At 42.5% G+C, this 130,301-nt stretch overlaps 3 long non-coding RNA genes across 3 annotated transcripts; 1 reads left to right on the top strand and 2 right to left on the bottom strand.

Annotated features, from left to right (window-relative positions):
• Positions 1–10,337: 10,337 nt before the first annotated feature.
• On the bottom strand, positions 10,338–32,464 carry LOC123377433. Its single transcript, XR_006582210.1, has 5 exons — positions 32,324–32,464; positions 31,060–31,105; positions 30,250–30,325; positions 29,063–29,203; positions 10,338–10,388 (listed from the first exon to the last, which is right to left on the bottom strand). It is a non-coding gene; the product is annotated as an uncharacterized LOC123377433 (long non-coding RNA).
• On the top strand, positions 18,266–100,496 carry LOC123377431. The gene is made up of 4 exons (XR_006582208.1): positions 18,266–18,380; positions 21,225–21,299; positions 45,091–45,174; positions 100,390–100,496. It is a non-coding gene; the product is annotated as an uncharacterized LOC123377431 (long non-coding RNA).
• LOC123377432 lies at positions 58,332–76,448 on the bottom strand. The gene is made up of 4 exons (XR_006582209.1): positions 76,417–76,448; positions 70,611–70,678; positions 69,341–69,508; positions 58,332–58,439 (listed from the first exon to the last, which is right to left on the bottom strand). It is a non-coding gene; the product is annotated as an uncharacterized LOC123377432 (long non-coding RNA).
• Positions 100,497–130,301: the final 29,805 nt, after the last annotated feature.

Here is a 130,301-nt window from a genome sequence, read left to right as displayed (position 1 = left end):
CGCTGCTGCAAAATAAGGACATTAGGCTTTGCTGGAGTAGAAATGCCAACATGTGTATTTGTTTTTTTTTTTAAATTAAATTTTGTGTGTTTTGCACAATTCTGGGAATTATTCAAACTAAAATTGCAATGTTTAAAAACAAATTGAAAGTCTTTAGGCCTGCACCTCCTTTTTGTTGTACTACATAGTATAAACCAGTGTAATGCAGTGGAGCGTTTGACTGGTTCCTCATCTTAATCTGTACTGAAACATTTATAGAAGCCTGTTTAAAAAAAAATTACTGTTTGATTAAAAGTGGATATTAAAGCATTTTCATAAAATGAAATGTTCTCCATGAAATCTCTGTTTTGCTCTATTAAAAATAGTACTTCTAATTGTGAAAATTAAATAAAGTATTCCGCCCTAAGCCTCCATACATGTACATGTTTAACCATTCACACATAAGTATTTGTAGGAGGAGGGGCTCTATTCTGCAAACAGTTAAAAGAGGATTATTTTAAGTAGTAAAAGCTTGGGCTCCCAGCTCCCATTAAAGTCAAGGAGAGCTTTGCCATTGATTAAAATAGGAACAGGTTCTTTGTGAAGGAAGATCTGAGTTCTATCCCTGCTACTACCCTGAAGTTCCAAATTACTATAATAGAAATGTAGGGGTGAAAGGGATCTTGAGAGATCATCTAGTCCAGTCATGGTGAGGCAGGAGTAATGTAGTCCTGCCTACCACTTTAGTCCAACACAATAATGTGCAGCTCTGCATGATGAGGGTATTTGCCACAGATCTTATGTGTAGGTTTCAGTGTTTAATTAGAGATTTAGGCAGAATACAACTTATTTTGGACATTTAGTGTGGCTGATGGATGGTTTGAGTAGTGAGATCTCTCATCTCCCCTGCAGTTTTAAGTATATGAATTTATAATTAGAAAAATACTTATCCTTATTTTTTATCAGAAGCACCTCAAACTTTGTAAAATTCTATATTGAATGCTAGGTATTATTGAAAAGATTCAAATACAGCAAAGTTGAATTTCAAACAGCATTACAAACTAAATTAATGTTAAATCAATCCACTTCTGCACTACCACAGTGATTTCACAGCTGTGGAACATTGCCCAGATAGCAATCTTATTGCAAAGCTTTTAGCCGAAAGCTTAACTGATCTGATCAGCATTCTTCTGCTGGTGTCTTTCAGATAAGAAGTAAAAACAAGGTCCTGACCACTACTTATTAAAGATCATGGTGTTTTTCTGAAGAATGAGGGCATTAGCTGTATTCTTAGCAAATTCAAGAGTAGCAACATTCTGAAAACCTACATTTCAACATGCAGTTTCAGTTAGATGAAGATATTCTTCACTTCCTATTAGGTTACTCTAGTGGTGCAGTACATCAAAAATAACTTGAAAGCACTTGACAAACTAATTGATTCCAACATCACTTATATATATTGCTTAAAAAAGGAGTAAAAGTTAGTGGAAGAAAGTACATTAGTAGAATAAAGTTATTAATTACCATTACAGGCTCTGAACACTCTACCTTTTACAATATTAGGCAAACACTTGATCCATCATAATAATTCTACACTTGAGAAAAATAAAACTTTGTATTTCTGGAGTGTCTGTTCTGAGTTGTTCAAAAGCAATCTGCAATCTTAATGAATTAAGCTTCACAATACACTTGTGTGGCACACTTTTTACTGAAGAGGAAAACTGAAGCAAAACAAGATCTGGAGCAGAATTTTCAAAAGCGGAGCCTGAGATTTCAGGTCATACGTTTTTGGGGTTCTCAACTTAGACCCTGAAGGCCTGACTTGCAGAAAACAGTGAGTCTTCAGCACTTCTGATAATCAAGCCTCAGGTGTCTGGAGGTGGGCCCCCAAAAACTGAGGCTATGTCTACATAACCGCCGGATCAACGCTCCAGCAATTGATGCACTGAGGGTCGATTTAGTGGGTCTAGGACCCGCCAAATTGACCGCAGATTGCTTTCCAGTCAACCCCGGTACTCCACCCTGAACAAGAAGAATAAGGTAAGTCAAAGGGAGGGTGTCACCCATCGACCCAGTGCGGTGTAGACACCGCAGTAAGTTGACCTAAGCTATGTCGACTCCAGCTCCGTTATTCATGTAGCTGGAGTTGCGTAACTTAGTTCGACTTACCACAGTAGTGTACATATAGCCTGAGACACAAAATCAGAGGCCACTTTTGAACATTTTGATTTGAAGACTTGCTCAACTTTGCACAGTAAATCTGTGTAGGAGCAAGAAATAGAACAAAGGTCCCACCTACCTTGACTTCAATATGAATAACTATCCTGCAGGGATAAGATAAGATAAGGAATAACATCCCAGATACTCTGAACCTCAGTCATATGCTTTAGCCACTTGACTAGGCTTCCCTATGTTTTCAGTTGTTTACTTAGCAACAAAGGACTTCACTGTCCCGATATTAACAAAAATGTATAATGATAAAAGGGCACTTTCAGAAATTAAATATAAAAAGTTAGAGTTCAGATACACAATCCTGCAAACCTTTACGCACATTAGCAGTCCCAGTGAAGTCAATGATACTACTTGTGTATAAAATTAATCAGCCATAAAGACTTGCAGGATCCAGCCCCGAGTGATGCAAGCGCTGGTATCAGGGGGCAGTAAAGATTCCTTAGGAGCCAATGTTTTCCCACTGGAAAATTCTTGTTTTTTTCCATTTTAAAATTAAGTACTTTGTAATTCTTGAAAACCTTAATCTACAAAATTTATATTGGCAACTAAGCTGCCAATTTAAAAAAAAAGAAAAGAAAACCCTATGTACTAAATATGTAGAACACTAGTGATTTCATTTCCAAATCCACAGGTCAAACTGTCTTGAGTGGCTCATGACAATGACTGCCAACCTCAAGGCAAACTCTTAATAAACAGGCCACAAACTCCAAACCGGCTATGTGTTATATATTTAGATTTCACCAATCAAGTATCAAGCGTGAGCTAGTCAAGCATTACAACAGCCTTAACATGGAGTCACAGACAGTCCCCTGGGGTATTCTGGTCCACCACAATAGCTGGCTCCTTATACCAAAAATCACAACAATATTCAGATTACGGCCAGTCCCAAAGGACCAGTTACCCTAGGTCAATTGTACCCTAGATCTCAAACTAAAAATGCTTGTAGCCAATCCTGTAATACTCTGGGGAAAAAAAGAGTGTTATGTACAAGGTTAAAGCAGGTAAACATACATAAATGACTTTACAGTCTTCGGTTCCAAAAAGTGGTAATAGTTGTTATATATGCAAGTTCTCTATGTCCTTCAGGGCTAACCCATTCTAAGCAGCTTGAGGATCCCTTGATTATGTTTAGAAGTATTGCCCTCTCCAAATTCCAAGCAGCAGAGCACTATAGTTCCTTCTTCTCGGGCATTTATATTCGGTTACCCTAGAGTTCAAGCTTATGGGATGAGTTTATGTACATGTCCCTTCTTCATGGGTGTGGGGAAGAGCAATCAACAAAGTCTTTGTCCTTCGATGTTTTGCAATGGCTCGTGATTTCAGTGGGTGTTTTTGTGTGCAGGACCAGCCCTTTACACTAATGTTTCTTTCCTGTTTGGTGAGTTACACAATTACAGAGATTTTCAGTGCAAACACTCAATATAACTTTATACCATGGGCTACAGATATTCTGAGATCAGTATATACACCATCCTGGAATCATTTCATCAAGTCTAAACACAGTCTTATCAACTTAACATCTATTTTAATGCTAACACATAGCAGGAAACCAGTCTGCCCTCACCTATGTATTTGTCAGTGTTCAGTGAGGCCTAGGATCCTTGGAATGAGCTGGCCCCTAGGCTGCCAGTGTCACAGCATAGTCAAAAAGTCTGTGTCAGAGATACAGGGTTACTTTAATGCATCGTTATTCTACAGGCATTCAATTACCTGGCTGGAGCATCAATTTTATAGATAATCAGCGGCTGATTTCCAGTCACAAGGCCCTGAATCTAAATATACATGCAGATTGTTGCCTGGAGCATCAATCTTCAGGAAAAAGTACAAAGAGACTCCTAGAAAATGAATAGAGCTTTTAAAAAAGAAAATATTCTGTCTAGTTTGTTGTTGCTTTTTTGCTGCTTGCAAGAAATAAGATCTGATGAACAAAAGTAATATACATTTTAAATAGTGACATTTACAAGATTATATAAATGCAATAGAGCTCTATCTTTTCATTTCTTTTTGCTATGTCTGCTCTTGTATATTGGAAGCTGGATCCTTTGCTTTACCCCACCCCCTACTACTGCTTTTTAGATTTCAAAATCTGTTTTACAGTGTAAAGGTTCAACTGCTATCCTCACACAATACACACACACACACACACACACACACACACACACTTTTATCTGTCAATATGATTTAAACCAAGGCAAACGGAAGAGATTAATTTATTACTAGCAAACAAATGGAGAGTCACAGATCTTTGACAGTTCAACAAAACTTTATTAAAATTAAAATGCTGTGGGCCTCAGACTGTCAGTGGGGATCACTAAGGCCCTAATCCTGGAAGTTGTTCCCTTCAGGCATGGGTGCAGGAGTTCATCTGTACAGCGCTCATGGCAGAACTGCAGGGCCGCCGGGGGGGGGGGGGGAAGTGGGGCAATTTGCCCCGGGCCCCACAGGAGTCCCCACAAGAGTTTTTCGGGGGCCCTGGAGCGGGGTCCTTTACTCGCTCTGGGGGCCCTGGAAAACTCTCGGGGGGCTTGGGCCCCCGGAGCTTCTTCCGCTCTGGGTCTTCGGCGGCAAGTGCCCCGAAGACCTGCGGTGGAGGGTCCTTCCGCCCCGGGACCTGGCTGCCGCCGAAGTGCCGGGTTTTTGGCGGCAATTCGGCGGCGGGGGGTCCTTCTGCCCTAGGACCTGCTGCCGAAGTGCCATCCCAAAGAAGGTGTGCACTTGAGTGCTGAGCAATCCCTGAGCTGATTCTTCCCACACAGAGCTGATCTCAGTGTCTCTGTGTCCATTTGCAGCTGTGTGTGTCCCTACCAGTGTGTGTGTCCTGGAGAAGGCTTGAGGGCTTGGTCCAGCAGAACAGGGTGAGGGAGCCCAGGCTGGTGGAACGGGCGGGCTCAGTGGGACCCCAGCACATCAGGTGGCACCCTGAAAAGGGGGTACAACCCGTCACAGAAGGATGTTGCAGTAATCTAGATGTGAGTTGATGAGAGCTTGGAGCAGAGTTTTAGCTGTGTGGATGGATAAGAAAGGCTGTATCTTAGACATGTTATGCAGAAAGAATTGGCAAGACTTAGACCTAGCTTGGATGTGAGGACCTAGAAATAGATCCGAGTTCAAAATTTGATGTGCAGGTCATGGCCCTACGTTTCTGGCATGATGGTGGTGTCCACAGCAATCAAGCAAGGAGGTAGCGAGGAGCGGAAGAGTAGGATCTCTGTTCTAGCTATGTTGACTTTGAGCTGTTGACGAGACAGTCACAAGGAGATGTCAGAAAGGCAGGCTGAAAGTTGTTCAGATAGGAGGAGACAGGTCTGTGAGTCATCAGCATAGAGATGGTAATTTAATTTGGTTTGTGGAAGACATTACTCAAAGACAAGGTGTAGATGGAGAACAGGGAAGGACCAAGAACTGAGCCCTGAGCAACCCCACAGAAAGTTGGAGTGTGGACGAGGAGGATCCTCCTAAGGACATGCTAAAAGAGCAATTAGAGAGATAGGAGAAGAACCAGGACACAGAGTCATGGAAATCAAGGGAGGACAAGATTTCAAGAAGAAGAGCATGGTTAACAATGTCAAAGGTAGCTGACAGGTCAAGAAGGATGAGGATGGAGTACTGGTTCTGAGCTTTAGGTAGGAAAAGAGACTTTGGTGAGAGCAGTTTCAGTTGAGTGCAAGAGGCAGAAGCTGGATTGGAGAGGATGATGGATGGAATTGGAGGAGAGGGACTTCAGACAGTGATTGTAATCAATATGCAATGAATTTAGAGATGAAAGGGAGATGGGGCAGTAGTGGGAGAGGCAAGTGAGGTCAAGAGTGGGTGTGATGCTTTCCAGGGGTACCCAAGGTTGTGAGGCACCTTGTTACCATCTGCCCTTAGTGTGAGGAAGCTTTGACTGTGCCTGCCAGAAGTCAGCTCCCCAACTTCAATGACCAAGGGCAACACAAGCACTCTCCTTTAGGCCTCGCAGGTCCCGCTGTCACTCTACAGATTAGCAATAGACACACTCAACCCTTGAGCCATCTGAGCATCTCCCTGGAGCATGCAAGCTCTGGTTCACTGGACACTTGCAGTATTTACTGATCTGCTGTTTCCAAAGCAGTACACCCCAGCTTACCAGTTTTACCTCCAAATCATCACTCTGCTTAATTCACAGCACATACATTTGTTTATAATGAAATCAAGTAGAAGTTTATTTAACAAAGTATAGAGATTCAAGTTGTAGCAAGTGGAAGTATAGGAAACAAATGGTTACATATAAAATAAAAATCACAACACATTCTAGAGTCCAGACTTAATTAACAAGATACTCAAGTCTGAAAGTATTGCTCACCCACAATCCCTGCAGTGCTTTACAGCCAGACAGGCTGTGATCCTTCTTTCTGAGACATACACACCATCAGTTTGCCTCCTTAGCAAAGGATTCAGTCTGTTTCTTTGCACTCTGAGATATACCAGATTGATTTCTTGTCTTTATTCAAAAACATGACACTGCTGTTTGTTTCTTCCTGTAGATTTCCTCACTTGTAGGTTTCACAATCTCTCAATTTCGTGCCTGGCTCAGTATGCAAACAGGCAAACTATGTGAGGTATAAAATACACAAGTGGCCAGACAGGGAGATAAGTGTCAGTTACCTTGGAAATGTGCCTCCTAGGCAGGAGGTATGTCATCTCCTGGTGACCTGCCTTAACTCCAAGACTGTAAAAACATAATTTTTAGTATAGATATATAATTCCTTAAATATTATCTGGAAGTATATTTTGCAAAGATTATGACCAGCAGTGGGCTTCTGGCTCTCTCATATGCCAGCCTTTGATGAACTATTATGCAGATCCCTGTAAAACCCTATGCACCCCCCTATGCCAGTTGGCACCAACGGGTACCTGGGTCACAGTGGGTTTTTTAAGATCAGAAAAACATAAGCGTGCTTGTATTGTGACTGGAAAGAGTCAGAAGAGAATGAGAGGTCAAGGAGAAGAGCAAGGGAGGGGATGAGAGTGGGCACAAGGTAGATCAGGAGATAGGATGGGGTAACTGGGACAATGGACGGGTTAGATGAGAGCAGGCGAAAAATATCTGTGACAGGAGAAAGCGACAAAGAGTCCTGTGGCACCTTATAGACTAACAGAAGTATTGGAGCATAAGCTTTTGTGGGTGAATGCGCACTTCGTCAGATGCATGTGGTGGAAATTTCCAGAGGCAGGTATAAATATGCAGGCAAGAATCAGTTTAGAGATAAGGAGGTTAGTTCAATCAGGGAGGATGAGGCCCTTTTATAGCAGTTGAGGTGTGAACACCAAGGGAGGAGAAACTGGTTTTGTAGTTGGCTAGCCATTCACAGTCTTTGTTTAATCCTGAGCTGATGGTGTCAAATCTGCAAATGAACTGAAGCTCAGCAGTTTCTCTTTGGACGAACACGGCTACCCCTCTGATACTGTGACAGGAGAAAAAAGGCGAGAGTTGTAGAAGAGGAAGGAAGAAAGAAAGGAAGACAAGCCATGGGGAGAGGGAAGCTCATGTCATATTTTGTTCCCTTTTTAGAGGGTGCAAAAGATTTAATTGGTATACAGTGGCTGTTGCCCTGTACCAGCTTCTCAGAATCGGCACACATGATGTGCATATGCACCATGTGCAGCCCAGGAGGAGGCTCCAGAGCATCACGACTTAACCGAATAACTGGCCAGCCAGAGCAGAGCAATGAAGGAAAAGATAAGATAAAAAGCCAAATTTCAGTGCCTCCACTAAAACGGACATAGAGCAGCCACTGTCAAAAGGTCTTTGCCAGAGAGTTTGCTATGAAGACAGGTTTCAGATTAAGCAGTGTGAAAAGATGTAAGAGATCTAGTTTTAATTTGTAAGCAATTTAGCAATGTGTACTCCAGACATTTGCACATGACATTTTTTACCTCCCACTATTAGGTTCAGTTGGAGGTCATAGAAGTCTCCCCCATCAGTACATTTTGTGTCACCATGTTTTCTCAGAGATGCTGTTGCACATGCATACAAAGTCTCTTCTGAAGTTGCCTGTGTATAGACAACTATCAGACATTCTGCACCCTTCCACAGACACCACATGCGACCTTTCTTTATATATAATTATTTTCTGAGCTACTGAAACCTTTTAATAACACCCAGTAAATGGGCTATTTTTCTGGCTCATATTCTTGGTGTCAGCATAATTAGTGTAATTGTGGAGAATGTGATCTTACTGGCCTTTAGCACAGATGACCATAATTAATGGGTGACTTTTAGCTCAAGTGTTTCTGTATATAAAGGGTCAGTTTCCGAGAGAGGCTGTATTATCTAATAAGCAGGGTACTCCTGATCCTATTCCTATTCTTGATTATCCAAGTGGCTTGGAAAAGTCATTAGCCCAGATTTTTTTTAATTGTCTCTAATTTGGGATGCCAAACTTTAGAGCCATAGAAGCTGTTTTTAAGAGATGCTGAACATTAATAGTGTCAAGTGAAGTCAACAGGAATGGCAGGTGCACAGCACCTATTAAAGTCAAACCCTTGGTATCTAAAATTGAATTCCCAAAATTAAAGGCCACTGTTCTGGGCCTTCAGGTATGTGTGCCTTGGTGTACCCATCGATAAACTGAGTTTAATTCTGTATTGCCCATGCAGACATGTAAGGTTTAATTAAACTTTAATGCAGAGTGGGATCTTTACAGGAATGGTGCTGTATGAAAAATTATTATTATTGCCATTGCAGAAATACAAAACAAACATTACTGCTATTATGTAGCTTGTATGCAATGCTTTATATCTTCCAAGTGCAGCACACACATTACCTAATTAAAACATTTTACAATTGCTGCTGAATTAGTTATGCAACTGCATGGCATGATCCTGATGCAGATTAATTTCTTTTGCTGTACATGGCGAATACTGATTTTATTGAGTACTGTAATCAAATTTAGGCCAAACATTATGTAAATACATAAGCAATCCTAATCCTAATCCCTTTTCTGCCGTCTCACTTTCTCCATCTAGTCCTGCTGCAGTACTAAAGCTACAGCTCTCCCATATTTGATTTCCCTGGATATTTTAATTTTCTTATCCTAACTGATCACCTTTGTCTGAAAGCATGAGTGTTCAACTGATACTGGGCTTAATTAAATGAGCGATCCTGTTTTCAATCGGGAGGAGCTTTCTGTCCTGCTTCCCTAGTGTACTGGCAGCTTAAACAGGGCAATGGTATTCTACTGAAGCTATTGCTATATTAGGAACTGATCCAATGAGATGTTAAGCCCCAGCAGCTGAAATGCCCATTGGCAGAAACCCAGAGGTCCTTACACAGTTTTGACTCAGTCAAATTCCAGTTGACTTCAAACTCCCATTGGTATCAACAGGAGTTTGATTAAGTAAGGACCTTAAGATTTGTCCCACTGACACAGTGGGAGTTGATTTTACTGATTTACTGAGCAATGGCCAGGAGGGGCTCAGCACTGTGCAGGATTAGTCACTACATGCTGAATTCCAAATTGACAAGAGACTAGTGAATAACTTTCCAGGTATCACCACTGAGTGTTTTGGAATTTACCTGCTTTGTAGATGTCTCCTATTACTCAAATATATATATAAGAAGTAGTTTTACTTTCTTATAGCAACTTTTCTACGTTTGGATCATATTTGTGTGAGAGAGTCTCTTTTTTAACGATAAAATGAAGTATTTTACGATGACTGATTAGCAAAGGGTTTGAAGAAGCATAAGATAGGAACTAATGAGCAGAGTTGAATAAATGGCTCACACTAAATAATTTATTCAGTTAATTTATCTTCTTTCTGTTTGCAGATTATGCATAAACAGCATATGATTTTTGCATATGGTAGTTATTTGAGCATATTTGCCAAAATACTTGTGAGGTTTGTTCACTTCCCATTGAGGGCAGTGGGATGATTCTTATTAGCCTCAATGGGAGTTGGTGTTGGGCCACTGGTGAATAATTCTTGGGCTGTAAATTTTGGCCAAGCAGTTTACTGCAAGTAATCAGAATATGAGCTGTATTGGTTACTTTAGACACATGGTTCTTCTGTTCCCTAGCTGCATAAACATAACTCCTACAGACAGTTTTCTGCTGTGAATACTCACGTTTACGAATTATCAAACGTATGAGTCCTGTGAATATTCTCCAGCACTTGTTTAAAACTTTGCTGTTTTCTGCCCATCAGTTTGTTTGCTAGAATATGTTGGAAAGGGAACACAAAAGGGACCAAACACAGTCAACACAAATTTATTTTTAAAAAATATTTATGGACTTTTTTTGTGGTATTCACCCATCTCTAGTAGCTATGTCACCTTGCATAAATAGCCCCTTGAAGCATGATATATAGTATTATCTTGTCTTATGCTAATTGAACAAGCAGAGACACAAAATACAGGCTGAGGGATTAAACAGTGACACAATTGCATATATCAAGGGATTATGAAGACATAAGTCAATTAAGCAATTGTATTTAATAATGAAACCTTCTGAATAAATAGTTCTCGAGTATTTTGGTTTTGGATTTTATACTCAGTTTGTAAAACACCTAGCACCCAGTAGAGACAAGGTTCCTGCCACAAAGAACTTAAAAATGAAGGCACCAGTTCAGGAAAACATACCTATTCAAAGGATAGCACTTAAACATATGCTTATGTTCCACTGACTTCAGCAGGACTGCTGTCCTAAAAAAGGGGTAGATGTAAGCATGTGCTTCAGTGCTGACATAAATACAGATATGCAATTGAGGCCTATATTTACAATTTACAGCTGAACGATATTTAAGCCCCTTCATTTTCAGTTTAAAATGATTTTTACTGAAATTTTCCCAGGTTTTACAAAAAGTATTATTCAGTTTTTTCTGATTTTCACCCTACATTTGTATCATTCAACTATATATATAAAAAACTTGTTTTATTAGGAAAATGCAATACATTGCATGAGATATATGTATTATGATCATACATTAGTCTGTGTCTATATGCAAGCTGCCTGTTGAAGGAAGGCTATGTATTAGTCTAGAAGATGTACACAATAAACAAACAGGCACACATATAAGCTCTGAAGTGCATGTGCATCTGAACATACTGATGAATCTCACATCCACCACGGACACATTTCAAGCTGTTAGCAGCAGGGCTGCCCAGAGGATTCAGGCGGCCTGGGGCAAAGCAATTTTGGGGGCCCCTTCCATTAAAAAAAGTTGCAATACTATAGAATACTATATTCTTGTCGGGGTCCCTGCAGGGCCCGGGGCTTGGGGCAAATTGCCCCACTTGCCCCCTCCCTCTGGGCGGCCCTGGTTAGCAGATAACAGTTTAAAGATTTGACACACTAAAATGGGAAGAAAACGAAAATCTGTATCAGAAGAAGTTTCAGAACACAAGGAAGTTTTGGAAAGTTTTAAAAAACAAAAACAGGAGAAAAAGGATGAAGTTGAATGTATGTGCTTCAAATGGTGTGGCCCAATTATTAAATGTAAATATTTATAGGCTAATAGCTCTAAGTCTACAACAGTAAACTGTTTATTCAAATGGAAAGTTTTACGTGGGGATTAGAGATGTATTGTTTTCTTAAACTCAGAGATGGCATTGAGTTTTGAGTTCTGCAGCAAACCACATTGATGAATGTATTTCAAAGCACTAATCTACTGAATGCTTTTCCCCCTAGTCTTTCCGTCCACCAAAACAAACCCCAATATTTACCCAGAAAAATTATGAATACTTTATTGCACTGATTTTCACCAGTTTTTGTTGTTGTGGTAATAAACAATGATAAATTTCCAGGGAAAATTAAATAAAATAAAAACGTAAAATGAAGGCCCTAAAGATATTGAAAGGGGAACAGCAGCTGACAGAAGGAGAGAACAGTGTGATTCATACACCTTGTTAGTTTCTTGGTTTTTAAGGCTTTTCTGTTTTCTTGTACTTTGTTTATGTTCTTAAAAACCACAGAGTTATCAATATACTGGAATAAGTAACCTTCAAAAGTAAGCTCAATGCTTTCTGAGGTACATGGGATTTTAGTTTGGGAAAGGGATGCACCAGTCCCAACGAATAATATGGATGATGCAATTGTTGACGAGCTCTGTTACCCTTTGCTTGGATTTTGGACAGGTGCCATATGAAAAACCTGAAACTGATATAGTCAAAATGCAGTCTCTATCTTGTACATTTTTAATGATGTACTTTCCGCTTCATTTGTGTGGTGCCAGTTGAGTTAGTCTTTTTGAATATTGCCAGAAAGATACCTGGGATGACCTAGTTTGTATATGAGTTTAGATTGAGTCACATACAGTAGCTGAGCTATGAACTAAGGTAATAGTATTTACAATCTTTCCTTCTTTTTCTAACTTTATTTTCTTTATTATTTTTAGCAGAGTTAGTATCAGATTGAGGGCCCTGGAGTTCAGATTCTTCTCTTTCCCAGAACAGAAGCCTAGCACAGAGAATGACAGTGCAGGCTCCCTCATAGGGGCATTTTGGTAGAACACTATTAGATTTTGTAGAGCCTGGAGCTGATGAGAAATTAGTAAATCTTTTCCATGGAAACTTACAGAAGAAACAAAAATTTGGGGTCAGGTTTCAAAAAAATGGCATGGAGATTTTGTTTTTTCTATTGAAACTCCAACAATTTTCAAATAAAACAAAAATTTTCATTAGAAACTCCCCCTCCCCATTTTTTGTCAGAATAAAATGCACTATTTTCAACTTGCTTTATTAGGGACCATCCCTATTGGTGAATAGGTTGTTTAGTGTCTACTCCCATTCAGCTATTAGCTTCTCTGCAGAGACCAATAAAGGTACAAGATATAATTGTGACTATCACTTTTGTGATATAGACACCTATAAATTGGAAACTTTAGCACGTTCACATAACAGCCATTTTATGCCAAAAACTTTTAGACATTACTGGCACGAGCTGGATTATAATAAGTAAACTAGAGGTTGATATCTTGTGTCCTGCTACCTGATTTTTTTTACTATTTGAAATTACAACACAGTTACAATAATACCTACAAACTATGGGTACGGTCCTGAAACCTTTATTCATGTGAATAACTGAGTATTGACTAGTTGTCTGGGACTATTCATGTGAATAAGGGTTGAAGGTTCACGACCATATCACAAAATCCTTATTCAAGCAAAACTGCTGTTTAAGTGAATGGATGGTTTGCCTGAGTAATGAATCCAGGCTTTAATCTGCAGATTAACAAATAGATGTGCTCCTTCTTTTCCTGTTGAAAGTTGTTGGCTGAAAAGCACTATATATGGGGAAAGCATTTATTGTTATTATTATTTCATTTCGTGTGAGGAATGAATTTTTATACTGAGATTAAGATAATAAGAATGCAATTTACACTTTAACTTGGCTATTAGGTTTACCTGCTGTCTCCTGCTGTCAATGTATATTATGTTCCACAGTTCTAGTGTTGACTACCAACCTATTTAAATATTCACCAACAGATTGTCAAGGTAGATTAATTCACAGCATCATGTTCCAGTCGAGATGTCAAATTGTCAGAATTATTTGAATTGCCAGTGGCCTTTAAGGTGATGTCCTACACCTGGGAAACAGTTCTGCTGGTTTCTTCCATCACGGGAATATTCTTGAGTAAACTGTAGGGTAGATGAATGGTGCTGGGTTGGCAGCACTGGGGAGTGAAGCCTTCTATAACCACAAAGCAAGTAAAGCACATTATAGGCAGCGGAAGTTGAGACTTGCTTATACTGTGGCACTATAGGACTAACTCTGAACTGGAAGGACTATACCTCTAGGGCTAAAGAGGGTAGTCCAGCTCTTCATACCCATTCCATTCTTGCTCTTTTTTAGGACGGTGTAGAAAAATATGTCAATCATTGCTAATTGTAGTGATCAAATATGGACACCAGTCCACCGAGGACCACACCAAAATTCATTTCACATACCACAAGCCGCTTGTCTTCAGATAGCAACACTTTTGATTATGAGCTGAGTCCAGATTTGAACAAGTGATCTAGAGATTCTATTACTAGTGGTTAAATAAATGCAGGTATCTCAGTCCAGAACTGTGGACATCCAGATTGTAATTAAAACCTGTTGTTGTAACGTATACAGAACAGTTCCTTGTTCTGGTTTTTAGCCACATGCCAATGTCTTTAAAAAACAGATTTACTTTAACATCTTTACTTTTAGAATACTTTGTTGAGCTACTTAAATCAGAAACAATCAAGATATAATTCTGCAACAGATTAATTAATTTTTCATGATATGGATACAGCTGCATCAGTTGGAATTGATAGCAGAGGTACTTACAGATGCCAAGGGAGTACTAAAGACACAAATTAAATAGAAGTGGTTTGCAATAGTAAGTAAACATGGCTGAAGTCCATAGAGAGAGAAATAGATTATGCATGTTTTATATGATTTTTGATGGACTTTTTAATAAAGTTATTTGGTCCAATTCTTTTCATTCCAATGTAAATCAGGAGTATCTCCATGAACGTCAATGGAGTTCCATAAATGCAAAACTGGCGTAAATGAGATCAGAATCAGGGTCTTTGACTTCCATAACTTATAGTAGGTTTCAGGCATGTATTTTTTATTTACCTAACTGTATTGATTTTATTAGATATAGGCTTGAATCCAGACACCATCTGCTGTTTCAGATGTATCAGGATAAGTTCAGATACAGGTCTAAATTTTGCATCTGGCTCCTATATAAAGGGCCAAATCAAAAAGCATGATTCTGAACACCCACAAACTTTGGGACAGTTTGCAGCCAAACACTATGACATGATACTAAGCTTTAAATCTTATAATAAAAAACACAAACGAAAAAGAAAAGAAGAGCATTCTATACACTTTAAAAGTCCCTAGACTTTCAACAGAACCAAAATCAATCAAAATTAGCAACTAAATTAGAGAAATAAAATAACCACTAACACACATAATTAAAGTTATATCAGCATTAGTCCAACCACAAATAACGTGGGTAGATGTCATATCCCATTTTTCAGACGAAGGTAATTGATTTTAATGTATTCTGCAGTTCCTTATTGCATGTACTGTATTAGTAGATCTATCATTAAATGTCAGGCATGTAATTCTACACTTGAGAAAGCTTCTGCAAGAATACATAGCTTTGGACATGTTACAAATTAGTACACGGATAGACTGTACGTTCTTCTGGCAGGTTAAGAATAACATTACCATATTTAAAAGCCCAACGACAACAAACAGATAACCAGACCTGTGTTACTAGATTAGCTTCTAAAAATTAGAGGGGTAGCTGTGTTAGTCTGTATCCACAAAAACAACAAGGAGTCCGGTGGCACCTTAAAGACTAACAGATTTATTTGGGCATAAGCTTTCATGGGTAAAAAACCCCACTTCTTTAGATGCATGGAGTGAAAATTACAGATTCTGCATGGACTCCTCATGATGATCAAAATGACAGACTGGACTTCTTCATAGAGTGCTTCTGCAGACATGCACAGGCTGAAATTGTGAACAAACAGCATCACATGCCCCATAACCTCAGCCGTACAGAACACAACACAGCCTCAGAAACAACTCTGACATTATAATTAAAGGGGCTGACAAAGGAGGTGCTGTAGTCAGATTATGAACAGGAGGCTGCCGGGTAACTCTCCAACACCGCATTCTACAGGCCACTATCCTCCGATCCCACTGAGGAGTACCAAAAGAAAGTACATCATCTGCTCAAGAAACTCCCTGCTATAGCATGGGAACAAATCTACACAGACACACCCCTAGAGCCCCGACCAGGGATATTCTATCTGCTACCCAAAATTCATAAATCTGGAAATCCTGGATGCCCCATCATCTCAGGCATTGGTACTCTCACAGCAGGATTATCTGGACTCTCTCCTCAGACCCTACACAACCAGCACTCCTAGCTATCTTTGAGATACCACCGACTTCCTGAGGAAACTACAGTGCATTGGTGATCTTCCTGAAAACACCATCCTGGCCACCATGGATGTACAAGCTCTTTATACCAATATTCCATATGAGGATGGACTACAAGCTGTCAGGAACATGACAGCCATGGCACATGGCTCATGACGCCATGGCACATCTGGTGGCTGAGCTTTGTGACTTTGTCCTCACCCACAACTATTTCAGATTTGGGGACAACTTATACCTTTAAGTCAGCGGCACTGCTAGGAGTACCTGCATGGCCCCACAGTATGCCAACATTTTTATGGCTGACTTAGAACCATGCTTCCTCAGCTCTCATCCCCTAGCGCCCCTCCTCTACTTGTGCTACATTGATGACATCTTCATCATATGGACCCATGGAAAGGAGGCCCTTGAAGAATTCCACCTAGAGTTCAACAATTTCCACCCCACCATAAACCTCAGCCTGGACCAGTCCACACAAGAGATCCACTTCCTGGACACTACAGTGCAAATAAGTGATGGTCACATAAACACCACCCTATACTGGAAACCTACTGACTATTATATTTACCTACATGCCTCCAGCTTCCATCCAGGACACATGACACGATCCATTGTTTACAGCCAAGCCTTAAGATACTACTGCATTTGCTCCAATCCCTCAGACAGAGACAAACACCTACAAGATCTTTATCAAGCATTCTTAAAACTACAATACCCACCCAGGGAAGTGAGGAAACAGACTGACAGAGCGAGACAGGTACCCAGAAGTCACTACTACAGGACAGGCCCAACAAGGAACCACTGGCCATCACATACAGCCCCTAGCTAAAACCTCTCTGGCACATCATAAACAATCTACAACCTATCCTGGAAAACAATCTCTCACTCTCACAGACCTTGGGAGGCAGGCCAGTCCTCGCTTACAGACAGCCCCCCAACCTGAAGCAAATACTCACCAGCAACGACACACCACACCACAGAAACACTAACGCATTAACGAATCCCTGTAACAAACCCTGTAGGAGAACACTTCAATCTCCCTGGACATTCAATAACAGATTTAAAAGTAGCCATCCTTCAACAAAAAAACTTCAGAAACAGACTTCAAAGAGAAACTGCAGAGCTACAATTCATTTGCAGACTTAACACCATTAATTTGGACTTGAATAGAGACTCACTACAAAAGCAATTTTCCCTCTCTTGGTATTGACACCTCCTTATCAATTATTGGGAGTAGACCACATCCACCCTGACTGAATTGGCCTGGTCAGCACCGATTCTCCACTTGTTAGGCAACTCCCTTCTCTTCATGTGCCAGTATATTTATGCCTCTATCTGTAATTTTCACTCCATGCATCTGAAGAAGTGGGGTTTTTTTTTTTAACCATGAAAGCTTATGCCCAAATAAATCTGTTAGTCTTTAAGGTGTCACCGAGCTCCTCGTTGTTCTTCTAAAAATTGTTTCAATATTAATGAAGGCCAGATCATACAGAGAGAGGGAGCAACCACCACGTGCTGATGGGGTATGTGGGGGGCTCAGCGTCTGTGACCTCTTTTGCTGGGTCCCATGGAGAGTTCTATGTGGGTTCAGGGAGATGTGGATGGTGAGGAGCTGGGAAAGAGTGTGCAGGCTGAGATCAGGGCCAGTGGGGGATATGCACCTTCAACCTGACATTCAGCACAAATTCCAGCAGAAAGGTAATGCAGGCAGAAGGAACCCCCGTCTGTTCTGGGAAGTCTCCTTAATGAGAGGTTTCCAGTGGGAGATGCCAGCTGGGAAGTTCTTGTCTGCATAGCTCCAGTGAAGCTCCAGTGCCAAGTTGTGGGTACAGAACTGCAGGGGATCAGAGCATATGTGAAGGCTCAGGGTTTCCAGGTGGATGATCCACAAGGTTTGTGAGCAGGCTGGACCATGGGTTTGTTCTATGCAGAAGACAAAATCCCCCTTGGCCCCAGTAGAAGAATTCAAAGGAAACTGTTGGGGAACCTCATGGGGTTTCCTGCCCCTCACATGAGTATTTCTATGAGGGATATGATCTGGCCTCAAGTTATTTTTACCTTATATTGCTGCTTGTTTATGTCTTTGCTTGAATTTTAAATCCGTATTGTGACATCACTGATACCATTAGGCCCACTGGCCAAGCAGTGTCAGAGATGCCATAGAAAGATGGCATGCTTAGGTGTCTCTAACAAGTCAGGAAGTGCCAGAGACTTTCACAGAATGGGGGGTGGAAGATAGTTCTTAATTTATTTTGTGTTGAGCTTCTCAACAGCCTGGTGAGTAAAGAAATTTGGCCCTTATTTCTCATCTTAACTCTACTTTTATTTTAGCTTTGCAGTTCACCTTTTAATATTCTTTTAAAGATGTATTATTGAGTTACTATGTTATTTTTTCAAACAGTTGTTTTAGTAGCTATATATAATATTATGGACTCATAGATTGCAACGTCATGATGATATAGGAGGTCACATTAGATGATATCACATGCCAAAGAATTTTACTCAGTAATACCTATATCAAGCCCATATCCTCTGTTTGAGCTAGAACATATTTAAGAGACACACATTTTGATTTAAAGTCTTCAAGTGATAGAGAATTTACCCCATCCCTTGGTAAGTTGTTCCAATTGCCCTGTTTAAAATGTGCACCTTATCTAACTTCAGCTTCCAGTCATTTGGCCTTATAGTCCCTTGTTTTTTTTAACCTAGAGAGGTCTTCTCCCCATACAGGTACTTAACTATGCCAAGCCTAATTGAATTGTTATTTTATAATTTTGACGGATTAAAAATAAATTTTTAAGCATTTTTTCAATTTTTAATCAACTTAAATTTTCACAGTTTTGAAAAACGATGGGTTTAAGCATTTTTAATTTTTATAAATTTAAATTTTCACAGTTATGGGAAATTATGGGGGGCAGGGCACCAGACAATAGTTAATGACAGTAGAGGCTGAGATTCAAAAAGTTAAAGCTTTATAATCATTAAGACAAACCGTCAACATTCCATGTCAAAATATGCAAAGCAAATATCCTTAAAATCAAAGTTCACAAGCAGCATTTTTCTTACTTTGCCTAAATTTCAGTTATCGATGGAAATTTTTTTCATTGGTTTGTGTGTATATGGTGAAATTGATGTTTACTGATAAAAATCTCACCCTTCTAAGCCTGCTTATAGACCATGATCCAGTCACTTCTTAGCGTTCTCTTTAATCAGCTAAATAGATTGAGCTTTCTAAATCTTTCACGGTAAAGCGGGTTTTCCAGACCTTGGCTTATTCTCACAGCTTTAATTTCCTAATTTGTTGTATTTCTTGAAAAGGAGCCGGTTTAAAGGAAGAGTGTGTGGCAATAAATAAATAAATAGATGATCAAGTCATTGAAAAGTCTGTAAAGGCACCACAATTGTTTTCTGGGTGTAATCACCGATACTTCAGAATGGTAATGTAATATGATAGTTTCCATCAAAGCATAGTTTCATCACATGTCATGACCGGATCACATGATGCATATGTTACAGACTAGATCAGGGATTGGCAACCTTTGGCACGTGGCCCACCAAGGTAAGCACCCAGGCGGGCCGGGCCAGTTTGTTTACCTGCTGCGTCTGCAGGATCGGCCGATCGCGGTTCGCCATTCCAGGCCAATGGGGGCTGCGAGAAGCCGCGGCCAGCACATCCCTCGGCTGGCTCCACTTCCCGCAGCCCCCATTGGCTGGAACAGTGAATCATGGCCAGTGGGAGCTGCGATCGGCCAAACCTGCAGACGCGGCAGGTAAACAACCCGTCCAGGCCTGCCAGGGGCTTTCCTGGTGGGCCGCGTGCTGAAGGTTGCTGATCCCAGGACTAGATTGTGTGATTTTCATACAACCCTAAACAGAGGGTGGTGTACATGTTCACCTCTCCTGACAGTGCACCAGGAGAGACTCTGGCTCCTGAAGTATTCTGTGTCTGGAAGTAGAGAATACTCTACTTTTTAATGAGGATGATGCAGATTGTTCTCTCTAGTGTGCTAGCTCCATTCCATAAACTACTGTGGAAGGAGGCAGGGCCAATGGTTCTGTCTTCTCCTCACTTCTCCCTTTCCCTTCTGGGGCAATGTGTTTGGGAAGTGGAAGGGGAAGAAAGAGGTTTGTGGGGACAACTATTGTGATCTGCACTTGTGAAGGCTATACAAGAGGTGTGGGAAGGCTGCACGTGTGCTCCCTCACCATGCTTATTCAAGGGCCAGTCCAACATGGCTCTGGGTTTTAACACTAGTATAAAGAAACAATGCTGTATTAGAAAAAAAAATAATCAGGTAATTGCAATCATGGTTACTTTCTCAGCTTCCCAATGTTGGCACAACTGAATTATCAACAGGGATGACAGATACCTCGGGCTACGTTTTGAAACACAGATTACTGAATGCTTAACAATGCAACACATGATAAACAAACAATAGCATTTTGCACTTCATTTGTCGTCCTACAAAGTATTTCCACTGATGTATTTATGCTCAGTTTATGCACCCATTTTACACCGTGCTGTCATGCAACTTGCTGTGTGTATTTTGCTTGAGCAGTAATTATAAGTACAAATACACTACTGAGTAAATTATATAGTCACTTGCCATTTCCCCCAAGAATCATGTTACTGCTAATTGTTCAAGTTCTTCTGCAGATTTTGCACCTGCTGTAGGGGTGGTATTAAATCCAGCAAGGATATATAATCAGCAGCAGACTGAATAGTTCAACAAGACTGTGGTTAGTGGTAAAGTGCAAAGACTACAGTACTACAAGTAGAGCTGGTCAGAGTTTTTCAAAATGGGCTTCATTAACATTTAAAAAAATTGAATTTTTTTATTATTAAACTGGTAAACAAACAACAACATTCTTTTAGTTTATGGTTTTTCCCATTTTCATCCTTTATTTCCTTCTTTTCCTTTTGTTAAAGGGTAAAATGGGGGGAGAAGACGGCAAAAGAAAAAGACCCCTTCCCATTTTTTTTTTGAAACTGAAAAACGTTGATAAAAAGTTCACAAATTTTTTTGAATACATGATGATGGTTCTTTTTGAAACCTGTGGCATAAAAATGACTTCAAAATTGTCAAAGTTTTTCAAAGATATTTTCCATTTTTTGACCAGCTCCAACCACAAGTGACAACTGTTTGTCCTGCAGTTTGGCCTGTTTGTCTGTTCCTTCAGAGGGACCTAACCCAGGTAGGTAAATGATCCACACAACAGCAGAGGAAATTTGATTTGCTAAGTGCAAAGTAACACACATTGGAGGGGAACAAAATTAACTACTCAGACAGTTAATTTAGAACAGAGACGATGCGTGGGGGGCATGTAGGGTTATGTGCTCCCCCAGATTTCTGCCTTCCATTTAGCACAGACGTTTTCAAACTTTGGGGTGTGCAGCTTGAAAACTGTTGCCTCTTGCCAGGAGCCGGCGAATCAGAAGCTGGTGGGAGCTGCCCATCCTGCTTGGGCCCCTGGCTGTCTGTGCTGTGGGAGCCAGAAGACCCCATAGTCAAATGGTGAATTTCTGTCCTCAATGTGTCATGAATGGTCCAAAACTGGGGGCATGATCGTTCACATTGCAGTGCCCCAAATATATAACCTGACTTGTTATTTCCAGCCATTATGCTCACAAGAGAATTCTATAATTCTGCCAAGTCATTGTTGCTAGTGTCTGAACACAATTTACCAGTCCCAGTTTTACAGGCTTTTGGGTATATAGTTCCTCAAAAACCTCCACAAAGCAGCTGTACTCTGTACAGCATTTATAATAACGAGGATGGAGCTATTCCAGGAACTGTGCATGGCTCAGAGGCCCAGTGAAGGTGATAAATGAGGGCACTTCTACAGGAGTGAGCTTATAATTATACTAAAACTGTAGCACTGATGACACAAGCGAATGAGGGGATAAGTTCAGTGTAGACCCAGATACAGACTCTCACTAGCGAAAAGCTCACCAGGAAGACAGATTACAGTGGGGGAAAGTGACCATGACCTCTTAGTTTAGCTACAGGCAGCCAGTCGTGTCACCAGAAGTGGGCAGTATAGGCTGGGGAAGGAGTACAAGTTGAACAGCCCGGGAACATGCTAGAGGAGCTCATCTTCAATGCAGCCTCTAGCAACAGGCTCCAGTGGAGATCCTCACAGAACTTAAGACTGTCTTCCCCAGCTTGTTTGCAGTGGTGGTGTAGCCACGGTGGTCCCACGATCTGAGACACACAACATGGGTGAGGCAATATCTTTTACTGGACCAACTTGTGTTGGTGAAAGAGAGAAGTTTTTGAGTCCCAGAGGGCTTGTCTCTTTCACCAACAGAAGTTGGTTCAATAAAAGGTATTGCCTCAGCCATCTGGTTTTTCCCAGCTTATTATTCTGGAGTATTTGGCAACATTCTCTGCTCTCTCCTGGTGGAATCCCTCCCTGCCCCAGAATGCAGTAGCCATGTCTGGCCCAAGGAGGTGCATCTGGATTTCTTTTCACCAGACTAGCTCCGTGTCTGTTTCATGTTTGTACAGTGTCTAGCACATCAGTTCTGCAGTCTCTTAGTGCTACCTCAATACCCATCATAAATGATAATCCCCCAAAGATTTCAGTCATAAATGCACCTAAAGTCACTTTGTTAGGCCAAATATTTGTCTATGTCCAAATACCTACCCTTGCTGTATGGCTCCAAAGTCCAATTACCAGGTCTGTGAAACAGATGAGTGCATGTACCAATACACACTTGCTACTATTTCAAGACAGGGTAGTTTAGTCATATCCCAACCACAGAACTTTACGCGGATTCTTCCTACTTGAGAAACTCTGATCTTGCCACCTTCCTTGTTCTTACACTGCAACCTCACATGCAGCTGTGTTTCACCCCCACACCCAAGTTAGCAGGACAATGATTATTAAGTGCACAGCTGTTTTCCTCCATCTTATATCTTTTTAACCCTTTTGGGCCTACACCTGTGTGAACCCCTGCCAGAACTCAGCCACCTGTGAATAGAGATAATTCTAATGTCAATAATTCTTTCATTTACAAACCAGCACACACATGTAATAATTTAACATCACAGTGTTGAAGGATCACATCCTGTAACAAAAAAGCACAGGGCCTGGTTCTCCTCCCATTCCAGTGTAAATCAGGAGTAATTCCACTGAAGCCCATGGAGTTATACTGGCGTAAAATCTGTGGATGGCAGAGCAGAATCAAGCCCAGAAAGTTACATGGCTCTCTGTTCTGTTACGCTCAGTCTGCTGTGAGGCTGAGAGGAACACTTTCTTACTGCACTGAACTCCATTAAAGTCTCTCTTACATCATTTATTTATATCACTCAAAGCACTTGGCTCATTAGACTGGTATTATAATGGGAGTGGACTGGAGTTTATTTTATTTACTGTTTAATAACTGGCTTAGAAAAAAATGTTCAAGTTTGTCTGAATTTGCATGAATCTGCAGCGTAATTTGAGTGCTGAGAAAAATAAATTGAAGATTTTAAAAGCATTCGTTATTTATGTGAACAACAAGATGACAAATCATTCCGAATAAAAATAAAATCAAAGTGCTCAGACCTCTCTGGGCAAGTGGGCAGCTTTTAAAGTGGCTAATCAGTTAAAATAATGAGTCAATTAAAAGGATACAGAATCAACCATTTTCTTTTAAGAGCACTGATGATGAGAGATATGTCAGAGCACTGAATCAGCAGACACTCAGTGCTTTGGCTACAATTCCTTTTCAGCCAGTGCTCGCCTCCTTTTTCGGCCTGTGCTGGCTTATTGCAGCTCCCAGTGACTGAGGTTTCAGCCACTTCACATCACTGTAGCTTAGTTTTCTAGAACGGGTTCTATCACTAGGATCTAGGGTTGATGTTAACATAAGCATGTGTAGAATCTCAGGCTACTCACCACTCTGCTTCAATTTCCATATCTATAAAATAGGGATATGATATTGACCACCTCTATAAAGCTCTTTGAGATCCACTGATGAAAAGTTTTATATAAGAGGTTGGTCTTAATTATTATTAATTTAGATGGCTAGATAGGGATTCAAGGCCCTGAGTCAGTAAAGAGAATGACTTTCAGCACATGGTTAAATACCACTGACTTTGACTTTAAACACGTGATTAAATGCTTTTCTGAATTGGGACCTGTGTGCTTAATTTTAAAATTTTAGCCTATGTACCTTTGACCCTTATTTTCTTACAATGATCTCCAGATAAAAAAGAGCCCATTTTAAAAGCAAAAGCCATTTATTCTAATCACCAGACCTGTAAACTCAGTGTTCAGACTATATATAGTTTGAGGCAGGCTTCATAAGCACCTATTAGAGACAGAGATGGTAGCTCTATCACTTAAGGTTGCCTGACGCTTCCCATTATAAGACCCTGTTTACAGTTGCTTATAACTGTGCCAGATTTTAACAGTTTGAGATGTGCCAGGTGTCTGCTTCATGCTGAAATTTTTGGAAAATTTCAGCCGAAACAGTTCAGCTGTTTCCAAGAAAAAGCTAAGAAAAATACATTGTTTTTCCTTTGTTAAAAATTTCTGGTGACCTTTTTGTTCCTGTGCACTGAATGAGGCCGGGGTCCTGTGATCATGTACTTACAGATCAAATCATAATCTATATACACAAGGTACCAAATGAAGGTTACACAGGCAACCTGAATTCTGCCATTTCCTAACTTTTGAGGGCTTGACTTCACAAACTTAATAATTTTCTTTTTGTGTTTGTATGTTTAATATAGATAGGAACTCAGCCTGGGGATCTGAAAGTTGAGTGGTGTTCTGTCTTACTAATATTTTTTCACTTTACCACTGACTTCAGCAGATGCAGGATCAAGATCCAGCTGTACAAAAGTATTTAGACACTTAAAGATGCCTAGTTGGGTTTACAGAAGCAACTAAGCAGGTTAGGCACATAACTTCTATTGAAAGTCCTTTGTTGGCAATTCAATGAATGATTCAGAAGGTACAACAGAATCCAGGGTGCTCCAACAGCTGTGTTGGCTCTGCAGCCTGACATTTGCCATCTTACATTTTTCAGGAAAGTAAGAAGATATGGCAGGCAGGGATCAGATCTGTTTGCTGCGGTACTATTTCTGAATATGCACCGTTCTTTCTCGTTCTTCTGCACTTCAAACAACATACACTGAAAGTAGCTAGAAGCAATAAATCTAATAAAGACAAGATGGGTGAAGTAATATCTTTTATTGGACCAACTTCTTTATTCTTTGTTGGTCCAGTAAAAGATATTACTTCACCCACCTGTCTCTCTAGTATCCTTGGACTAACACCGCTATAACAACACTGCATATAACATTAAGATTTATTATCATATTGGGGAGTTTGTTTGTTTGTTTGTTTTTATTCCCAAGTCATGCAACACAATGTAACATTATCCAAAGTTGCATATGGCAAGTTTAGCAACCATGGCTTAAGAAGATGGTTGCTAGCCGGTCAACTATCTGATCGGCGGTGCATGTGTTATTACACACATTACTGCTTTATGGATTATGCTGTGTAATTGCACATTGGATTGAATTACTTTATCAAAGCACTCTAAAGAGAATGACAATGCAGGGTAGATCAGGATTAACTAAAAATAACTCTAGATCAAGTAATTGGAAAGTTAATTAGATTTGGGGCCTAATCATGTATTCCTTGCACACCCAAAAGTCCCACAAAAATAATCAATGAGAGGTTTTGGTGTACAAGGAATGTGGTATCAGGCCCAATTCTAGTCTCAGTTACATCTGTATAAATCCAGTGTAGTTTCACTGTGTAATGAAACTGACATCAGAATCTGGCCCTCTGCATCAGAGTCCCTTTCAAACATCTGTTTATGGGTTATAATTCACAAGCAAAACCAAGTCTATTATTTTATACAAACACCAGAGATCTATACAGTCATACGCAAAAAGAAATAGAGACCTAAGGTTGCTACTGTGTCCTTAGATTATACTGCTGTGTCATGGAGGCATCTTTCCAACTCAGGGGAAGTTAAGGACAATGGAAACTCTGAACTTCCTTGCTTTTGTCAGTTAGGGTCACAACCTTAATGTTATTTAAACTAGACAAAGAAGGTATTAAAATACCTGTTTGAGTAATTCAAGAAGAGTGTGAATTACTCCCTAATCTTAAGGATGTCTTCATCCTTTTATATCCTTCCTGCAATACTCTCCAAGTATACTTGTGCTAAGCAGGCCTTGCAACTATGTGCAACCTCAGAATATTTGATAGCTTTAAAAAAAAAAAAAAAAAAAGAGGAAGAGTGTCACCGCTGACTGTATTCAAGGGCTTGACTCTCCTCTCACAATGGTATTGCACTGGTATAATGCTGTCGGGCCAGACCCTCAGCTATTGTAAACTAGCATACCTCAAACCAAAAGACAAAATAAAACACCAAAAAACAGAGCTCCACTGATTTACACCAGCTGAGGATCTGCTCCGTTGGTTTTGATGGAGCTACTCTGGATTTATACCAGTAGAAATGAGAAGAGAATCAGCTTATAAAGATCAATTACTAATGACATACAAAAAAACTGAATAAAAAAAAGTTTGGGAGCTCGTAAGACAATATTTTTCATAATATGAAGAACCTATACAAATAGTATAGCTGCTTTTTGTGTGACTCACTGGGTCTCTAGTATGGATGCAACAACAACTTCTGAAGCAGATTGTAATAGTCTTTTGAATCAGAAAAGCAGAAGGCAAAGAAATTAGAAATGCTTGACATATTGCAAGTTCATTCTTCATTTCTGTGATCTATTAGTGTGGAGCACAGTCTCATAACAATGAAGGGCTGGAAGACTCGACAGCTCAGAGAACTGGGAACGGGATCCAGACCTTTTCATCTCCAGGTCAAGGGTATGAATCCAGCTGAGGTTGTAGGCCAGTAAGTAGTCCCATTCCGTTCCATGGGAATATTCAGTTGAACAAAGTTTTGCAGCGTCAGATCTAGATTCAGTCCCACGTTCTTGTTACAACTGGCACTCCCATCAAAGAGATACAAGCGCGAATGAAGAGTATCAAGATACCTCATGGCTGGGAGGCTCCACTGCACAGTTGAGGCGCATTGGTTAGGGCAGCATTGAGAAGCTTGCACTGCCACTGCTCCCCATCTGTTTGTTAGAGCCACCTTTTGGCTAATTGTTAGCGTGTAAGATCTTCGGGGCAGGGACTGTATGTTATATATTTGTACACTGCTTAGCACAATTGTCTGGTGTACGTGCTACTGCAATACGAATACATAAAGTTTTCAATGTTACTTAAATGTGTTGAGCACTTAAGGTGGAACCATGTAGCACTTTTTATAAAAGGTATAACCTAGAAGATATATCAGTGGATTTAATCTAATTCTCTGTCCTCTATACAGCTAGTTTTTTGGTACTGGAATGGGTATACGGTGAGACTTGTGACTGATCCCCATGTAATAAAAATGTAATTACTCCAATATTTCAGATCGGAGAATAGCATCCTTTTATTTTTTCCAATATAAACTACTATGTAGTAAAAAGCAACGAGTATCAGCTTTGTATCAACTGAGTTATGGAAAAGATGACCTGCGTCAGTGGTTAATCTTGCTTCTTGATTCGTCTGAGCCCTAAAGCTCCTAAGCTGTATTTTGCACTAAGATAGACGTTTAACAGCAATGATAATTAGCCAGCAGAATGCAGTTTGATGTTGTTGAAATCTACCCAGGGCCATCATAACCAAATGTACAGGTACTATTGTTTTCCTTTATCTGTATGCACATAAGACCTTTAAAACGTGGCTTTTTGTACAAAAATGGGAAGTTTTTAAAATTTATTTTTCTATTATATGCATTTTCTCCAGTTAGATTGTACATTTAGCAATAACCACTATTCTGGTAGAGGGTCCAGATCCTATAAATTAAGGGTTGCCCTCAGGCCAGATTTTGCAAGTAAACCACCATGTTTGGTATGGTCACAAGTCTCAAGGTCACTTTTGTCACCCATAAATAGCACCCCATTGCAACTGCCCATCAAGATGGCGATATCTTGAGATGATGTGACAACGTAAGCATCCGGACCTGCTGATGACCATTGACAACACTCATCTTATATGGCAGATTGATATTTTTCAAACTGTGCCCTTGCACAGAGGGGCTGGGAGAAAGAGGAATCATGTGGCTTTGTTTGTATTTGTCCCTCTTACTATAGTTATGTCCTCTTCACTTGCATGGAATATTCTCTCCTTCCTCAAGTAAGAGACTGTCACAGCCCTTTCCTGGCTGCCCAAGGCAGTAAGGCCCTGCCTTATTCCTCTGATCGGATGTGCTCCTATTGTGACTCTGCGGTGGGGAAAGCAGAGGCTACTTGACTGATACAAGTAAGTGGGAGGGGGGAAGGGAGGAGCCCTGGCTCTGCCCACCTGACTTTCCAGCCACAGTAGCTGGCTGGGTGCACAAGGGGAAGTAGGCGGCTCCATGAAAGAGGGCGAAGTACCGTGGGGCCAGAAATTTAGGTGTCTAAAGATGAAGTTTAGGTACTTTTGAAAATCCCGCTAGGTGCCTCTATCCATCTTTAGGTACCTAAATACCTTTACCAATGCAACCCTTACTTCCTCCAAGATCAAGGTGGGGAGAGCAGGCAGGTAATTGTAACGCAGACTCAGTTAGTGCTCTGATTTGTTCTTGCACCAGTGCAGTCCTGCATCATCCTTCCCTCTGGGCGACAGGCCCTGTTGTCAGTTTGCTTGGGGCTCTTGGAGGAATCTCCATTCCAGAAAAAAAAAAATCTCAAAAAAGGAGAAGGGTTCAGCAGGCCAACCTCAGGGGGATAAAAACAGCTGGTGAAACCTAATCCCACCCCACCAAGCCTATTTCTCATAGCCACTGCAGCTGCCCAGCAGAACACAACAGAATAGCTTGGAAACAGTTACCAGCTATAACCAGCTCCCAAGAATGAATTAGCATGTAAGGTAATTAGCTGTACCACAAAGGCTGTGTTACTCACTCATCCATCCTTAGCGTTTCCTTTGCTCTGCCACCTGGTTATCAAATATCCCTCCTTCCAGGTAGATGACTGGAAGCAATTCTATCCTTTCAAGTCCAGATCTTTGATTTAGATCCCTTCAGTTCTGTTTATTTTCATGGGCTGTTTGCAACAAATTTGACACATCCTAAATGCTTTGAATAATTGCCATGCTGTAATTGACAAAATCTTTTGGGGCATTATCACTGGTTCAGAAAGGCAGGCAACAGATGTAAAATACAATGGTAGCTCTGAGGATATTAGTGATGCTACTGGGAGATAATGGAAGATTTGTTTAAAAGAAAAAATATTTTCTTGTGCGAGGGAGTGATGTGCAAGGATTAGATCAGGGAACTAAGTGAGAACCACTGGGCTCCATTCTCTCTATGCCACTGACTTTGTGTGTGACCATGGGCAAATCATTTGACTTCTGTGCCTCAGTTTCCCCATCAGTAAAATAGATCTCACAATCCCTACCCATCTCATTGTTGGGGCGTGTTAAGGACCAGGCTGTGGGTGGTCTTGCCTAATGCTCAAGATAGGAAGGTGGCCTACTGGTTGGAACAGGGGTGACCAGGCCTACTGGCCCAAACCCAAATTGGGATTGGAGTTACTAAGGGAAAGAGTCAGAGTCCAGAGCTGGAAAGCAGAAGCCACGAGTCTGAAAACAAATACCAAGTCCAGGGAGCAAGCCAGAGCTAAGACTCAAAACCAGAGAATCAGCCAGGGCGGGGGCAGGAGCCGGGAACAAGAACTGGGAGCAAGGAGGAAACAGGAACAGGATCAGAACTATAGCTGGAGGTACAGAATGCTATTGAGTAGCCAGGGACTCAGGCTTGCTGCGGGCCCTTAGGCTGAAGACTCCAGCAGGCACAACCAGGAGGTTAGGTTCATTAGCTGAATCAGCTGGGGGCAATGAACTGTGTCTGGTTTTGGCTGTGGGTCCCTGATAGGAAGGTTGTGAGACTGAGGGCGGGATTTTCAGAAGTGCTTAAGCCCCATTGACTTTTGGGTGTTAGGCACATAACCACTGAAGTGCTTTTGAAAACTCCCACCCTGAATCAATATTGTTAACATATTTTTCCCCTGGGAAATGGGTTCTATAAATGCAAAGTAGCCACTTTAAAGGATGTCCCTGAAACTGTGATATCTGTTTGTTTCTGAATTACCTTGGGGTAACTTTTCTCTCTCCTTTCTGGTGCAGCTTCCAACCCTGCAGGTGCCCTTGACAAACGAGCTATGACACTGTAAGGAAGAGGTCAGTCAGATCATTACATGATTGGCTTCCAATCAACCTTTCCCCCCCTTACAACAATGTTCCATATTAGACAATCACTCCTTTATCAACACTGAATTGTTTTCCTCAAGTGACATCGTTTTCTGTTCCTTCAGTCCAGCTGCAAAGTTATACTTTTCCAGAACAGTTTAGGAGACACTGGAAACTGCCAGTCTATTGGTTATAAATCAGCTGATCAATGAGCAAGTGCTACCATCTTTAACTTTTATGACCAAATAAATGGTTTCAATATAAGACGAGAAAATAAGAGGGGGAAAAAGCCACAGAGGAGAACTTGTTTGACTGAAGATCAGGGCCGAGGCTGGATTTTAAAGGCTCATCCATCAGTTTGGGTAGTTCCCCGAATACATTATTAATCTGTAAATCAGTACATCCAAGAAGCTCAGGTAATGGAAGCCATTTAATTGAGAATGCCCTTCACTGGGAAGAGTTGCACAAAGCAGGCTGATCATTTCTGGCTCAACAAGCACAATTAAGCATTTTGCAAGCCGAGTCTGAAAAATGACACCCAAGTTGAGCTATGCTGGCATACACAGAAGGAGCAAAGGTGAACACCTTACAAAATCTCAGATGCTCTGGTTCTTTCAAGGATGTCAGATATTATTTTGGACGATAGATCTTAGATGCAGTCTTAGGCAGAATATACAACCCTCTCCTACAGCAGAACATTCACTGCATTTACCTGAGGCCTTAACATTTCACCTATTCAGCAGGAAGGCAGGATCTTTCTGTTTAAAACAAACAAAAACAAAACACATCTCATGAAAGTCTGGAATTCAGCCTGAAGGGCAGGTTGAATTTTGGCTGCTGGACTATCTAGTGTCTATAACTTAATTTTAGAACAAAATAGACTGGAAATATTATTTGCCGTCTCAGATTTCCTGAAGAAATATATTTGACCTGTGCACCGTCCAATTATTTTGTTGTTATTTATCATTTGTATTACTGTAATAAAGGTAGGTCAGAGTCCTATTGAACTGGGCACTGGACAGACTCTCTTACAGGTCTTCTGTGACAATCAGTCAAGTACAATTGATTCTGTTGTATATGCTCAACACCCAGTGCTCAATTTGTAATGAAAGAGGTGCCGGGGCTCAAGCAATTTTTTTACTTTCATAACTGGTGCTGCAAGCCCAGGAGTGCCAGGGCTATCAACTGCCAAGCCATGAGGTGCTGGGGCTATAACCTACCAAGCCTTGGCACAAATTAAGCACTGTCAACACCACCACATAATATAATCATCATTTCTCTGAGGTGTTAAAATAAAGGTGCCTTTCCCAAGCTGTTTAGATGTGCTGCGTATGGGGGAAAGAACTTCTTCAGCAGAAGGAAGTTTTAATTGGGTAAACAGGCTCTCAAAAGTCACCCACACCAGACAGCAGCGGTCACATTTCCACCCATGTAAGTTCATTAGGAAATTCTCATCCCCACCCCCACACCTTCCAGTGTGGTACCTGAGGTGTAGATTTGGTAAAATTAGTATATTTTTCCCTCCATCACACTGAAGTCCCTCTGCAGCTGAAGATTTCTCATCTATCATTGATAGAAACACTAACTATATATTCACCCTTCTGCAGTCCCTGTTTCTCTTTCTAGAACACTATGGAATTATGCTCCTGAAAATGCATAGAAACTATTGGGGAAACGTTGGCAGTTTTGACAGCTGGGGAGGGGACAGGAAGGTGTGGACATACATTTTGGTTTTCGGCACTTGAGAAAGGGATACTTTTTCTGTCTCCATTTATGGGCAGTTGTAGGTGTGACTTTAAATATGAGGTAGTAGTTGAATCCCTCATCCCCTCTCCCCCCAGCAGAACGCGACAGTGACCAGTTATCCTGATATGCCTCGCCAAAACATCCAGACTTAATGGGGAAATTTGTTACCCTCATGGGTCTGCTAAAATGATCAGCTTTGAAACTGCTGAGAATGTTAACGTCTGGAGTACCATCATTAGGCCTCAGCATCAACACGCATCAAGATGAATAATAGGAGTTCATATTTCTTTCATCGCTGTTGTTTCAAGCTGTTTGCAGACTCAGTCATCAGTTTATATTCTGTTCACATTTTGAAAGTTCTTGTGATGGGGTTCCCCATCACCTGCTAGAGAAGGGGAAAAAAAACAGTTAGAGACTCCCCAACTGTGCAGTGATTGATGAGCTAGATGATGAGAAACCTGGGCCTTATAAGGAAGGCTAAGATTTTGTCATGGGTATTTTTAGTAAAAGTCACAGACAGGACGCAGGCAACAAACAGTAAATCATGGAAGCCCAAGCCCCGCGGCATGGGGCTGAAGTCACTGAGGACACATAAAATCATGGAATCTGTGACCAACTCGTAACCTTACAAGTAAAGTTGAGGGAAGCCCACTAGTGGGAAAGAGGCCAGAGAAGGTAGAACTCTTCTGTAAGGAGAGAATTACAAGGAGCAAGACAGGCTCTCGGGAGGGAAGGGCTGGGGAAGGACAGAGGAAAGTTGATGACCTTGAGGTAGCCCTGTGGAGGGGCAGAAGGATATTTTTTGTTTATGGTTGATTGGAATGTATTACATTAGACTTTTGATACCACAGAAGGGGATGGGTCTGGAGAAGTGTTCTGCCTGGAGGGCTAGGTCACAGAACACATTCACAAAACGGCAAGCTGATAGGTGCAGAGAAAGCAGGTGTGCCAGAGATGCAGATCAGTGCAGCGCTGTCTCCTGATACATGGAGGTGCTATGCCTGTGAGTAGGAATGTTGACAATTCTCTTCTCAACCATAGGGGCTGGAAGTTATTCTGGAGCACAGATATCCTGCAAACTTAAAAACCAAGGACAGTATATTGCCACAAACTGCTTCATAACACATGCTCTGGCTATACTCCAAGAATAAGTACATGAGTTCAAGAATTCTTTTATGAGTTTTCATTGGCATATATGGGAATTTTCCCTTCCTCCCAGCTAGGGCAACAGTTGTTGCTCTGGGTTGTTGCCATTTTCAGTAAAGCAAAATAATATTATTAACAGAGGCCATGGAGACTTACTGCTGTAGAAGTAGGAGCTGCTCACTTTCTAAGTGTGACTGAATTTCCATCTTAAAAAAAAAATTCCGAAAAGCACTGTCATTCAGTAAAGAGATATTAAAGCACCATCTAGTGAAAAATCAGAGACATATCTTCCAGGCGAAAATCCCCAAAAACATCAAAAACAGGGTTAGAAATTGTAGTAGTAAAGATACTTTCACTGCATTGGAAATGGTATTTAGTGAAGAAGAAAAAATAATAAATCTGAGCTGGATTTATTCACACACAAGGGGAATACTCTGTTCCTTCTGTGAGGAAATCTATACAGGCATTTCTGACAGAACCAAATCTTAACCAAGAAGCAGGACAGTTTCCCTCAGCAGGGAGTGTTTCCTACTGGATCTATTCAACAAGGGATCTATACTCGAATTACCCCCACCCTCCTCATTATGGGTTCTAGAACAATTCCTAAGATCTCAGAGCCTAAAGAGTGAAAATATTTATCAACAGGAGGGGTCCTACAGATAATCCTGTCGGGCTATGTGAAATATTTTAAACAAAATCATTACAATATTTGGGGTGTAGATTGGAGTTGAATTACAGTTTGGTGGAATTGTATGAAAAATTTGGAGTTTTGCAGGTTTTTGCCTGAAAATAAAAGATCATTTTTAATAATAATCTTCCCAATGCACTGCATGCAGATTGGAATTCTAAGTCCAGATTCAACAAATCATTTAATCACATGCTTAAGTCTTGCAGAGGGCCATTTGTGTATATCCTTAAGCGCTTCACTAAACTGGGGCCCATACAAGCACTAGCCAGGCAGATGTGCTCCAGACCTGGCTGATATCAATCATCCGCCAATCCCAAAAGGGTTTGTGGTTTAACAAGTAAAGGGAATGATTGACGCCTAGCCAGCTAGCAGCACATGCTGCTGCTTGTGGCATGCAATAGCCAGGGCTGCATCCTGCTCCTTTGCAAAGGATCAGCAGGGTATGCTGCAGTATTGCTTCCTGCCCAGAGCTATTCTGTTAGGCACCAGCAGGATGGCCCATTTTATCCTGCCCCGCAAAGCAGATCTTCATCCTTGAAATAAATCAAAGAAAATAAATATGGAACCTTACGATTTCATTATATCTTTAGAGGTTGACTTCAGCTACGTTTCATGAAGCATATCAGAGCCAAGGGCTGACCAGCTTCTATGGACTGTCATGGGGTCTTCCAGTTTCTCATGTGTTCTCCTTGCTGCCGCCACTCCCCAAGAGAGCGACAGATACAGGATGCCATGTGGCCATTCAAGCAGTGACAAATGGGTTTAAACAATAAGAAAGCATTAGTTCATTTTGTTTGATGTTCCCATTTCAAAGTTGGGCAGAGAGCCGTCATTTCATTTACAATGAACTCATCCCCCTGGGCCTTGTTTAGCAGTCACATCCATCATATAAAGAGTACAGTGCTCAGCAGTGCAAGGTTATGGTAGGGTGACCAGATGTCCCAATTTTATAAGGACAGTCCTGATTTTTGGGTCTTTTTCTTATATAGGCTCCTATTACCTCCCACCCCCATCCCGATTTTTCACACTTGCTGTCTGGTCACCCTAGGTTAGGATGACTCTAGGAATTCATCCCTTCACAGCCAGACCTTCCACATCAAGCCCAAAATCGTTCTGGAAGTAGTTACCATCCAAGAGCGGCACAGATATTTATGTGAAATGAAGCATGAATCCCAGCGCCCTTCCTAGTAGATAAGTGTCCCTGGACAACCACTACCACAACTAGCACCCTACGTGGTTGTCTCAGCAAAGTGGTCAAGGATGGAAACGGAATTATCCTCCCATCCCCGCCAGTGTTCCCTGCAGATCGGGTTTGTGGCATATGGGTGGGCGAATGCTGGGGAAGTTCTGTGCTGTGTTTGTTGAGAGGATAAATAGAGTTCCGCATTCTGCAGGGCTGTTGACCCAATGACCGTTGTCCCCATTGCTGATCTTCACTTTTTGTCCCCCAGACTTGGTTAAGTTCTGGGTTCTGTGAGTTCACCTTCCTCTGAGGGAGTGAGCCTTTCATTGCTGAGTCCACCCACCATCCCAGCATTTTAAAAAGGTTGCCCTTTTCCTTTTTAAGCCTTACAGCAATAATGCATATATCCTGCTAGTGAGCTCTGAGCAGTTTGTTTCAATACTGTGTCTTGAAACCCTGGGTTCTCACTGAGCGTCTTTCCCCACACTAAGGAACCACTGTGATAGGGAGCCCACCTCGGCAGCTTTTTCGGGGGCGGTTTTGACATCATAGATCTCATGATGTTAGGAATCATTAAAAAGGGGATAGAGAATAAGACTGAGAATATATTATTGCCCTTATATAAATCCATGGTGCGCCCACATCTCGAATACCGTGTACAGATGTGGTCTCCTCACCTCAAAAAAGATATTCTAGCACCAGAAAAGGTTTAGAAAAGGGCAACTAAAATGATTAGGGTTTTGGAGAGGGTCCCATACGAGGAAAGATTAAAGAGGCTAGGACTCTTCAGCTTGGAAAAGAGGAGACTAAGGTGGGATATGATAGAGGTATATAAAATCATGAGTGATGTTGAGAAAGTGGATAAGGAAAAGTTATTTACTTATTCCCATAATACAAGAATTAGGGGTCATCAAATGAAATTAATAGGCAGCAGGTTTAAAATAAATAAAAGGAAGTTCTTCTTCATGCAGCGCACAGTCAACTTGTGGAACTCCTTACCTGAGGAGGTTGTGAAGGCTAGGACTATAACAATGTTTAAAAGGCAACTGGATAAATTCATGGTGGCTAAGTCCATAAATGGCTATTAGCCAGGATGGGTAAGAATGGTGTCCCTAGCCTCTGTTCGTCAGAGGATGGAGACGGATGGCAGGAGAGAGATCACTTGATCATTGCCTGTTAGGTTCACTCCCTCTGGGGCACCTGGCATTGGCCACTGTCGGTAGACAGATACTGGGCTAGATGGACCTTTGGTTTGACCTGGTACGGCCGTTCTTATGTTCTTATGATGTGAAAAGCACGAGTCTTATCTACTTTAGTGCCTATGCCAGTGCTGGCACTGTTGCTGGAACATAACGAACACTTCCTGAAGTACCTGCAGCTCCTCAGGACAGCTACTAAAGAGAGACAACATATACATTACGTGAATTTCACACCTGAGGTAAGTGCTTCTTATTGGTGATTGTTTTTCTGGACCTTCTCCCTGCTGTCCTTTTCAGGGTTTGGCCTCACAGCAACAGATCAATAGTAACTGGCGTCTACCACTTACAAATTCTAAATAAAGATGGGCCCAAGCTGTGACATTCTGGTTCTGGATTCATATGCAGATCCAAACTGCCTCAGAGTTTGATGGTATCAGGAGTCATTGTTCTATTTTGGTGTATAATACACCTAGGCCCAAGCTACTGTCTGGATCCAGATCTGGATTAAGATTTGAATACGAGTTTCCCCCAAATTTAAAAGCATTTGAACTTGGTGTTCTGGTTTTGCCAGTTACAGAGACAGGTCTGAGCCACAAAGTTGGGATCTGGATTTCTTCAGTATTTAGGCAGCTTCTGAGCCAGTGGCAGTTTGTTGATTCCATTAGTGGAAGATATGTGTCCAAATCCCTTCAACTGCTTTATAATTCTCAGTCAAAAGCTTTAGATTTACAGAGACATAAACTGAGTAAGTTCTTTATGCTATTAAAACCCTGGTACATCCTTTATTGCAGCAGCCTTTTTACAAAATCCACTAATCCTCTTCCCCCATAAGACTCTGCATCCTGTTTCATAATATATTTTACTGTTTTCATGCTAATAATCTTCGAACTTGTACATCTTCTTTACTAGACAAACTAACAGATGCACCATAAGAATGTTAAACCCGCTCTCTCCCCCTCGCACACAGATCAATTCATTCTGCAGATTGTAGGACATTCTTTGAACCAATTTCTTAATCTCTGCTTTTCAGGAACTAAAAAGTCAGTTGTTAAAAGGTAAATATGGGTCCATGTTACAAAGTTCAGATACAGATCTGGATTTTTAACACTTTATTTCTAATGCTTTCATGTTTGGGGGTGTTTGGTTCTGTGGTTTTGGTTTAGGTTCAGGCTTCATGATTAATACTAGAGCTGGGTGAAAAAAACAACCCAGGATCTTTCCTATGAAAATTCCAGTTTATCTGCAGGAAGTTTTTGAAACAACAGGTAAATTATTATTTTCCCTACACTTTTCCCAGTTGAAAAACAGTGTGGAAAACCCAAAATGTTTTGTTTCCACATTGCGGGATTATTTTACCGGAAGTGTTTTAAAGTGTTTAAAAGTGTTTTTCGATGGAAAATTGAGGAAATTGTCAAAAATTAACATTTTCCTGTATAAAATGTAGTTTTTAAAGAAACCCTATTTTCCTATGAGAAAACGTTGTCAGAAAAATTTTGACCAGCTCTATCTTAAACAGAAATATGTAATCAATAGATGTACACATCCAATGATGATTTTTAGGGCTAACATTGCTGGAAAGGATTGTATAGAATGGCTACACTAGTCAATATGCAATATGCATTTCTGGGCAGTTAAGAAAAAATCCAGCAGAAGTTAGGCCCTGCCCCTGCCCCATTCTGGAGACACCTGGGGCACAAATGCTGGAGGAGCAGGCAGCCTGTGAGTTCCCCACCTTCCCTGGGGTGGTGGGGCTCAGGCCTCAGCCCTGGGGAGGTGGCAGGCTCTGACCACAGGGCTTCAGGCTTTGCTTTGGGCTCCATCCTTGAGCCCTGACTGTGGGGCTTCGGGATCTGGCCCCATTCCCTGACCGCAGGACCACATCCCCTGGCCACAGGGCTTTGGGCTACGGCCACGGGGTTTCGGGCTACGGCCACGGGGCCCTGTCCCCAGGGCTTCAGGCTCTGGTTCTGGCTGCCCGCTGCCTCTCCCAATCCTCATCGCCCCTGGCCCCTGCTGCCTATCCAGCCACCTCCCCATCCAGGGCTTAATTTGTCCCTGGGCTTTCCAGTAAGTCTGCTGTGAAAAGTGATACTTATGTATGTTTGTTAATATCGCTTTTCACAACAGACCTAGTCGCTAGCTGGGAGGCTGTGAAAAATATTAACATACAAAGAAATATCACTTTTCACAGCAGCAGACTTACTAGCTAGCAATACATAAATTACAATGATTTTGATGTGCATATTTATTTGTTTTTCCTAAAGTTAATTAAGTTTTTTTTAGGAAAAATACTCTGAGGCCACCAAAAAATCAGTCGTGAGAACCCCTGGGTTTGGCACACCAAACCCTCAAATTAGCTATTTTCTTCCTCTCCCCCCCGCCTTGAGTCTGTTGCTGCTCCCACTGAAGTTAATAGTAGACTTGAATCCACTTGGGACAGGAAAAGGCCCTTCATTGTTTCTATCACTGCATCATTTTCTCCTGTTCAAAGAGACTCTTTCCCCTTTGTTTCCCTTCAGCAGTCCTGCCAGAGCTCACCTCCTCCACGAGACTGAATGCTGCCAGAGCTTGTCTTCCATTCAGCCTGCCGCCACTGCTGCATAATCATAAGCATGATAGAGGGCCTTCAGAATGCTTCCCCAGCACTTTTATTTGTTGTACCATAGTGTGGCTGGTACAGGCGCTGAATATGGAGATTTAGAAGTAAGTTTTTCAAGCAGCGCTCAGGAGGTATGCGTGCTAATCCCATTATCTGATAACAGGATTTGTGAGCACACCTCCCACCATCCTGCATTAATAACACACACCTTAGCCTGGCTATGAAATGCAATTTAAATGCCTACGAAAAGTTGATAGAACATATGTTTAAACGGCGGAATTAAACAAAACAAGTTTATCAAAAGTAGTGACATTGCCAAGATTTTATCCTCCCTCATAACCACCCCCAAAATCACCTGCTCAGTCAGACTTCAGCTGCTACTGATTTGCTGCATGTTTGGGCTGGTCTACACTAAGGGGAAAAATCGATATAAGATACGCAACTTCAGCTACGTGAATAACGTAGCTGAAGTCGAAGTATCTTATATCGATAACTTACCCGTCCTCACGGCGCGGGATCGATCTCCGGGGCTCTCCATATCGACGCCGCCACCGCCGTTCGCGGTGGTGGAGTTCCGGAATCGATATAAGCGAGTTCGGGGATCGATATATCGCGTCTAGATGAGACGCGATATATCGATCCCTGAAAAATCGATCGCTACCCGCCGATACGGCGGGTAGTGTAGACGTAGCCTTTGTCAAAAGACGCTTTTACCATGCAAATGGCCTTTCTAGAGATGGGCTGGAAGGGCAACCCTAGATCTGGCTATTCCCGGGCATTGGGGAATTTAGACTCCAATCCAAATCTAGACCTTAGGTTTGGGCCTCAGGGAGACCACTAACTTATTTTAGATTTCACTTCTCATTCAATAAAGCCACTATTTTAAGTAAAATTGGTATTTACTCCTACTTCACTAGCTAAATCCTATCAGTAGCTCTCATCAGATGAGCACAGATTGTTTTGGGAACAAGGATCATGTTAAAGAGTTATAGGGGACTGGATAGTTTAGGGAATTGGGAACGGGGTATGGTGTAATTGCATGTAGGTCACTGGTCTCAATTCAGTGTAGGTTGGCAGGGAGTGAGTATCATGGTTGCTCGGTCACCCATATGAAATTAGGTGGTGGAATCGTACATACAACTGGGTGCCTTGCGTAGCAAACCCAACACAATTATAGCTCCAAAGAGCAGACCAGTATTGAATGGGCACAGATACCGAACCTACATCCTCCCTACCAGAACCTGGAGATACACAGGCAGGGAAGCTTGCACTACCCTGGGCATAGATCTCTCTCTCTCTCTCTCTCTCTCTCATATCTTGTGCATATGCAACTCCTACAAAGTTTATAGGTTAGTGGGAATCCTGAACTTCAGCAAAACAAGTGTGATGACAACGAACTGTCTTTTATCTCTAACTTGATGCCATGTATCCGTTTGAGCCAGGCTGGCTTGGACACAAGTTCCAAGAGATGGCCAGACTGAATAGAATCATCTCTTCTTCTGGAAGTTCTTCCTCCATGCAACACCGTAATACAGATGTTTGTCTTAGCATGTCTACTGCTGCTGTGCTACCACTGGACACAGTTGTCAACTTTCCCGCAGTAAATAAGCACTGCGACTTTCACAATAAGCCAAAAATCAAGCGAATCCCATTTCAAAACAAGGCCAAAACAAGCCAATCCCTAAGAACCCCAACACTCTATGTGACTAGATCCCCCCCAGCGTGCAGTCTGGGACGGCGGAGAGCCCGCTGTGCACCCCTGACTCTCTCCCCACCTTGCCCCTGCTTGCCGGGAGACGATCAAAAAAAAAAAAAAAGAAGCAACAAGCAACAAACTAAAAATTAGCCAACGAGTAACTCACAAGCTAATTAAACCAAAAACAAGCCCAATTTCTGTGTTTTTTTCGTGGGTTTGGGATGTCTGCCACTGAGCCCCTCTGCCCACAATATTTAAACAATGTTGAAAGGGACGATATAGTGCAGGCAGAGTGCCAACTAACAACAAAAAGGGGACCCAACCCTGTGAGATAATAAACAGCTCCAGTGATGTGCTGATCTGCCCGTGTTCCCCGCTGAAGTCCACACGGCAGGTGTTCATCACCTCACAGGATCAAGGCCAATGCTGTGCCTTGGGTAAACAAAGACAACCCAACACTGGAGGAGTCAAATCTGGAAAAATAAACCATTGCCTCTGGATACTGTGCACGAAAGGAGATCCTGTAGAAGATAAGGCACTGTGAAACAATCTGAATAATTCAAAAGAGAGAACTGACAGAGGCCAAGAGCTACATCTCTTCACTTGTCCTGGAAAATTGTGTGTAATTTAAGACTCAAGATGTGTGGGCTACTTCAGATTATAAACTCATCAGGGAAGGGACTATCTTCTTGTCCTGTGTTTGTATAGCGTCGAGCACAAGGGGTGCCCTGGTTTATGACTGGGGCCTCTAAGTGCTACTGCAATACAAATAAACAACAAAAGTTTTGACTGGATGTACAAATCACAGTGTGCTTCTGTTCCCCGACTGGATGAGTAATTGGTAGAATCAGTTTTCCATTGTAAACACTTGAATACTTTGGTTCACTCAGGTAAAAAGTACTTCGCTCTTTCACAACACTTTCCATCCCCGGGTTTCAGTGCTTGTGACAGAGGGCTGGGCAACAGCAGCCGATCCAGCACTCTAGTCACTACAACTCTAATGAATTACTCCAGAGCAGACCTCATTAAGAAGAGCTGTGCCGAACTGATGGGCTGAGGAGAACTAAGAGGCTAATTAGGCAGCTGACTCTGCAGATGACACAACGGGCACAGGAAGGAAGTGGGAAAGGTGGGGAAGCAGAACGAGAGAGCTTGTCTCGGGAGCTGAGGGCTCCTTAGGACTGTAGGGGAGAGGCTATATAGTGTATAAGGATGGTGCAAACTAACGTTGTAACTAAATTGCATGGGGTGTGTTTTACCAGTAAAAGGGTCTCTCAGGTGTTTGTGGACTTGAGCAGAGACAGGAGCGAGTGCTTTGAAAGCATTAGGTCAAGCCTTTTTTTCCCCCCAGAAAGGGTGACTCCTGTGGGAATTGCCAGATCCTCAGCATTTTTGAAAATCAGACCACATATTTAGGTGCCTAAGTCATGTTAGGAGCTTAGCCTAAGTTTTTTTTTTTAAAAAGCTATGTTTATTAATTAAGCTTTACAACCCCCCCCCCCCCCGTGAGATAGCTAAGTTATGCCCATTTTACACATGGATTGGCGAGGCACAGTGAGGTTTAGAGATTTAACCAGGATAACAGTCAGTCATTTGGCAAACCAGGAATAAAATGCAGAAGCCCTGACTCCGAGTCCCGTGCTCTAATCACTAGGCCATGCAATAGAATCTGTTCAGGGTCTATTCTATAACCCCTATGTATTTTCCCCCACAAGAGTCATTTTCTACATTGGTATGGTCAATCTGCTTCTGAGAGTTCACTCACAAGTCTTCATGTTCTGCTCGTTCAGTTAAGTCAGTAGCACGTCATCTTAGCTACGAGTTTAAACCACAGCCAGTGGGGAGCTGTGACAGTGAGGATAACAGAAATTGCCTCACTTTGACAGAGAGCACTCCACGCAGATCAGCCCAGCACTTGTTTGCACTCTTTGCTGGCTTCCGTGGGGCAGATTTGACTTTGTTAATCAACTGACAAAAGAGAGAGCTGTCATTGGTGCCAATAGCACCAATGGCATAAGCTTAATGTAGGAAGGCAACTGGGCTTCTGAATCAAGCATGAGAACCAAAGCAGTTGAAATGAGCAGTCTATGACCTATGACCAATATAGAAATCCAAGTTGTTGTTGAACGGAGACTCATGTTGGAGGAACTGTTGGTCTTGTGGCTAAATGATGGAAGTAGCAGTCAAGAGAGGTGGGATCTGTTCCTCACCTCTGACAGAAACGTCATGTAATATACCTCAGTTTCCCTATCTGTAAAATGGGGCTTATATTAATCAAATCGGTCATTTCTGTCTCTAATGGCTATGATCTTAGGTCCTGAGAAGCAATATATGCAATAAATTGCATGCACAGCTCAGTCCACTAAGGGGAGCTCTAGGCTCAGAACTAGACATTGGCTTCTTATATTAAGTAAACTACAGCAAAAAAGCTTCTAGAGTATGTTGTGATAAGAAGGTACATATAATTAATGGAATATTTACAGTGTTGTTTGTGAGCACAAGTCAGTTCAGATAATGTTCTTGATGGCACTTGCAAAAGGGTAGCAAACAGATCCTTTTTTGGAACTTTATGGCAGAAATTGAAGTTTACAGCAAATTTCATTCAGACCCTCAATACTTTCCCAGGAACACAGAACTCTTGCAGGGTGGATTTAGCTTTTACAATGTACATGGATTAGTACTTCATTATAAAATACCTACAGTCCAAATCTATTAGCATATGCTGTAAAAAACTCCCCAAAACCCCAACCCATACATGCTTTTAGCCTAAAGATTAGTGTTTTAAAGCCCCAGCTTACACCAATATAGAATCATTTATAACATAGATAAGGAGTTGTCTCATATTTTAGTGGTGTGGCTTCCAAAGCATTTGCAATGTTCACCTATGTGAGATGAATATTAGGAATTTGAAAGCTGCAGGGTCAGTGTAAATTAAATTTCAGATCAGACTGTGGCACAGTTTGCAGCATGAAACACTTGCAACCTGATCAATGCTCACTGGGTAATGTAAACACATTGCACCAGGTATGCAGCAGAACAGCTCTGGGAGGAGCATATACTGGAATTTCACGTAACCAGGAAAACAAAACAGCTCTAATTGGTTTGCAATTTGAGAATGAAGCATTAGAAACCTGAGGGAGCAGCAGTCCATGGTGCATGACAAACATAACTTCATGATTTAACTGTCCCTGAGGTGAAATCAAAAGGTGTTTAACAGCCAGAAAGATCCTCCACAGCCACATTGACAGTTGTGAGGGGCTTATGCCTAGGGCTCTAATGTGGTTAGGTTGGGGTGTAAATATTTTCCCCATTTGGTTTGTTTTATTCTGGGTGACAGAGTTTTACCAGAGCTGTTCTCACTGCATGAAAAGTGGTGCCTTTCCAACATTTCCTGACCCTCCTGGAGTAGCGCTGATTAGTCAATTTTGTTTGGCCATGGCTGAAGTCAACTGTTTTTATTAGAAACTCTCTCTCCTCTATCCCCTCTTCCTGCAAGTCTCCTCAAACTTCTCTATGGACTGGTTAAGAACCGGTCACCTTAAAGCAAATGTTGTTTGTATTTTTCTTGGTCTTAGGCAGGCCAGTGAATAGATGCGATTTTTTTTTTCATTCTGGACTCCACAGTCCCTAATGCATAACGCAGTAAGAATGCATCAGCATTATTAATGGCAGTTCTGTCAAGCTCAAGAGCAAAGCAATTCCCATTTAAAGTCCTGCTGTCACACCAATCCAACTGTTGTATATAGAGATGAAGTTGCAGGGTATACTCGATTGTCTGTGCTTCCCTTCTCTTGTTTTGATCACCAAGGGAATTTGTAGGAGCTTTGTTTCTGCAGGGTTCATTTACCCCAGTGAAGTCACAAACCTCTCTCTAATCCTTGGAGGCATCACAACTGATTGCTGCAGACATCATTGCAAAGTCAGAAGCAAGATGACAACTGCAAGTGCGGAATCAACTGTGGGTAAAGGGCCCGATCGTACATTCCTTGAACATTCAGAGCGCCACTGGGTGTTCACGGGTAAAACGGCAGCCTGGTCCTCTCAAGATATTTATAGAGCACTTCTCATTTTCAAAGCACTACCTAACTACTACGTATGCAGTCAGTAACGGCCATTAACTCATTTTACAGATGGGGATGCTGAAGTTAAGGGACTTGCTCAAAGCTAGGATGACCAGACAGCAAATGTGAAAAATCGGGACAGTGGGTGGGGGTTAATAGGAACCTATATAAGAAAAAGACCCCAAAATCGGGACTGTCCCTATAAAATCGGGACATCTGGTCACCCTACTCAAAGCTAGTATGAGAATCAAGATTAAGATTCAGGAGTTTATGGCTCCCATTCTAGTGCTCCAACCGTGCCTCTCTCTCACCAGTGGCTACAGTAACACAGAACTAAGGGAGACGCCCCTGTGGAAAACATGACACAGGGAACGCCACTTCACTGTGGTTACAGCAGCCATGAATCTGGACCCATTGTTTTTCAGATTACCACCACACATCAGTGGGTCTTTCTAACCTCAGACAGTAGAAATACTACCCCAGCCTCTGCACTGCTGCACATATTCCAGGTAAGTTTTAAACCCAGGGCTCCAAGAGCCTCTGATGTGCCTGCTCAATGTCAGTATACAGCATTCAGCATCTTCATGATGCATGATCATGGGCTAGATCAGAGGCGGGCAAACTTTTTGGCCAGAGGGCTGCATCGGGTTTCCAAAATTGTATGGAGGGCCGGTTAGGGGAAGCTGTGCCTCCCCAAACTGCCAGGAGTGGCCCAGCCCCCTATCCGCCCCCTCCTGCTTCTCACCCCCTGATGGCCCCCTGGGACTCCTGTCACATGCAACCCTCCCTGTCCCCTGACGGCCCCTGGAACCCTGACTGCCCCCCCCCACCCCATCCAACCCCTGCTCTCCTTCCTGACTGCCTCCTGGGGACCCATGCCCCCATTCAACTCCCCTGTTCCCCACCCTCTGACCGCACCGACCCCTATCCACACCCCCGCCCCCTGACCACCCCAAACTCCCCTGCCCTCTATACCCCCCCCCCCGCTCCCTGCCCGCTTACCGCGCTACCTGAAGCACTGGTGGCCAGCGGCGCTACAGCCGCGCCGTCTGGCTGGAGTCAGCCACGCCACCGCGCAGCACAGAGCACCGGGTCAGGCCTCAGCTATGCAGGTGCACTGCCCCAGGAGCTCACAGCCCCACCGCCCAGAGCATTGCACTGGTGGCCGAGCGAGCGAGCGAGCGAACTGAGGCTGTGGGGGAGGGGAAAAGCAGGGGAGGGACTGGGGGTTAGCCTCCCTTGCCAGGAGCTCAGGGGCTGGGCAGGAGGGTCCCGTGGGCCACATAGTTTGCCCCTTCTGTGCTAGAATGTGACCCACAAATTCACAAAGTCTCCCCCTGCGGGGAGAAGCAAGTCACTGCACTTCTGTGTTTGGAGCTGCATACTCCTCAGCATAGGCCCAGCCAGCTACTATGGGGTGGCCAGATCCAGGGCTCCTCCCTTTGCCCGCCCTATTCCATCCTCTCCCCGCCCCCTTGCTTGCTGGGGACAATATCAAGTGAGCAGCCCCAGATCTCTCCCAGTCAGTCGCAATGTGTGCAGGGGGAATAAGGGAGGTGCTGGACTCCTGTGCGCAGCAGAGTGAGGTCTGTGGCAATCTACTCCTAAACATTTTCATTGTCATTACTTGCCAGCACCCAGGAGCATGCTAGGTGTCTTCAAGTACAGATAAAAGCCATGGCCCCTGCCCAAGGAGCTTCCAATTTAATTTCAGATTTGACAACGGGGGTAACAAAATGATAGTGAGGAGATGGGAAGGGCGGAGTTCAGAGTTCACCGGATTAAATCTTCAAAACTGCTACTCCTAGCTCTGTGGCTAGATATTTCACCTGTGTTTTCTATGCACAAGTTCAGGGCCATTAAAAATCAGGTATGAGCTAGAAGACCCTGTTGTAAATCAAATTCTAAGCACATGTTATATTAACTCAGGACTCAATTGTGCAGCCTTTAAATTGATGGGATTACTTGTGTCATCACCAATGCAAGGGTTGCACCACCAGGCCCTCAGTTTACTGTAACAGCACTATGCACATAGATGAGCACTATAGGCCTAATCTTCAGCGGTGCTAAGTGCTTACAGCTCAGTGTGGAGTTCACGGGACTTGTGGGTTCTCAGCCACTTCTCAAAAAAAAAAAAAAAAAAAAGGAACAAGTCCCTACATTTAAGATTGTTGTCCTTTACTACTAACCCTGCCTGCATCACTTGCCCCAGTGGGATAGGTAGGTTGCACCTGGGAAGAGAGGCAAAGATCGCTCAGTTTTCACACTAGTGAAGCAGAAATCATTATGAGTATGTCTACTCTGAAGCTGGGAGCATGCCTTCTGGCCCAAGTAGTCAAATGCGTTAGCTCTGCTCAGCTGGTGCGCTAAAAATAGCACTGTGGATATTGAGGCACGGCCTAGCCACTCAAGTCCACCCAACCCCTTGGGTTCATATTCAGGTGGCTAGCCAGAGTAGTCGCCCATGCCACAATGTCCACACCGCTATTTTTAACATGTTAGCTTAAGCAGAGGTAGCGGGTGTGTCTCTCTGGACTGGGAGGCATGCTCCCAACTGCAGTGTAGAGGTATCTCTTTTAGTGATAGGCGTAAGGGTCACATAGGGTTTCAGATGTTTCCCTTTTTGTTTCTGCTGCCCTAATGCACCCGTGTCTTTCTGATTCTATTGATTTTGAACCATTTGAAGCAGCAACAATCAACCATGTGAAGTGTTGTCTCTAGCAAAGTGGACTAAGGGACACATGCATTCATGAAAGTAGGTTGCAGCCACTACCAAAAAACCCCTTATAAATCAACAACTACTTGCATTTGAAGAAACAACGAGCAGTACTTGTGGCACCTTAGAGACTAACAAATTTATTTGGGCATAAGCTTTTGTGGGCTAAAACCCATGAAAGCTTATGCCCAAATAAATTTGTTAGTCTCTTAGGTGCCACAAGTACTCCTCGTTGTTTTTGCTGATATAGACTAACACGGCTACAACTCTGAAACCTTGCATTTGAAGGACACCTGGTTCAATTCCTGGTCCATAGTTTCCAGACTACAGGCCATTAAGAGCCTTCAGTGCCAGTTAGTAACTTTCCTTTGAGACCATTGAATCCTGAAGGAGTTTCTGTGAGGTTAATCAGTTCTGCTCGGTGCTCTCTCAGGAAATTCTGGGACAAAGCAATACGATAAAAAGCCATAAGAGATTTTCATGCAATTGTGATGGTGTCTAGATCTGTTTGATGTCTATTGGATTTTTCTCATAACCTTAACCCTCCTGGGAAAAAATACTTTTAAGTATTCAGATTCTTAAAAAAATGTGGACACTTAGTTTTTTTAAAGCTAAGACCTGCACTCCATCCTAAAAGCTATTTAACAAGGCACAGTACAACTCTGCATTATTTAACCGAGCTGTTCAAGATGGCATCTTGTCTAAAAATTGCATAAACCTGTGAAAGAGGCTTACTGTTTATATGCTGGCATCCAGAAAGGATTGAGTAAAGGGAAGCTAGTTCATGTGGATTCTAAAGCTGGAGGTTGAAGTCCCGCTTGCTGCGTTAAACACTGACCTATATAGCCATCATAGAATGATATCAAGGGTATTGCATACACTGATCTCCTCAGCCCTCGTCTCCATGGTCACTGACACAGCGATTACATGTGCAGTCCTGTTTTCTGTAGCTCGGTCACTTATCTTTGTTTAATTGCCTTAGTGCCAGGCCTCCACTCTATCACATTGCAGCTGCTACGGCGCTCCTTGCTGATACTCCTGCAGCTGAGGACCCACCTCTTTCCTGACTGGAGCTGCTTTCTGGCTTCCACACTTTCCTGACAGTCCTCCCACTGGTGACTCTGTGGCTGCACAGACACATACCTACTCTTGTGCCATACACAGAGGTAGGCCCAAAGGGTAGTTGCCCCATGGGGGACTCTGATCTCCTTGCCTCAATTTCTGGCCACACGTCAAAGACTTTACTACATACTCAGGGGCTAGAGCACAAAATATCACTAATCAATGGACTTTTCTTTTTGTTCCTCAAACATCCACCTTCTTAGCCCCATCTCTTCCCTTCTTTGATCACTGCTGCATTTTCGTCAGAATTATTTGGTTTTAAATGCCTCCTACCTACCTCATTTCCAGACCCACAAAGAAAATCCACATGGGATAATGGGGCAAGTACTTCTGGCACAAATCCCCATGTTCTCATGCAACATGTCTATTCACACAAACCCATGCTCCTCCCCATGCAGCTGTACAGACAAAAGCTGCTAAGCATCAACATTCACGTATTGGAGAATAAAAGGGGCGGGAATATATTTGAACCAAGATGCAATTTCCAACTTGCAAAATGATCACAATTTTTTTTTTGTCACTGTTCAACCAGCTGTTGCAATAGCTCTGCCTGCAATAAGATGCAACAATACCTACCAATGTTACACAAACCTCACATAAAAGGCTTCAATTCAAACCATTAAATCAGCAAAATGTATGTCCAAAAAACTTTGAGCAGTTTTCTTTCTATTCATTCAGCTTAAAAAATCATAATTCTTCTTTTGTATCACAGATGTACAGGGAGAGTGCTACATAATCTTTGGGTTCATCTGTCTGACAATTAACTATCTAATTAATTAATCATCTGATAATTAAAATGACCTCTTTTTGGCTGATACCTGATCTGAGAAAGGTTCCAAAGAAACTTGACACGTCATGTTTTGTGTCATGTTCCAGCGTGAGCCACAACAGGCTTGTTATGTTATGTCACAGCTGGTTTTCCGAGAGCAAAATGAGTCAAGATATAAATTAAAGGGGAAAACCAGTTGTACAGGGTTAGCGTGTGTCTCTCCAGTCTGAAACCTGGCAGCATCTAGGAGAAAGTGAACGTCAGCAGCATCAATAAGCTGTCACTGAGCTTGGAATGGCAAGTGTTCAAGGTATTGTTGGGTACATGCCCATCAGTTCGAGGGCACCAGACTCTGAAAGTACCATGTTCTCCATCATTCCTTGCTGTGGAGGGGAATCAAAATGGAGGATAAAGTCTGCCCAAACATGGATAAATTGGGAGGAAGGTAAAGCACGGCTCTTAAAAAATGCTCCCCCCTAACTGAGGTTGGGGAAGGGGAACTGCAGGTTTTGGGCTAGGGTGATGGGTTATGGGGATAGAGAGAAGAGAAAACAGCCATTCTACAGAATGTGTGCTCCTCATAGACAGTCAGATTTCTATGAAGATATCTACATGGGAGCTGGTATTGGGCAGACCAGCACCAACTACCTTCTGTTCATATCAGAGGTGGAGAAAGGACCATCCGCGGCAGGGTGAACCAATAGCAGCATGGCTCCTGCCAGGGAGGAGGGCTCCCTGAAGAGGGTCTGGACTGTCTTTATGGATGCCCTGGAATTCACAGGGCTGAGTCTATGGCTATCCCTTAGGACAAGCGGATCTGTAGAGTTTCAGTGCTGCACCTGCTATCTCCTCCTGGGGGCTTCCAATTCCAGTTCATGAAGAGAGGCAACAAGTTATTTCCCCCTCTGATGGGATTTCAGAAAGGTGGCATGTGGCCCTGAGTTTGTAGGTATTTAAAGGCAACAAAGAAACCAGAGCCAGGTGGGTTTTAGGCCACTCACAGTGCAATTTCCCAGCCAAGCAAGACAGAAACAGAGCAAATTGGAGCTTGGAGGGGAAAAAAAAATGCAGGGAAGCTGAAGTCTGGTTCTTTTTACTTCTTTTCTTATGACCTATTGCTGGAGAGGGTCCTTGGCTGGTATTAGGGAATTTATATAGTGTATTGACTGGTATAGCGATTAACTGAAGGTCTTAGATTTGATCTTTACATGGACTGTTTGTTTAAATTTGTGTTGCATGCTATTTCATCAGTTTCCAAGCAGTAGTTGCTGCTACCAAATGGATTATTGTAAATTCAGGGAGAAAATAGATTGTGTATTTATGAAACTAACAGAATCATCCATAATGTTGGAGTCCAATCTTACTCCTCCCACTTACAATGGTCGGACCTGGGAGTAGGTCCACTGAACTCAGTAGAGTTAACTGGCCAGAGGCGAAATTACATTTATTTTATGCCAACACTGAACAGAAGCATTTGTAAATCATGAATTACCAGTAAACTGGGCAGCTCAGGTTTAGGAGCAGAAGATCTGCATAACTATAATGGATATGCTGGATCTTTTATATGTTGTGGGTGACACTGGTTTCTTCCCATGGGGATATTGGTTTTCTGTATATAATTAATAACAAGAAAACTGTATCCTGAGTGTAGGGTCCAGATGAGCATCCTGGAACAAAAAGGGCCATAAATTAACATCAATTATGTATTAAAGTTCCAATTAACCTGGCTGACACCGATATACTTTAACAAGGTACACTTAGATAAAAGAAGCAACTCTCTAATTACTTGGAACAGGACCTCCTGACCCATTCTACTCTTTTATCCCAACACCAACCTAATGAGGAAGGAAGTGAGAGATAGGAAACTGTGCATAAGGCGAGACTACAGCACCACAAGATGCCCCCTGGGAAATGCTTTTACCTTCTTAAAACTGTCAATGATGAATATTTTATTGCTCTGAGCCTTTTAACCCTTTGAGGAAGAAATTTCTTTTAAGGATGATATTGCTAGCATCCATTTTAATGCTGAGGCTGCCATCTATTTTACATACCAACCATATATAACTCTATACCCCACCCCCCCGACCACCACCACCACAGTCACACATTTCCAAAGTATTCATTTCCAGGGTACCTAGACACCTTTATATAGATTTAAAATGTGTACTTTGAAGCAAAATATCTTAGTCCCCATGAGGAAAAAGAAAACAAGGCACAGTGGATTTCAAACATTTAAAACAAAACAATAGCGTAGACACATTTTGCAGTGTTAAGAGTTGTGTGATAAAACTTATGGCTCAAAAGGGGTGTTTGTGTGTGCACAAGTGTGTGTGTAAAACATATATAGCTGGTGAGGGAGGGTTTATATGTAGAAAGATGATTTAATCCGTTAAGTACATGTGGAATGATCTAAGAATCTAGTAAGTTAGTTTTTTTTCTGACTCGATTGTGTGAAACTGATGGTGCAATTTTTTCAGTACCCTGGAACAGAAAGAAATAGATGTTTTTAATAAGAATATAATATATATATTATATATATATTATATATAATATATAATATTATATATTATATATATTATATATATATAATATATAATTTTATAATATAAAATTTTTTTGAATAAGACCTAGCTATTGGTACTGTATACAAAATAAAATAAAGGCTCTGGCAGAGATTCTAAGTGTGTAAATATAATGAATCAAACATGAGAGGAAAGAATTGGGTAAAAGTACATCCTGGAAGTATGGTTCAGTTAATGGTTTTATTAAATTCTTTGCAGTGCTTGCACTTTTTGCCCCACTCTCCTCCCCAACCCCTAAAACCTTATAAGTGGATAAAGGGTTTTATAACTTGCCATTTGAAACTCTGATCTACTTTGGAGAGTCCCCCAACTCTTCTTCTGCCCTCCCCAAAATAGCAACAGTGATTTCTATCATGAGGATTTTGGAAAGACTGGCTTGTTTGTGCCAAGTGATCCATTCTTCTCTCAGTGCTGTGCGGTCAGTTACAGTCGAGAGTATTGTAAATCATTCAGAAATCGTGGTGGTATTTGCAATTGCTATTGGTTTGCCAGTGCAGAATTGCCAGTTCTGAAGCTGCTGGTGTCTCACAACTTTCACAGTGGATCTCCCACTACCGACTAACCCGACTTGTGTCTTCTGGGAGAAAAGGCATTAGTCAATTCCACCAACAGTGCCTCCTCATTATAGTCTTAGTCTTCAAAACTCAAAGGCAAATACACTAGTCTCTAGGGTCTTGGCTGCACAACTCATTGGGGAGAAAGCCCCCCCCCCGTTCTCAGCAGTCAAAGGTCATCTCACGTGGAGAATGTGAGAAATATCAGAGTTTAAGTTTAAATACTTTGGGTCATGCTCTTCCCTACATGGGATTTTCCTATGTGTGGGGGAAGGACACTTTGCAGTGCTGGGTAAGCACAGGATGAGGAGCCTTTCCACTGCCACGGTCCATTAGCAGCAGTGGACAGAGTATTGTCCTTAGAATAGGCTCCCTAATGAGACTTTCTGTATGTCCATGGCTGAATGAGACATACTGCAGTCGCCAGCTCCCTCATGTTTTTTGGGTATCTCGCTTGCCATCCCACAGACTAGGAAACGTACCAGTAGGAAGAGAGTGAAATACAAATCTAAAAAAAAAAAAGTTACCTGCTTTCTTCACAGCCTCTACGAAGGGATCAGAGTCAGTTCCTATGAAGATTTTCAGACACTTTTTATTTGTTCCAAAGTAATTTTCCAGCTTCCGTTATTGCCTCCATTCGCCTCAGTTTCTAGAGCATATTCTCTACAAAGCCAATAAGAAATATCTCTGGATCATGCAGCTGAAAGTGAGCTGCTAGAATCAAATCCTGCCATTAGTTACACCCAATGAGTTCTTGGGGAAAGGACATATATATTTCATGTATTATACACTGGTTTTGATCCAGCTCTATCTAAATCAAGGTCTAGTTTTAACATCCATAGGTGTTAGAGCAGACCTATAGCCAGTATGTCATATGTACATGGACTGTAATATACAGAAGGGACCATTACTCATATTATGAACCAAACTCATAAGTCTTTTATGAAACTCACATGCTACTTAAACAGTATGGCATTCACATAAATTCCCTATTATTTGGATTACCGTACCAGCTAGGAGCCCTAGTGAGGGACCATGTTGCATGTCTGAACCAGGAACCCATCGTGATGCCTTTGTTTCCACATGGTAAGCTATCGTGGAGGGTAGAACGTGATCCTTGCTGTTCTGCTTTGTGTAAGCTTTAGTCTTAGAGTAAAATGAGGGGAAAGTCTGTCATTGGTGTGATAGAGGAGAACCATTTACATTATAGGTGGGATTTTCCAAAGCATCCCGCACCGGCCTAACTCTGCTGCCACAGAAAGCAATGGCAAAATATTGTTAGGCCAATACTGAACACTTGAAATCTTGCCCTACATATATTAATACACAAAGAACTTTGTTGCGAAGCAGTTTGGGCTGCTATCCCCACACCCTACCTGACACAAACCCACAAGAGCACGGAAGTGAAAAATAAATCCATCTAATAGTACAACACTGCTACTCCTCCACACACAAGCACACACCTTTTCACCACAACTACTATGCACTGCAGATAGTGTTAAATTTGCTTCAAGGCTTCGCCCCGGCACCTCTAGGCTTGGCAGTTCATAGCCCTGGCACCCGTGGGCTTGCTGCATCAGTTATGAATGTAAAAAAAAATTACTTGAGCTCCGGCACCTAATTGCTTGAGCCCCGGCATCTCTTTCATGACAGAGTAAGCAGTCACTGCAGACCATACACTGCAACCTTCGCCATGTCCCCCTTTCACCCTTCTGCACACACTTCACCAGAAAGTTTTTCATACCCTCCCCACCTACCATTAGTAGTAGTTCATGTTTGGTGTAGTACTTGGCTGTGCTGGAAGAGGGCTGTTTAGCAGAAGGTTGTGTGCAGAAAGGCAGTGAAGGGGTGATGGAAAGTTGGCAGAGCTAAGCGGGGATGAGTTGCATGGTCTGTATAGTAATTGCAAGAATGGTAAAGGGGAGAGTGCTTGTTCCTGTAGCTTTTAAATCCATTCAAGTGCAGAGTCCATGGAAGAGAGAGAAGAAAATGGCACTGGACTGCTGCATTCACAGGAAACCAAACATTTAATAAAGATCCAGTCAGTTCTAGTCCATTGGGGGAAAGGTGCCACATACCTGTCCATATGGAAAGTCAACAATTATTTGCTACTAGTCAGCTAGGGGTGAATAGCAAGTATGACTGCCATCTTGATTTGCTAAATCTGAAAACAAAACAAAACCCCACACCCAAGGGGGTTCTAATGGAGTTTCACCACTGTAAATGGTATACATAGTGGAGTAAAGCTGTGAAGAATCAGATCTGAACTATACCCATTTTTTCCCTTTGATAAATCAGATTAATTGTCCTCACTGTAGGAGATTTCACTGAGTATTTCAATCTTTTGAGCAAGTTCAGGGTATAGTAAGTGAAGCCTGAGACATAACGTAATGGATGTGAAATCCACTATGTAGCCAAACTAAAAATATACCTTTTAAAAATAACTTCTACTGGAAAAAGAAAGAATAATGAATAAAAAGAGTCATCCTTGAGATCTCATCCATTTCTGCTGGCGTTTCCTATATGTATTGTTATTTAAAAAGAAGTATTAGCATATTCAATTTTAGTCCAGGATGAAGAAAGAACCATCCTGTTCCTCTTTGCCAAAGAAAAAGGGGTGTATTTATTTATATTATGTAAACAAACACACACATCCGCCACCTAATTAGGAGGACTTTGCCCAGTGGAAAGCAGCATATGAAGACTCTCTCTCCATATCAAAGCCATCCCAGTGGCCAAGAGCAGCAGTTTACTCAATCTTTATATAACTCAGCTGACCCTGCCTTGTTCAGAGAAAAGAGGTTTTCTTTCCCCACTACTTCTAGAAGACAGAGATAAAAATATAAGTACCCCATTTTGACACACAGCTCGCTGCTATCTTGCAGTCAGGCAGGCTGTGGTGCCTTCCCAGATCTCAGTTGCATTGTCAATAGGGTTCTTCTTTTGCCGAGACAAAGTTTATAAAATAGATTTGCCAAGTCAGTAAGCCCTTTCTCTTTAGAAATACAGGGATTCAGCCAAAAAGAGGATTATTGATAACATGCAATATCTTTATTATAGCAGCGACCGCTGGCGCTGCTGTAGTTAAGGGCCTGTCAGCATTTCCATTATAAGATTTTTGCAAGGGTTTATAGCTTGGCTGTAAAAATTTAAATATACTCAGGTCTGAAACTTGTCATGCAAGGATTCAGGCTGGGAGGGAATTTGACTTGTGGTTTTACTTTTAAAAATTCTTTTAAATTAAAATCAAATTTGGTTTGACTTGGATGCTTGAACATTAAGATCTTGCAATCAGATCTGTGTGAGACAATGCCTGTTCCCATGAGCAGCAAAGTGCAGAGCCAGGGCCTTTAAAGGAGTACCATAGAAATTCAAAGAGGCAAATTATGCCCTCATTTGCAATGGTGCAACAACTTCTAATGTAACCATGGGGAAAATGTGGCCAACTATATATATTCTTTTTTGGGGGATGCACTCAAAAGATGTACTTTTTTTTTTTAAGTTATATCTTAATTGGCTATATGTCCCCTTTCCCCCCATGATGTAGACTAGGGTGACAGGGCGATGTAGGAGTTAGATAAAAGGACCAGGAGTCACTACACTTGAGTTCTTTACCCAGCTTTTCCACAACTCACTGACGCTGGGCAATCACTTAACCTTCTCTGTGCCTCACTTGCAGCATCTTGGATGAAAAATGCTAAAATCATATAAGTATGTGACTTTTATTAGACTTTGTGAATTTGAACCAAGAATGAGTTTTGTTCAGCTCAAGCATCACTTGTCATATTCCCAGAGGCAGGGTATAATCTTGCTCCCATTGATTTCAGTAATAGTTGGCTTGAGCCCCAAATCATGTATTATTGTCCTCAATCCTGCAACCACCTATGCACATGCTTAACTTTATGGAATGAGGCGTCCTAATGATGGGGCTGCCAGCATATTACAGATGAGCACGTGCATACGTATTTCCAGAAACAGGGCTATCATTTGTTTTCGGCAACACCCAGAATCACAGTGTACCAGATGCTGATGTTTGTCACTTTGGTCCTTGGTGAAAAGTCACCACTTTTGCAAAGGATATAGTGCCGTTTTCTCACTGAAAAAACCACCACCCAAATTTGTGTTATTTACCTGTGCTTGTTTACTTTTAGGGGTGGGAAAAAGCTGAGGAAAAAATTGTTTTTCTGCAAAACCAGTGGAAAAAATGTGTTTTTTGCCAGTAAGAATTATTTTCACACATGGCTGTAGTGCAATAGCAAACAAGCCATCCCCATGGGCTGATATACAGAGGCATGACGGGACAGATATTTTGCCTTTGAATTCTGAATTGCTTTGCTCTTAAAGGCTGAAGTCAAACCCTTAATGTTAACAGAACATATTTTTTGGGTAGTTTAAGCCCAGTGTAAGTTATTTAAAGTCCTTTACACAAACTGTACAGTTTATTCTTTGGCTCGTGTCTCTTGGCATTTCTATTTGTGGTCAACTGAGCTGTATCTTTTTTGTGCTGAATCCTACACAAAAGGATAATACTCTTCCGTTTTGTCTGTTGACAAGATCTTCAAATCCTACTGCCCTTCTGACACATAATCGAAATTTAAGAGAGAATGTTTCTGTCTACTTTTTTTTTTATGATATAAGGATTTAGCTAAGACTTTGACACCATGGAAACTAGGCACTAGGATATGATCCTGTTCCGTCTAAATATATCCCCCGACTTTCAATCACACTTGCCTCTTTTATATTTCATGAAACCTGCTCTTTAACTTCCTCCATCTGTGCAACATTTTTGGCCAGCAGGATCACCTTGAGTCCATCCCATAGCTTTCATCACCAGCCATTATCACTTCAAGAGAAATTCACATATATGAGTGCAGAGGAGGCAATCCAAGAAACCAGGCCCTTATGAAACTTTGATGTTGAATAGCATTAGGATAATTCTAAAAAAAATAATAAAAATTAAACATTAAATGCCTGGCAACTTTTCACCTTCCCACTTCAGCATGAAATGCAGCTTTAATAGGAAAGCAACTGCTTTCGCCTTCCTGTCATAATGACAACTGGCTGTCCATCTTTCAGTCCATTAGTTTGATTACTGATCTTTCTCTGTTATACCATAGATTTTTATATTCCATAGAGAATTTGCTTATTATCTACTTCCTATGGTAGTTTGTTGCATTTGTGCTCTTTGTATACAATCATAACACTCATTTACACCTATTCTTTATCTCAAGGGCTAAAATGCCATCTGCGTCTCGTGTCGCCAATACTTCTCAGTCCTGCACTCAGTAAAAATTGTGCTTGAGCGAAGAGCTTTTGGAGGGGTGTGGGTGGAAAAATTACAATGATAAAAATCTCATGTTAAAATTTAGTGTTAGATATCCAGTTTCTAGAAATGAAAATACTGGAACTGTTTCTTAACACTAACTTCATGTATGCGGTTAAGAGAAGGAGGAAGTTGGTCTGTGTTTTAATAGAACTGATGTACAAACATGGCATGCAAAAATTAAGGCCAGAATTGTCAAGAAATGTAATGCAGTCACAGTGCAGAATTTTTGTTCAAATAAATAAATTTGGTGTTCAGAATGGAGAAGTGGGGTGCATTTCCACCCTGCACAGAGGTTGGAAATACAGCCTAACCCTAATGAAGGGGAAAAAAATCCCTACCCTCAAAAATTCATTTCTCTCCCGGTAGGGGGTCAGTTTGCTATTTTTAAACAGCTTATTTTTATTTTTAAGTGCCAACATGTGTTATTTTGCCTGCACAAGACAACTGAGCTTAAAGCTTAATGAAGTAGGCAAGGCATTCAGGAGGGTTTGGAACTAATGTCTTGTATTTTTGAACCTGTCTGTTCTGCCAGTGACCCATATAGTGAGTAGCTGTGTCAGCTAATCACTTAGCTGGCCATTGCTGACAGACAAATACCTTGTGGTGAAGTCTGATGGAATTGTTACAAAAGCATCAACCTTTAGGAGGCCTGCACACTCTCCGAGAGTTGTAGGCATGTACACGTGCTTGTCATTTGGGGGAAATCTGCAGAGACAGGGAGGCATGCACCACCTCTGTAAGAACCAAAAAGACAACAACAAAAACCAAACACAACCAAAACAAAACACAAAAGAGTTTGAATACATTCCTTAGAGAAAAGGCATTTGTTTACTTGGGCATTTTATTTTAATTCAGTGATGATAATTAACTGATTAATAATATCACAGTAATCAAAAGAGAGCATGTTTTCAAGGAGCATGCAACAATAGCTAGCCCCTTATATGGATTTAATTGTAAAAGCAAATAATTATATCCTTTTCAAGACTTAGAGAATTGCTTTCAACTGTAAACACAAACTACAGAAAAGAAAATTCTCCAACATAATACCAGTCTTTAGATGGCTACTTTCCCAAAAGCAGCTGTTGGGAGCTTTCTTTCAGGTGCATAATAAGCACCAGCCTGATCACAGAAATCAAAGATGCACAGAAAAGGCAAATGAGGCTCAATTCATGCCTGGCGTAACACCCTGAAATTACACTAGGGATGAATTTGGCCCAGATCATTTTTACTGAGGTGTCTTGCAACTGAAAGGTTGCACTTGCAGTGTTACAGATCTTGTGATACTTGGTTGTTCTCTTAAAGCTCCAGCTTCTGGAGTTATGTGAATATGTAAGAATTGCAGCTTTCATTAAAAAAAATGTTCCTAGCTCTCAGGGTTACAGAGAAAAGCTTGAGAATGTGACCCATTTAAACCCCAAAAGTTTGAAAACCAGAAAGCAAAGAAAAAAACCCAAATGTATTTTTTTAAGAAAAGTCTCATGAGTTTTAATCCAATCTCATGATTTGTTGGAAATAATGCACTTGCTAGCAATAGAAATTCTGCAGGCTTTGGAGCTACCGCCACCATTTGGCACAGCAGAACATGAATTTTAGCCCTCCATTTCACCTGCACCCCTGACTTGCAAGCTCAAGCCATATATTCCCTATGGCCACATGGAAAAAGCTGAATATATGGAAAGAGACAATCCACTGTGCATGCTCAGTGTATTGATTGTTGCTATCAGGATGGGGAGCAAAGAGAAGGGTTCTTCTGGGCTGATGATCACAACCCTCTGCCTTTGAAAAATCTTTAAAATAAGTGTTGATATAGGGGCTGGCATTTTTCTTTGCCTAGAAGGCCAATCAGGTAATGGCTACAAAACAGATCAATATATATTTAGACTCGGACTCATAGACTTTAAGGTCAGAAGGGACCATTATGATCACCTAGTTCGACCTCCTGCACAATGTAGGCCACAGAATCTCACCCATCTACTTCAATAACAAACCCCTAACCTATTTGTTTCTCCCAGCCAAGTATAAACTCTTGTCTTTGGATTCCAGCTATAAGCATCAGTTAGCGGGGACAATGTGTTTTAAAATTACATTCTCTCCAACACTGGGCTTATTAAATTGCGGTTCCTGGTACTTATTCCTATGTGCCACCCATACCTCAACCTGCTGAGGCTCAGATGTAGGACATCATGCATGACAAAACCCCAAAAAGAGAAACACAGAACAATCATCTGTGGAAACTTAAGAACTATGGGACTCATTCCTTCAATGCAAGTAACATTTTGTACCTCCAGTTTCATGAGTCTATTTCTGATGTAAATGATTTTCAAGCATTAAGAGGGAAGGGGATACCAAATCTGTATGGAACATAGGTAACTATGATGAATGACATCTCTCAACATGAGGGACATGGTCCTCCAACTACTCCTTAGTAGAACGGGTCAGGAATTTGAGAAAACACACTTCTTTTGCTGAAAAATGTTGATCTGTCTGAACCAAAACTTTTTGTGGAAAAGGGTTGATTTCAACAAATTTCTTGACTCAAAACAATTTTGAAAGAACTTTCAAAATTGTTGACGTATCCCACTTCAACATTTTGGAAATGTCTTTTCATTTTACAATTTTTCTAAGGACCTGATCCAAATATTTTCGGATGTTTGCGATAAAGTCTCAAGCGTTGGCAGTACTGAAAGTACAACCCTTCAGTTGCAATACAGCCCAGTAAAAATGATCTGGGCCAAATTCATCCCTAATGCAACATCAGTGGCATTCCCCAGGGATGAACTGAACCTTTTCTGTGCATTTTTTATTTCTGTGATCAAGCTGGTGCTTAATAGGCATCTGAAAGAAAGCTCCCAACAGCTGCTTTTGGGAAAATAGCCATCTAAAGACTGGTGTTATATTAGAGAACTTTCTTTTCTGTAGTTTGTGTGTATAGCTGAAAACGATTCTCTTCAAGAATGAAGAACTGGATGATGCTGAAATGAAAAGGTTGCTGACTGAGCAGACCAGGAGGAGTATAAAAAAAAATTTTTCATTCTGATCTGAAATCTCAAATTTTCATGGGATGGGAAGGTCATTTCCTGCTCAGCTCTACTTTTCAGAGTACTTCGGCCATTATTTTCTTTTTTCTTCTTCCTAGGTCTGCTTTGTTCTCTCCTATACAGCACCCTTTTCTACAGATACGCTCCAGATCTTCATGCTGAGTTCTTTAGTTAGATGTGAGCCCAACCTAAACTCTAGATCTCCAACCTGGGAAAATGAGATCTGAGCTTTGCAGCTCAAGCTCCACCGAAGCCGCGGGACCAGCGGACCCTCTGCAGGCACGTCTGCGGGAGGTCCACCGGAGCCGCGGGACCGGTGGACCTTCCGCAGGCATGCCTGCGGGAGGTCCACCGGAGCCACCTGCCGCCCTCCCGCGGGACGCCACCCCAAGCACACGCTTGGCGCACTGGGGTCTGGAGCCGGCCCTGGCTGGAACAAACCCCTAACCTATGTCTGAGTTATTGAAGTCCTCAAATCGTGGTTTAAAGACCTCAAGGTGCAGAGAATCCTCCAGCAAATGACCTGTGCCCCACGCTGCAGAGGAAGGTGAAAAACCTCCAGGGCTTCTGCCAATCTTCCCTGGAGGAAAATTCCTTCCTGACCCCAAATATGGCGATCAGCTAAACCCTGAGCATGTGGGAAGACTCATCAGCCAGCACCCAGGAAAGAATTCTCTGCAGTAACTCAGATCCCACCCCATCTAACATCCCATCACAGACCATTGGGCATATTTACCTGCTAATAATCAAAGATCAATTAATTGCCAAAATTAGGTTATCTCATCATACCATCCCCTCCATAAACTTATCAAGCTTAGTCTTCAAGCCAGATATGTCTTTTGCCCCCACTACTCCCCTTGGAAGGCTGTTCCAGAACTTCACTCCTCTAATGGTTAGAAACCTTCGTCTAATTTCAAGTCTAAACTTCCTAGTGTCCAGTTTATATCCATTTGTTCTTGTGTCCACATTGGTACTAAGCTTAAATAATTCCTCTCCCTCCCTGAAATTTATCCCTCTGATATATTTATAAAGATCAATCATATCTCCCCTCAGCCATCTTTTGGTTAGGCTAAACAAGCCAAGCTCTTTGAGTCTCCTTTCATAAGACAGGTTTTCCATTCCTCGGATCATCCTAGTAGCCCTTCTCTGTACCTGTTCCAGTTTGAATTCATCCTTCTTAAACATGGGAGACCAGAACTGCACACAGTATTCCAGATGAGGTCTCACCAGTGCCTTGTATAACGGTACTAACACCTCCTTATCTTTACTGGAAATACCTCGCCTGATGCATCCTAAAACCGCATTATCTTTTTTAACGGCCATATCACATTGGCGGCTCATACTCATCCTGTGATCAACCAATACTCCAAGGTCCTTCTCCTCCTCTGTTACTTCCAACTGATGTGTCCCCAATTTATAACTAAAATCCTTGTTATTAATCCCTAAATGCATGACCTAGCACTTTTCACTATTCAATTTCATCCTATTACTATTATTCCAGTTTATAAGGTCTCCACTCTCATAACCTTATTGATCATTTTGTGTGTAATCAAAATGTGTTTGTTTCCCTTAGCCTTTTTGTTGTACTGATTTTCAAAGAACCATGGTTATTCCATACTATTAACCATTATGCTAAATTATTGTTATTACAGTAATACCTTGAGGGCCTAACCAAGACTGGGACTCCATTATGCAAGGCACTGCACAAACAGAGCAAGAGATAGTTCTTTCCCCAAATTGTTTATAAACTAAATAGACAGGACACAATGGATAAGAGAGGAAACCAGAGACAGGAAATGACTTGTCCAAGATCAAACAGCAAGTCCATGGCAGAGCCCAGCGCTCTGTACAGTTGACCACACTTTCCTCAAAAGATTCTTTAGGGAAAAACTCTTAGACAAGTTACCCAACAATGCAATAAGTAGAAGAAATATCCAAGCCCTGAATCTCCCCCCTCAGTATCCCACAGTTTATAATCCAAGATCCGTACAAGAAGAAACCGTAAGAAGGTATGACTCAACTCAAACAGCATCGTGACGAGAGCTGGGTGAAGTTTTTCAAAGAAATACTTTATTCACTAAAGGGGAAAAAATGCAATTTTGATCAACTTGAAACTATTTGCAAATTTGACATGAATCACTCCAGCCATTTACAACATGGGGCTTGGGGAAAGGGAAGGAGGCTGTGGTGAAGCCACTACATTCCCTTTTTATAACCTTTAGCCCAGTGGTTAGAGCAATCACCTGAGATCTGGTAGACCCAGGTACAAATCCCCACTCTGGAACAGCTATAAAACCCAGACCTTTTTGATTCACCAAAAATTCTGAAAATTTTCAGATTCAGTTTGACCTGAAAATGTTTATTTTGCTTTTTCAGAGCTGCCACTGAGCTTAAACATAAAACTTATTCACCAGGTTCTACCTCTGACATCATAATATAATTGTTTAACTTTGCTTTCACTGAAGACACTTATAATGGAGGTTAATGTATTTGTGTTCTGGGTAGAGTTTGGTATGTTATAAATAGGAGAGGAGATAGGGAGTGATGGGCGAGCGCACGCTACAGAAAGTGCCATTAGGTCGTAGTGTTTATTCCATGGGCAGAAGCTGTCAGTGCTTCTAGTGGTCACTTAGGACTGAAATCCAAGGTCTTGTTGATTTCAGCTGAATGCATTTGCTGAGCACTGGATGACATTTACCGACATAGGCAGCCTCTAGGATTTCAACAGAAGCTAATCTACCATCCTCCAACATCTATCATTTCAAATGACCCAAACTAAAGTGCAGCATGCATACCCCATGTACTCTGACACTCAGTGGGGCATCAGATGGCAAGTAAGCCTCTTCATCCCAGTGCATTTTATCTAGTAAGAGGAGAGGGTGACCAGCACTCTGCACACATTGTCAAACAAAGAAAACATGGAGCATGACAAGCACAACCACAGAAATCCCCCGCTCGCTAGCAGTCAAGTCTGGACTTGAAAAATAAAGACGGGGAAAGAAAAAAATGTCAGTGATGCTTAAGAAAACACATTTGGAATGGGGCTTAACTGCCAAGATTGCTCTGGGTGTCAAGCTGGTTTTTATTTTTTTTGTCATGTTAGCAAACTGTTGATGGCTGTGGGCACGGAGGCCTAATGACAGGAGACTAACAGGAAGCAGACGAGATGCAAAAGGATATTTGGGGCGGGGGGTGTCACTTAGTGATGGAGAGCATGTAAAGGAATCTGCATCTTATTTGTCCCTTTTGTTCTCCTGCCATGCTTGACTGGCAAGTCCTGTCGCACTAAGATTGCAGGTTGCAGATATCCTAAATCAAAACCAAGACACCCCACGCAGACTGACATGCTTTCGGGGATACAGTAGTTCAACATCAGGATGGCAAAAAGTGATGGAGTCTAAAAATAATGTAAGTTTTGGAGAGGTGTCTTGCATAATGCAATAGATATATTCCTTTAACAAGACACACAAGTCAAATGTAGTCATAAAACACCACCTCTGTCCTGTATACCATTTTTCCATCTTTGATCTCAGAGAACCTCACAAAGGAGGCAAGTATCATCCCCATTTTATGGATAGGGAAATTGAGGCACAGAGAATGCAATTGACTTGCCCAAGGTCACCCAGCAGTCAATGGGAGAGCAGGGAATTGAACAAAGGCCTCCTAAATCCCCGTCTAGTGCCTGATCCACTGAGCTACTGCAACATGTCTGGACCCCTCTAGAAACATCACTCTTACCAATATGTTGCATATCTTTACCACGAGGGCAGAACTCAGAAGGAGAAAGATATCAGGGTACTTAATCAAACGTTAGTTGTCATTCCTGTAGGAACAATTCCTTCCTGATTCCAGCGGGGGATCAATTTACATTCTGAGCTAGGAGATTAGATTGATTACCTTTATGTAAGCCAAGATACAATATGAAATCATATTTACCACTTTTGACACAAAGTCCTTCTGCAGCAGTGAATTCCACAGACTGACTACATACTGAAATATTTCTTTTCATTGGTTACAATTTTCCTGGCCATTAGTTCTGCCTTCTACAACAACGAGTATTTATTTTAAGATATAGGCACCCTGGAAAAACTTGAGCTCTCCCCAGCCACGCAAGCCAGGGGCAACAAAGGGTTAACAAACTTCAGGCTATTACAACCCAAGATGGAGGGAGCAAATTCCAGAAGGAGCAGAGCTCTAAATGGGGAATACCCTGCCAAAAGCCCCCTTGTCTTTTATACCAATGAGGGTATAGCAGAGTGCCTATGCTGACCACAACTGTATGGGAATAGAGATAGGTACGTCCCAGGCCTTTTAGGGATATAGAAGTCAAAACTGACGCCTTAGAATAAACCAGAAAAATAGACAGCCAGTGTAGATGATGGATCACCAGTGCACTGAACAAACCCTGCTTAACAAGCAGTCTGGCGAACATTACACCGGCTGCAGTTTCTGGATGGTTTTAAGATGTACATGAGAATAAAACCTCAGGAAACAGATTGGATCCTGATGGGTAGATAGCAGGTTTCCTTCCCAGGTTGTCACCAAGATGATGTTACCACGACAGAGTCAGAGTCATATGTATGAACAGTAAATAAGGTCAAAAGGGCAGATGTTTACCCTTAGGTGTCTTGTGTAAATTTACGGTGAGCTAAGCAGGAAAGGTGGCCTCAGGTGAATGGTAATCCAGGCCAAAAGCAGAAAATCGTGGGATTAAAAGTGGGTGGTCAAATCACTCATTCGACATCCGGGGAAAAAGTTACTTTCTGGTGGATGGCAAGCAGGTCTGCAGGGAACAAAGAAGTCTTTTTCTCTCTCACACACAGTCTGCTAGGGACTAGACACATCTGTCTCTCCTCTCCTCCCCCCTCGATCCCTCCCTCCCTAGGGATCTTTTTGGGATTCAAGGAATATGTGTGTGTGTGTTTATAGAATAGCTCCATTCAATTAAGCCCCAGAGTACAGTAGCTTTATATCAGAGGCAACCTAGAGAGAGAGCTCCGTGGAAGTGAGGGTACCTGGTAATGATAACAACCGTGCACTGGTTGTAAGTGTCATCACCTCTTATTCTTAATCAAAAGGCTTCCAATCCCTTCTCAACACATGTACTCCGAAATGAAGGGACTGCTGGAGAATCATTTGAATGTGGCAGCCCTAGATAATGATGAAATGAATAAAAGGCTCACTGTTTTATTTGGGTGAGGAGGAATTCAGTGCTCCTCTCATGAAAAGGTAGTGGTTTAATGGCACTCAGGGAGAAGGCCTTCTAGTTATCCACATGCTGCTGTCATTGCTGTGCTAATAGCTACAATATGGGCTTTCCCAGTCTGATGGGGTGAAAGGATGTGGTTTCATAAGTCTCTGCACTTCTAGGGCAAAGCCCTCAGAAAAAGAGCTGAGCCTGAATAAAGGGCTTTGCTTTGAGGAAAATGCTCTGAAAGATAGGAGGGCTGAGGACAGGAATCTTCAGCCCCAACAAGTGATTCAAAGTGATCAAACCCACATAACCAGCTATGGCAGGCTGTGTATGCATGATATATTGGCACCCATGCCCTCCTCATGCCCGCTCCTTCCCCGAGAGTGGAAACAACAGGGAAGCCTGTGGTGGGGAGGCCACCACTTAGGGCTGTGCAGTGTCCACTTCTGTGGACCCTTCATAGTGCAGTGGAAGTGAGTGATTTCCATGGCGTGTGGGCCTTACAAAGGCATGTAGGGGCATCTTATCTCTAGTGAAGGGGGGTACTCACCGCTGTAGCACCTCCTCATGACTTGGCATGGTGTAGCAGCCCTGTCCCTCTCTGGCACCCCTTCATGATCGCTGTTCTGGTCCTCCAGTGGTCCACCTCTTCCCATGACTCAACCCTCTGGTCAGGTCATGATTTATGTCCACCTCTTCTGGGATAACAGTCCAACAAGCCAGAGCCCAAGACCCTGGATTAGGTCTTTGGCTTCAACTCTGGGCCCTCACCCCCTTTCTCCCTGGGTTTCACTCGTCCTTATCCCCATCTCAGGGGCTTCAAGCAACCTTCTTCAGTGCCGAGTAGAGGAACCTGAGCCCTCCCACTACACCAGGTTCTAGCCAAAGGTCCCTATAACTGGCAGCCAAGGACTGGGGCTTCATCCAGTTCCTTGCTGCTGTCTTCCTGGGCTTCTTCCTGCTCAGCCTATCTGGCCTTCTCCTCAGCAGACTCTCTAGGCTCACTCTTAAAGACTTCAGTAACTATTACAGGAGTAAGTGGGTGAGGTTCTGTGGCCCGTGATGTGTAGGAGGTCAGACTAGATGGTCCCTTATGGCCCTAAAGTCTATGAGTAGAGTTTATGAGTAAATCCTCTCAAGGCTGGGACTCTCAAGGCCTTCCCTTAGAAGCCCCTAACAAACCCAAACCAAAGGCACAAACTCAAATCAACTTCCACCTTCCTTGGGCTTGGCCTCATAAACCCCCTTGCTGTGCTTCCACTGAGCACCTCCCAGGGCTCTCTCCCTGGAAGTCCTTATCATGCCCTTTAATCGTGAATAGCAGTGGCGCCAGCTCCACTCCCAGTGGCGGCTTCATCTCTCTCCTGGTCTCCTAATGGACAACTCATGGCATACCTAGACAACAGCTTACTGTTAACACATATCCTTGAATATTTCTCCCTGTTCACATTTGTCTCAGGGCTAAATTTTATTTTGGACCAGAGGTGAAGTCAATCCCAAGCCCTACAGATTCCTTTCCTTAATAATTATTTGCAGACATGCTAACAGCTCAGTCTTCCTTTCTAGTATCTTAAAAATCACCATGCTAGTATATAATTTTGTAGTGCCAGAAGTTGACAGTGGTAACTCACAGTCCTCTTTTCTGGGATGTCAAGAACCTCTGCTTTAATAACCTGACCATTTGTTACCATACCTGTTCCATTCAGTGAACACTGAAGCCATGTCAGACCAAATGAAAAGTAATTAGGGAGTTTAAAAAATGCCTTATGCCGCAAGAAGAAATTCAAAAAGGAAAGGGGCTATTTCAGTGAATATAAAAGCTGTTTGAAAAATGGTGGTGGTGGGGGAGGGGGATAATTGTCAGTTTTCTTCATCTTTCCTGTCAAAACTTGAAATTTTGATGAAGATTTTCACTGGAATTTGGAAGTTTGAAACCAGCTCTGGTGAACACCTCATAAAAGAAACGAGTGGGTAAAAAACCCATTTCCCCTCATATCTAAGGGTACATCTACACTACCTGCCAGATCGGCGGGTAGCAGTCAATCTATCGGGGATCGATTTATCAAGGGTAGTATAGACTCGATAAATTGATCCCCAATCGCTCTCCCATCGACTGCTGAACTCCAGCAGCGTGAGAGGTGGAAGCAAAGTCGACGGGGGAGCCGCGGTCGTTGATCCAGTGCTGCGAGGACACGAAGTAAGTAAATTTTAATTCGATCTAAGATACGTTGACTTCAGCTACGCTATTCTCATAGCTGAAGTTGCATATCTTAGGTCGATTCCCCCTCCCCCAGTGTAGACCAGGCCTAAGGCATATCCCAGGCAGAAAACAACCCTTTTTTCAATGCTAGTTAAGGTTCTTACATTCTGCTATTGTAACATTTTTCCTCAGATGCTGAAAAGCTAGCAAACACATGGTTAAGGTCAAACCCTCCACTTCCATTTCTCAGGCTCTACCTACATCAATATAAAACTTATCAACTCTTACTTATTACTGTAATGCTTCCACAACACATTGCTAACACCCAAAGCTTCGTAAAATGCTCTGCAGCCTTGTCTCTACCACACACACAAGAACAAGGTATGTGAGAAGTGTTTTTTTTTAAACTCATAAAGCCCATAAGAAAATTATATCTTCTAAAAGGAGCTGTACTTTTAACATAGGTTAACCAACAAATATCAAATCTCCACAAAATCCTCCACATTAAAACACCTCATACCACAGTTTCTACAGCAAGCAAAATGAAAGAGTTAAAGATTTAAAGGCAAAGTACATAGAATCAATATATTTCCTCACAGTTATATAGCCATCCATTGCTGGCTTAACTCCACTGCCTTCAATTTGACCCACTATGTCCATGAGTGTCATCATGCATACAAAGGTACAGAAGGACCAGGATATTATCAATGCCACTATTAACTGAACATGACAAGGTTTGGGACGAAGTGGCCAGTGGTGATATAAAAAGCCAAGGACATTATGAGGAGAGTTTAATTGTATGATGACCCTGGTTGAAATAAATACCTAATAAAAGAACAGATTAGTTAGAAGAATGAACTTGCCTGGAAAATGCAATTCATAAAACCTAACTGGACAGAAGAACAGATCAGATATGTGCACTCTTTCTCCTGTTCACCAAACCAAAATATATTGCATAGCAGAGTCTCTTTCCCAATGAGCTATAATTAACAATAATAATTATAAGGAATCATCACAGATTTGGGGGAATCATAATCTATTTCCGAAAGCTGTCCATGGTGGAAAGAACCCAAGCAGTGGCCAAAATAGAGGGGGACAAAATTATGAACCAAGTTACAATTTCTTTCCTTATCTCAAGCTGGGTGAATCATCTATCCCTTATCACTCTTGCTACCTGAACTGGCTTCCCTGGAGACAATCCTTCCGGTCTGTGACTGACGAGAGGTGCTGCTGGGCTGACAGAATACCTTTCATCCGCTTTTCCTCTTCCTCCTGTTGTCTTTCCTCTCTTCTTTCTCACTATTCCATCTGGTGCACCTTGATGAGCTGGGAGGTACTCCACCTGTAAGTTAGCAAGCACAATAAGCCTCATTCTTGATTGCTCTATCTTGTGCAGTCATTTACAGCAGATCAGAACTGTAGCATTTTTTTTACCCACTTTGCAGTGGTGTAAATGACTGCACAAGACAGAGAGCAATGGAGAATCAGGCCCTATCTACACCCGAATTTAAACCTGTGCAAACCCCTGAATGGACCCTCTTATTTTGTTTTGAGTAACTTACTTTGGCTCAGCTTACACCTGTTCCTAATCAATTTAATCTAAATCAGAATAAGCCTGATTTAAGACAAAATACGTGTCCACACAGACTTTTGCACCAATTTAATGAAACCAGTTTAAGATAAGGTGTTAAGGAGAGAATCCTGAAGTCCCAGATCCTCAAAGGTATTTAGGCCCCTATTTCCCTAAATCTGGCCCACAGTAAACTCAAACACTGCAGGCCTTGAGTCCACTAGCAAAAAAGGTAGAGCTAACATGTAGTAACTAACATCCTACTGAGGACAAGGCCGTTGTAGGTTTAGCTAGAATTTACCTCAGCCTTCTAACCTTTTTTCCTAGCGTGGACATGCTCACAGACTCATGGGGTAGGTCTATGCTAAAATGTAAACCCAGGATTAGTAGAACTTGAGTTAGCAGACCCTAGGTCTTGAGCACTTAGAGCTCTTTGTAACCCCAGATTCAAAGTTGTTGAATCCTGGATCCCAACCTGGAGCTTCAGCGTCTATACTCTATTATGTGGGTCTGAGTCCAAGCACCCTTATCCAGACTTCCTAGTACCCTCCCAAAATGTGGCCACTCTAGCCCTTTGTTTGTGATGCAGTGTGGGAAAACATAACTGTCCAGAAGACAAAGAAAGTTGGTCCATGGGATTGTGGGATACTTTAGGCAGACTCCTAAAGCAGAAGTCCTGTGGGGCTGCATCTACATTGCAAAGCAATAGGGCTTGAACCTTCCTGGCTTGAGTCAAACTTGGACTCTTCATCCCCAGGGGGTCCTAGGACCCTGGGCCCGAGCCCTGGCTTAGCACAATTCATGTGTAGATAGAAGGGAGCTTAGGTTTGAACCTGAGTGTGAACTCTGCACTTACATTGCAATGTAGACATACCTAGAGAGACTAGACAACAGACAAGAACAGAATGTGGTCCACAGTCTGTCAAGCACTCTGAGATCCTTCTGCATGAAAGCATAGATAAGAATTATTGCTCTTGGTTAAGGAGCACTCTAGTTAAGTGTGAATTGCTTTATCTGTACATTATTGAGCAGACTGCTTACCTGTGGCTTACAAAGTGCCCTATTTAATTATGTTGCTTTACCTAAGAGTTAATGAGTAACTCATTTAACTGCAGCTTCCTTACCTGTGAGTTAATAAGAGCCTTGTCGCATTTAGTGCTAACCAAGCTGAGTGCAATGCACTAGGCCCATGCAGATTTCAGTAGCTATGGCTTGGTGGGGATGGAAAAGGGAACTTTGGGCCTTTGAGCAAACTGAGGCTTTAATATAATTCCCTCATGTTCTCTTTCCTGTAGACTTCTTCATGTTCCCTTTCCCCAACTCAGATGTTCCAGATATTTGGCTATTTTACTCCCATGTACAATAAACTAGTATACAAGCATGACCAGACCAATCACCATAGAAATTACTGGCATGCCTAAATTTGGGAGAAAAAGGAAACCCCAGGCGATAAGCAAATTAGGCCTCACCACAACTTTCAGAGACGACCTTAACCTTCTGCTGTTTCCAAATAGGCCTGATCCTGCTTTACCAGACAACACTGATTCGGAGAAAGACTTGACATGAGAGTGCCAGGTGTTTTTATAAAAAGCATCTTTTTGCTCCATTTTGGGAAAGCATTTCACAGGCAATCTGTAACTTGAGCTGAAAGTCACATTCATGTTAATATTACAGCTTGATCTGTAAAAATATGCACCAATCCGTTGCTTTTGACTCATGTACATTAAAAGCATTTACCAAACTTATCAGTGAACAATGGAATTATTATGGCTGTTGACTCCTTCACCATGGCAGCAGAGTTACAAATATAATACTCAATATTATGCCTGGTCTTGTACCAGTATAACTATGTCAGTTAGGGGTGTGACTTTTTTTTTAGAGTGAAACAGTTTTGCTGGTGCAACCGTAAGTGTGGATGCAGTTATACTTGTATATAGGTGCTTTATATCAGTATAGCTTATTCCCCTTTCCACACTAGTTGTACTCTTTGATGATCCTGGTAGAGTTAAAGCAGTATAATTTTGTTTGTGTAGACAAGCACTCAATCTTGCTGAGAGATAGAGAAAGCTAAATGGGGTAAGCAACAATGGTGAATACGTTCAGAAAGGTTTGTTTGCTGACAGTCAAAAACTGTAATGAAGATTTTCAGAAGTGTGTCCCCTATAACATTATCTTGCCATTCCTCACTTTCTGATCTTCCAATTGCAATCAACAACCTTTCATCCAATAAGGACTGGATGGAGATTCCCTTTGAAGCCCTTCAACACCACGGTGGCAGGAGGCGTTCACTGTCGGTGATACAAAGTACTCTCTCCACCCAGCAGTGCAGAATGCTGTCTCCATACTGTTCCAAGCCCTAGGATAGCAAGCGATTTGGAGAGGCAACCAAATCCACATCTCCTGCAAGAAAGACTAGCTCACTCAACCACAGCTCTAGTTTTAGAATAGTTCTGAAGATTTGCTGAAAAGCAGTGAGCAGGGCAACACAGCACATGCGCATGTGTTTGGAATATCAGTGCCACATCCTGCAGCCCTTGCGCAGGCAAAACTCCCAGTGGAGCTTAACAGGGCTGAGTAATGTGGATTCCCCCATTCACCCCAATGGGGTGTTAATGCTGAAGCTCAGTGACAACAACATAAATGGTAATGTTAACTCTTTCACTGCTGATCATTTTAGCAGAAATATCTAGCTATCCCAGGCTGTAGGCAGAGTTGAAATAGGGTGTCCCACTCAGTCCTGGAGGGCAAATTAGGATCTGTCCTGTAGTGAAACATCACTCAGGTCTTCTAGATGTAATTGCCTAAGACCTGTTCCTTTTTGTAAACTTCTTTACTATTTAAGTGGGTGGTGGAAAAAATCTTCCTGGAAAAGGCCTTGTGTTTTCCATTCTAGGGGGGCACAACTGACACACAGGGTGAGCTCCAGGCCTTGGACTGCAGTGAACAGAGAACGTATTGTATCTGAGTCAGTGCAGTTTAGTCATAGTCTGTCCTAAGAATCCACTATTGTGCTTAACAATGTGATAGTACTTGATTGATACCTGAGACGTGACGGGGGATAAAATCAGCCCTGGAGCAAATGGGCTTCGCTGGAGTCAACAGCTGAGTCTGTTTACACTAGGGCTATATTTGGCTCAAAGAATCAAATCACATGAAATGCCTTAAAAAAAACAACCCAAACCCAACAGCTTGCTCAGCAGGCGGCGCTCTCATAAGGGTGTCATGTAGAATTGATGGTGACTGACTAAAGACCATGCTATTTTGTCTCCTCAGGGGCTTTGCTACAATTTGATGATAATCTCCAACCTGACTGTAGGTTTCAGAAAGGCTGGTGGTAAAGTTTCCTGTCACAGTTGTCAAAAAAAAAAAAAGTTGCTTCTGTGAGGATATCATGGACCTCCTATGTTGGCCAAATGTACTTTCAAACCCCTCTCTCTCTCGTCTGTTAGTGCCTGTATATGACTTAATCTGCTACCTTTCTGTTTTCTTTCTGCTTAAGTGAAAAACAAGAATGCTGATGTGTTATCAGAACACACCTGTGCATCTGTTGCATAGCAGCTGAGCCCTAGGAAATCCCAGCCTCGCAGCACTGGCTGTGGAATCTGAAGCGCTCAACCAGGCTCCCAAAGAAGCTTAAAGGAGGAAAACAAAACATGCCCAAGTCCCACTGATCAGAAGTTCTCTAATGGCACTCAGAGGCCCAAAGTAGAATTAAGCAAGCAAAACTGTACAGCTATTTAAAAAAAAAATCCACCTTAAGGTGCACATTTAAATTCAGCTAGGCCTGCCATCTATCCAGCACTTTTCCTGCTAGTTGTGGGAGAAATGCCTAAAATCCCCCAGATTTCTGAACCAGCAAGATTGATGCATTTAGACATTATTATTGATTTACATTAGCACAGCAGCTAAGAGCCCTAGTCATGGAGCAGGACCCCATTGTGATAGGTGCTGTGCAGTCACATAACAATAAGATGGTCCTTGTCCCAAAGAGATTACAAGCTAAGTGTAAGACAAGAGCTGGACACAACCAGCTGAGGGTGTGCACCTTTGGAACGGTGCCAGAGAGTACACGTGACCTCAACATTTCCCCACTAAATGCATGGCCCTTCTTGCTCTCAGCTGTCAATCACCCTATCTCACAGCACCTTGATTCCTCTTCTAGAGTCAATGTCTATAACAGTGTCTGGAACGCTGGGTGTGCAGCACTCTGCCCTGTTTGAGACGTTTGCTACATCAGCTGCTGCAGGGGAAATACAGAGCACTGAAACTAGGTGTTGGCAGATTAAAAGCCTCTTTTTATTTGCCTTCAGCTGCTGCAGAATGGGTTAGTCTTGCTGATGAAATATGTTTGCCATATTTATTAATTGCACATTAATTGCACATATTTTTTATGATCACTATAGTAGCATCTCACTGGTACGCATTCTCCTAGTCTGCACATCCTCTAATTTATACACCACAGTGGTCCCTCTCCTATAATTCTAGTGGGACTTGGCTTTTGAAGCAGTAGGGTTGGGATTTCAGTCCTGCTGCCAGTGGACAGTTGAGTGGTCATGGTATGTCGCATAGTGACAACTAGGCGGCTTGCGTGAGTATGGCTTTGTTAAAATACAGTGGGGAAAGAGAAGGCTCCATATCCCCAGGGATGTCATTAAAAATGTCATTGTTAGGGATAAGAAATTTATATGGCAGGGAAAGGAAGTAATAGAGGAGCGAGAGGAAGGATGGCACTGGACTCAGAAGATCTGGGTTAAATTCCCAGCTCTGCTCTCTGTGTGACCTTGGACAAATTACTTAATCTCTGTGCCACAGGCCCCTATCTATGAAATAATACTTTCCTTTCTTCCACCCTTGATCTCTCTTGTCTATTTAGATTGTAAACTCTTTGAAGGGACCACGATTACTATGGTATTATACAGCACCTGGCACAACAGGGTTACAGTGTCAGTTGGTGACTGTTGGCAATATGTAATATTAAGAAAATATTACATAGCTGTCTAAATTCCTTTCCCTGCCATTTCTGTCAGAGAGCACTGGTGCTGTGCATTCGAAGATTTTTCAGTCTTTTGTACTTTTATTTTGCACTCAGACTTAGAACATATCATGCAAAAATGCCTCGGCTAATGAATTTTAGGATGTGATATGGTCCCTTTTGCATCCCTGTATCATTAGCTGGGGGAAAGGGGTGGGGGGCAGCACCCCTGTGTAACCAAAAACCTCTCAGCAGGATTTGTTTAGCGTGAGAGAATGATTAGTCATTTTTAGTGATTAGCAATTTTCTCCCTCGGGTGGTATTTCAGCATTCCAGTAGTGCTCACATACACAACCAACCTGCCAAATGGGAAGAAACGGCTGAGACAGAAAACACTGCACACTAGAGAAAACCCTGGCAGTCTTTTTTTTAAAAAATATTATTTCTAGCCAACTGGTCTAAATCAACCTGACACATAAAAACTTTAATTCCCAATCATTTTGTCCCTGTATAAAATCCACACTAAAGCTTTTCAGTGCTCACCTTGGTGACATGATCAACTTAGGAAAAAGAACCACACACACACACACGCACAATTTATGCCCCCCTCACTTCCCCTGTATTATATATAAATGAGCAGAGATGAAAGAAATACCTGGGTTTTGCCCATTTGTTTTTCATGACATGCTGTGGAGATTGTACAGTGGTATCTAGTAGAACTGGTTTTATCTGTCCCCATTGTGCAACTAAAAATGATTATTTTTAATGTGTTAGACAGAAGCACATTTTTTTCCTCTCTCCCTTTTCCAATTGATTCTGCTGCAGGAGGGATCTTCCTTTATTTTATGAGGGACGAACACGGGGCCAGATTCGTCATGGGTTTAGCGCCATTGAAATTGGTGGAGCTGCACCAGGGATGAATGTGACTCACGTTCTGTTATTTTTTTCTTTAACTGCTGCTCCCCAGCAAAACCTCAGTCATTACATCGGTTAGACTAGAGAGTTGGCAACCTGTGTGGCCTCAGCATTTCCTTTTGTGAATCATCCTCTGTCTCATATAAAGAAATCCAAGACAAGAAGAGCATGACTGCCTAGTTCGATGGCAATCACACACTTTTCCCACCTCAGGGCCATGTGTCTAACATTTCCAGGAGCCAGCAAAATATGCTTGGCTTAAAACATCCCATTTAATGTTACCTATAGAACACGAAAAAGAATATCCACCATCTATTAATCTACATATAGTGATTTTAGTGTGGGGAAAGGTGCTGGACTGGAGATTGAGTCCGATATTTATCTACAGAACAGGCAGAAGCAGAGGAAGCTATTCCAGCCTCATTAGTGTGACTCTACATGGGTCCACCTCTAGGTAGATTGGTGCCCGACAACTTCATGCCACTGTCCAGCTGTAGCGGTGATAGCAAGTGTAAAAAATTGGGATGGGGGCGGGGGATAATAGGTGCCTACATAAGACTAAGCCCCAAGTATCAGGACTGTCCCTATCAGATCAGGACATCTGGCCACCCTATTTTACTGCACCCTTGGAGACTAGAGAAATGACCGATGCACAGGCAGCCGCCATTTTGTGTTCAGTCAGCAGCCTAGTGCACAGAAAACACACACCATCATGTCCCCTTCCTCTCGCCTAGAGACCTATTTTGTTGTTCTCTTATTACAAGTGATCCCGCACACTCCATTCCACCCTTACCACTTCTCCTTTGACCTTTGCTCACATCTCCCTCCGCAGCAGCTTGGACCTATTGGCACAGGTAAGGGGGGTTCTCATTGGTGGAAATAGCAACCCATTGGTCCAGCCTCCCTGGTTACCTAGCAACCATCACGTAGTAAAGGCTTTTGGTTACTACCACACTCAGAGCCATAACCCAGACAGAGTTAACGGCAAAAGAGTCAACAGCAGCAGATCTCTCCTACTGACAGACACATTTCTTAGTTTTGCCTATTCTTTGGTTATTCTCTTCCTAGCGGGCATCTCCACTCAGAGGGCTACATTTTCACCTGGTGTAAATCACTTCACTTCAGGGGAGTTACACTAATTTACATAAGTTGAAGATCTGGCCCAGCGGCGTAAGCAACAAGCCAGCAGTGTTTATCTCCCTCAGTCATTGCTACAAGGCTGATCAGGAACTAGGTGACTCGGCTGTCTCTAGAGCTTCATCTACGGCTTACTCCTTATGCTTTTTTACGTTTGCCTCATGCACAGTAGGCATTGAAAACCACCAGATGAGGTACTGTGGTCTACTGGATAGAGCAGAGGACTGGGAACGAGGACTGCAGTGTATTTAACATAATCATTAATGACCTAGAAGACAGAACAGAGTACAGAACAAACACGACCATCTGAGGAGGGGTAGGAAGTAGACAGAGCCATGGCACCATCTCTTTAGGAGAGGGAGTAAGCTAGATCCCTTAAAGGGGTATCACAAATTGTGTTCCCTCCTGTGCAACTAGAGAACTACAGGAGGTGCTCTGCCTTTCTGAGAATGGCTCAGAAGGCATCCCCTGGAGGCAGTGATGACCTTTACTAAGCACTTTGCCCTAAAAGGCAGAGTTTAGCCCTTAGCAATTCCTCATTTCTCAGGGTCAGTGCACTGCTCTGCTTCTGGGCTCGCTCTTTAGGATAATTTCTGCCCCCAGTACATCTGTGCAGCACCATGAATGTTAGTAGTAGAGCTAGTTTGAAAATGGTTATTTTCCCCCAGCTAATTTAGATGAAAATGAATTTTCTTCATTTGCACCAAAAATGTCATTGGAAAAGTTAGCCTTTTTGTTGAAAAAAACCCTCAAACTGGAAAATTTAGGCCTTTTGACAACCAATATCTGTAAATATTCATCTGAAACCCAAACAGTTTCAGCCAAAAATTGAAAACCATTTGATTTCTGATATGAAATGAAAACCAGGAGATTTTTCTGAGGAAAGTAGGGACACTTTCCCCCAGAACTTTGGTTCAGTCAAAAAAGAAGCATGGATGGAAAAGTTCCAACAAGCCCCTTGGCATGAGGCTTTCATGTGAGGAAGCAGAGCCATTTGTGACTCAGCTTGTCCCCTGAACCTTCTGTCTGTGCAGGATCTTTGTACACATAGACTACGTGAGGGATGGACTCAAATGCGATTAGACGTTTTTACACCCCATCCCTGGCTGTAATAGGTACCTGCAGCTATATAATTTGTCTATCTGGCAGCCATGATTACCCTGGAGCAACTTGTCTTCTACCATCAGTCTGTTGGCCCATAAGTGTGTTAATAAGTCCGAGGGGGCTTTGTGGCACCAGTGTGGCGCTGCTATCACAATGGAAGGGAATTTCACACATAAGCGATGCCACTTCCAGCATTAGGCAGGTTGCCCAGCAAAGCCCCCCTCTTTGTGTGGTACCTATGCCCCCAGCGAAACTGGCATGCCACCTTGTGATTGGGCACAATGCCATCAAAGCACATGGATATATGAGCATAAGCAGCCAGGAGGCCATGTAAGAACATCCAATACATTTGTTAAGGGCAGGATTCCAAGTCATGAATGTTAAGCTGCCTGAGTCTATTTTGGGCTTTCATTACCCATAGTTAAGGGGATACGCCAGCCCTCCTCAACCTTCAAACTAGATTAATTACGATTCTGTTGAATGAAATTGGTATTTTGTCAATGAGGTGAAGATTTAGTGGTGCTATTTTTTTTTAAAATAGAGTCTCTTCAGTATTTTAGGTGTTCATGGAAAGAAGTTGAAAAACGATTCCGCAGGGGAGTTGAATTTCTATTACGTAGATAGAAAGGCTAATGTAACTAATATTGGGGTTTGCAGGGATTATCTTTTTCTTGCAGGATTGTCAGTCCAGACATCTTATTTCTAAGTTTAAAATTAAAAAAAAAATCTTTGATACATTCCTGTTTTTCCACCCATTTTATTTCCATTAAAAGTTGATGTGAACAGTATGAACGGATGGGCCTGAGTCTAAGCTCCCATATTCTTTTTTTACACTATTGTAACTCCACTGACTTTAAAAGAGTTCCTTCTCATTTACATCTATCTGAGTGAGAATATAAATCTGCCCCTGTAGCTGTGTAATTTACTGTAAATTCATGTGTTTTGGGGGGAGGGAAAAATGTTCAATTTAATAATAAGAATACTTTTCTTTTCTATAGCACCTTTCCTCCAAGGATCTCTGATCCTTCAGCTATTACCTATGTATTACAATACCCCCATTATTGTTTGCCATGTTGTAGCCATGTTGGTCCCAGGATATTGGAGCGACAAGGTGGGTGATGTAATATCTTTTATAAGACCAACTTCTATTGGTAAGAGAGACATTGTCTCTCTGACACCTCCATTAGGTAAGTATTTTTAAACCTATGTTACAGACAGATAAACTGAGGTGCAGAGCAGTTAAGGAATTTGCTCAAGGTTATGCAGTGAGCCGTTGGCACAGCCAGAAATAGCATCCTTACCCCGGATACTAGCCACTAGGAAATACTGCCTTCCAGTGACAGAAGGGTTAGTCTGTATCCACAAAAACAACGAGGAGTCCGGTGGCACCTTAAAGTCCCTTCCAGTGACTATTCCATGATAACTGGAGAATTGTCCAAAAGTATGTTTGAAAAAGAAATATAAAATAGCTCGAATGAAGCCTGCATTAAATATAGAGTAGATACTGTTACACAAGTGTTTGTTTTGCAAACACAACCATATTCAAATAAGAAAGTGTCCCAACTTGCAGTGTGAAGTCACCCTAGACTACTTACATAGAGAGTTCCATTTGGCTTTTGACAGGCAATAAGTTCTCACATGATTTTTTGGTTTGGTTTGGTTTAGTGAGGGACACCTGTTTGACAGCTGGAAAGAAAAATATCAGAGGCCTTGAATCAGCTTACCAGTAAAAATAATGTCTTACCAATCAAATCTCAGAATATTCTTCATTTTGAAAATAGCTTTTCATTCTTAAAAACAACAGTGAAAAAAAACAACCCTGAAATTCGAAGACTAGATAATATCAAGTTGACTAATAGAACATTGACTCCTGCAATATCTGTCACACTTCAGGGCAACTGCACCTGTATTTCAGCTCCGTGGTTCACCAAGGGCACCCACTGTCAGGCTTCCAGCTCCCCGGGCTGCTGCCTTTCTTGGGTAGAGACCTGCATCTCACTCTCTTCTGACTGAAGTGCCTCCAGGCTGCACAGTTCCCTGCCTTCACTGTGTTATTCCCGGCAGAGACAGGCTGCGCAAGCAGGCCTGCCTGCTCGCTTGCTCCTCAGGGATGGTTAAGAGCATGATTGCCCACAGTTATAGTTCCCATGCAATTCTTTTATGCAAGGCTATTTTATTCTTACGGTAAAAGCATTACAGAGAAAACACATTAAAAATAATAAAAGAACCAGAGATCACCCCAACCTTCATGGGGGGCTTTGGCAGGAGCAGGCCTTGAACACCCAACCCAAGGGGTTTCCTTGTGATTTCAAATTCATTGCAGCTTCAGCTCAGAACAAGCATCCAGTCTTATGGGGCCTCCATAGGCTCAGTTCTTCCAAGCCTTCCGTAAGGATTGGGGCCTTCTGCAAACCAGGGGTGCTAATACCTCAGTTGAATCAGAAAGAAGGCCCTGAGCCTATGTAAAATCAGGCTATTTATCCAAAAATCCTTTCTTTGTCTGTTGGGCCTTGGAGAATCCAACTGGAACTAGTTTGGGCAGTGCGTCAACCCCCTGTTTGCAGAGGCTAGTCCCAGCCCCACCCCTTCCGCCCGAGGCCCCGTCTTACCCCGCCCTTTCTGCACTCCTTCCCCCACCAGAGCCCCGAGTCTCCCACCGTGCCTGGAGGAGCCCAGCTCCAGCTGCCCCAAGTCCTGGCCCTCTGGCCACCATGAATCTTGGCCCACCAGCAAGCCCAGGCTGCTGGCCAACCTGCCCCAAGTCCCGGCTCTGAGTCCTGAGATGCTGGCTGGCCCACCCTAGCCCCAGCCCCCACCCGCTTGAAGAGAGAGGCTGAGTGAGAGTGGGAAGACAAGCAGTGTGGACAGGGCCACGGGGGAAAAGCAGGATACAGGAGTGGGGCCTCAAGGCAGAGCTTGGGCAGGGCCACACCTGGCTGTTTGGGGAGGCATAGCCTTCCCTGGCCTATGGATACCCGCTGCCCATGGGAACTAGTATATGCACACCTCTCCTGGGCTTCACGGGGCTGATAACAGAGGAAGTACATTACCATCCCCCACCTGCTAGAGGAGTTACATAAAATGCCACAACAGACAACTGCATTTTGAAAAATACAATGGACCCCAAAGGTATTAAACCCAATTCAATAAGGTTTAACTTAATTCAGTAAAGTTTATCTTAATTCCATAAGACTTGTCCAGGATATTGTCAGTCTGTCACAATATCAGCATCTCCTTCTCTGGCCTTGACAAATCCCATCTTGCCTTGCTCATATCTATCCCAAATGCAGCTGCCAAAATCCCTAGCTTGTTGTTTTGACCATGTTATACTTTTCTTTGCACTTCTTCACTGGCTCCCTCTTCTCCATCCCATCAAACAGAAACTACCTGGCGTTACTTTCAAGGCCTTTACAGTTTATCCCCATGCAACCTATCATTTCTCAGAGGCTATCATGATTTTGCCTCCTGCCTCTGATTGGCCAATGATGCCAGCCTTCATTGCCCACTTTAAGTTCCCTTTAAACACCTACAGAGACACCACATTGTCCACCTTCAAATCCTCCCTTAAAGCCCTCCTTTGCCATGATGCACAACACAAATAAATAATAAACACGTAAGTTTAAAAATGGACATTTTGCAAGAACCCTGACTGGCAGAAACACAGGCCCCGATTCTTCTCTTGGTTATCCTTGTGTATGTAAATCAGGAGTCAGTCTGTTGAAGTCACACTTACCCCTTTGTCAAACCAGCATTACTGATGCTGGAATCAGACTCCTACAGCACCCTTGACAAACTATGGGCATGATCCTCAAAGGAGCTTTCATAGAAGAAGCAAAACATGAAGTGCTATAGAAATTATCATCAAGGGACTTGCCGGGCATTAGTTGATGCTCACATAAACAAGGGCTCAATTCTAGATGGGTCAATATGAACCTACCGCCCACTACTACAGTTCTGCCTGCAAAGAATGCAGAAGTTTCACAAGGATTTCCATACAAGTAATGGTATGTCCACTTCTCTCACTGAGGCAGGTTGGATTTGGAGCTTTGCAGCTATAGCCTGTGTTAAAGAGAGGGTTTAGGAGAGCTGGCTGAACATGAAAGAAACCCTAGTTCACAAATATCTTTGTGCAAGAACACCAAATTCAGTTTGCTGTGACTTGTAATGTCCTATTATTGGTGTGTGAGTATCTGGACAGCCACTCGATATAACTGATGAAGTCTGAGAATCATGAAGCTTTGTGAATTTCAGCACAAATAATATTGCCTCCACCAAAACGCTAGAGAGCCTGTTATACCTCCGTCGCTGGCTTGAAAGGTTTCAGTCAGGGAGCAGAAACAACACTTACCACGTGAAGCAAAGAGAAGAAATGAACAGTAGCATGAGGTGAACATAGTTCGTTCATTCTGGATGGTGAACGCTCAGCTTAGTATTGGTGCATGTACAGGCTAAAGGGCCAAATTTGTAACAAATATTCTTCTCAACGTATCAGTTGACCAGAGGTAGTAGTTCATTTTAACCTGACTTGGTGAGAGATGTGGACATATCGTTACTTGTATATAAGTCCTCGCGAGACTTCTGCACTCTTTACAGGCAGAACTGTTCTAATGGATGGTAGGTTCATTTTGACCGATCTGGTACTGAGCCCTTGTTTATGCGAGCATCCACTAATGCCCAGCAAGTCCCGTGATGAGCATTTCTATAGCAAGTCATGTTTTGCTTCTTTACCTTTTGAATTCCAGGTGCTGCACTTGAGAGTCTATTCTCCCCTCATCATCTCCACAGACATTATTTGGAGCTGTGTCCATGCCCAGAGGTTAGAATACTCCAGATCCCCTATCTATATTGGCCACTGCTTTGTGCACCTTCAGTTTTGCAGAAATTTAGAAATAACACTCTTTCTTGATACTACCATGAATCACAACACATGGCACATTTAATTTGTTCCATTTGAAATTTGATTTTTCTAGGACAGAGGGTAAAGTATAGAGATATCATGTCGACCAGCTTTTTCCATAATTTGGAAAAGCTGATACAGTTTGTCCACAAGGTGTTGCTGTTTACTAATGTATCTTGTTCAGTGTAGCAGCTTCCTACAAATCCCGATTCAAAAGTAACACACAATGTTTTGCTCTTGCGGGGGGGTTGGGGAGGAAAATGAAAATGGGCTGCCAGTGACAAACCAAATTAGGACAAGCCTACAGTTACGAGAGACTTCGTGGTCTGGTTTCAAACTATTTCCTAAAATCATTTAAAAAGCTGTTTGTGATCAGACACCCTTCTGTACTCAGGAAACATTTTGTTTTTTTTTTAAAAGAAAAAATAAACCACTTGCCATTCACACAAAACTGAGAGTCTGGCTCAGATTTGGTCATGGAAAGCAGCATGAAGAAAATGGCATTGGTATGAAATCAGCAGCAGTCGAAAAAGCTAACAGAATGTTAGGAACCATTAGGAAAGGGATAGATAATAAGACAGAAAATATAATAATGCCACTATATAAATCCATGGCATGTCCACACCTTGCATACTACATGCAGTTCTGGTTGTCCCATCTCAAAAAAAGATATATCAGTACTGATACAGAAGGTCAGCAAAAATGATTAGGGAAATGGAACAGTTTCCATATGAGGAGAGATTAAAAAGACTTGGACTGTTCATTTCAGAGAAGAGACAACTAAGGGGGATATGACAGAAGTCTATAAAATCATGAATGATGTGGAGAAAGTGCATAGGGAAGTGTTACTTACCCTGTCACATAACACAAGAACGGGGGGTCACCCAATGAAATTAATAGGCAGTAGTTTTAAAACAAACAGAAGGAAGTACCTCTTCACGCAATGCACAGTCAGCCTATGGAACTTGTTATCAGGGGATTTTGTGAAGGTCAAAAGTATAACTAGGTTAAAAAAAATTAGATAAATTCATGGAGTATAAGTCCATTAATGGCTATTAGCCAAGATGGTCAGGGATGAAACCTCATGCTTGGGGTGTCCCTAAACCTCTGACTGCCAGAAGCTAGGACTGGACAACAGAGGATGGATCACTTTATAGTTACCATCCTGTTCATTCCCTTTGAAGCATCTGCTGCTGGCCTCTGTCAGAAGACAGGGTACTAGGCTAGATAGACAATTGGTCTGACCCAGCATGGCCGTACTTAAGTGGGACCAAGAAGAGAACAAAAACTGTCCTTGGTCTCTTCTGAGTAGAGCCAGATGGCAAATGGATTTCCCATCCCATGAAACTTTTCAAAAAAATGTTCCCATCCTGAAACAGACAAAAAGTCAATCTTGAAAATTTTCACAAACGAATAATCGGAAAGATTTTTGAAATTGGCTCAAACAACACATTTCATTTTGAAACATTTCACTGCAATTTTGATGGTTTAGAATAAATTAAAATTACAAAACAAAGAATCTTTTAGAATACACACACGGAACTTTCTGTTTCAAAACTATCATATTGGGACATTTTGCCAGTTTAAAAAAAATCAAATTTTTTTTTAGAATTGGGAGATTCGCTGAAACCAGCCCTCTGTCTCAAACAATTTCAGTTTCTACAAATCAACATTTTTCAGTGAAACAATACATTGTTGGGAAATTCCCAACCAGCTCTACTTTTGAGTACAGGTCCTGGAGTGCTCAGTGCTTTCATTCTCACTGAAAAATGGACCAAATAGTAGTAACACATCCACTCATCTTTCCATTTACAAATCCCATATTATTCTACAGCAATAGCACCAAACACTGCTCCGTCACTACCCCAAGCCATAGGGTTTGAGACCCATTCTGTACAATATTTTAAATATTTTTTATGAATGGCTGCTACTCTTGCTTCCTATAAATCTACTGGCATCTCCATACTTGTTTCTAAAATCAACTGCTAGCCATATTAAAGTTTAGGCAAGATAACTTTCTGGAAAAACATCCTAAGGCCCAACCAGGGTTGAAAAGAATCAAACTTACTAAAAAGCACACAGAGTCTGGCACCTGAGATGTCTACAGCACCTTTCCTCCAAGGATCTCTGATCCTTCAACTATTACCTATGTATTACAATACCCCCATTATTGTTTGCCATGTTGCCATGAGCTATTTTTACTGCTCTGATGCAAGCTCTGTAAGCCTGAGTCTATAGACATGGGCTTGAGACTTTCTGCCAGGTTCTCTCTAAGGATTTCTGCTTGCTGTGTAGAGCTACCCACTGAATCCACAAGCCCACGTCCAACAGACTCAGGTTTACAATTCAGCACAGACAGACCCTTAGGCTCCACTCATACTAATAATACATAGTTAGAGACACTGCCTGCCCCAAGGAGTTTGCAATCCAAGTAGACAAGACAGACATCAGGACTACCATTATCCTCATTTTTGCAGCTATGGAAGTGAGGCATGACGAGATTAAAGCAACTTGCCCACGTTCACACAGGAAGTTTGCAGCAGAGTCAGAAACTGAACCTACATCTTCTGAATCTCAACCCAGTGGTTTAACCACAGGACCATCCTTCGCTGTAACCTTTTCCATTGTCTTATTTTTATGTTCCATTTTGGACAAATAACAAATAAAAGTACCGCTAAGAGGAGTGCTTCTCAATATTGAGCATTCTTTCCTGAAATGTGGCCTCTGTGTTTCAGACTGCATTTTGAAATCCAACTGACATAATTGATAATTGCATAAAAAGCTCTGGGGGTTGGACAAGATAATAGCAGTTTTACAGGAACCTAGAAGACACTGAAAACTTTTACGGGTTTTTTTTTATGTATAATTATTATTTTCCCCAGTGTTTCATGTTCTTAGTTGTTGCTGGCAGAGTTTCAATTGTAGGGTGGACAAGGGTGTTATACGAGCATTTCTCGAGGTGGATTTGGGGCAGGATCCTAGGTAAATTGTATCACGGGGACCCTGGTAACAACAAGGCAATCCCTCACCATGGTCTTGCAGTGCAGATGGGATGGAACCATGTATAAACTGTGTCCCCAAATTAAGCTACAGCTCTGCTCGACTTTCTCCAAACATATAACTGGATCCTCCTGCCACAACGGTTAACACAACATATAGGGGCCATTGGGATCTTTGTGAATAGCGCCTTTTCTGTCTTTAATTTCTATGATTCAGTAGGAGGACCAGCAAAAACCTCACCACCTTTCACTCCAAGTGCAAGACACATTTCTTTGACTTTGCCTTCTGCAACATAAACACGGAGCAACATGTATAGTTAAATAAAAACCCTGCCAAGGCACGACACTCCACTGGCATACATTTCTCCCCCTGGGAAGAGGATAAGAGAACAACATGTGATTGTTGTGTAGTCATGTTTCTTAATGCACTACTGGAAGGCGCTCAGATGCTATGGTGATGAGTGTGGTATAAAAATCTATACAGAATCAAAGGGTGAGATTACCAGCCCTGATTTAAGCTAGGCATAGGGCAGAGTAACAGGGTGGCTTGTCCCATGGGCTGGGGTTAAACCAACCCTCATTACAGGATGTGCCCCACCTGAGTGGGATCAGGAACTTCCCTATAAAGGGCAGCAGGTGGCTGCAGTAAGGTGGGGGATGCTCTGGAGGCAGAGATCTGCAGCAGCAAGATTAGCTTTCGCAGAGGCTTTTAACGGTGCCCAACTCTGGGAACCCCCCAACTAACGGGAGAGAGATATTTAACTGGGATTGGGGGCTCGAGGGCCAGTGTGTACTTAGTGAATAAATTGGACCACGGGATGGGAATGTTTTAATTTCCTTTGAACTATCATGAGTTTGGTTACGGAAGGCTGTGAAGGAGACAACAGGAGGAGGGGAATGCTGCAGCGCTACCTCTGGCCATGAGGCAGCACTTGGGTGGTAGCCAGCCCTGTTACAAGCAGACCTGGACTGCAGCTGTTTCCCCTGCTATACCTTAGTCCTGACCTGAAACCCCCCTGAGCTCTCCTCAGCCACAAATGCCAGTTAGATGCCAAACATCTCAAACTGGGCAATGTTGTTGTGAGACAGAAAAAAAAAAAAAACTTCCCCAGAGACCTGGACTGAGGCCAACAAACTCATTTCACTTATGATGTGATCCAGATTTGAAACCGCGGCTCCAGAGGTGAAAGGCGGCAGCTAGTTTGTTTAATTCTGAACATTTGCATATCTCTTTCTCTTGCTGCATTGATATCAAATCTGCAACAATCTATTAAAGCTTTCATTTGAATAGCCATTATGCTCCCGAGACTGGATACCGGTCCCCTTAGGGGCTCCGAGTAATAAACAAATCATTTGTGGCACATGTGTTGTTCAAGCTTCAAGCAAGGTAAATGAAAAATATAGATTACAGTGCCTCAAGTCCTATCCATTTTCCCCTCTCGTCGAACGTTCTTAGATTCTTCAAAAGAAGAATCTAGCCATATTATTAGCAATAAAATGGCTTATTGCTGAAATTTTGAAAAGATTTAACAATGTCCTTTGCAAGAATTGTATTTCTCGTTACATAAATCTACAGGCTTTCAGGCAAGCCACCATCACAGCAATCCATTATTTCCTGCTGTGGTGGCATCTCCATGTTAAAAAGATAGAGATTCAGGGTTTTTTTCCTTTCTTTTCTCCTTCTCTCTCTCTTTTTAAAAGCCCAGTATAATCACCATGAAAAATGTTATAGACTCTCACTCTATCAGACTCACTTCATGCACTGGCACCAGATTCACAGCTGTTTAGGCCAGTAGGTTGGCCAGTGGCAACTGAAAGTCCACTGGATTGAGGGCAAAGGTTCTAACAGTACCAGAGGACTACAAGCTCCCCTCCACCAGGGGAGCTGTAAGGGAGACAGCACAACCTCAAATAAAAGGGGTTCTGCTCGCCATTGAATCACTGTATCTCCTCTTTCAGCAAGGCTTCTAGAGTCCTATAGAGTTCTAGAGAATGAAGCTGACTCTGATTGGTCGAATTTCCAAAAGAAGGGTAGCAATGGTAACCATCTTTCCTTGACGACTGAATCTCTCCTGCGGTGCAGCACGCCTGCCTTGCAAGAGTACAGGCCCAGGCACCCAGCTGTATAGCTCTACTGATGTTAACAGAGTGATGCTGATTTTCGACACCGAAGGATGTGGCCTGTATTTTTGACCTCTCTCCTGCAGCTGGGATGATTCTGGTCCAATGTGTCTTGCCTTTCAGGAGACATTTTTAAACCTGAGAAGTGTTGAGTAAACAGGGAATGGCATATTCCCAAACTAACATGGGCTATCTGGGAAGATACACGCTTAAAAAAAAAAAAAAAAAAAGAGAACATTAGCAATCGAAACTCTGTGCTGACGCAACCAGTGTTAAAATCCTGTGTTGAAAAATATGTTGTCAATTGCAGAGCAAGTTTCTCAGGTTGATATGGCAACTGGAAACACTGAAAATCAAAGCTGAGCAAATATTCTTAAAGGAAGAAAATAAACATTTTGAGGCATACTCTTGTTCCTGCTCAGCAGGGATTTAACATGCTCAGATATCAGGGTTCCCTTTTTTTATTTGCAAGCTAAGTAAAGAGCAGTGTCATGCCATGGCTATTGATTTCATTGCCAAAGTCATGGGCTGTTTCTTTAAGGTTCTGCAATAGCAGCTTTGGGATGTGTGTGTTACAGATCTGTAGTCATACCGCTTTGTTCTTCTGGACTTTTGACTCCCATCTTAGAGCCTCTTTATTGGCACCAGGACTTTCGAGGCAGCCTTTTTTGTCTGGAAGAAGGAGATGTGCTACAGAACTGGGACAAATTAAATCCATCCTCAGGCATGGCTCAGGATCCATGAAATTGTGATCTCTTCTCCAGGTGGATGCCACCTCAGGGCAGAAAGACCTTCTGGCCACCATCCAGCAAAGTACTTAACCACACGCTTAATTAACTTTAAGCATGTGAGTAGTCCCACCAAAGTCAATGGGATTACTCATGTGTTTAAAGTTAAGCATGTGCTCAAGTGCTTTGCTGGATCAGAGCTTCCATGTATATATACCCTGTCTGGCCCTTACCATGGGGTTTAAGTGGTGCATATGTTCCTAAGCAGGCCATCTGCACTGGGGTTCACTTCACTTTAGGAAATGATTGGTCTCCTGTGTTATAAGCTTGGAACCTCTCTCTTAAAACCCACAGCTCCCTGTGCTATTTCACTTCACCATTATTTTAGGAATCAGCTTTTCACTCCTTCCAGTCATTGTCACACTGTGAGCAGTATTGCTTGCCCGATGTCTGGGGTGTTGTATGTGATTATTGTCAGTGTTACAATTGTCATGTTAGCACAGGACACCTGGAAGAACCTGCCTTATGCTATGCCAGGTAATGAAGAGGACATAGCCTTTTGTTTTTCTCCCTCTCCAATAAATGCTGAAAGGAGACCCCTTTGACAATATTTTCAACAAAACCTCTTAGATCTGTCTGGAAAATGTCTTCTTAAGTCATGGTCCCATGAATCAAACCAGGCAATCAACTAATATTTAGATTTCTACTTGGAATTAGAAGACTTTAAATCAGCCACCTCAAGAAACTAAAGGGGCAATCAGCTCTTATTTTATATTTATTTTATTTTTCCTTTAAACAAAGGGTTGCTATTCTTTTCTCCTCCTGCAATGAAGTTAATAGATTTATTCATCAAGTTTTCTAAATTTAGACATCAAACTGCCGTTTCTCTCCCACTGCTAATTTTATTCTTAGCAGCACTTACATAAAGGCAAGCATTGCAAGATATGACAAAAACACTAACCTGCTGTGACCTGGAATGCACTGGCAGTGTAAAATACAATGAGAAAGACTGATGTACTACAGAACTTTTGCATCTAGTTTTCCCAATTAACTACATGTTTTACATGAGACTCCGATTTTTAATACTGTTTCTTACCTGTATAAGGATCTGATCCAGCTTCCCTTGGAGTTTTGCCATTAACTTCAAGAGGAGAAGGAGCAGATTAATAGGACCCCCCTTTGCATTAATTTGAGTGTTAAGCTTGGTCTTCAAGTCAATTGGAAGAAGACCAAGCTGATGGTGGACCTCTACTCCTACCCATTGTAACTGATGGACAAGAAGTTGAATCTGTTAACTTATTTGAATCCAATGAAGTGGGCTGTAGCCCACGAAAGCTTATGCTAAAATGAATTTGTTAGTCTCTAAGGTGCCACAAGTTCTCCTGTTCTTTTTAACTTGAGTATCTTGGCTCTGTTGTCACCAAGGAGGGAGGTTGCCTTGCTGATATGACACATTGCATCAGCAAGGCTATGGGTGTTATGCATGCTCTGGAAGCCTCTATGGCATCAACGCTACATATCAGCGTGGACTAAGATGCACATCTATCAAGCAGCAGCGGCTCCTATCCTTTTGTATGGCTCTGAAACCTGGGCCACCACAGAGATTCAAATGCGTCAGCTGGACACTTACAACATGAACCAGTGAGGATGAATTGAAGGCATACATGGTGGTTTCATCACATTCTGAACAAGGATGTCAGGTGTCAGATTAACCAGCCTCCAATGTCTTCCCAAATGACTCAACACGAGCTCAGGATGCTTCGACTTTTGCTCTATATGCTGGAGTCCATGCAAGCCCACCAGCTTTATGCCCTTGATCCAATAAAAGGTGGATGGAGAAGACCTTGTGGATGGCCTCACAAATGCTGGCGGGATGTTGTGGCTTCTGACCTCGCCTACCTCAGCCTTAATACAGGGCAGGCTGCAACACTGGCAGGAGACTGGGCTCTGAAGATGGGTGATCCAAAGTGTGCACACTACACTCCATGAGCAGGAGAATCAATGAATAAATGATGGTACTTATCACCTTGCAGAAGTGTTGGCCTCCCTTCAGGACCAGGTTGATACTTGTCGGTACATGACCAGTGTTCACTGCATGGGACACTGGCTTTTCACAGATTTCACAGGTTCCTGCTTGCCAAATTGTCAGTGTTTTATGTTGGAAAGAGCTGGTCATTCTTGCTTGCCTAATGCCAGCTGGGAAAGTTCCTGTGGGACCAGGTGTCTATCTGGTGAGAGCCCTGAAGGAGACCCTGCTCTTGCCACACCTGAATTCCCTAGAGAAAGAATCTCAGGCAACCTCCAAGCTCCTGGCCTATGAAGTGGAAGAGCACATGAGTGGCGAGCTGACATCAAATCTTGTTTCAAATCTTGCAAAACCTTAAACTTCCCAGGAATTTGAAACAATCTTCTATGTCATTTTTATTATTATTTATATTGCACGAGCACTAGCCAAGGATCAGGGCCCCATTATGCACTGTACACATGTGTAAGGAAGAGAGTGCTTGCTCCTAAGAGTGTACTTTTTTCTTGTCGTCACTTTCCATTGGTCTCTCTCAGGATGAGGGTGAAGCCCTCCTGGTGTGTCTGATTGGAAAACACCACTGTAAACTCTGCACGACAGCCTTTCAGAGAGCATGCGTCCTGTGCATTTCCACTGGCTCTAGTTGTGCCTCATTAGTTTAGGTTAATCAAGTGTTGAGCATCACTCAAGTCCAGGGAGCTACGATAGTCAATGGGATCTATTCTCTTCTGGATACACGCATGTCACACCCATTAGCATCAATGGGAGTTAAAACGCTCTTTGGAGAGAGACCCCAATGTGTACAACAGTGACAGATTAAAAAGAAATAATGGGGCTGGTTCAGCCCTGGAGTGATTAGATGCAGTTCTATTTTTAAATCCTGTCCCTTACACCAGAGTTGAATTTTACCCAGTGTGTTGTAACCTGGTTCAGGTTGGCAGTGACCAAAAAGTTGCCATCACCCTGTAGGTGCTTGGGATCCTATGCATAATGAGCTTGGTGTTCTCAATTCTGGACACCTGTCCACTGAGAACAACAAATAACAAAACCCACCAATCGCAGCTGTGGCTCTTGGCTCAGTAGAAAGGCCAAGAACCGAATGAGCATGGAGACTGAACCTCTCTAATGATGGTCACGCCAGATTACGGTTGAAGCCTATAGGCAAAATGTGTCAGGGAAACGGCCAATTTCGTGATACTCGTACTGTGGGTAAGAGGACTTCACTCTTCAGGGTTGTCAACATGATACTTTTCAACAGCTCTAAATTTGCTTAAACTGGGGACAGTGTGGAAACTCTGGGAATTGCCTAAGAAAGGGCCAAACTGAATGATGGTACAAGGTGTGGAAACTGCAAGAACTCTGGAGGGTGGATGTTTGAATATGTTATGTATTGTGGACCTGAGCCTCAGCTGCTGTAAAATGGCATAGCTTCACTGATGTCAATGTAGCTACACTGATTTACCCCAGCTGGGGATCTGACTGTAGATGGTACATCCTATATGAAAGATAACATACTGAAATGTATCCTTGGGGTTTCCAGGTTTGGGTGGTTATTTTTCGGGGGAAATATTGATTTTTACTCCAAAAGAGAATGAGCAATAAAACTGATCCGTTGAAAAATTATTTCATTTAATTTTAACTCAAATTGGAGTGCTCTGAAGCACTTTTACACCTGCCAATCAGCTTCCCCTGAGTATGGACTATTTTAGCATCTGTCAGTCCACTAACAATTTTCAGTACTGAAGATATTGAAAATGGGAGGCATTTCCAATGTACAGATTATAAAAACCTACTTTAAATTTTTGCTTGGGTGAAGGTTTGTCATTATTTAACCTAGAAACTGTTATGTTAGTTACACTAGGTCAAATTTATTCTTAATGTCACTGTTTTGTAATGGAAGACTCTGCATTTTATTATACTGGACAATAGCCCCAATTCTCCACACTTATACTAGTTTACACAGTGACTGCAGTGGAATTGCTTTGAATTTATACTGTTGTGAGAAGAGAATCAAGTCCAAAATGTTTATCTCCAGATATTAGAATATGGTAATTACACTGGTATCCTCAGAGTTAATAGCCACAATGTATATACCAAATAATTCTCCACATGTTAATTCTCCTTAATCCTGTTATCAGTACAGCTAGTTGGACAAACAGTGGGATAATAAACTAGTATTTATCATACACTTCTTTCAATTCCAGATTAACCAGGAGATTTCCCAAACACTAAGGGGATTTTGCTTTACCTACGGTGTGAAAATTGCCAGATAAAAGTGTATATGTGTGGGGGGAGGAGGGACCCCCAATAAACCACACCACACACACATGGAAAGATATTTATGCCCACGAAGTGTTGTTTTTTCCCCTCTCAAATCTGGGAGGCCCACGCATCCTCTTCTTCAAAGCTTGCAGCCAAAGGCAAACACCATGCAGGAGCCTGTGTATTGGAGACAGAGACAACCTGTCTATGTGTCTGATGTGTGGAATTTATTTCTGTACTTATGGATAGTTCAATGCAAGCCTCAAATATCTGGGACACCATCAACGCACAGAGCTAAGTTTTCGGAAAGGGCAGCAGATGTCTCCTCATACTTGCTACAGTCCCCAGATGCTGGGCCCTTTATCACCATCAGGATATTTGTCAAAAGATATTTTCCTTAATATTGCTACAGGTGCTTACTTAGTTCCAGATACAGACAGCTTCCCTCCGCCCCATACACCACTTTTCCCCCCCTCTCGACGTGTCGTAGCTTTATATGAGGCTAATGGAGCAAGGCAATGCTCAAACGTCAAATTAAACTGCACAGCTCTGTAATCACTCAGACTGACATGGCATAAAAGGATAATTAGTAGTTCATTACATGGAACATTGTTTGTTCAGCTAAATTGATTTCTCTCAGCTGCCCATGTTTTCTGTTTACTTAGTGAGCGCTCAACTGCACATTTTTATTTGTGAACTAGGAAATCCCTTCCTCTGAACTTTTTTTTTTTTTTATCAGCGTCGAGTTTTTAAATATAGTTTGCTTGAGGTGGGTGAACCTCTGAAATTACAGACAGGTGCACAGTAACAATTGCCAGTGCAGAGTGATGTGCAGTACAAAACAAGCTGTGGTTAAGGAGACCTGCCCAGTTCCCTCAAGAAAGGCCATGCACATCCATCTGCTTTGTACATGGAAATTCTTTGCTTGGTTGTTTGCTTTTCAACTTACAGTGAACTTCCCTTTCTCATATTTTTTTAAAAAAAGGGACGGGGGGAGCTATAAACCTGCCTCCCCCCGCCAGCACTGTGAACGGAAATTGGCAAACAAAGTCTTAAAGCCTCTCTTTTGCACACTGGGAGGCATAGAAAGGAGGGGGTTGTTATTTTAAGCGTGCTTTTCTTTCCACTTGCAATTAGGGTTTAAATGCAAATAGCCACCTTCAAAGCTTTCCAAACTTGCTACCTCATGAAAATCTAAATATTGATCCAAGTGACTTTCAGAATCTTCTCAGTGTCTGTGTTGCCAACTCTGGCACTTTTATCATGACTCTCACTATTTTGGGGGGTGTGTTTTTTTAAGAGCCCCAGCTTCTGGAATCATGTGACCACATCAGAATCTCAGCTTGCTTTTTTTTTAATGCAAGTTTGTAGCTCTCATGGCTGCACAGAAAAGCTTGGAACAGTGATCCTAAAGGCTCAGAACCAGAAAGAAAACAAACCAAAAACCATACCTTTTTTAAAAGTCGCATGGTTTTTCAGCCTCTCTCAATTCTGGGGACCTGTTTGAATGCTTGAGATTAGTAATACTGCCTATGCCATGCCAGCTAGGGAAGGAAAGGGAGTGTTTATTCCCGCAGGGGCAAACAGGGGAAAGACATGATTACTTCATTACTTCAGTGAAGTCACATCATATTTCCACAGGTATAAATGCAATCAGAATCTGGTGTAATGTCTCCCATTATGAATGTGTGAGAGTGGAGATGGGGGAATAGAGAATGGACATTCCCTGTTACACAGGAGGAAGGGGGAACCATGATGTGTTTTGGTCAGGGCTACACAGTGAGGGAAATGTTCCATCTCCACATAAGGCTAAAGTTGTTAGCACAGTTCAGTCATCTAAAATCTGCTGATACTCTACGTAACATGTCACTGGAACGCAAATGGCAAATCCTTCAGTAGTATTGTACCCTGTCCCTGGTGGGGCGGGGCCTCCTTTTCCTGGAAGTCCCCTGCAAAGGCACACATGGCAGCATGTGTGAACTGGCTTTGATGTGGGGAACATTTGGGTCTGGAATTTAGTTTTGTGCCTAACCCCTAGCTGTCTAATGTATAGCTATACACTTTGACAGTACCATCTCTGGTGATGGGTCCCTGGTTCAAGAAATGTCAGACAGACTATGAAAGGCAAGCCAGGCCTTCAGAAGATTTCACCATAGGATACTCAACCAGCACACCGTCAAACAGTCAATAAGAGTGATGATGTATAATACAGCAAAGGGCCTTTTACATGGGCATGAAACATGGATAGTTTACCACAGACACATTAAACAACTTGAAAAATGCCACATGCTCTATTCTGAAGGTCCACTGGCAAGTCAAAGTATCCATCATTAACATTGCTGAAAGATCAAAAACTACCGGCAATGATCATCAAAGCTTAATTTAGAGGGACAGGACATTATCAGAATAGGTGAGGAGAGACTCCTGAAAAAAGTTCTCTATGGCGAACTGAAACTTGGAACGTGCAGGAGGAGTGGTCAACAAAAACACTTCAAAGACACCCATAATATAATATGCCCTTATGCAACATAAATATTGATAACTTCGAAGATGGCACCAAGGACAGATACGCATGGCAATTATCAATAGAGGCTGTAAACACTTTGAGGAAGATAGACACAAAAAACTAATGGGAAAAAAAGGGCCACATGTGATGCCGTGTCTTCTGTGGGAGCCTGCACATTCCTATGTGACAACAGTTTGCAATCTTGCTCATCATGGATCGAACTGTATAGCCACACGAGAACATATGACGCAATCATGTCATGCAATGGAGAAACATACAATGGGTTGAACAGCAAACCCCATCCTTGAACCATGAGCTACTGAAGACCAGCTACAAATCCACATTTAGTGGTTTGATTGTGCCCTTTTCTGCTATCTCCACCGTGCTACCTTTTGACTTTTGGTGTTTGTAGGGCACAGAAACATTTTGCTCAGAGCAGTTCAGGAGCAGGCCTGGATTGTTTTTAATCCGCAAAAAAATGGAAGTTTAGATGCGCAGTTTATCCCAGCTACTGAATGCTTCTTCTGAGCCATTCCAGTCTGTCAGGCAAATACATATTAAAAAGAAAAATGTGAAAAATATATTATTACTGTTAGCAGATGCTAAGTGATCAAAAAAAGAACAGTTCAGATGTTAGTCAGTCACCCTCTGGTAATGGTTCCTACACTAATGTCCCACCCCCCAAGATGGCACAAAGGGTATGGCCAGAGTTTTCTTATTCCATGGCAATCCTCACCTGCTTTAGTTTATGCCAAAGATGGGGAAGATGCTTAAAGCCATCCTCCATTCTGAGCTACACCAAGCTCCCATCGGATACTCAAGAGCTAGACCAGGCTAGTACACCCAGAGTGGAAAAGCATAAGTCGTTTAAGTGGTTAAAACAAGACAGTTGTTGCATGTACATAACATGAGAAGACTCCATGTTTCTAAAACTAAACTGGCTCTTTGTTAAGGACAATATTTACAGAGATGCTGCAACTGCAACTAGTATTCAAGCCACATGCACAAAGACTTGTCTCCTGGCATCTCCTTCACACTCTTACCTCCTGCAACCTGTGCTCCCCCCTCCAACACCTACTCAGGTTTCTACATCTTTCATCAATTTTTGTTGCTGTTGTGTCTTCTGTGCAGTGTTTGCTGAGTTGCTCAGGCCAGAGATTGCTAGTACACAGCCCACCCTAGGGATGTGGCCTTTACCACCAGCCTATCATGACCTCTGCTAGGCCTGATAGTCTTCTAAGAGCGCTGGTCCTAGAACCTGTCTGCCACTTCTGGTTTGTGTTGCTGCTGTTGGTGGGGAACTTACTTCCACTCCACTGCTGTAATTCTGGTGGGTGTTGTCCTGTTGTATTGCTCACATATAGTCAGAAGAAATGAGGTATGTCAGTCTATCTCCTGGTTCTGGCCTTGGTCCCATGGGTCTATTGTCTGCCACTACTCCACAGTTGTCTTTGGTTTTGTCTCCACTGCCATCCCGAGTCTGTACCTACCTCAATATGACTTGCGTCCCACTGCAGATGGGACTGTGGCTTTTTGCCATTGCTTTGTGTAGCTATTTGATGGTGGGACCCAGACCAGCTCACCCATGTGTAGTGGGCTTAGGTCACTGGCTCCTTGGTTGTAGCAGACTGCCTGTCTAGCCCGGCATTTTCTTAACTGCTTCCGTGTACTGTCTGTCCTTCTTCTGATGGGCTGCAGCAGATTATCTCTAATGGGAAGCAGCGTCTCGTTTTTCCAGCCCATCAGTCCCTGTGCCAGGCTACTGTTTAGTTCCTGGGAGAGTGTATTGCAATGGTCCAACATTGCCTGTGATGGTCCAACATTGCCTTCCTGTCTATTTTGCCTCCGCCACCAGACTCTTGGCTGTCTTTACTGCCAGCTCTCTCTTCCCATTGGTTGGTAGGTACCTTAGATCCCATTTAGCTGGGAATCATTTGAAATCTGCTGCAGCGTACTGCAGCTCATTGTTTGAGGCAGCATGTCAGGTATGACATATGTTGCAAAATGCGCCTTCAGTTTCCTGATCATAATTCTTGCCTGAGTGTCCTCCAGATAGTCCACCTCCCACAAATGGGAGTAGTAATTTACTGTGCTCATGTAGTTATTATCATTACAAGTGAACAGATCTGTTCTGACCTTTGTCCAGGGTCGGGCTGGGATTTCATTAGGTTGTAGAGCTTCCTTCTGTTGCCGGCCACTATACTTTTTGCACACTATGCACCACTCCATGCATGAGCGGCGGGTAACATAGGCTGGGAGAGGCTGTGCCACCCCAAACAGCCAAATGTGGCCGTGCCCATGCGCCACCTCCCTCCTGCTTCCACTCAACGCAGCTCCAGTGACCAGTTTCCCTGTGGGGTGGCCCTGGATCAGTCTGTGCCACCTGTCCTCCTGGCGCTCCGGAGCTGGGGTCGTGCCACCTGTCCTCCTGGCGCTCCGGGGCTGGGGTGGAAAGGGCAAGGCCTCTGGTGAAAGGGGCAGGACTGGGGGCTTGCCTCCCCCAGCTGGGAGTTCACACACCACCCATGACTGTATGTATGCTTTCAACTTGGCATTTGTGCCTGGCTGGTAGAGATACTCCCTCGCTCATCTCAGGCATGCTTCTGTCCCCAGGTATGAAGTGTGTATCAGTCTCATTATGTCAGCTGCTAGGATTACACTTGAGCCCCTTTAAATAAAATCCCACATTCCTGACCTGGCAGTAGGGGGTAGATCAGACTGCACATCCACCTTGTGCCCAGCTGATGGAACTGTTCCAATCAAAAGAGCACAGCCAATAGCACCTCTTCTATTTGAGCATATTCCCTTTCTGCGTCTGTCAGGGTTTTACTAGCAAATGCAAAGGGTTGCTGGGCTTCGCATCAGTGCTGCTCTTAGGCCGCCTTCTGAGGCATCACGCTGTAGCCTTAGCCATTCCCCAGGACTGTAGTACTTTAGGACTAGTGCCTTGTTTCATGGGTTTCTTATGTATGGCCTGCATTTGTGCACCGGCCTCAGAACGGTTTTGTTGTGCATCACCAGCACTTGGTCCCATCTCTCCCTTCCTATTTGGAGGCATTTCTCCAGGGTTAGATCTGTTTCTCACATCTGCTGTAAGCTGGAATGACATGTCCCACAAATAATCCTGTCTTTAATTAGGGCATCTTTAATGCCTCCAAAGTTACATAAGAATGCCACAGTTGGCAGGTCTGTAATGTAAATACCTATTCCCTCTTCTGCTTCTTGTTTTTGGGTAAAAAAAATTGTCTCTCTACAACCTTATTCTGTCTGGGGACACAGTACTCATCAGTCACCTTTATAAGCTGTTTCAATGTTTTGGGCATTATTCTGGCAATAGTGTCTAATTCACTTCTCATCCTTCCCCCCCCCCCAAATGAGATAGGCAGAAAGCTTTCGCTTCATTGTCCCAGTTTTGTCTTCCATGATTATCTCTATATATTGACTCAATTCCTGCTTCTGCTGCTTTCATACTTCTATAAGTTTTTTTGGATGCAAATCAAGCTTTCCCACTGGTCTGAGTCCCTTCACGCTGCCTATTTCGTCTGTTTCTAGGTTTCTCTTTGTTATCCTATTAATCACATCTTCTCCTTGGTATGGGTCACACTAGACTGACTACTGCCACCATGTTTTATGTATGACATCCTAGGTAATAACATGAGAAGGCTCCATGTTTCTAAAACTAAACTGGATCTTTAAGGAAGCTATTGACAGAGATGCTGCAACTGCCACTAACATTCAAGTCATGTGCACACAGACTGGCTCCTGGTGCTTCCTCTATACGTTTCCCTCCTGCAACCTATGATCCTCCCTCCAAGTTCCATGCAGGTTGCAACAAACAATGAATGCAAGTTGGCCCACAGAGCTGGTAAAAATGTTTACAACTGGCCTGGGTTTAGATAATGTTTGGACTTCGTTGCCTCTGTGCATAACACCCCCTTCTACTTCAAGGCCTGCATGGTAACTTTGTGCTGGGACATTTAGAAGCTGCCAGGTGGCTACTCCCTCATCTTGTAGATCCAGTGGGTGAGAGAGAAGAATATAAAGAAAGAGAAGGCCCCTGCGAGCTGACAATCAAATATAGAAGTGTGCCAAATGGGTTTATATTAGTTGTCACTGCTGTATCAACTTCCATTGGCTCAGACCCAGTGAGTTAGGATTAAGATTTACGAGCCTAAAATTAGGCACCTAAATCCAATTTAGGTAATGCCTTGATTTTTCAGAAGTGGTTATCACCCACTGACTTCAATTGGTGTAGCAGGGTGTTCAACAGAGGTGATAAAAAACAAAACAAAATTTCCATCCTGTGAGAAATTCCAATATTATGATATTTGTTTCTGTCTCAAATCAGGAAGAAAAGTCAAAATATCAAAACTTTTCATGGAACAAGCAGTTCCAACAATTTTTGATCAACACATTTTGCTTCAGGTCAGATCAACCTTAATTTCTGCATCTACTTGAGCTGCCACAGTGCCTCATGGGAGTTGTATTTCCATGTCCCTAGTGCCCCCATTCTCTCCAGCTGCGGAGTGGGGATCATAGGACTATATCTCCCATGATGCTCTGCAGTCTCTCTGTGGTTTACCATGTTCTTGATGAAAAATTACGCAAAAATCAATCTTTTCCTATAGAAAATTTCAACAAAAGCCCATTTTCTAATGGGAAAATGTTTTGTTTGAAATTTTTCAACCAGGCCTAGTACTCAGCACTTTTGTAATTCAAGCCATTTATCTAGGAGCCTAACTATGGCCTTGGAAGCGTAAAGTTAGGCTTCAACCTTTGAAAGCCTCGGCCCCCGAGTGATGGATCATAGAATCCATGAAGTAATATCCTGGTAATAAGATAACCTTAGCTAACCATTCCCAACTTCTCCAGGCCCTAACTTAACGACAAGTATATTGCTGAGAAGAGCAATGCTGTAATTAATGTTAAATTTTTTATGATTGTGTGTAACATATAATCATGAAATTAATTTGTCTTTATGCCTTTCAGCTCTGCAGTCCAATATGAAGATCATAAAATGAATGAAGTGCGGGGAGCATAGATCTGTTCAAAATGTTATGTATTCACCCATTCTTGCTTCACATATTTAGCACCAAAATTGTTCTTATTGTTATTTAAAAAAAATAATGTAACCCATAAAGGTTATGCTAACAAGCTCTTTTGGCAAAAAGCACAGGAAGACTTTTGGTACCACTCGGAGTGCAGCTGTAGTGAAAAAGCTACTCACTTATGCAACCCCCCACTCCTCTAAATTACTATTTACTGATCTGGGAGCGTACAACTTCTGCCATCTCTCAATAATTAATGAAGTGTTAAAGAGACTCTGCTAAAGTTCATGCATCTGCTGGGGGAAACTACACACAGATAGGAAACGAGCCAAACCCACATTCACCCCACTCCTCCTAGGACAGGACTAGGGGAAACTCAGCACAAACGCTGATGTTTGTTCATTTTCTGGTTTTAGACCCTGACTTCCACACATGCTGAATTTAATGCATGCAAGTGGTCTCATTGAAATCAATCGGACTACTCATGTATGTAGAGTTAAACAGCTATATAATCTCTGAAGGACTGGGGCCTAAGATTGTAAGGTTCTTGAACCACATCTTCCTTATGCTTGTACAGCACCAAACACACCAGTGGAGGAGTGGGGGCGGGAGAAAGCTGCACTTTTAAAACACCCAATCCTGCAAGTTGCTGAGCATCTCCTTGGAGGTGGGATTTAAGGACTCTGCACATTGTAGGATCAGGCCCTGTGAGCTAGATTATAACTGGATGCTATAGGGGTAGGGTGACCAGACAGCAAGTGTGAAAAATCGGGACGGGGCTGGGAGGTAATAGGAGCCTATAAGAAAAAGACACAAAAATCAGGACTGTCCCTATAAAACCAGGACATCTGGTCACTCTATATAGGGGGTCAATGGTCCAAATTCTTGGCTGAAAATGTGTGTAACTCCACTAATGTCAGTGGAGTTGCATTTGTTTATGACTGTGGCAAATTTGGGCCAGTGTTTATTTTTGTCCAAATCTGCCACACAAAATGGCTGTTCCTACAGTATGTTTACAATATATCGCATAACAGAGCAAAGATTTTAAAAGAAGTCTACAGTGAAGCAGAAGAAAAAGGTAAATAATTGCATCTAACTGTATGGTATTTAGCCATATACTATTGTAGGGTTACTTTGCTGATATCATGTCTAGAGAATAAGACATCAAAAGTACCTCCATAGTTACAAAATGTACAATGTCTTGAATAAATATTTTGTCTTCCCCCACAGGCCCAGTTTGGAAATAGCCCAAGAATTAACTCGTTGTGCTACCATCTGATTTCACAGTGTGTCACCTCTAGAACTTTACATCATTAATCACTGACATGCTACCAGGCCTCAGACAAGACTAAGGGCTTTCCCAGGATTCCCTGCTGCTTGGCAGGTGAAGGAGTCACAGCCAAGGACTTTTTGAAATACAGCCCAGGTAGAAGACATATTAAACTGGAGTGGCCATTCCCAGGAACAACGGAACTCCCTAATCTGTTGTTACCTGTAAATCCCACTCCAATCACACTGAATAATTAAAAATCTGATTATTTTATTAACCTGAAATTTAAGTAGAAACAAAGACACCATAAATCACTGGGCATTTGTAAAAGTCACTATATTTCATGTGCAGCAAGATTAATGTTTCTCCTTCCCCTGCTTTACTTATGAAATGTAAATGTTTTCTAGTGGCCCCGACTTCTGGAGAGCAGAGCTGAGGATGTGTGCAAGGGCCGGGGAAAGGGAACTACAGGGGGTAGAAAACAGAAGTTAAAGAAGCAAGATGGCCTATTTTTATGCTATTTAATATGAAGCCTTTTTTTTTAAACCACTCAGCGGGAATAGCAAAGTTTTCCAAGTCATCACCTAGCAACAAACCCAGCAAAACATTTGCGAAGCAGTTTTGCATCGCTGCCATCATTGGAAGCACTGACTTGTTGAAGGCTGAATTTGCTATGGAGAGGAACTGAATGCTCTGTACTTATTCAGAGTGCTGAGACATGCAGTCTTTTTCCACTGAGAAGATAACTCATTAATGTATGATAAAAAATAAGCCATAACACACATTACATGTGGCTTGATAAGAGGTCTCAGCCAAATTTTTGACTAAGGGTCTATATTTTTAATTGAGAACAAAAATCAAATTCAACTTCTCAAGCTGTTGTTTTCAAATGTATCATCCAAGGTTAGATATTTTGGCTACAGGCACACTCTGAGAAATGTTAGGTAATAGGCTCAAAATTCAGCTGAAGATGATTTAATCTTAAGAAAAAATAATATTGATGGAAAATCCCTCCTCGTGAGCAGAGCAAATCTTATTTGCCAGGTCTTGGCTTCAACTCTGAGTTAACAGCTTAGTTTAATACATATTAGTCTCATGAAAATACACTGCCCCAAACTAAACTATTTTTCATGACAGTATCTTTAATGCCAATGGAAATTTTATTTAAGATGATCTTTTAAATATAAGATTTTCAAAGCTGATGCTATGGGCTTGAAATGATCAAACTTTCCAAAACATCATCGATGTGAGATGTTGCCCACTTTGGATTTTAATTCAATCACCCAAGAGCTTAACCAAGAGCTAAATACACCATGGAATCAAAAGTGATCTTGCTGATAGTTTTCAAGAGTGGTTATATTGTGAACTGTTCCAACAATGCAATTGGAAAAATTACTTATGGAGTCAGTGTAGTGGGTTAGTGGTGGTCCCTCCCCGTCCGGGTCAGTGGGAGCCCACTCTGCCTCACTACATCACTGGGCGTCACCCACAGTCGGGGAGTTAGCAGAGCACTGAACCGTTTATGGCTCTGGCATGCAGTCCGGGCAGAGTCTCTGGAACTCGGGCCCTCAAGCAGGGCTAAGCACCAACCAGTCTATCATTCCAGCTGCAGTCAAGGCAGAGCAGCAAACTGTTCGGGGCTCTGGGTTGCTATCAAGGCCGACCAGCAAAGGAGTCTCTGAGCCTTGAGCAGAAAAGGTTTATGAGCCCACTCCTCAGTCAGGGCGGGGCAGCAAATAGTCTATGGCTCTCACCTGTACTCAGAACAGAGCAGAAACGGGGTCTGGCATCCTAGCTCTGGAGGACAGCCAACAAATGCAGGTCTCTTGGCCTAGGGAGGGGAGGCAGAGGATAAGGGGACATGGGCCCACCTGACTCCACCGGGCTCCAACCCAGGGCCCTAACAGAGGTGAAGTGTTCTGCCCCGGGTCTGCAGGGAATCCAACTGCACTCACTGATCGTGTTTTAGGCAGCAATGCAGCCACACTAAGGTCGGCTACCTGTGGGCCACTTCCTCCCTTCCCCTTGGGATGTACCTGGTCCTCAGCTCGGCGGGGCTGCACTATGGCCTCACGGCGCGGGAGCAGGCAGGAGGCATCTTTCTCCTCCGGTCGCTGCAGCCCAACTGAGTTCCAGGACCTCCCCTTTATACTTCCTGTCCCACCTCCTGACCAGGGCTGGCTCCAGGCACCAGCCCAGCAAGCAGGTGCTTGGGGTGGCCAACGGTGAGGGGCGGCACGTCTGGGTCTTCGGCGGTGGGTCCCTCACTCCCTCTTGGATTGAAGGACCTGCCGCCGAATTGCCACCGAAGACTGAAGCCGCGGCGGTAGAGCTGCAGATCGCGATGGCGGATTTTTTATTTATTTTTTATTTTTGCTGCTTGGGGCGGCATAGAAGATTAGGGTTGGAAGAGGCCTCAGGAGGTCATCTAGTCCAACCCCCTGCTCAAAGCAGGACCAATTGGCCAAACCTATTCCCCACTGAAGTCAATAGGAGTCTTTTCACTGACTTCAATGGAAGCTGAATCAGCCCCTACAGTAGGAACACCTAATTCACACTCCATATGTTCTCAGAGCCTGCCATCAGTCTTAAGTTTCCTCTTTTATTGCATAATAAACTATTCACACATTGTTCTCCCCAGCACTGGGTTTACAATGACACCAATGACGCCATCAAACTGGGCCCACACTCAGAAGGGGCCCATTATGGTTGCCAGACAGGAGTGCCAGAAGCTCCCTAGAAGCTGGGGGGCCCATCGGTGCCTGGACTCTGGCCCCACCTGCACTCGGCCCTGAGGCCTCGCCCCACTCTGCCTTTTCCCCTGAGACCTCGCCCACTGCTTGCTCCTCTCCGCCCCCTCCCCTCATCTCACACGCTTAAGGAGAGAAAAAAAGTGATGGAGCCATGGCCCCTGGCCTGTCCGGTCCGGTCCCCCTGTGGCCAGTTTTTGACCAGAAAGTCCAGTCAAAAAGCGGACCTGGCAGTGTCCGGTCGGCAGTGCTGACCCGACACTAAAATTCCAGTTACAGGAGTAACTGCAATCAGCCTCCCTTCCAGGAGGGCAGGAAGAGCAGCTGCTGGTGCCTTGAGGAGCTGCAGCTCAGCTGGAGAGAGAGAGAACTGGCTGCTAAGGACCCGGCTCTGGCGGAGAGAGGTAGGTACCAGCTCTTCCCCACCCTGGGGTGGGGGGGAAATCTTGTCTGCCCCCCCCCACCCCACTGTGCTTGTCCCAGGCCCCTGTCTTGCTCTGAAGACTGACCCCCTCCCTGCTGTGCTTGCCCCCGACTTCTGCCTCACTTGGGGACCAACCCCCACACCCCTCTATGCTCTTGCCCTCAGCCCCTGATTTGCTCCCATGACCGACCCTCCCTGCCCCATGGGGGCCCAACAGTATGTTTGGTGCTGGGCCCACAAAATGTTAATCTGGCCCTGGTTCTCCATACTAGTTACTTGAAAATTCAAATAATTTTAAGGAGAACTTCAGACAAACATCTCATTGTCCAGACTCATACGCTGCCGAATCTCTCCAAACAGAACAAGAGTCCTGTGTCTCTTTCACCACAAGGGTGAGTTATAAAAAGAAGAAAGAAAAGGAACAAAGAATTGCATCAGCAGAGATTTTGGCCCTCTATTTCCTGCTAGGTTCTGATCAAGGAATTCTTATTGCTGAAAATACATGAACCAGAAAGAACTCCACTTAACCCTCAGGACTTCAATGACTGCTGAGGCTACTCAATACCTCACAGAAGCCCTCACAGGACTAGATACAGATATGGCTTGTGGCACATACCGTCAGATTTGTCTATGTTGGCTCAATAGGAAGGTGACATTGTCTCTTCTTTTGGCAAAGACAATATTCCTAGGGGAGAAAAGTACCACGCTGCCATGGATGTGGTCCTAGTCCAGAGTCACCTTTATCCCAAACAAAATTGGCTTAGGTTTTCCTGCAACATGCTGAATGCCCTCAACTCAGTGAAGGGTCAAGGATGGTTAGTAAATTTTTAGCAGCTGCTCAGCATATTGCAGGATTGGCCCTTTTAATTAATACTTCACTCCTGATTTACACCAATGCCTCACAGGAGTGGGCTAAATTTTGTCCGAGGTTAGATATACAACTTCCATTAAAGTTCGTAGGAGTGGTGCTTGGGAATCTGTAGGTGGAATTTGGCACTATGTTTAAAGGTGACCATTTTCCTTCCAAATTGCAGGGTTTCTGCTGGATAAACCTTGACTTAGACATTTTATCCCAAATTCAAATTTTCAGTTTTTTTAATGGTTCTAATCCTGGAAGTTGTTTCATTGTCCCAGAGACTCTTAATTGGAGGGAAAAAAATCAAATGATATTCCAACATGAAAATAGGCTGTTACGTATATGCTATTAATTTCCTTCTTCACCCAAGTAAACGAATACACTAAAAACCCAATAACAAGCTTTAAAGTGGTAAATGACCATGTTCTGTTGTGCAATCAGCTACTATGCTTATGCTAATGCTACTCCATAGTCATATACAATGTGATAGGGTTTGTTTTCACCTCTATAAATGCAAGGATGGATCAATGACCATAAAGCACAAGATGGGATATTAGTTGGTGTTTACTACAGAATACCAAATCACACTAGGGAACAGGATAACTGACTCCTTACACATCTATCTACTCAAGGGCAGTGGGTGAATCCCCCTTTGGGGGGGGAGAGAGATAGCTCAGTGGTTTGAGCATTGGCCTGCTAAACCCAGGGTTGTGAGTTCAATCCTAGAGGGGGCCATTTAGGGATCTGGGGCAAAAATTGGTCCTGCTAGTGAAGGCAGGGGGCTGGACTCAATGACCTTTCAAGGTCCCTTCCAGTTCTAGGAGACTGGTATATCTCCTATTATTACCTATTACCCCTGAGGCCCTGCCCACTGGAACCTCACCCCCATGGCTGGAGCCCCAAGAGTAATTAACCACTGAGACAACTTACCAAATGTTGTGAGGGTTTCTCCAAAAAGAAGGGTTTTTCTAAAAGTATATTCTCTAGGCATTATTTTGGGGAAGTTCTATAGCCTGAGTTATACAGGAAGTCAGATGAGATGATCATAATGGTCCCTTCTGGCCTTTGAATCTATGAATTAGCAAAGGGAATATGGTATGTATCATGCCCGCCTTAAAAAGTGATGGTAGCAGGTAAGATGTGTTAACTATTTTGAATTTTTGAATACCTGCTGATCTGCCTTATTTGCAGTTAATCCCCAAATACCTGCATCTGTGTGGGTAACCCCACCCACTAATTAGCTACCAAAAAAAATGACAGGTCAGATGTTCTCTATCTAGCAATACCTGGAAGCAAACACAAAACCTACATTGTTTTCTGACAAGCTGTTCAGGACACATCATGTTGCAGTTTGATGGAACAAGACATTTTTCCAAGTTTGCCACCCACTGTTAAATGTGCATAAGACATGCTCTTTCTGAATTTGCTAAACAGACAGCAGCTGTTTGGAGCTTAACATACTTACTGTTGTCCAAACATTTTAGGAAATGTGGCGACTGCTCCCTTAGAAAAATAGATTAAAGGTCTCAGAAATAAACATCCCACCTAAAATGTTTCCTCAAGTACCAGTAGTTAAACGCATCCTTTCTATCCACCCATTAAGTGTTATTTTCACAGCCACATATGAAGTACAGCATCACTGACTCCCAGCAAATCCCCCAATGTTGTCCTTTCAGGATCCCCAGCATACAGGTTTTTCAAGTCTACTTACTGAGATCCAGGCCACTTTCAACCTCATGATTGCCTGGCAGAATGCAGCAGATGAGTCTCTGTGCTTCAGATACCTGAAAATTATATCAATTGTTCTTAAAGAGTACACAGAACTGCATTCAGACCCATGGCTATCTGCAGTACTCAAGCTTTTAGCAACTGTTGCAATTTTACAAGATGTATTGTTCAGCTAGGGTCATTCTGCTTTGGCTTTTAGTAAAAACACTGCAAGGATATTACAAAATTCATAATGTCTATTGAACTACATCTTTAGGATGGCAAGGAGAGCAAGCCTATTGCCCCCTAGATTTTTAAATTAGAATTCTTTTCTATTTCATCAGTATTAGCAGCAAACATGGGGTGATGAAACTTTCAAATCCTGAATTTTGGTGGGTGTATCTTTGATTTTTGTTTAGCTTGAATCAAAAGCAAAGGCTGAATAATGTTTGACCACTCAAAAGGGAATTGGAAATTGCATACTTCAAGCACACCTTTGAACAATCTTCTTCTGTTATTACGGCATTAACAAAAGACGCTGGGATACCTATGGTTATAGCTACCTACTTTCTTGGGAAGAGAAACTGAAAAAAATGAAAAGACCCAACAAAAGACTAGATATGATGGAAGGAGATTGTTGTGAAGGAAATGTCCTGGATTTCTTTTCTTGTTTTTTTTTTAAATCTGTTGCCAAGAAACCTAGCACTTACTTTACACAAGAAACTTTCCTGGATCTATTTCTTGTAATGACCCTAATTGCAGCCCAATTGGTGTGTGGACAAAAAATCCTTCTCCACGTTTAGTAAAATGAAAGGTTCCATCAGAGTGAGCACATCTGCATGTGCTAAAAATGGAAGTGTGAGAGCAGTGTCAGCCTATTAGACAAATATTTCTTTTTTGGAGGGGGAAAATATCTAGAAGCACAAGGGCTGGCCCACATAAAATGGAGCAGATAAAAGAATGCATCAGAAGTTTTCCTTGCAAAAGAAGTGCACAATAGTTGAAAGTATATTTTATGCTGCATTGTTGTACTGTAGATCTGGCATTATAAAAGTCTCCTTTAGCTATTCTGTTTGAAAGAACATGCACGTGGATCAGGTTAAAGTTGATATGGAAATGTCAAAATAGCCACATGCATAGTCCAATATTGATTAGAGGATGGTGGCAGGGAAGGAGGGGTTGGGGCAAACTGAAATCCACATTTTATTAAATATATTTGCCATAAGGGTTAGTTAGCAGTCATCTCTGAACCTGTCAATCACTTTCCTTTAGAAACCTACACTGTTGCCCTCTCTCCGGGAGGCCCAATCACCTTCTTCAGTTAGATATGACTAAAGCATGCTATTGGTTGGATTTTATGGACTTTGAGAACAACTGTTCTCAGAATTCCTTAAGATTCTCCGGTGCTCAGAAGCCTTAACTAGATTCAATTAGAGAAAACTAGGGTAAGAGCCACGTTATATGCAGCTTAAAAGGTTTTTGAATTTGTACTGCACCTTTAAATGGAAAGCATTCCCGCTCCTTGCTTCAGAGGCTTCCATTTTGTGCCCAGAGTCAGCCTATTACAGAGGAGACTCCCTCTCTCTCTCTCTCTCTCTCTCTCTCTCTCTCACACACACACACGGAAATCTTACATTTGTTCTCTCGATGCTGGTGTTCTCTTAATACAAAATACGACCTATTATCACCAAACTTAGAGCACAGCTCTTTGTGTATGGGAAAACATAACTAGAGTTAGATTTTTTAAACACCCAGATTGTACCTATTCAAGGGTGGGGAGGAAACTCTTAGGGATGTAAGAGAAAACCAGGCTGCAAAGTTCCAAACTAATTTCTCCAAGAGTTCAAGGAGTTTTGGATCTTAAAAATAAAACAGAAAACCCCAAAATTGTTGCACAACTTGAAACCCCAAGTACAAGATATGATTCCTCGGATCCCTCCAATCACCTCCTCTTCACTCGAAGCCCAGTGGGAGTCCCCAAAGGACTTGAAAAGGACTGGTCTTAATATTTTTGGGGGCATTCCTTCTTCCTGACTTACAGTCTTACTCTCTTCAACTGCTTGATTATATTAAATATCATATCCCAAATCACCAAAGGCCAGAGCTTCAGCTGGTATAAATCACTACAGTTCCTTTCACTGAAGCAGAGGATGTGGCTCAGCCTTTAAATGCAATAAGAGCAGCTACCCTGCTATATGCATGTACTTAGAACAGCACTGGCTGCTTTTTGTAGACTGACTGTTACATATTTTACTCTACAGTTCATTCAAAAAGTGTGGTTGCCTTAGAAACCACTACAGTACAGGATAATTCTGAGATATTAGGGTTCTAACTGACAGAATTACTCATTAATGGCTTGTGTGAATGTAGTATTTCCATAAATCCAAAAAAGAGATATTGTGGGGCTGGTTTCTAATTTAAAATTGGGGAGTGGAGAAGGTGATAGATTAGCCTTTTGAAAACTACAGATGTCTATGTCACATTGAGTGTTAATTCAGACAGTATTGTAAGGGTTAAAGCTGTGGGAGGAGAAAACCTGTAGGTGATTGGAGGATCTGAGACTCTGAGGTGGCAGTGGTCTTCTGGGTCAGAATTTAGCTGCAGCTTTGCCAGCATGAAGCAAAGCAATATGCATGTCTCGAATTCCAGATGCCCGCGTGGTAGGCATTTCCACATTTGTGTACAGTGCGTCGTTTACGCCTACAAATCAGCTCGTGCCCAATGCAAGCCTTCCAGAAACATTGCTACTTGCCTGCATAAAGGTGATGATTTCCTATGCTAAATGCGTAACGTGAGCTCCTGCATGGAATGTGCCCTATACCAGCTAGTAAAAGCTTTAAAACTGGAGACAAACATCAACAACAACAAACAAACAAATACATTTGGGCTAGATTCTCAGCTGATGTAAATGAGCATTAGCTGCATTGTCTCCAGTGCTGCTAAACTAGTTTACACCAGAGGAAGACTGGGCTGTTTCAATACATTTCAGATACATGTATAGTGTGTTCATTGAATACTTTAAAGCAATTAAATGATTAATTATATTGTAGAGCAAGGCAAATCTTATCCTCTCCTCCACCCCTTTCCTCTCCCAAGGCCTACCTCAAGAATAATATCTACAGGGAATCGCCACAGAGAGAGGCCATTTGGATGGCTAGTAGGAATGGCTGATATTTATTTAACTACTTTTTTTTATGTTGAACTTTAAAAAGTCACTCAGAACCATCAATTTATGTCCCTAGTTGGCCTAAGTGCATGTTTTTAATACTGCTCCCCTCATACTCTTTCCATCCCTGCACTTCACTGCCTGTACACTCAGTTGTTTCATCTTCTAGGAACATAAACCATACAGGATCCAACCAGTGGTTCAGCTGGCCTACAATACTGTTCCAGGTACTACAGAGGACAGTGCAAGAAGCCCTGGAGCAGTCAGTTATGAGATAATCTGTCCATTGGGATGATTTATGTTTTAACCTCTCCTTTGTTTATTTTTAGTATTTACTATTGTGATTCTGAATATTCTTATTATTCACATCAATGTTTAATCCAATTTGGCTATGAGTTCCATAGGCTAACTGTACCTGGTATCAAATGGATTTCCTTTGATCAGTTTTCAATTTGCCATTATATGAAATTAGACTGCCGGATCTTCCAGGCAGAGCTTTCCGGTGTGTTTGTGCAGTGCTTACCACAACTGGTCCGCTTCGCAAGTAATCAGCATTAATAACAACAACTTTGGCTGCGCTCACACTACCTGTGTGTTTGCTTCCTGCAAACACTTGACAGATTATGTTTTACTCACATCAGTCCTTGCAGAAACTGAGTTTTAAGCAGACTTGGGTGAGTATTTGCAAAGGAAATAGTATATTTTATATGGGATGTGAAACTCTCTAATATAGCAGGGCAACAGAGTCCTCAAAAATGCCTCACTTGAGCCCTTGCAAAGTGGGAGTTGAATAAACCAGACTAAGATCTGCCTGACTTCACCCTTTACAACTAGGACCTTGCACATGCATGGGTTAGAGCACACATTAAGACCTGTAATGGCTGGGTGCAGGCAGGAGCGGCGTCAGGGTTTTTGGAGCCCTAGGCGGGGGTCCTTCCGCGCTCCTGGTCGTTGGGGGCAATTCTGCGGCGGAGGGGTCCTTCCGTGCTCCCGGTCTTCGGGGTACTTTGGCGGCGGGTCCCGGAGCACGGAAGGATCCCCCGCCGCCGAATTGCCGCCGAGAGCAGCAAAATGCCGCTCCCCCAAATCCTGGTGCCCTAGGCGACCGCCTGGGTCGCCTAAATGGAAGCACCGGCCCTGGGTGCAGGATTTTAGATAGTAGGTATGTGTGCACTGTGGTAAAAAATCTGTGGCACTGAGTCACAGAGACAAGTCTAGGTCAGCTGACTTTGGCTCGCAAGGCTTGGGTTGCGGGGCTAAAAATTGCAGTGTTGATGTGCAGGCTTGGGCTGGAGGGAGCCCAGGCTCTGAGACCCTCCCCTCACGGGGTTTCAGAGCCAGGGTTCTAGCCCGAGCACCAACCTTGCAATTTATGGTCCCACAGCCCAGTCAGCTGACCCAGGCCAGTCACGGCTGTGCCCTGGGTATTTTATAGCAGTGGGGATGTACCCTTAGAATCCCTTAATTTTGTGAGGAATGGTGCCTCAGGCAAGCCCTGTGTAGCTCAGTAAGCAAAAGGTTTTTTCCTTGAATTCCAAAACTTTGATGAAAAAATCAAAATGAATTTTTTAATGAATGTTTTAATGAAAGTTTCCTTTTGTTTTCAATCAACTCTATCTGCTCCCTCACCCTGAGAGATTCCAAGCCCCGTTGGCTTCTTTAAGCTGCGCACCTCCTGATTATAAGAGTGACACTCGTCCAGTCAGGGAACCACTCCAACAGCATGCTACAGAGAGATGAGGTGGATTCGCCATCATTTCAGATCTTTACCGGATGTCTTTCTAAGACATATGCTGTAGCTCAAACAGAATTGATGGGCTTGAGGCAGCAGTTATTAGGTGAGGTCGATGGTCCATATTATGCAGGAGGTCGGACAAAATGACCATCATGGTCCCTTCTGGCCTTTAAATATCTATGACTCTATGTGAATCATGACTGATATAACTAACACATGCAGCAATTATGAGTTTTGAGTATTGGTAAGTGCAGCAAATTCAAAGCAATTCACAAAGTTAAAAAAAAAACACTTAAGAAGATTGAATAAATTTTTTAAAAATGGCTTAGTTCATGAAAATCGTTGCAGCGATTTCATAAACAGAATAAGCAGCTAAATTACCCACATTATTCCCTAACTGGTATTTGCTCAGCAGTACAATCATGCATAACACTGGGTGTAGAACCTCTCATTTTCTATTGCCAAAGGATCCCAAAACATTTTCCAAATTGTCTACAGAAATCACTTCCTGTGCCATGAACTGCAGCCAGCTCTGTGAGTGGCAAACACTTACACCTAGTCTGAATTTGGCTCAGAGAGAAAGTTGTTCCTGAAACTGAACAGAAAGGGAAAGGCTGAAATAGAGAGGCCTTAAGATAAGAGAGATCTGGAGCATAGGGAGTGCTCCCTAGAAAAGAGATGGCCTCAAAGGATACATAATGTCATGGGATCCCCTGGTGTATATGGCCCTTTAGCTGCCAATTAGATTTGTAGCCCATGGTACAATTGGCTGCTGTGGGGGCATTTGGTTTCACGCAACAAGATCAATGAATTTGTTTTTTTTTACCACAATACATTCAGTATCTGAAGATCAAAGCTCTGCAGAAAGTTGGTAAATAGTATATTCTCGCTTTGATGCATGCTTAACTCCCATGAATGTGTACACATCAAGAGGAGAATGCATCCTTTATGCAACACAAACCAGGCTGTTCTGACCACTTACATTGCTGGCAAAGGGAAACAGATTTAAGGGCAGATTTAGTCAAATATTTTACCTTTGTTCTTTCACTCAACTATTACAGTGCATTTCCATGGGTGATGAAGGATCTATTCCCCCACCACCATCTCCCTTCTCAGCTCAAAAGCATCCCAAACCAGGTAATATATAACTACATTCATTGTGATGCTAAATACAGCTAAATAGAACTCTTTAACTGGATATCATGACTCCACGAGATGACCTTTCGCTCCTGGGAAGTAGTTTTAAATTCAATCCACAGCAAAAGAAAATCCTTCCAATTCATTGGCTGTGAAAGGTCACAAGTGAAATGTGTTTTGATGATATCTGCTTAGTGGTTTAGTTCTCAGTATATGTGAGCATCAAGCTGGTCTGAATTGCCTTTTGTCTTCCAGTCGAGTTCCAAGAAGCCTGAGAAAGCAGTGTGGAAAAAGATAGCCAAATAACTGGCAATGGCAAGGTGCTGTGGCCAGAGTTAGGAGAGGAGATACCATGTTGATCCCAACCATTACTGCATTGAATTAAAAAATGAAGGGCTTCTCCCCAAACTTGACTGGGCATTTTGAGGTTTAAGTTATTAGGGTTTCTAGACATTAAAATATAAAGCAAACATTAACTCAGCTTCCTGCAGACTCGTAGGATTATCTCATATGCAAATCCTTTAATTGGACAGCAGATTTAGGGTAGATCGGAGCAGATCTGCTGAGTCAAATTTCAGGATATAAACTGATGCAGAGGACACAATTAAAGCTATATACTGCCTGCAGTATGATATATTATTGGCATAATACTCCTTTCTCTCTTTTTCCCTTTGGATACCAAGCAGTTACTGAAAACCATCAACGTGACACACTGAAATGAAACCGCACGATGGGAATTAGTCTTCTCTTTTCCCTCCTGCTTGGTCATTCCCCAGACAGCAGGCTGTGTACCTGGTTATTCACAATGTCCATCATAGTGGTATTGAGGTATCTTGAAAGAACTAAAATAAATTATAGGAATAAGACCTGTTTCTCTCTCTCCTTCCCTAATTTATTACTACATTATTTAATATTTGTATTACAGTACTGCGTAAGGGAGGGAACCAAGATGAGGAGCCTCATTGCATTAAGCATTGTAAATCCATGTGATAAGAGGCAGCCCCTGATCCAGAACACTTACAATCTAAATAGGTAACAGAGACAAAGGAAATATTAACCCCATTTTACAGAGGGGAAATGCAGGCACAGAGGGATGAAGTGATTTGCTTAAGGTCCCATAGGAAAATGGTGCCAAATCTGGGAATTAAACCTAGGTCTCCCAGGTCAGTGCCTTAGCCATAAGACCATCAAAGGATTTTTTTAAACTGCATAATAGTGGGAAAGCTGAGGCATTACAATGGAGAAGTGCTTTCTGCAGCAAGTTCTGTGGTCATTCTAATCTCTTCCAGGATAGCGTTGCACAGTTGGGCAGCAGCTGAGCTGGGTTGAGGTCAGGTATGTCTTTAGCTAAAGCACTCACTAAAAACTAGATAAAGCTGAATCTGAGGCCATGTCTTGATGCCCCCACACCACATTACCTCAGCTGAGTTAGCTTAACATGATTGAAAAGCCCTGTTAATACACAGGCTAGTGTATTTCAAGCCATGTTAGCCAACTCAGATGAGCTAACACAATTGAAAAGAACGCCTGTTTTGCCTGTCAAGACATAGAATCATAAAATATTAGGGTTTGAAGAGACCTCAGGAGGTCATCTAGTCCAATCCCCTGCTTAAAGCAGGACCAACTCCAACTAAATCATCTCAGCCCTTTGTCATGCCCTTACTGTTTGGCTAAGTTAAACCATGATCAGAAAGTGTAATATTCTGACTAACTGAAAACTTTGCTGAGTCCTATGCCAGTGCAGCGAGAATGCTGAGGCGTATGTCCATATTGAGCAGTTTCACGATTCAGACTAAGTGTTGTTCTCTTTAAGATAACACAATTCTTCCCTCCTTCGATTACAGCATGAAACTATGCTCAGACAGTGAAATAATGGCATGTTAGTTGCAGGGGCGGCTCCAGGCCCCAGCACGCCAAGCACGTGCTTGGGGCGGCAAGCCGCGGGGGGCGCTCTGCCGGTCGCAGCGAGGGCGGCAGGCAGGGTGCCTTCGGCAGTTTGCCTGCGGAGGGTCCGCTGGTCCCACGGCTTCGGACCTCCCGCAGGCAAGCCGCCGAAGGCAGCCTGCCTGCCGTGTTTGGGGTGGCAAAATCCCTAGAGCCGCCCCTGGTTAGTTGGTAACGTGCCTTATGAGGTCTCTGCTTCTGAACTCTTGAGCGTTTGGTCAACCTCAACTGATAACAGTGCTTTAGCTATTCCATACTAGATGGGAGTGGGTTATGGATGCTGAATAAAATAAAATAAAACAAAATAAAGATCAATACGGTGCACTAGTGCTACTGGGTAAGAAAACTTTCTCATTGTAGTAATTTATGGGGAACCCCCCCACTCCCAAGTATCTGGTTAAAACCCCACACATACTACTAGCAAATATAATGCACGCACATCCGACGGATGCAACTATATGTATTAGATACCTATTTATATGCATTTTAAAGATATATCTATATAGTGTATTGTGATATCCCAGTAACAGCATAAAGTAATAATAATGGAACCTAATCCCAATGATAATGTCCGTTGTGCATATAGGCCATAGTAGGAAGAGACCAACTAGTTCAGTTAAAATAAGTCATTCATCAAACTGAATCCAAATCTTTGAGATACCAGAGTCTGGTTGAGGACTGAGATGATGCAGGATTAAGGAGTAGGGACGTGACTCCCAGAGCAAGCACTGTCCACAGACTTCAAATAACCATACTTAGCACTTCATGTTCAAAGCATTTTACACACATTGGGACTGAATTCAATGGGACTTTTGCAATTGGCCTCACTGGGAGCAGGATTGGGTCAAATATCAAATCTAAATCTGTGTTAATCTAAGGGTCAGATTGTGTCCAGCAGCTAAACTCCACTCAGCACAGGAGAACAGGGATGGGACAGTGTCAGGGAGTCATACTGTGGGGGATAGTTAGCTCAGGTCCTGGGTGAGCAGTCTAGGGGTTGCTCTATGTTATGGCACTAGTGTAGGTACAGAGGAGTAGGGAAGCAGAGAACTGCACTCTGTCCTTGGCATGTTTCTTCCCTGTCTTGGCACACCCCCATATGCTTGAGGAGGGGTATGTGTTGGGGGAGGGACTGGAGAGAAAGGGTCAGCTGGTGCAAGATCTTGCATGACAGCTTTATACTGGCTGAGAGCTCCTCACCACTTAAGAGAGATCTCACCCGGCCAAATCTCAGCCCTTTGGTGCTGCCAGAGAAGTGCAAAGGGGCTGGTCTAAAAAAATGCATGAGGAGTGAATGGGGAAGACAATTAAGTAAGCATATATATGTAGTAGCTGCTTCTTGAAACATTACCCCGGTGCCTTTCCTGATTCCCCTCCCCACTGCCATAAAATACCCCAAAGTATCAATCTATGCAAACTAACAGACAGCAACATTTCTGTTTAAAAACCCTAGCTGGGTTTGATTTACAAGAGAACAAAAAATACCTGGGTGTACAATTTTTTTTAGAAAGTCGAATGTCTTATAAACCTGTCAAACTGCATTTTTTTAAATTTCATTAAAAATATGCTCCTGTGTCCTTGGGTGTCAAATTTTAGCCAGCAGCTATTTTTTTTATACAGTAAAATGATAAATTCAATAAACTCACAGTTTAGGATAGAAATTCCAACACAACTCTAAGAATAGGGCTGCAAGCCAGTGCCACTAAAATATTAAAATATATGTATCAGTTGAAATGTTTTGCATTGTTAAAATGTCACTAAAGACTCTGTTACATGATTTCAAGTATCAGAGGGGTAGCCGTGTTAGTCTGGATCTGTAAAAAGCAACAAAGAGTCCTGTGGCACCTTATAGACTAACAGATGTATTGGAGCATAAGCTTTCGTGAGTGAATATCCACTTTGGCAGACACATGCGTCTCCCTTTACCCACATCTTCTTCCTTATCTCACTTTCCCCCACCCTAGGATCTTTCCATATCCTGTTTCTAGGCCTTCTCCCAAATCTCCTTAAAGCCATTTGAGCAACTTACCCACACCTGGGGTTCTTCTCTCTTCAGGTTCCTTGAAAAGGATCCCAAATCTTTCCTCACCTCTGGTCTCCCACCATTCTAAGGGGAAGCTGCTCCTTATATTCCTTGGCACTTCAGGACTGAAAATTGTAGCTTGGTGCTTTGGGGGATTGGAAATTCACTTTTACTGTATAAAGAGCCCATGATTCCATACGACACTGTTCTGGCGGTTCATTCATACATAAAGATGTCTCCTGTAAGACTGGTAAGTTGAGTTAGGCCTTGGGTTTCCTGACAAACAAATGCCCCTTGAAGAAGTTCTAGCTGCCTGGGGCTAGCTTCAACTTGCACATTCAACTTTTTTTAAAAAAATATTCTGCTGTAAGTTTTGCATTCATAAACTGATGTTCCTCTTTGGCTTGCTTCTCTGCCCTCAGTGACTTCTGCCCCCACTCCTCAGACACCAAAAGAGTGTCCCATTGTGTGCAAAAATGCCCAACAATTCCCATAAGTTAACTAGAAAAGACACATTCAGCCACTTTCTATTTAAATGATTTGACCCTCTTTCTCTAGGAATGGCTCTTTAGATTTGGAAAGCCATCATCTAGTGCGCGCGCGCACACACACACACACACACACACTCTTTTACTACTCACTTGAATTCTTTGCCCAGCAGCAATGCAAAAAATCTCCAGCTTTTGCTTTGTTACATTTTTGTTGAACTTTACTGTGAAAAATTTTCAAATTTTGGTCAGTGCAAAATCTTGCTCATTTCCATTGTTTTAGCAAAATACACATTCAGATCACATTTTCCATTTTTATCTAGATTTGGTTTCTTTCACAGTTTGGTTCCATTCATTGCATCTGATGGGTCTGTCCCACCTGTGAATCCACATGTGTTGTTAGAGGCAGGTCATGTCACCCATGCAGACACTAAGGCAGAAGACCACAAAATGCTCTATACCCATGTCTAGCCAGCCAGATTCTCAACCTAGAGTCTCAGTAAATGATGAATAAAGATAACTTCAGACTGAAAGCTAGGAAAAAAGCATAACACGATTGCTTTAAAAACCAAAACTGACAAACTAAAACCAGTGTTAGAAGTACAAACCACACAATTTAGATCTGGATCAAACATCCCAGCATTTATTGGTGCCTAAACCACTGTAAAAATTGGGGCCATCTGCAAAATTTGGACCTCAATCCAGGTTTTAATTTTAAACATTCTCAAAATCCTCGGCTTTTGGTCCGAACCCATCTCCAGTGAAAATAATATTAAGGATCCAATTTCATCCAATTAAACCCTGACACTTTCAGCTGACTGCTAACCCAGCTTTACAGCTGTGACCTGGTTTTTGTGTCTGTGCGTCACATAAAATATATTTTTGGGGAGGGGTCGGGGAATAGGGACAGTGAAGGGTAAAACAATGGGTATGAATCAAATCCAGTGTTAGCCGTTCAATTTCTTTTGGGATTCCCTCATGAAAAAATAGAGGAGTTCTGTCCCATTTACATCAGATGGTTATAAATTGCTAGACGTTTTACACCAGGATGGCCTCTTTGGAATTTGTAGCTATGTATTTTTAATACTGTCAATAAACTACTTCCTCAAGATAGAGAAGAGCAATAATGGAAGCTGTTAACAAAGTGTGAAAAGAAATGGGCTAGCAAAGGTTAATCACATGGCTGTCCACTAATGACCTCTCCAGCCCTGAGTTTAAACCCTCCACTACTTGTAAAGACCAATCACGTGAATAATTTCCTGTCTGAGGTAGCCTTTATGGCTAAGAATAAAAGCTGAGCTTATTGTGAAAAGAAAGCTCTCAGCAGGGGAGGAGGTTATTATTTTTAAGCTGATCTAAACACCTGGGTTTCCCAGTAGACCCTATTAAACTTCCTCCATTATGTCTAAATATTTCAATCATTCCTACCACAGTAGTGAATTAGTGTATTACTGCTTAAAGCACATAAGCCCTGGTGATGGGGACATCAGAAGCTGACACCAGTCACCCGTGCTGAAGAGGTGCACGTTGCAGACAGGCATCACTGTCGTCCCTTTCCCCTGTGAGTACACTGCTAAGGGCAGGTACTAACAAAAGGTCCCAACCGTACGTTCCCGCTCATGTGAAAAGGTGAGTGAGAGGAACATTCACCTCAAAACCTGGTATGGGGATAGATCAGGGATGGGCAAACTTTTTGGCCCGAGGGCCACACTGGGGTTGCGCAACTATATGGAGGGCCGGGTAGGGAAGGCTGTGCCTCCCCAAACAGCCTGACCCCCGCCCCCTATGCGCCCCCTCCCACTTCCCGCCCCAACGGCCTCCCTCAGAACCCCCGACCCATCCAACCCCCCCTGCTCCTTGTCCCTTGACTGCCCCCTCCTGGGACCCTCACCTCCTAGCCAACCCGCCTCCTCCCTGTCTCCTGACTGCCCCGCCCCCAATCCACACCCCAGCCCCCCCCCGGGACTCCCACTCCCCATCCAACCGCCCTCTGCTCCTCGTCCCCTGACCACCCCCTCTCGGGACCCCCCGCCACTAACTGCCCCCCCCGGGGATCCTGCCCCCTTATCCAACTCCCCCTGTTCCCTGACTGCTCTCCTGACCCCTATCCACATCCCCACCCTGGTCAGGTCCCCTGGGACTCCCACTCCCAACTCTCCCTGTTCCCCATCCCCTGACCCTCCCCCCAGAACCTCCACCCCATCCAACCGCCCCCTCCTCCCTGACTGCCCCCAGGATCCCCCGCTCCCTTATCCAACCCCCTGCTCCCCGCCCCCTTACCAGCAGCCGGAGCTCGCAGCCACGACACCTGGCCAGAGCCAGCTGCGCTCCCCACGCTGCCCAGCGGGAGCAGCGGTCCAGAGTGCGGCCCATGCGGCGGCGTGGCTGTGGGGGAGGGGGGGCAGTGAGGGAGGGGCCAGGGACTAGGATCCCCGGCCAGGGGCTCAGGGGCCGGGCAGGACGGTCCTGCGGGCTGGATGTGGCCCGCAGGCCGTAGTTTGCCCATGTCTGAGATAGAGGAACAAGAACCCTCTACCACACTGGGCAGGGGCGCTGGAACAATTTGTATAGTGGGGGTGCTGAGAGCCATTGAACCAAACCATAAATCCTGTATATGACGGAAACCACTTCAAGCCAGGGTGTGTGGCAGCACCCCCAGTACCCCTAGTTCCAGCACCTTCGGCACTGGGCCAGAAAAGGTGTATCCCAGGCATGGTGGGCACGTGAAGGGTGGGCATCCACAGAGCAACCTTCGCCCCCCTCCTTGCAAGTAGATGGAAGGTCTCACCTTGCCTGTTCCCCATGGCCTTCTGGGTGATAGGCCTCCGATGATGGAGAGTGGGAAAAACGCATAGGATACATTGGGATAACAAATGTTGCTGGCTAACACTGAGAAATGTGGCTTTGACATCCCACAGGAGTGGGGCGGGGGTGGGGATGTGTTGGTAAATATATTGCACAGAGTAGCTGCTCTCTGCCCCACTCCTACTTCTGACCCTTCTCACTCCCCCATGGCTTATCCATACTCTCTTTTCTTGTACAGTTACAGTTCACCCGGATAATTTGAACTGGGGCTGCATGCAACTGTATAGAGATAGGATACATGCCACATATTCCCCCCTAGTTGTGCTGGAACTAGGGTGCTGCCTCACTCCCTGTCTTGAAATAGTAAAAACAAACACCAAATACATGGTTTCCATCATCAGCACCCTGCTTTAAAAATCGGTCCAGCACCCCTGCTCCCTCTGCTTGGCTTTGGCCATTTTTCTCCTTATTTCTTTACATAGTACGTCACTAGCTTACAAATAAATCATAATCAAAAGGAACCAGCACCAAAATTCCTTTCCAATTCCCCCGAGCCCATCGGAGCTATAATTTTCCAGGAGAAGTTCCCTAGTTTTGCTCCCTTTTGCTTAATGAAAAGCGCTGGAGAGGCCTAAGTAATTGAATCTTCACAATGCTTCACAGAATAAACTTACCCAGCTCTGAATATATTTGGTTTCCTTGTCAGCATACAATGAGGGACAGATCCTCAATGGGGAAAATTGGGTTTATTCCATTGACTTCAATGGGGTTACGCTGATTTACACCTGCTAAGATCCACTTTTTCTTCTGCTAAGAATCTAATCTGTCATGCCTTTCTAAAGCTAGGTGACCATGCAAGATTTCCAAAATCAACATAACCTGAAGTTTACATAATAAATGCCTAATGTTTTCAACTTCAGCCTCTCAAGGAATTGATATCATCATACATTATTAACCCGTTCAAAATGCTTTCCAGGGAGCCACTTGATATTACACAGATGGCAGCATTTTTTTTTATCTACTTCGTATACTGCGGCCCTGATTTCCCAAAGCACAGAAGCTGTCCAGGTCTGTAAACAGTTGTGTGTCTAGTCTGCATGCACAGATACCATCATTTGTGCATGCAACTGCAGTTACTGTGCATTCAAATGAGGCTCACAATTGCTCACGGGCCTGGTTTCCTTGCCATTTTGGAAGTCAGGCCTTGCATATAATAGTATCTAATAATGCACACAGCCTTGTGTATCCAAGGTTCTCAAAGCCATTTAGAAATGGTAAGTCTCACAACACCTCTCGGAGGGAGGGAATATTTTTTTTTAAATTTTTGCACTTAGAGGAATCAAAGATTACGGGTTTAAAAACTGGAGAAAAAAAAGGAACCCAATCTTAACCCTTACACATCAGTGGCGAAAATTTCCTGTCAAAGAAAAAATTGTCACCAAAGCCAGAAGGCAAAGATTCAAAAATATGTTTCACAATTCAATACGAATGTATCCTTGTCAGTCTAATTCTTTTAAACAAAAATGAAGGCACTTGCACACCCTGTGGTGATTTGGCGGTTAAGCTGTCAGAGAGCTTGGGTTTTCTCTCTAAACCTTTAGGAGGAGAAGACAGCATGGGCCATATGCAGACAAAAATCTTATTACTTCAGGGGCAGTTCTGCCTAGGAGGTAAGGGGTGAAGCTTACGGACTCTGTGTGTGTGTGTGTGCGCGCATGTGTCTGGAAAAAGGAGGAGAGGGAGACACTACACTCTCATACCAGAACACACTATGGAAGACTTATAGGGTGAAATCTTGACCCCACTGAAGTCAATGGAAAAACTCTCATTGGCTTCAGTGGGGCCCAGATTTCACTTACCTTTATTTTCGTTTTCATGGCCCACATAAGTTCACTATCATCAAAGGTTCACTCTGACTGGCATTGCAGGTTGCAGTGCACTACAATTATATAGGACTTTCATTCAAGTCCACTTTTACTCTACCAGAGTATACATATTCCACTGTACAACTACATATATATGGAGATTAAATACAAACACCCAGAGAAACCTGAAATGTTAAAAATATGGGACAACTATTCTATGGCCTTGAAACACATTCCTGGTTCATGATATCTTTTTTAAAAGCCTTAAAGGAAGCCTGTCTTATTTTGAACAACTTGACGAATTACAGACGAGTTCAATTTGCTTAAAAAAAAAAAAGAAAGAAAGCTGTATGGGGAAAAAATCCAGGTTGCGGCAAAACGTTAAGAACAAACTGTCCAGGTTCTTCTTTCAGAACAATCCCGTGCACTTACAACTCTCACTTTAGAGTAAAGTGGTAATGCAAATACCTAATTAAAAAACCGGCTTGTATTTGGAGTTACTAATTAAAAATCCTCATGCTCCCCTGACTTTTTTTTTTTCCTGTGGAAATCTGCAAGGTTATTTAATTGAAGTCCCATTTTGTTGGTGCAGATGCACGAAGTGTCTGAATCATCAAACAGATTTAGTGTGTTTTGATTGTTGTGTGTGCCTCATTGCTATTCCCCGAATGTCGAGCTGAGCTTATGCTGATCGGCAGGACTTAGAAGCATGAAACAGTAAAAGAGTCCTTTCTTTTCTCCCCAGCCCCCTCCCCCTCCTTGCCCCCCTGGATTTACATTGAAACTTTGCCAATATCAGATCACACTCTGTCTGCTGCCTCTGCCCCGCTTCTTTGGCCCCAGACTTCATCTCTAGATTTCCCTTTACTGACTTGAGAAGTTTCTTGCTGCTCCTTCAAGCTTTTAGGAGGGTGATTTGATTATTTTTCTATTCCCCTTTTCTGTTTTCCGATTGGGAAGTTGTGTGAAAAGAAGTGAGAGAGAGACAGAGCGGCTGCTTTTCGTCTAGAGGTGAAAACAGCCTGGTAACCAGCAGGTGCAAAGCCCCAAAGCAGCTGCTTGCTGCTCTCAAGCTGAAGCGTCTTGGTTCCCCACCCTCCAAGCCAAGAGCACTTCATATAATCCTCTCATGCAATTCACACTGTAATTGCGGAGATCCAGGCTGCTAGGGCTCATTTTATTATTATTTTTACTGATAAGATCTTCTGCAAACAGGGGACCGGTTGTATTAATTATTTTTATGTAGCTCTGCAGCTTCTGCAGAAGCAAGTTGGTTTGTTATTTTCTTTTTTTTTTTTTTGGTCTTGCTTCTCTCCCCCTCTCCCCACCTCATACCCCCTTGAAGGCCACTCACAAAGTAACACATGTGGAACTTTCCTGCCGGCTCTGTAAGTCCCTTTATTGCCTTGCCTGCTTCATTCACTTCTCAAGATGAAGCCTGGCGGTTGGGTTCTAGCAGTGGAGATTAGTGTCTTGAGAGCCAGCTTGTTTTCTCAAGGCTCTGCTTGTTACACTGGTAATTATGGGTCTAAGGGATCCGTTTCTGGTATTTGACTAAGTGGCCTGGATTACTGTGCAATCATTTCTCACTAGGGGGGAAATCTTATTTTTTTTATTATATACCTCAGGACAACTTTTCAGCAGCTTTTATATAAGTAATTGCTCTTCCCTGTTATCTATGTACAGGTATTTTTAATCACATGATGAAATGTATCAAACCAATAGTTAAAGCATTAAGGACTGGTAAATACACAATGCTGTTCTCTTTTCCAGACTGAATGCCGATCCAATGAATGTGCTGTGCCTCTTACACAGGCTCCTTATTTGTTGTGGCAGTCTAATAGGCCAATAAGTTGTTTATAGAGTGAAAATGTTAAATATTTGGTTCTAATTCTTTGTTCTAGACTAAGGGTGGGATTCACAAAGGTATTTAGAGACATAACTTCCAGTGATTTCCAGGAGAGTTCGGCACCTAGGAACCTTTATGAATCCTATTATAAGACTTCATTTGTACTCAGTTTGGTTTTCAGTAAACAAACAAACAAACAAAAGAATCAGTTTGCCCAGATTATGATGATTTATTTTATTTTATGAATTAATATTTTGCTGCTCAAAGATGACATGTTAATATCTGGAAGCTGAAATCCTCTGTTTCGAAGATTGGCCTGACCCAGTTCCCACTGAAATCAGTACAAAACTCCCATTGAACTTCAATGGGACAGACTCAATACAAGTTTCCCCCATAGTGCTCTAATAATGTACCTCAACTCTGTACTGAAGGCACCATACTTTTAGGGAGAACTCAGTTGTTTCGTCCATTCACTGGAATTGGTTAAAAAAAATTTGGAAAAAGCGTTCTATGAAAAATGTCAAAGTTGCTTTCATTTCTCAGGGTTTGAAATTGACCCTTTTTTTGTTTTTCATAAAAAAATGCACATTTTAAAATGTAAATGGTTATTGAAATTTGTCATTTATCGAAAGCCTGTAAACGAAATATATCAATGGTGTCAAGTATCAGAGGGGTAGCCGACGAAGTGGGTATTCACCCACGAAAGCTCATGCTCCAATAAGTCTGTTAGTCTATAAGGTGCCACAGGACTCTTTGCTGCTTTTAAAATATATCAATAAACTTTTAGATTTAAAAAAATCATGAAACTGTTCAGTTTTGACAATATTTTCCCCAGAGCTTTGGTTTAGAAAAAAGAGCATTTTTTGCCAAACCCTTATTCATATATTTATTGTTCTTATACCAGATGGGCCAGTGCTTGATGCCTTCATCAACAAGCATGTCACTTAGTCCAAGTTGTGGTGACTTTTGTGATGTCAGCACCTTGCCAATGCACACTGGATTAAAATCACCAACCCATTTCTCATATGCCACAGAATAAGCTTAGGTTGTAAGCTTCTTGGGGCAGGCACCATCATTTTGTTCTGTGTTTGTGAAGCTAGTACAATGGCCCTGATCAGGGCTCCTACACCTTACCACAATACAATTGATAATAATAGGTTATAATGCGTATCAATCTCTTTAGACCTGAGCCAGTTTCAAAGCAGTGATTTACAAAAGAAAAACTTCATTTATGCCAGAGTTGTATAAAAGTGGCCTCTCACATGAGACTTTGTATAGTTTTGTTCTGGGCAGTTTCATGAGTCTGAAATCTATTTTTTGGAAAATAGTCATTTTTACATTGAAAACAATTAACAATATTTTCAAATGTTGCAGGTTTGTTTATGAATACTGATTTTTATCCCAAATAAATATGCAGGTTTATAGGGCTGGTTTTGAGTGCAGTTGGAGTAAAAGTAGGTCTATTTTCAAGTGAAAAAATCCACAAAATTATTCGGGATGTTTGTGAAATTGAACAATTTTGGGAAATTGAAAATGGAGTGTGTCGAGGTTGAGGTTTTTGATTTATTTTCATGTGCCTCTTTTTGAGATCTACAGATAAAAGCTTTATAGAATCACAGAAAGGTAGGACTGGAAGGGACCTGTTAAAGTCACCTAGCCCAGCCACCTGCAGTGATGCAAGACCAAGTATACTTAGACCGTGCCTCACAGGTGTTTGTCTAACTTGTTCTTAAAAACCTCCACTGATGAGGATTCCAACAACCTTACTTGGAAGGCTACTCCAGTACTTAACTATTCTTATAGTTAGAAAGTTTTCCCTAATATCTAACCACAATCTCCCTTGCTGCAAATCAAGCCCATTATTTCTCATCCTACCTTCAGTGGACATGGAGAATAATTGATCACTATCCTTTTAATAACAGTCCTTCACCTATTTGGAAACTTATCTGGTCCCCTCCCCCTCAGTCTTCTTTTCTCAAAACTAAATGTGTCCAGTTTATTTAGCCTTTCCTCACTGATCAGGTTTTCTAAACCTTTTATCATTTTTGTTGCTCTCCTCTGGACTCTCCAATTTATCCACATCTTTCCTAAAGTGTGGTGCCCAGAGCTGGACACTGTATTCCAGCTGAGGCCTCACCAGTGCCACATAAAATGAGACCATTACCTCCTGTATGTTATATATGACATACTTGTTAATACACTCCAGAATGAGATTTGCCTTTTCGCAACTGCATCACATAGTTGCCTCTATGTTCCAGTCTATGCATCTGATGAAGTGGGCTGTAGCCCACGAAAGCTTATGCTCAAATAAATTTGTTAGTCTCTAAGGTGCCACAAGTACTCCTGTTCTTTTTTCATATTCAATTGTGATCCACGATAACTCCCCTCCCCCAATCCTTTTCAGCAGTACTACCACCTAGCCAGTTATGTCCCATTTTGTAGTTGTACTTTTGATTTATTTCTTTGTATGTGTAGTATTTTGAACTTATCTTTACTGAATTTCATTTTGTTGATTTCAGACCAATTCTCCAATTTGTCAAGGTTGTTTTGAATTCTAATCCTATCCTCCAAAGTGCTTGCAACCCCTCCCATCTTGGTGTCATCTGCAAATTTTATAAGCACACTTTCCACTCCATCATCCAAGTCATTAATGAAAATATTGAATAGTACCAGACCCAGAACAGACCCCGGTGAGTTCCCCTTAGATACATCCCCCCCAGTTTGATAGTGAACCATTGATAACTATTCTTTGACTATAGTTTTTCAACCAGTCTTGTACCCTTCTTTTCATTTAGACTATACTTACCTAGTGTGCTTATGAAAATGTCCCGTGGTGCTATGTTGAAAGCCTTACTAAAATCAACATATACCATGTGGACAGCTTCCCCCCAACCACTATGCCAGCAGTCCTATCAATGAAGGAAATTAGGTTGGGTTGACATACTTTGTTCTTGATAAATCCTTGTTTGTTATTACTTACAACCCTATTATCCTCTAGGTGGTTACAAACTGATTGTTTAATAAATTGTTCAAGTATCTTTCTAGGCATCAAAGTTAGCCTGACTGGTCTATAATTCTCTGGGTCCTCTTCGTTCCCCTTTTTAAAGACAGGTGCTATGTTTGCCCTTCTCCAGTTTTCTGGGACCTCATCCATCGTCCAGGAGCTCTCAAAGATAATTGCAAATGGTTCCAAGATTGCTTCAGCTAGTTCCTTAAGTACTCTAGGGTGAATTTCAACAGGCCCTGCTGACTTGAATACATCTAACTATTCTTTAACCTGTCCTTTCCCTGTTTTGGCTTGCATTCTTTCCCCCAGTTGTTAATATTAATTGTGTTGCATATTGGCCACAATTTACTGGTCACAATTTACTATTTTAGTGAAGATTAAAGCGAAATAAGCATTAAATACTTCAGTCTTCTTGATGTTGTCTATTCTCCACCCTCCTTCCTTGCTAAGTAGAGGAACTATACTGTCCTTCATCTTTCTCATGCTCCTAATGTATTTATTGCCTTTTATGTCTCTTGCTAAGCATAACTCATTTTGTGCCTTAGCCTTTCTCATTTTGTCCCTACATGTTTGAACAATTCTTTTGTATTCATCCTTAGCAGTTTGCACATTTTCACTTTTTTGTTGGGTTCCTTTTTGATTTTCAGGCTATTAAATTGATAGAGCATGTCAGCCTGTTACTATTCTTCCTATCTATCTTTCCTTTGCATCAGGATAGTTTGCTATTGTACCTTTAATATTGTCTCTTTCAGAAACTGCCAGCTCTCCTGAACTCTTTTCCCCACAGAATTTTCTTCCTATGGGACCATACCTACCAGTTCTCTGAGTTGGCTAACATCTGCTTTTTTGAAGTCCATTGTCCTTATTTTGCTGCTTACTCCTTCCTTTCCTCAGAATCATGAAATCTATCATTCTATGATCACTTTCACCTCAGTGGCCTCCAACCTTCAGATTTGTAACCAATTCCTCCCCGTTACTCAGAATCAAGTACAAAATGGCTGTGCACCTAAGGGTATGTCTACACAGCCTGTAGCAGCAAGCCTCCCAGCCTGAGTGGACAGACTTTGTGTAGCAGAGCTTGCGTTAGCGCTCTAAAATTAGCTATGTAGACCACTCTTTGAAGTTGTGACTTGGGCTGGAACTTGGGCTCTGAAGTCCACCCCAACCCGCACAGATTTCAGAGCCTGAGCTCCAGACCAAGCCTCAATTCAAAGTGCTGTCTACACAGCTAAGGGGTGTCGGGTTCTGTGCCAAGTGAATATGTGGGTCCAGTGAAATCGGGCAAGGGGCACTTCTCTACTGGGTGAAGAGAGAGTGTGAACAGGTTTTCAAAGTGTGCATAATTAAAGGTTGAGGCAGTTGGGTGATTTTCAAAGTGTACATGGGGAAGAAGGCTACTGCAGGCCAATGGGGTGGGAGAGAACAGGCAGAATGCATCTCCCACAAAAGTACCTGGGTTCATGCCCACAGCTGGCCATGCCTGCTCTTAGTTACTGTATAGGAGCAGAGATTTCCTTGAAAAAATCAGGTACTTCATTGGCAAGTGCAATGACAAGATGAATCAACCAATGTCAGTGCAAGTCTGAGGATTAAATACAGGTTTATGGAGCAAATTATTAAGCCACATATGCACTACTATTAATTATTATGGAACAGATTTTTCACTACATTGCCTCTTGAGTTATCGTTTGTACCTGCATGAAGTGGGTATAAAATGCTGCCATTCTAATTTATTACGATCCTACACCCACTTTTCACAGGTGTAAACCATGACTCAAGGTGCAAGGCGGTGGGGAATTAAGCCCTATTTTTAAATCATCTATAGTAAGGAATACAACTTGGCCCAAATTCAAACCGATCTCCTTCATCTCTTTCCGTCACCTTCCTTTTCAATGGCAAAATGGAAAAAGGAAAATAAGGGGAATCATAGAACTGGAAGGGACCTTGAGAGGTCATCTAGTCTAGTCCCCTGCACTCAAGGCAGGATTAAGTATTATCTAGACCCATTCCTGAGAGGTGTTTGTCCAACCTGCTCTTAAAAATCCCCAATGATGGAGATTCCACAACCTCCCTAGGCAATTTAGTCAAGTGCTTAACCACTCTGACAATTAGGAAGTTTTTCCTAATGTCCAAACTAAACTTCCCTTGCTGCAATTTAAGCCCATTGCTTCTTGTCCTAGCGTCAGAGGTTGAGAACAACAATTTTTCTCCCTCCTCCTTGTAACAACCTTTTATGTACTTGAAAACTTATCATGTCCCCTCTGTCTTCTCTTCTCCAGACTAAACAAACCTATTTTTTGCAATCTTCCCTCATAGGTCATGTTTTCTAGACCTCTAATCATTTTTGTTGCTCTTCTCTGGACTTCCTTCAATTTGTCCACATCTTTCCTGAAATGTGGGACCAGAACTGGACACAATAGTCCAGGTGAGGCCTAATCAGCGTAGAGTAGAGCAGAAGAATTACTTCTTGCGTCTTGTTACAATACTCCTGCTAATACATCCCAGAATGATGTTTGCTTTTTTTTTGCAACAGTGTTACATTGCTGACTCATAGTTAGCTTGTGATCCACTATGACTCCCAGATCCCTTTCCGCAGTACTCCTTCCTAGACAGTCATTTCCCATTTTGTCTGTGTGCAACTGATTGTTCCTTCCTAAGTGGAGTACTTTGCATTTGTCCTTTTTGAATTTCAACCTATTTACTTCAGACCATTTCTCCAGTTCTCTCCATGTGAGAGAAAGGAAGAAAAACCAAAATGTTTTCATTTTTGGTTTTAAAAAAAAATCTACATTTTCTTCTTTCCTATTTTGATTTTTTTATTTAAAAT

This window comes from Mauremys mutica, chromosome 9, assembly GCF_020497125.1.
Source record: "Mauremys mutica isolate MM-2020 ecotype Southern chromosome 9, ASM2049712v1, whole genome shotgun sequence".
Classification (NCBI taxonomy): domain Eukaryota; kingdom Metazoa; phylum Chordata; order Testudines; family Geoemydidae; genus Mauremys; species Mauremys mutica.
The sequence above is the reverse complement of the archived record's forward strand: the minus strand, read 5'-3'. Positions and strand labels throughout refer to the sequence as shown.